This window comes from Lacerta agilis, chromosome 6, assembly GCF_009819535.1.
Source record: "Lacerta agilis isolate rLacAgi1 chromosome 6, rLacAgi1.pri, whole genome shotgun sequence".
Taxonomy (NCBI): domain Eukaryota; kingdom Metazoa; phylum Chordata; class Lepidosauria; order Squamata; family Lacertidae; genus Lacerta; species Lacerta agilis.
Window position 1 is genome coordinate 62,277,313 of NC_046317.1, and position 116,761 is coordinate 62,394,073.

General features: G+C 43.4%; 4 protein-coding genes across 13 annotated transcripts; all 4 read right to left on the minus strand.

Moving 5' to 3' along the window:
- Nucleotides 1–32,293: 32,293 nt before the first annotated feature.
- AMPD1 (adenosine monophosphate deaminase 1) lies at nucleotides 32,294–51,101 on the minus strand. 5 transcript variants are annotated; one of them, XM_033153020.1, is made up of 16 exons: nucleotides 50,960–51,101; nucleotides 48,691–48,702; nucleotides 45,776–45,953; nucleotides 44,622–44,787; nucleotides 41,287–41,452; nucleotides 39,045–39,264; nucleotides 38,483–38,612; nucleotides 37,484–37,678; nucleotides 37,159–37,290; nucleotides 36,886–37,049; nucleotides 36,099–36,225; nucleotides 35,527–35,690; nucleotides 34,182–34,302; nucleotides 33,572–33,745; nucleotides 33,322–33,432; nucleotides 32,294–32,585 (listed from the first exon to the last, which is right to left on the minus strand). In XM_033153020.1, exons 1-16 carry the CDS (start codon nucleotides 50,979–50,981, stop codon nucleotides 32,427–32,429), a joined length of 2,241 nt encoding a protein of 746 aa, XP_033008911.1. In that variant the 5' UTR covers nucleotides 50,982–51,101; the 3' UTR covers nucleotides 32,294–32,426. The 5 variants fall into 5 exon arrangements, with proteins under 5 accessions (XP_033008911.1, XP_033008913.1, XP_033008914.1 ...); XM_033153022.1 differs by having other exon boundaries at nucleotides 48,691–48,699; nucleotides 50,960–51,079; XM_033153023.1 differs by lacking the exon at nucleotides 48,691–48,702 and having other exon boundaries at nucleotides 50,960–51,093.
- Nucleotides 51,102–56,703: 5,602 nt separating this feature from the next.
- On the minus strand, nucleotides 56,704–64,719 carry NRAS (NRAS proto-oncogene, GTPase). Its single transcript, XM_033153026.1, is given in 7 exon segments — nucleotides 56,704–58,278; nucleotides 58,869–58,992; nucleotides 59,986–60,145; nucleotides 60,900–60,922; nucleotides 60,924–61,079; nucleotides 61,931–62,057; nucleotides 64,625–64,719. Coding segments are annotated over 5 exon segments (570 nt in total). The 5' UTR covers nucleotides 62,042–62,057; nucleotides 64,625–64,719; the 3' UTR covers nucleotides 56,704–58,278; nucleotides 58,869–58,872.
- A 4,918-nt stretch (nucleotides 64,720–69,637) lies between these two features.
- On the minus strand, nucleotides 69,638–98,008 carry CSDE1 (cold shock domain containing E1). 6 transcript variants are annotated; one of them, XM_033153027.1, is made up of 22 exons: nucleotides 97,884–98,008; nucleotides 93,297–93,688; nucleotides 92,506–92,665; nucleotides 90,348–90,497; nucleotides 88,513–88,711; nucleotides 86,624–86,733; nucleotides 86,180–86,272; nucleotides 85,664–85,761; nucleotides 84,780–84,861; nucleotides 84,304–84,432; nucleotides 84,020–84,145; nucleotides 83,571–83,783; nucleotides 81,781–81,921; nucleotides 81,377–81,535; nucleotides 80,487–80,594; nucleotides 79,593–79,768; nucleotides 77,296–77,408; nucleotides 75,899–76,018; nucleotides 75,521–75,699; nucleotides 74,818–74,981; nucleotides 72,201–72,333; nucleotides 69,638–70,948 (listed from the first exon to the last, which is right to left on the minus strand). In XM_033153027.1, the coding sequence occupies exons 3-22, from the start codon at nucleotides 92,629–92,631 to the stop codon at nucleotides 70,901–70,903; spliced, it is 2,667 nt and encodes an 888-aa protein (XP_033008918.1). In that variant the 5' UTR covers nucleotides 92,632–92,665; nucleotides 93,297–93,688; nucleotides 97,884–98,008; the 3' UTR covers nucleotides 69,638–70,900. The 6 variants fall into 6 exon arrangements, with proteins under 6 accessions (XP_033008918.1, XP_033008924.1, XP_033008920.1 ...); XM_033153033.1 differs by lacking the exon at nucleotides 92,506–92,665 and having other exon boundaries at nucleotides 90,348–90,439; XM_033153029.1 differs by lacking the exon at nucleotides 92,506–92,665.
- Nucleotides 98,009–105,104: 7,096 nt separating this feature from the next.
- SIKE1 (suppressor of IKBKE 1) lies at nucleotides 105,105–113,883 on the minus strand. The gene is made up of 6 exons (XM_033153034.1): nucleotides 113,712–113,883; nucleotides 112,962–113,130; nucleotides 112,743–112,848; nucleotides 111,122–111,264; nucleotides 109,787–109,900; nucleotides 105,105–105,672 (listed from the first exon to the last, which is right to left on the minus strand). Exons 2-6 carry the CDS (start codon nucleotides 113,118–113,120, stop codon nucleotides 105,553–105,555), a joined length of 642 nt encoding a protein of 213 aa, XP_033008925.1. The 5' UTR covers nucleotides 113,121–113,130; nucleotides 113,712–113,883; the 3' UTR covers nucleotides 105,105–105,552.
- Between the last annotated feature and the right edge of the window lie 2,878 nt (nucleotides 113,884–116,761).

Below are 116,761 nucleotides of genomic sequence, written 5' to 3' on the forward strand. Positions count from 1 at the left end.
ACACCCTCAAAGAACTCGGCAAGAAAGGGGAGCCTTTCTTCTCACTGAAATATATTTAGACCTTGATCCTCTCCTACTTGCCACCAAAAGATGTTACTTCAGTTTCACTGAGAAAATTGAGGGTCTTCCTTGTTAAATAATGTTGTCAAAGGCAACAGAATGAGGGGGAGTTTAGCTTTAATAAGCAAGTTCCTCCCATTCCTCCAACTGCAGGCAGCCAGCGCCCTTGAATCGTCTTTTGAAAGGAAAGATACATGAAGACTGGTGCACATGTAGGTGGGTGGAGAGTGGGAAACTGCTCACAACCACTACTTAGCATTACTTCACACACTTTCCAAAACCCAGCTCTGGCACTGCGCTAAACCCTGGCACAAATGAAGCCCTAGATATGCAGCCAGCTCCTCAAGACAAAAGCAAGCCACCACTGACCCCCAACTGGTGCTCCCCTTCTCTACCCAACTCCTCCTTGCTCATAAGTCTTCCACCCTCTTTCTCTGGCAGTGGTAGGGGAGAACTTCCAGGATTGCTCCTGGCATATGCATTCCCAAAGCAGCTCACTTAAAACAGCAGGCACCAATCATTTCCAAGATGGAACTAACCTACAGTAATTGCTGAAGGAAACCTGGGCACACAATACATGTTCAATCCCATCGCCCCTGACTCTAGCAGGTTAAAAAAAAGGAAAAAGAAAAGGCTGTTTTCTTTTTTTAAGCAACAAAACCCACTACTCTTTGTTGCACCCAAAATCTACAGCAAGAATGAGGAACCTCTGGCACCTCCCTGCCTCTATCTGGCCCTTGAACTCTTCCTCAGGTGTCCTCTGTGCCCTCTTCAAGGACATTTTCCAGACTATGATGTGTCCTTGACTGCCTGGCTGTTCACAACTTTAGGAAAAACTTCTTTCTCAAAGCAGGCTTCTCAACTCGTATTTAGTGTATTACTCTTGGAAGCCGATAAGATTCCCAAATACCTCACATTCCCATCTATCTCTGAGAATTAACTAACTAAAATAGCTGGCTATTCTTCTTGCTCAAGGCACAGCCCTGCATGGGCGTCTATTAAACCACACCCAATGCGAAGAATAGAACTCTAATGTCTGGACTTGCACAGGCTTGCAGACTAAGTACTTGTGGTTGCCATCAAGGCAAGTGACTTTTGTCTACTTTTCTCTTCTGGTAATGTGCTTAGCAGAGAGCAGCTGACCCAGTCTTTCATTTTAAAGGAGCATTGCTGTTATAACATGCAGTCAGACACACTGGCAGACAACCGCTCCGAAAGAATTTAATGCAGTCTCTCCCAAATGTTTTCTGAGCGATGCAGCTCACAGATATTTCCTTCGATACGACATCCTGAGTAGCAGCGACCTTACAAATGTTTTTTGGAGCCACTCAAAACTCTGCAACCTTCTGAATCTGAAGGCTGGACTACAGATATTGCTGGCCTACAGCTCCCCTCATTCCTGACCATTCTCCATGTAGGCTGGGGCTGATAGAAGCTGGAGTCCAACAACATATGGAAGGTCACAGGTTCCCCACCCCATACATTTGACCTACAACTTTTTATTCTAACAACTGGCAAGACCCTCCCAGATTGAGGTGAGGCTGAACCAGAGTTGCTAATATAACAGATACATCAGAATCCAAGAACAAGAGCTGATACAGCTATATCAGCATTCTGTCTCTTTACTAAATAATGCAGGGATTCCCCCCACCCCATCATATATTTCCTATGTTACTTTCCATGTGGGAAAACCCCAGCTGTAATAATAAAGTTCCTTCTATTATAATGGCATTGCAATTTTAAAAGGGGTAGGGCTCAAGCTTAGCACGCAAAAGTTTACGGGGCCAGGCTCAATCCCATACACATCCAGATAGGGTTGTGAAAGATTCTGAAGCACCATTGCCAGACAGACTATATGAGCAAGAAGGACCAACTGACTGATTGGCTGCTTATGTTTCTCAACGGCTCATCCAGCTTGAAGACCAGCGTAAGTGCACCAAGGAGAACATCAGATTCAGACCTTCTTGCTGAAGGTTGCAGATGAGAAACTTGTGGCAAGTCTTGCTAGTTCAGAACAGGCTTCTTCAGCCACTGGAGACAAAGTAATGCAGATTAATCTGATACATACCAATAAATGCTCTAAAGTCATTATTTTATAAAGGTGGGCTGTTGCGAGAGAGAGAGAGAGAGAGAGAGAGAGAGAGAGAGAGAGAGAGACTACAATGTTCAGGTTCTATACAGTCAGACAGAACCTAGTGTTTCCTGTTGATCTTTGATTCAACAACATTGAGCTTTTTGATTTACAATGTTTTGTGGCATAGGTAGGTTTTTCTGAAGTTGTGCTCTTAAAAATATAGGCTTCCTGAAATCCCATGGAGAAATTACAACAGTCAGTCATCTAGGTTATGACAGTATTCTCCCTTAATTAAGAAAATTACAGCCCTATCTGGCATGATTCTATGTCTTTTATTTCATAATGCAGCACCTGCAGGGAACATCACTGCTTTGAATACAGGAGTTCTGGTGAGGACTTTGGTTTCTGATATAGCAAAGAAAGCACACACAAACACACACACCATACAAATCATTCACACAAATATTTATTCTGCCACTCACTCACTTTCTCTTTTTTTCTCTCTCTCTCACATACACATTGACTGAACAATAAATATGGAATATATGTCAATCTTGCACATGAATGGTTGCAGGGTGCAAGCTGATGTCCAGGGTTGATTCATATTAAAAATAATGGAGCATGGATGCACACTGAGGAACTCACACAACCACTTAGTATGCACTCACACTGCAGCTACTCAACCTACAATTTCAGCCCACTTTCAAAGGTGTGTGAATAGGCTGTGAAATGCCAGCCAGTACTCAAGCTCATATGATATGCACAAAGATCTAGGGTGGTATTCAAGTAAGTTTTACTCAGAGTAGATCGACTGAAATTAATGAACATGATTAAGTTAAATCCATTAATTTCAATGGGTCAACTGTGTGTACAATTTAGTAGAATACCACCCATAATCTCTGGATAATTGATTATTTTTGCCTCTCCAGCAGCAGAGCAAGAGCAGCTAACAAATGACGGCATGATGCAAAGCAACTACAACACATTACAAATGAATGTTCTTTTTTCAATAAGCTTTCTAAGTGGAGAGTCTTATCCCAGTTGGTATTTGTTTTAGATTTCAACAGATTTTCTATAAGGGGTGTTGATTTTAAGTGTGTGTGTGTGTGTGTTTTAGCTATTTCTGTATATGCAGTTGTTCTGTTTATGTTTTTATTGTATTGTAAATTGGTTCAGAATGCCTCATTGGAAGCAATTCATAAATGAAGTAAATAAAATAATAACAAAAAATAACAAACATTTAAAATCAGCATATGGGAAATTATTGATGTTGGAAAGCTGGACAGCTGGTTTTGTCCCTGTCCCCCATGGCTGCCAACTGATGTTCTCCTAAAGCAGGGTGGTCCAACTCGGCTACAAAGCAACAGTAACAACTTTCTGTAGTTACCCAATCCCTGAACGTCACTTTTCAATCCCTCATTTGCAAGTGTGGACCTGAGTGAAAACTGCAGCAGAATGAACTATACACACACACACACCCCTAGTGGCCTAGGGTGAGAACTTCAATACATAACACTCATTTTCCTACTCATATTGAAATATTGCCCCTCAATGAGGCCAAACTTAGATTCACAAAATGTTTAGGGGTATGCGTCCCCCCAGAAAAAAAGCACTGTGTATATGTACAGTGGTACCATGGTTCTCAAACTTAATCCGTTCCGGAAGTCCATCCCAAAACCAAAGCGTTCCAAAACCAAGGCGCTCATTCCCATAGAAAGCAATGCAAAATGTTGACATGGCCCAAGGGCCGCGTGTGGCCCTCGAGACCTATTTGGGTGGCCCTCAGCAACACTTGATGCCTCCTCCAAACCTTCACACTGCCTTCTGATAGTCAGGTAAGTGAGGTGCTGGCTTTGGGGGAGGAGCTGTGAGGGCTCTGACAGGGTCAGTGTCCTCCCTCCTGCTTCCCAAATCCTAGCCAGTGCTTTCTCAGCTTTGGGAAGGAGGTGAGAGGGCTCTAAGACCTGCCAGAGCATCCAGGGCCTCACTTACCTAGCATGGCAGTGTGAGGGCAGGGGGAGGCGTTTCCCCGCCCCATGTGACAAGGCAGTTTGTGGCCTGTGGGTTCAATGTCCAAGCACTTTTGCTGCCCAGTTGGTATGAAAAGTTAGCCTCCCTGTCCTAAAAGCAGAAAAAAACTGATGCCAAATGAGGGCTGGTTTTGTCACCTTCCTTTGCTGCAGCAGTTGGGTGTTCCTTGCAGCAGCAGTAAAGCCAATCAGTTCATCTAATTAATCATTTCATCTAATAATCAGTTCATCTAATAAATCATTTATGAAGCATTTATGAATGCCCTAAAAGGACCCCCAGCTTAAACCACCTACAGATGTTTAAATACTAATATATCCATAACAAATATTACATCTTAAATGAGGCACCCCCCTTTATCCCTCACATTAGATAATGCCTCTCCCAAGGCATATCTATGCACTACTTCAAAAGGGGGGATATATCCAACAAAGTTGTGCCATTAGCATAATGACTTCTTTGTGCAGGCAAATTTCCTCTCCTCATCTCCCCGCCTCATCTGTTCTAAAGATACCCCACCCTTTGGTACAACTTCATTGGATATAGCCCAAAGGAAGTTATGCTTTTAATTTCAAACATGCTGTTTTTAACCATATGCAAATTTAATCTATAGCAGAGGTGGGGAACCAGTGGCCCTTCAACTCCAAGGCCCATCAATCCCATTCAGCATGGCCAATAGTGACAGATGAAAGGAGCTGTAACCCAACACTATCTGGTTCTCCATCCTTGGTCTATAGATCAATCAACAAATCAACTCATATAATTAAATCAACTGAAATGCAGTCCTGCGGAGTTTTCATGAGGAAGGGCAGCAAAGTCTCTCTCAAGTTAATGACATAATCATGTGCGGGAGAGTTTAAATGACCACAGCCTTCAATTCTGAGTTATATCATACTCAAAATGTATCAGGTACAGCACAACAAATTCATTTTCAAATGCTTCAACAAACAAGCTTCCCAACACTTTTTGAGGTTCGCCTCACATTGCTGGTTTTTGAGCAGCAGTAATGAGTAATGGGTGATGCCCTCCATCAACAATGATGGCACAAATCTGGAGATAAATCAGCAATGCATTAAAACAACAACAACCAACCCACCTGCAGCTGTGCGGGGTCTCAAAAACAGAGTGCCCTTCCTGATATCTTTGCCCAAAAGAAGGCAGCTGAGAAGTGGTCTTGCCACATGACAGGCAGTTCTAATATCTTTCCAGCGCTGAAAGCCAGAACACACTTCAAATGTTTTCCATGAGAAAATTCCCAACAGGATTCAATTTCCTGAAGCCATGAGTTCCAAAACGAGACTGCTGCCAGCATCATTGGCTATCGCTGCTTTCCTCATTGTTGAGGTCAAGCCCACCCAATGAAGGCACTTCTGTGTCTGCATGACCCTCCCTTGCAGCAATCCTGCTATCACAGCAGAATGGCAGAACAAAGCATTAACACACGTACACATCGTCTCATATTACCAGGCTGCAATTGCAAAAGCCAGCAGAACGTGCACAAATTGATTCCTTGTGACCACGTTAGCTTTCCAAGTCACTTTTTGAGATTCCCTTTTCAAATTTGGTTGTGGTGCTTAACTGTTTGAGAGAAGGAAAGTTTGCCTGCCTCCGAGAAATGTGTCTAACTGTAGAAGAACGAACAAAAGCAGCTAAATGTTCCCAAATTCCTCCACCCTACCCTGCTGTACAGTGACTAAAGCCTACCCAACACAACCTGTTCTCATCCACTGTGCTTCCCACCATCACTAATATGGCATCCAAAGCCTCACTTTGAGGAATCCTATTCCAGGGGACTAATCATATCAATTGGAATTGGCCTCCTAGAATTATTACATAGGCTTGCAACAAAACCTTGTACCCCCCCCCCCCTGAGAACAGGTAGGCCATGTACTGAAAGCGAAACATTTATACATAAAATAAATCAGATTGAGTAAACATGAACCCCTTCTCAGACATGCTGCTCTCCGCCATTTTTGTCTCCAGCTGAACACATGACATTATACTAAGGGTGGGGGATTTGTGGCCTGCCAGGTGTTGCTGGACTCATCACCCCCAGCCAGCATGGCCAATGCTCAGGGATGATGGGAGCTGTAATCCAGCAGCAGGGGTTCCTTACCTCTACAGTGAACTATTTCAACTTGTGAACTGCCCTGAGATCTACAGGTATAGGGCAGTATACAAATGTAACAGTAACAACAACAACATATTTCTAATTCCCAACACTTGCACTAAGATGACAGAAAAGAAGGGGGAAGGGGGGAAGGAGGGGAGGAATGGGGGTTAGAGATAATAACACAGCTCAAATCAATTTTCCTTTGGTTGTGCTTAGTTATATCCACAAAGGAGCTGGATTGCCACTCCTCCAACATGGAGGCTCAGAGACAAGGTGTGAAACACAACCAGCCCATCCTTCAAAGCCAGGCCATTAGCCCCAGGGGATGCTGTCTGCAGGATCACTCAGCAAAGTGGCAGAGGAAAGAGAAGCATTAAGATCAAAGCTCAGCTTCATTTGAGACCAGTGGTCAGGAAACGCATATTCACAAGAGACTTATCCCAGCAGAGAAACAATTGCCCTGTACTCCCTTTATCTCCCTGCTTGCAGGATGTTGCTCCTACATGTGAACAATCTGCAGCTGTCATTAAGCAGGAATGGATAGGGACAACTGGCAATAATTTGTACAATAGTGTTAGGCCCTATTCAACCACCGCAACTAAGGAAACGGCTGGAGATGCTTATTTATATACCGCTCAGTTTATGTTGAGGTTAATCTATACAACCATGCACATAGATTGCTTAGGATTTGCAAACACAAAATCCCACCAAATCTGAAGAAGTGTGCATGCACACGAAAGCTCATACCAAGAACTAACTTAGTTGGTCTCTAAGGTGCTACTGGAAGGAATTTTTTATTTTATTTTGTTTTGACTATGGCAGACCACCACGGCTACCCACCTGTAACTCCCACCAAATGATCCCAGGGACAGAAGAGTTTGCTTGTGTGCAGAAGAAAGTAACATGTGAGTTGAACCTGTGGTTCCATTTATTTAAGGGCAACCAGAGTGGAAACTGAACTTTTAATCTTCCCCTTTCATTTCTTATCACCACCAACCTCAAGCTAGTCTCCTCATGTTTCATCACTGCTCAGAGAAGACCACAGACAGTATGAAAGGGAGAAACATGCTAAGAGGAAGGCACATTTGGCAAACCCTCACCATAATCAACTCCTGCCCGGAAACCTATGTCCTCACTGTGGAAGGACGTGTGGATCCAGAACTGGCCTCCACAATCACTTACAGACTCACTGTTAAAACTGTGTTTATGGAAGACTATCATACTCAGCTACGAGTGATTGCCAAAGAAGATTTTGCTCTAGCTGAGGAGAAAGGTATCTGTGATCTTCCAGACCAGACATCAGGAACCTCCGGCCCATGGGCCGGATGCAGCCCATGAGGCCGTTTTACCGGCCCATGAGCTGCCCGCCAACCGAGCCGCCTGCTCGGCAAGCACAGCGCATCGACTTGCCGAGCGGCGCCGGAAATCGCATCTGCGCATGTCCAGACACCGAAAATCGCATCTGCGCAGGTGCGATTTCCAGCGTCACGGACATGTGCAGACATGATTTCCAGCATCTTGCTGCACATGTCCGGCATCAGGGACATGCGCAGACGCGATTTCCGGTATCATACTGTGCATGTCCGGCCCACGGACGCTCTCCATGGGTTTGATCCGGCCCATGGCCGGATAACCTTGCCGATGCCTGTTCCAGACGCTACTGGACTACAATTCCCATCACTCCTTACCATTGGCTATGCTTGCAGCAACTGATGGAAGTTGGGGTCCAGCAAAATTCAAAGGGCCGCAGATTCCCCACACATTCTCTAGTTAACTGGAGGCATTTACCAGCAATTCTCTCAGTGCCAGAGTACTTACCTCCATATTATGAGAGATCAACAGAGTTCCGGGAATCTGCCTGCTCTGCATGCAACAAACTATTAGAATGCAAGTTCCAGAACTCTTTCCTCCTCAGGAAGCCATTGGTTCCTTCACTGCATGGGGCACAGCCAAACTCTGGCCTTGTTTGTGTTGCTCCCTAGTCTTAGCCCACTCTGTGCCTCCTAAGGTAGAGAGCCCTGTTCTCAGACACAATGGATGATGCTATCCAATCTACACTGCTGAAGTAAAATTCAACTGCAAGTCCAGTTAGCTTCTGTATGTATCTTGTCCTATACTTGAGGTGGCAAAATATCTTGGGCCCTGACCATAAATCCACATTTAGATAACTGTGTCCAGTTGGGTGCACCACACCATCTCTGCGCAAAGCTACTTGTATTGCCATGAGAGGATAGGGAAGCTTAAACCAGCAGTTGCTGCTTCGTATCCTGGGATACCTGCACACCAGCCCATAGCTTGATATAAGAGATTCTGTCTCAGCGAGAATAAAACAAATGAGATGAGCCTGCCAGCTGCAAGAAGGCCAATGTTCTCTGGCCAAACCACAGGCATGCTGAGCAGCCTACACAAGCCATACAGACGCAGTTGTGCACAGTGGCCTTCTGTGAGGACACTGTCTCCCATGGGAGTAAGAGGTCAGCTAAGCTTTTATCTGACTGCACAGCACCCATCCCAACCAGCAGTTTAAGATCCTGGTGCTTTCTTCCTGGCTGTAAACACTGCCCTTGCCCACTTTCATATATGCAAGGATTGGTCACATTCTTTGCCTAATCAAAGATCTCTCAACCCTGCTCCAGTGAAATACAGTGAGAAAAATTGCTGAGTCACCATTCAGAATTATAGCTCCAGGATTAGCTTCTTCATCAGAGATGGGGAACCCACAGCCTTCCAGATGTTGCTAGACTACAAGTTCCATGATCCCCGAACATTAGCAGTGTTGGAGGGAGCAATAGGAGAGTTCAACAACAGCTGGACACCTACAGATTCCTCACCCCACCCCTGTTCTACACAAAGCAGAATGCATTTCCTCTATTTATTATTCTTATAACCCACTCTTCCTTTAGAAAACTCTGAGCATCTTATACAAGGCTCTCAGTGCACTCAGTGATCAATACCCACTAAGTTCAACAATGAATGGTTTATGTCAGGAGTGGCTAATTCATAATTCAGGAACCTAATCTGAACCCACCCACCCCCCAGCACATTTTTCTGATCCTCTCAAGACCCCACTGAGTTTGGCAGTGGCAGCAATAAGGTGGAAAAAATAGAGGAGACACCGCACTGGGGTGGGTGAAACCCAGCATCCTGACACGAGTGCAAATCACTCCTCCCTGGTCATTAAGACTGATCATTTGATCAGTGGAGATGGAGTAATAATATTGCCCCTGCTCATCTGCCCCAAGCTATGTGCAAGTGAAAGCGGCCCCACCCACCATTCGCATGCGGCCCCCAGAAGATTGGCCAAGGGTAAGGCAGCCCTTGAGGGACGTGGGTGGCACTGTGGGTAAACCACAGAGCCCAGGGCTTGCTGATCAGAAAGAAGGTCAGCGGTTTGAATCCCAGCGACAGGGTGAGCTCCTGTTGCTTGGTCCCAGCTCCTGCCCACCTAGCAGTTCGAAAGCACGCCAAAGTGCAAGTAGATAAATAGGTACCACTCTGGCGGGAAGGTAAACGGTGTATCCGTGCGCTGCTCTGGTCTGCCAGAAGTGGCTTTGTCATGCTGGCCACATGACCTGGAAGCTGTACGCCGGCTCCCTCGGCCAGTAACGCAAGATGAGCGCTGCAACCCCAGAGTCATCTACGACTGGACCCAATGGTCAGGGGTCCCTTTACCTTTACCTTTAAGGGCAGCCCTTGGTCCAAAAATGTTGGCTGCCCTTGCTTTACCTGAAGTTATTAATGATCGCCCATCCAGGCACTGAGACTTGGTTCACAGCTTCTTCGCTTTAGCAATTGTATAGCAATGAATGTGCCCACAACATTAACTAATCAGGGCATGTAGCATGGATCTTGTAATGCTTTACATTGACCTTGCATAAGTACGGCACCAGAAGAACCCTCAGCACTTTAAAAGCCAATACTGACTTCCTACCATTGCTAATATCTGAATCATCCCAGCTTGCCTTTTCAAGGAACAAAGGTCCCAGGGTTTTTTGTGATCATCAAATCTAACCAAAAAGAAAAAGGCCTCAGCTAAACTGGTATCAATCCAAGACACCCTCTCAGTGAACCATTTGTTGCCCCATGTGGCTACGGAAAGAGTGAAATCAAATGCCAAAGATGACTGGTTATTGATGAATCAAGGAAGAGAAATGCCGGCTCTGAAGCACGTAATTCACCTCTGCCAGCCCAGGCAGGGACAAGAGCCAAACAGCACTTCCTGTGATGCATCTTCAAGTTGCAAGTTGCAAGAATTGCTAAATACTGTAAACAAGAGGCTTGCATCACAGCCATAGTGAAATGACAGTACCGATCACTCATGCTTGATGAAAGTGCACCAACGTGGCCAGGGATGCACCGATTACTACCTGAGTGCCAACTTGAGACAGCTCTTCCATCCCATCGATCAGTGGGATGTGGGCTGAGGCAGTCACAGGAACAGAGTTATCTGGGTAAAGGCCAACTTCTTTTGTAGCAGGTTCCTCTCAGAAATGCAAGGAGGCAATGTTATAGAACTGCCTGGAACTGCCTTGTCAAATTTCAACCAAGGTTCATCATTTGGAAAATGCAGGGCGGTATTCAACTAAGATTTACTCAGTTAAGACCTACTAAAATGAATGGACCTGACTTAGTAGCCTTCATTAATTTCAGTGGGTGCATGCTGAATAAAATTTAGTTGAATACCACCCCCAGACTTCAAAACCTCACAAATGTGTCAGTTCCCCACTTGAAGCCCCATTAAACAGATCCATACAAAAATATACACACAATGTACGGTATCCGTGTCCAAAGTGGAGAAGACTGTCCACCCAAAATAAATATTTGATAGGCTTTGGAACTAAGACCTGTGAAACAAAGACTCAGATGGATTCACATTATTTATATAGGAACCTAACATTTTTCCAGAACAAGGAATTAGGTGAATTAGCCAAGATAAGAGAGAAGAGGAAGCAGTCAAACGTATTCTGCAGCACTACATACGAAAGTCCAGCCACACTGCTATTGTCTTAAAACTTTCTCACACAATCCTTCTTGAAAAAAAGTTGGGGGGGGGGAGCAGGTTTATTGTGCAAGACCTCCCTATCAACTATAATTACACAACCTAAATTTACCAGTATGCAATTCAATCCCACCCAAAACAGTAACAGTCTAGAAGTTCCTATAGATAGGTACAATACTTTCTGCCAAAAGAAACATACAGTAGAGTTAAACTAGATGAAATGTTGAAAATCTGAACACAAATCTCCTATGTCTTTACATATCTTTTAAAGATAGCCAGGGTGGGGGTGAGGATCTGGACACTTTAGGGGGAGGTTAACCTTTTCCTCCACATTACATTTTCTAAATGTAAACCAAGCCCCAACCAAGGCTACTATCTGTCCTGTTATGGAGAACACACTGGCATTTATAAACTGTCACTAACAGGAAAAATGACAGTGGTGGGGCAGGGGAAGTATAGAGTGTATAACTACTGCAGAGTATCAGTGAACGAGTGCAACACTTTCTTTCTCCATCAGCCATCTATCTCCAATGTTCTGGGGTAGGATGCACTGCATGCAGTAACCTATTGTCTTCTTCCCCTCCCAATTCTTTCAGGAATATTTCTCCTACTGGGCTATGTTGAGTTGTTTCCTCTTCTAGGATAACACAAAGGATGGTGGGCAATGCAAAACATCATTGTTAACTTATAAACATCTCTAGGAGCTGCCCTTCCTGAAGGACCCCCACCTGAAAGCTCTGGGCAGTGGAATACAAAGACCTGGGAGTCCTAAATTTGCAAGGGCTTCCTTCCATTACTGGGGATCAGATGACCCCAGTCACCAAGACCAAAGTTAGAAGAACTTTAGAGCCAACAAAGATATTGCATGTGGATATATATTACACCCCAATGTTATTCTTAATAAAATAAAAAACAGCTTGGTGAAGAATGATCAGGAAAGAAAAAACAGCTTGGGGAGGAGGGGCAGTGACACAAGGATGCTTAATCCTTTCCCTGCCAGCTCATTTCCCCACCACTAGCACTTTTACCCACACACAGTTCTAAACACATGTTAGACCCACACCTTCTTCAAGAGACTAATAATTTTCCTGATGCAACTTGTTTAAGGGAATTCAAAACGTCACTTAAGAATAGTGCCTGGTTAACATGCAGTACTCTCTCTTTTCCTCATTCACACAAAATACATAAGAGTTGAAAAGGAGACTTACCGGTAATAAATTCCCAAGAGGTGAAAAGAACCTTGACACTGTACCAGGGTAATTCACTCACAGGAGCAGTGGGGGGAGAGGCATTGCACTATAAAAGGGAAGCTGTACCTAAACTTTAATTACGCTTTCACCTCTTGGTGCATGGGGAACAAGCTAAGCATGTTAAGGGTTCATTAATCTATACTAACTAATAGTCTCAAAGAAAACAGGTGCCGTTTCAATGGCACTCCAGGGCTTCACCATAAGCCAAACCAACAAAAGGCGCCAGGAGAGCTCAATGACGCCTCGTCCTCGTGGGTGATCCACCAGAGGGAATAAAAGTTTAACTTTATCTAAAAATATCGTTCACTGTTTGTAAATAGACAGCCCATAAGAAACACCCTGTTTCACTCATCCCCAGCAAAGGTGTGGGCACAGGAAGAGTGACTCATCTGGGGCACTAAGTAGGGATAGAACTGGTTTCGGCTCTAATCCCAACATTCCTCCCCCAGAATTCATCACCCATCAATTCCCCCTCCCCATTCCGTCACACACCTGACACTCTCTGCCCTTAGACTCACAGCCAGAGACCGCAATAGATTCAACAGCCACAGAACCTCCCCCATCGCATCATGACAGTAGAAAATGCCACAGAACTTCCCATGCAGGAAAGAGAAAGCAAATCTACAGCTTGACTTTTTCCTGCTGAACTTGTCCTGTGGAAATCAGTGAAGCGCGAGCACTTAACTGTGCTCTTCAGTTTTCACTGATTTCAAAAGGCAGATTTTAACGTTCTCTGGGCAGCATCCAACGTTTTTACCGCAGGGCCCCAGTTTTCTCCCTCTGGGCTCTTGCTTCCTCCACGTTGTCCATCAGCTCACTGCTCTTTGGAAAGTATTCCAAAATTCCACAATACGCTGTCTGTTGAATCCTTGTTAACTAAATGCAGGCTCCTCACAGGTGTCAGTAACTTTTAGCAGGGTTTGATGCAGCTCCCTGGCAAGGCTCCTAATGCAGGCCTGCAGCAGGGTTTTTCATAGGTCAAGGAAAAGGAGGGAGGCTGACTTGGGACCCTGGATTGTTCTTAAGAAGGCAGGGGATGGTTAAATCACTGTGCCTAGATACAGCAAATAAAGGACACTATACAGTATGTGACTGGATTATAGCTGTAACAGTTTGCTTTATACTTATTTACACTTACACAGAAAAATGGCAAATGGAGGAGAAAACAGAATGACTGAAAAGCAGGATTTAATAAAATAAAAAATAGAGGAAAGTTGCTGGAACAAGAGAATATAAGAACCATCCCACTGTCTAGGAAGGTCACTCCCAGGTTCACAATGAAAAGCTATTTTTAAATGTTGACAGCCAACGAAGGATGCGTTGCCCAGAGCCATCCAGTGAGAAATTTAAACTTTTCATGTAGTTGGGATTAGGTACAGGGGCATCCACCCCACCCCACCCAACAGAAACCCAAATGGAGGAAAGAAAGAAAGAGGGGGAAGGATGAAAGATAGTCCAATGAGAACTGAGCATGCTCAGTGGGCATGGAGTGCTGGGCAGGGGAAGGAGAGACCACCAGACCAAGGGGGTGGAAAAGAGTGCCTGCAACTCTCTCCCATTTCCCGCAACACCCATTAAGAACTATGACAAACCCTCCCTCCAACAGTCACTGTGGGTTTTCCTGCTTTGTGCTTCTCTCTGCCTTTGCTCCTCTACTGACACAGGTATCTGGTTATAGCTCTGGTGTGGATTTTCACATCTCCCTGAAGGTTTTAGTCAAACGATTATTATTATTATTATTAAAGCACCTGTATTTAAATGTTTATCTGATGCCTTAATAAAAACCTATTTTATTTTTTGATGGAAGCATGTTCTGGGTAACAGTGAGGAGTGTCCTTGTACCACAGATTACAAGCCACAGGAAGTAACTAGTCTTGGGTGCTGTACTTTAAGAATGGTATAAACCAGGCATGTCCAACAGGTAGATCGTGATCTACCGGTAGATCACTGGACGTCTGTGGTAGATCACCGGTAGATCAGTGGCTCCCCCCAAAGAAGCTAAAAAACTTTGGCTCCCCTAAAAAAGCTCAACATTTTTGCCCTGCACCCCTAAAATGACCTGAACCACCAAAAATAGGGCTTTCCTTCCTAAAAAAAAGCTCAGTGTCGCTTTCCTTTTCCCTAAAGAAGCTCAACAACTTTTACGTGAACCCCCAAAACAGGGCTTTCCTTCCTAAAAAAAAAAAAAAAAAGCTCAACAAAAAGGGGGTAGTGTTGTTGTTTGTTTGTTGTGTTTTGCTTTTATTGTATGAATGTGATAATTTTCAATAAAGTTTATAAAAATTAAATATATATATATTAAAAGGGGGGGTAGATCACTGCCAGTTTTTAACTCTTTGAGTAGATCGCAGTCTCTTGGAAGTTGGCCACCCCTGGATAAACAAATGGGAACAGGACCAGAGGACAGCAACAAAGATGGCCAGTGGTATGGAAAAGAAATCCTATGAAGGGACTGGGTACCTTTAGCTTGGAGGAGAGAAGACATGAGGGGAGGGAGACTCATAATAGTACTCTTCAAACACTTGAACTGACACACAAAACAGGGCAAAGACTTGTGCTCTGCTGCCCAGAGAACAGGATTTGTTCCAATCACCTTAAGTTACAAGTAGACTGTGGTTTGACATCAGAAGAAACTTATTGAAGGTTACAGGATCTTGACAGTCAGTTACCTAGAGGGATGGTGAACTGTTCTTTACTGGTAGTCTTCAAGCCAAAGATGAACATCTGTTAAGGATGCTCCATCTTTGGATTTCCTGTGTTAAGCTTAGAGGGACTACAAGACCTCTTCAACTCTGTGGTTCTATTGGTGTTTTCGAATGACCTGTTTATCAAGTATTCACCCCGATCTGTGAATCTAGGAAAATAGACAACCTAGGCTATGTAATGAGCATTCATTCTGACTTTTTTCTGGGGAGGAAAAATGATGTTGTGTCAAAGGAAGAGTTATCTCACACTTTCCAGTGGAGTTTACTGTTACTTTCCTTATCACAAACACTCTGATCTTTTTGGCGGCTTTAATCCAAATTTACTGCTATGTGGTTGAATCCCACCTAAACATAATGACAGTTTAGAAGCATCATACAAGGGCCAGCTAATTAGTAAACTGCACAGCTTGATAAGGAAATGGAAGTGAAGTGATTGATTGTCACAAGAGCCACCTAATCAGTGTTCTGCCATACAGCTGGTTTCTCTAGAAATAAATAGGAAGAACTTATTGCTCCTAGGTCTGATCCAATTTGAAAGTTTGAACATGTGTCCTAAAAGTGGAAAATGTGAGTCCACAACTGGATAACCTTTCAATGAAACTGCAAATAGTGTTAATGGCTCTCTCCGCTATCACTGACAAAACATTCTGTGACCACCACCACAGGGGTGGGGGCTTTTTGCTGCACATATATTTTGAGATCCAGGAAAGTGACACCTGTTGAACTCCTTCTGGTTGGCAAGAAACGTGTCAGATTAAAGGGGGAGGGGACAAGTTGACAACCATAGATGATACAATGCTAAAAACAATTGGCTCCAATGTAAGGACAGAATAATTTTCAGTGTCCCAAAAGCAAGAGCACTTTATTATGCAATGTTTTCTGTTTCCTACTAGTAACCACCAGTCCCTGCCTCTTTGTACTGAGAAACTGCTTTCTCTTTCTCTCTGGATTTCAGCAGATGCTTCTTGCAAGGTCACAGTACTTCTAAGATGAGGAATGCTGCTTTTTTCAAAGCTCTCTCCTACACAATTATCTAAGGTTATCTGAGCCCTTCCCTACGTGGCACCTGGCTATCCTAGTCTGTGTGGAAATTTCTGTGCTTATCCGGGGGAAGCTTCTGATCCCTAGTTGAGGAAGTCTTGGTGAAGACTCTTGCAAAAGAGTTCTTAGTCTTAAGCAGAAAACTGAGAGAAACCAAAAGCTTGGACTGCAGACATTAATAATGAGGGGTGGGTCCTACATGTCTGGCTTTCCTCTCACTCCGGAGGGAGCGGAACACGCAGACACACAAGCGTATACAGCTCTCCCATCTGCAAAGTAGGTCACTGGCTCAGAGGCAGGAACAGCAAGCCTGACCTTTGCCTAGCTAGGCTTGGGGCTGGAGGGGCACCTGCTTGCAGAGGAAAAGAAACTGGTGCATCCTCAGCCTTGGCTAGCACATGGAATTCCAGCACTTCCTTAGCTTGAGGACAAAGCTCTAGTTCTTTTTGTAAAAAGGCCATGTGTCTCACAGGTAACCAAGGAGCCCCAATTGTGAGGCAGTTTCACAAGAGTGACAAGCGGTGAAAAGAATCGAGCCAAGCCATGGGTACTGGAGAAAGGCCAAAGCTCAATGGTAGAGTATCTGTTTTGCATGCAGAAGATCCCCTATTTGATCCCAAGCATTTCCACATAAAGCAGAGAGAGACTCAGTGCTTGAAACCCTGGAGAATTATGGCTAGTCAGTGTAGACTTAGATGGTCAAATGGTCTGACTAAGGCAGTTTCCTATGTTCCCAAGAACCTAAGTTATTCAGGCACTACCCAAATAAAAGAAAAAGGTGCTTAGTTCCCACTTCGATCCCATAGCAGGCAGGAAGTAGCACAATAAGGACTAAACTTTTATTGGTTTTATTGTGATTATTTGTATGGTTTTAAATAGATTTTATATACTTACTGTATATAGTTATGCTTCTAACAATGTTTAACTGTTTTTTCTATGTTTCTAGCAGTTCTCATTTTTATATGTAAGCCTCCTTGAGTCCTTTCAGGGAGAAAGGTGGGATATAAATATAACAAAAACAACCAGAATAGTAATAATCTAAATGATAACAACTATTATTACTACTACTTTCACCTGCCTTTCACCAAAAAGATACAGGGCAGGTCACAGTAATTCAAAATAAAATTTTTAAAAAACAAAACAGTTTTAAACAGATATGTGATGCCAGTCAAATTATTTGCCTTTTGAGTGGAGGGTTTTTCCTGCAGAAACAGCCCATATGGGGGACCTAATTCTGAGCAGGACTTGGGAGCAGGGCTCTTCACCCTCTGCCACACCCTGGAGTCACAGATCACATCTGGAGCCCCACAAGTGCAATTTGCACAGAGAAAAATATCCCATTAGAGAGAAAGCTAAAACCCTGCCCCACCCACAGCCCACTGCATGGTCCCCATCAGAATACCACACTAGACATTTCTACAAGAAAAATCCTGCACTCAGTGTAAAACCAAGTGATTAATGCCATGTGTAGTTTGGCCCCAAGACAGAAATGTCAATTCTAGGATACAGAAAAAAGCTAATTGAGGAACCAGTTTAAAAAATGTGTTCCAGTGAAGGAGAATTCTACTAAATTTCTCTTATCCTGCTCCCCAGAAGTGTAAAGTTAGACTATTTAAAATAAAATAAAATAAAATAGAAAACAAAATGCAAACAGAAAATATGTTATTTCTAACAGCAGCAAAGGATCTAACTAACAGAGGTATCATTTCCCAGTTTACTCTGCTATGAGCTTCTTGGAAGAGGGAAAATCCTACCACACAGAGAGAAAGCTGGCTCTCTGCTGCTCCAAGCTGTGATATGAACAGGAATATAAAGCAATCCAGCTAGCTAGCTAACACCCTTTCCCTCCTGTCAGTAGGCCAGGGCAGATTCAGGCTAATACTTTGGCAAAGAGCCTAGAGATTTACAGTTGACACAAAACAGCAGAAAGGAAGTACTTCATTGAGACAACACAACCTCTTGGAATCTATATCGATACAAACTTGTAGGGCTGGGCTCTCCCAGGGGAACACACAACACAATAGGGTCTTATGGTACTGTGGAAGCATGTTACACAAGTCATCCTGCACAGCTTCTGAGCATCATCCTTGCCCTCACATTCTAGGGTTACTGGCTCCTCCCAAGACAAGCTGCAAGGAACTTTCCAGAAAAGATCAATCTGATTTAAATCACATTTCCCATTCTGTAATCCATGTACTCTCCCTCCGTACAAATACGCACACTGTTTGGTTGCTACTATATCAATTAAAACATCTCAATGTGCAAATAAACGCACACTTTATACTAAGAGCAAAATCCAAAACCTTTCATCCCACAGCCGTCACTACAAAACTATTTCTGCTAGGAGAGAAAGGAGCTACAGTTAGATGAGTAGATTTTTGTTTAGCTCTCTGTACACATATGCAAGGAAACAAGGCAAGATCATGCACTTGAAGACTACCTGTCTGCAATGTTCTGCAAACTTATATGGGAGCAAGACCCGCTTATTTCTGAATCGTAGTTACGGGATCAAGAGATAAAGGTGCACAGCACTTTCACAAGAAAGTGTTGGTAGTTAATGGCAGAACGCTGTCCATGCAACAGAACTTCATCTGGGGGGCCTCAGGTTCCCTGCCCCTGGTTTATGGAGCTAAGGAGATCTTTCTGCTTTTCCCTCAAAGGAAATCATGCTAATGGCAAATGTGAACTCATACTGGAGTGACTGTTTCTCACAGTTCAGCACAAGACGACAGCTGCACTGCACCAGCAAGGAAGGTCACAAAGCAAAAGTGATTTTTGTCAGACTTTGGTCATCAATCCCCCTAAACAGATGTGGTGGAGTGCTTAACTCTACAAGCAAGAAGATGGGTGTGGGGCAAAAGACAGGAGAAGGGAAATAGTTGGTATCCTAAAACTGGTATTCAAGAGGTGGAGTGAGGTGGTTGCCTAGGACGGTGGATCTGCCCACGCACCCACACAAATGGCTACCTGCCACACACCTCTTTTTAGTCCCTGGCCCACCACAGACAGTGTGTGTGTGTGTGTGTGTGTGCGTGTATGTGTGCAGCAGTGTGCATGCATCGGTATGCAGCATTTTCGGTTTTGTCTAGGGCTGCCAAATGTCCTGGGCCAGCCCTGTGGCCAGATCCAAGAGCCTTATCATCTTAATCTTGCAAATGTGGTGAAGATAAAAGAATGTGTATAGAAGCTCAGGACATTTTGCTGCTGGAGGTAAAGGACAAGATGACGCACATACAAACCCCAGTTCCATGTACAGCAGCTACCTGGGCTGACAACTGAATCTTGCCTCAATACTGGTGATGGGGCAGCATCATTCATCATACTTGAAAGCAGCAGGATAGCTTAGGGAGGGGTGTACGACAGTTCACACACAACACGCGCAGCTCTGTCCTCCAACACTTCACTATAGCTTGCTCACTGCTCCATCTGACGCCTGATGCTTCTCACACAAACAGATTCTGCAATGCAGCAGCAGTGCCAGCATACACAGCAGAAGCAAAGCAATTTATCTACACACAAGAAACCTCCTGGAGAGCATGGCCTGGCCTGGCCTGGCCTGGCCTGGCTACCTCTCTTCCTACAAGCTCAATCACAGGCCTTCCCAATGGCACTTTCTGTGATGTATTGGGAGAAGCTGATGAGGCCAGACAGAAAGAGAGCCCAGGACAGCAACCAGCAAGCACTGCTGCGTCCAGCATCCTAAATGTGGAGGATGGGAATGGCCAGGAGACTCAGCCAAGAGGATTCTGAGAAGAAATGGCCAGGGAAGGCTGCTGCCATCATGCTACCTCTAGCATCTGCAACCTGAGGCAATTGCCTCGATCTGCCTATTGTTGGGGCCAGCCCTGAAGGAGTGCAAACTTCGAAAGAGGACTTGACAGCGGGTGGGAGTGAAACCCTTATTTTGAAGGAAGGAAGCAGGGTTGCCACTTCTCCCACAACAATGCTTCAGGTGTAGAAGAACAAGAGGCTTCTTCAGCTCATCTTCGAACAATCCTAACACTCAACACTTTGCAAACACAAAAATTAGAGACAGCCACTGCTTGTAGGTCTCCTTTCACAAGCACGCATAAAAGGTCACTGATTCTGAATGCTGATTTCTCATATCACACTGGAATATCAAACCTTTTAAAAAATAAGATATCAGAGTCAAATGCTATCATAACACCATCATGAGTCACTTAAAGCCATCACAGCATCTACCGGTAATTCCCAGTAAAACACATCTATATGTCTAAGCAGGGGTTAATCTTGCCAATCCACGATGTGGCAGATCAGAGCAATCTGTCTCTGGACTGCCAAATCCTTAGAGAATTCAAAGTTTAACAGTTTTGTGAGACTGATACCAAGCTAATGATGGAAGAAGAACCTCCACAATCCATAGAAATGGTGTGTTCTTTAAACCAGTCATCCCAGCACAGGTGCTGCAAAACTCAACTATAGCCACTCAACTGGAAAATTGCTTGTGAATAGAAGGTGAGATCAAGTGGCTGTGCATATACATTTTGCAGAATAAGAAGCAGCCTTGCCATTTTAAGTGTTCTCCGCAGATGAACAAACCAGTTTTCCAATGAAAGAGATAAAGCAGCAATGCAGGCATCACCCACAACAGAAACACAATATTGCTAAAGCTACAAACAAATGGTGATTATGAAGGATGTTTCCCAGGCTATTTCAAAAGGGCAAACAAAGCCAGCCAGACTTGGCCCAGGAAAACTAGCTTCAAATCTTCACTGTACTATGAACTCATAGACCCTCTATTCAGCCTCAGTTCCCAAATGCAAAAGTACCAATAATTCTATTCTACCTCTCAGCAAGGAGATAATTGTTAAAAATGATAAACTACTTTGTCCAGTTATATTTTGATCCATTGTACATTTACAGAAGTAAGTCCCAGTAATCAAATGGGACTTTATTCATTAAATTCAAATGATTTAATACCACCCTTCCATCATACCAAATTTCTAGGCAGTATTTGCAGCATAAAAAACACAATTAAACAGTAGATAAAATTTAAAACAGACTACAACTTGCACAATTAAGTCAATAAAATCTATTAAAACAGCTGAGTATTTATTTATTTTTAATTAATTAGGGAGTGCTTTGTATTTAAACACTAGCCTGGTAGCCAGAGGTGAGGTAAGAAGGAACTGGATGCAGGAATATGCATGGAATTGAATTGCTTGCAGGTGGGTGTGAAGGCTGGTGGAGGAGGCACAAAGTGCTTTGTCTCTCCCTCCTGTGTACCTAACACAAAAGTGTAGTGGGTTACTGCAGGAGGGACAGCACTATCTCCATCCCCTTTGCCAGTCCGCAGCACAGTGGTAATTTTTTTAAAAAAGGTTTTGCAGGCTAGCAACTTTTGTGGGCTTATTTACAAGTCTGGCTGCCAAAATGATAGTAGTGTAGGTGCCAGGTGATCCTCTTTAAAGAGGGTATTCCATAACTAGGATGTTACTGCCAAGAAAGCCCTCTCCCTTATACATGGTATTTGCACTTCTGATGGAAGAGGAACATGGAAAAAGTAATCAGCAGATCTTAAAGAATGGGAAGTTGATATGGGAATAAATGCTGACTTATTCCCAAGTAAATGCGTACAGGTCTGCAATTTAGATAGCAAATAAACTTACCAGTTTCTGACATTGGTAATCTTCAAGAAGATCTACCACAACATCACCTCAAACCTTGTAATGGGTCAAAAATATATAGAGAGAGAAAATCTGACTTTCCAAGCCAATCCAGTGCCAACAAAACAGGGAGCTCCCTCAGTATCCCCCATATTTCTTTTAACTGACAGGTGTACATATGAAAAGAAAGAAAAAAATATTTCTGCATTTTTTTGAAAGGGCAGAAAACTCTCACATCTTTTCCTGTAAAAAGTTCCCAAACCCAGGAAAAACCTCAGTACTTCCTGTTATTTGAAAGTTCCACGCAGCAAAACAATCTTTCCTACCACCACAATATTGAGAGTTGCAGTTGCTTGCATTTGTCTGCCCTTCACATTCATTGGGATGTAACTGCAACCTAGTGTCCAAGCTCACAGATACCCCCCCCCCAAGCAGGCTGAAGAATCTGACAACTCAATAAAAGTCCTGTCCCTTTTGACCTCTCAACCAGGCTGTTGCGGCATTATTCAAAACTCCTGATCCAACATTTTCCCTTTGTTTCTCTATTAGGAAAAGAACCATTGTCATTCTCTGCTAAATATAATAAAAGGTCACAGGACACCATTACTCCATTTCCTGGTTTTGCTGTGAAACTGCTTCAAAACAGTGCAGGGAGGGGGAATCCACTGTTTAGACATGTTGACTCTCCTCCAACCCAAACCTTTTGAGTTTGCACAGATGTTAGAGCAAAGAGTGTTGGCTTCACCTTCACTCAGAAAGCTATCACCTGCCTCCATTTAATCCAGAGTGACAAATCTTCCTCAGAGGACACCAGCATTTGTATTTCAGAAAGGATTCTGAAGAATCTATAAATCCCCACTTTAAACATTTGTTCAGTAGACCATATGGCAATCTTGAACCACAAGAATTTTAGCATATATGGCATCCTAAAATGCTGTAGAACTGGGGTTCAATATCAGGGTAGACTTGGGTACATTTTCCATTTAGGCAACGCCAGTAATAAGAATTAGCAAAAGATTTCTTTGACAACAACACTGTGGTGGTCAGTGAATTCTTATTAATTTGGGGCTAGATGCACAAGCAAAATTCCAAGATCCCAACTATATTGGAAGTGCAGAAGGCATTCCTGGAGCAATCATTCGACTTTTTCCACCACCAACCTGCACTGACAGCAGAGCTCACTACTATCTTTGGGAGAGGTGTGCATGGGTCTAAGACCAGCATGGTACCTAGACGCATGTGAACTGTCAGGGCTCAAACACCACAGGCACATACATATCTCCAAATTAGCAAGGCATATGTGTGCCCTGATTATTTAAGATAGTCAAAAGACTCATAGCAAAACATTTTCCTTTATAACACCCTATTTGGCTGACTGAACTGGTAATACTTCAAAAATGAGCAGTTACAATTAAGCTAATATAATAACTTATAAAGAAGGATCAGTCCAGCATCCTGTTTCTCACAGTGCCCCAAAAAATGCTGGCCATTATTCTCCAGCAAGTGATATTCAAAGTCACAGGGCTTCCAGCCCTGGAGATATTATACAGCCATCATGACATGTGGCCGTTGCCAGTCTTATCTTCCATTTATTTGTCGAATCCCCTCAGAAAGCATCCAAGCTGGTAGCCTTCACCACATCTTTTGACAGTAAATTCCACAGTTTATGCGCTGTGCAAATTAGAACTTCCTTTTGGTACTATCATTAACAAGTACTGTTATTATATATAAAACACCAGTTACGCACCCTATTACACAGATTATTTAAGAGCAGCAAGGCAAACCGGCTTATAAAGGCATCCCAAGTATCTGCCAAGCAGCCACCAGCATTTTATCTGGGCATGTTTATGAACCCTAAAAATCGCTATCGCTCTCTTTCTCTCTCTCTGAAGCCCGGGCTTGCAGGGAAGGCACTCTGCACACGCTCTGGCGCCCTCCATTTATTACTTCCCATGGCTCCTTAACACTCACGAGAGATTCCGGTTGTGAGGAAGGGTTCAGCTTAAGCCCTACCAAAGAAACCAGACCCACACAGAGAAGAAAAAGCCTATCTGTTTCCTGAGTGTCTAGTCCTCACGGCCTCTCCCCAAGGGGGGAAAAAAAATCCCTTGGGACCGGGAGGGGTGCCGGCCCCAATCTTTCCTCAGGCAGGTCAGGTCCTATCATCCTCCCGAGGCCTCGGTGTCCCAGAGAGGAGACAGGGAGGCAGCAGCGCCCAAAACGGGTCTCCAAGGGGGCAATAACCCGGAGGGCGCCCCACCAACCAGCTCCGAGCCAAGGCAGGCGATACCTCCAAGGGGCCCCGAGGCAGACAGCCCTCCCCCCACGTCACCCACTCACCAGCTCCCATGGCGGTAGCGGAGGCACCCGCGCTCCCACCGGCCAACTCCACACGGGGCTCCTCGGCTCGCTCGCAACTTTGCAAGCAGAGACCAGACGCGCTCTCCGGAGCTGGCACATTTGGCCAATCCCCCATTGGCTAGCGCCTGCGTCGCTCCGGCGTCAAGCCCCGCCCTCGCCTCGCCTAATATGGACTCCCGCTTACGCTACTTCTCTCTCCCCCACCCCCCACCCCACCCCGCGGTATACGTGGGCGCCGCTGGCCCTGTTGCGCTGCAGAGCTGGAGACTCGGATCCTTCTGGAGCGCTGCGCCCCTTGTTGCCGCCAGCCTCGCGCCGCGCCCACCCTCGTCTCCCCCGGGTTGGTGAATAAGGATGAGTCTCAGGCAACAAAAAGGCGAGCAGCCCCGTCGCGGGTAGGAAACGTCTGAAGCTTTACAGGCTTCTCGGCAGCGGGATGTCTGAGCCTGATCGTTATGCAGCCGCGCGCTCGGGCTTCACACAGTCCACATTCAGCACGTGTACAGTGCAGTTTCTCTGCATCATGGAATGGGAGTGCTGGTGCTACAAGAGTCTTCAGAAAAACACTCGAAGGCTCAAGGTTATGATGAACATTTTTCATCCATGAGGTGGCAGATAAAGCATTTTTTTTTAAAAAACCAAGGCTATATTCCAGTCTTGTTTTAAAAAACTGGGCTTTTCAACCACTGTCACGATAACTCATGAAAAAAAAATATGAACCCTACAGATAATTACGATGCATGAATGAATGAATCGATTTATTACGCTCACAGACCAGAAATATGGACATAAACAGCAACAGAGAACATGCATATATATATATAGGTTAAATTTAATTTTTGTTAAGTTAGAGCACAATAAATAATACGGATATAAAACAATTAAAATATGTAGGTTTTGATGGCTCCCTAGAACATCTCGCTCAGGATGCACTTAAGCAATGTCTGTACTTCCAGGAAGAAATTTTTCGTTTGTTGCCAAAGCTGAAGTTATCTGAGCAACGCTTCCACTGACACCACCTGGAATCTTGTTCCACACACCCACGAGTGAAACGCCCTGCAGACGCACCCACTGCACACTCATCCTCAGGTGCTGCAGTGGCACTATGCCCACCGACAGGCACCAGCCAGTAAGGCTCACGTGACCCACCCTTGGATGTGTAGCTGTAAGATAGGTAGGCCTAGCAAATACCATTCCATGCTCCCTCATGTTCCCATAGGAGAACCCATCAGGCAGGATAGTGGGCTCAGGCAAGGCAGAGAGGCGCATTTCACCCAGTGCTCAAGTCAGCAAATGGGAAAACCAATTAGAAGCAAATGGCAGCATGCCGTTGTAATAACACATGGTTATTGTTTAAAGTAGTGGTTCCCAATTAGGGGTCCGCGGAACACACCCAGGGGGTCCACGGCACCACCCCCTGACAGGGACTCACTTATCTTGTTAACTGCAAGGTGAAAGCTTTCCACAGATCATCCAGCCTCTGCTGATAACCAGCACCTGCTTGCTGGCAAGGGAAAAACTTGTGAAAGAGTTGCTGGATGGCAAGTGAACTGAGATTGGGCACCATTTCTTAAGGCTCTTGTGACTGGAGGGGAGAGGGGGGGGAGAGTGCAAACGGGCCACGGCTCACATGCTTATTTTTTAAAAATGTAAGGGGTTCCTTCCCCTTGCTCTCTACTTTTTAACTGAAAATAACTTCCAATTGCTTTCAGTGGCTATCAAGTTTCGAGGACCCTCCCACTGCTTGTAGGTAGGGTTTTCAGTGAATCTTGCCTTATGAGTTTGGGATTCATATCTCCAACACAGTTGGACACAGTCCAACACAGGAATTAACTTAGCAAATTGCCACTATGATTAGCACAACAGCTCACACTCTGATTATTTAGTTTAGTGCTAGGGCTGGGCGATACTTTCTTTTCAACACCGTGATATATCAGCAGCTAAATACCAGTTTTCTTGGTTTTTGTGGGAAGCTATGTGGCTACATTTGGGGGGTGGAAGGAAACAGATGTACGGCAGAATTCTAATGAATTAAAAAGTTGGTTGTTCCTATTGGGTAATCAGCAAAAATAAAAACCTCACTCCAAATAAGTACTGTATTTAACTATGGTAATTAATCTATTTAAGCCAGGGATGAAACTTGGACACAGGAGGACTAAATAAATAAATAACATTATTATTATTATTATTATTATTATTATTATTTCTCCTACTACTACTATTACCAACGTTACAAAATTCCAGCTGTTTTCTACTCAGTCTTCACCAATACTTTATCAAGTCCTGACCAAGCCTTCACCTATATCTTGAAGGTGCAAGATCCCTCAGTTAGCAGAACCATATGCTGCAAAGTTTTGCATCTCAGATTACAAGTAAGGAATAGCATGTTTGAATACTATTGAAATCCCCAGAGTGGCTGGTTAAACCCAGCCAAATGGGCTGGGTATAAATAATAAATTATTATTGTTGTTATTATACTCATATAAAAAGCCTTCTGCATACAGAACACTTTCAAGTTAGGGACACAATTGCTTTTCTTTTATTCAGTTGTAGTGAAGCAATGGAGACAAGTTTTTCCTACTGTCTGGGGATAGGCAATTTGTGGTAATAATCACAAATTTTATGTTCTGTTTTTTAGAGAAAGGTATACCTAAAACCCTTAGCTTATTAGGGGCTACCTCACATTTTCTTCGAAAAAAATTGCTTTGCACAGGTAACTTGACGTAGAGTTATCTAAATTTTCAAAAGTAGGGAGTCCGTTGCTTGGCTTTTGGAAAATAGGGGGTCCTCAGTAATTAGCTAATTGGGAACCACTGGTTTAGAGCAATGGTGTGAGATGTCACAGTGTAATGCGAAACACATGACTAGCTAGCAGGGTTCTCTAGAGCCATGGCCTAGTCTCAAACATTGTTTTGCAAAACCGTGACTCACAAAGGCTGGCCTGTTGAGGCAGCTCCAGCACCAAGAGAGGTCTATTACCCTTCCTGACCTGACTAAATTTGAGGAAGAAAAGTGGGTTACACTTTAAAAACTGTTTAGGGGTGTTGCTTGTTTGTGTGGCATGAGTTTTCTTAGGTAACAGCCTATGTCGTCAGACTCCTCTTTTATCAGACAAACAGCGCAGGCCTGCTTTACGTTCTATTGGGAGTTGGAACTTGGAACCCTGGCTGGGACCCAGAGTGGCACCAAAACTAGGAGGTTGCAGTACTGGCACTAGTCAAGTTGACTGTAATTTGTTTTAATTGATTTTAATGTTGTATTTTTAAATGGTGGTGACTCACCCTGGGTCCTTATGGTGAAGGGCAGGTGAGAAATCAAACAAATCACTACAACCACAACCACTTCAAGTCTCAGTCACACATCCAATTCACACTTCACTGTTTGGATAGTGACAAATTAGCAGGCCACCTCCCAGCTCAATGAAAAGAAATGAAAACTGCTCTAGAAATCACAATGCTGGCAGAACATCTGCACTGAGACTGTAGAAGCAAGAACTCTGAAACTACAGAGTATCTCATAATTTATTTTGGGTTGGTTTTCCCCCCTGTAGGTGAAAACCTAATTTGTACAAAAACGAAGGGGGAGTCAAGTCCTTAGTATGTCATATTGCATGTCTGGGGGAGCTGCATTTGGTGTGTCCCTAGTTTGGGATCTCTGCTGTCTTCAAGAACTTGTAGGGCCACCAGGGGACTATTTTGAAGCCTCTGCCTTTGATCTCCTTAGTAGTAGAATTGTTTGGCTTTGGTTTGGGAGGCCCAAACAGGATTTTGTTTAATTATACAGGGCGGCTTATTATGACCATGCTTCAAAAATAAAAGCTAAACGCTGGTGGCCGGAAGGTAGGACACTTATCTTTTCAAGCACTACGAGTAAACAAAAAACAGAAGAAGTCTTCCTGTTTTGCCACTCATTAGCACTAATCACCCACAATATGTGAAATAGTCTTGAATTTTTATTAAAGATTTCCTAGTGTACAAAAGTATGTGCAGTATCTCTTTCTTCAAGTTATATTTTCTACAGATCAGTTTCATTTGTTGAGACATTAGTGTTAATTTTGGCCTCTTCTGGGCCCTCAGTACCATCCAACCTTCTGAGCAAAGAAGTGAATTTAAGTCTTCTTTGTGAGTTACTGCAGCAGCAGTCAGCAGGTGGCAATGTGTAACTATGAAATATCAGACAGTAAGGTAGCTGACAGCTGCAACAGCAACAAAATCTTTCATGGATTAGATCCCACTTCATCAGTGACATGATTAATATATGTGTGTGTGCACACACACACACACACATGTATGCACACCCAGGTATAGAGAAAATTCGAAACTGCAAAGCAACATCGCCATGAAATGAAAGAGACAGAATCTGTGCTAACTCCATGTGTACTCCAAGGATTTCACTGCCATTTGGCCTCACATCCTGTTTGTGATTTCTGAATTTTCCCCTCCCCATTTTATCCTCACAATAACCCTGTGAGGTAGGCTAGGCTGAAAGGCATTGACTGGCTCAAGGTTCCCAGGGAGCTTTGTAGCTGAGCAGGGATTTGAACCCTGGTCTCCCAGATTCCAGGAAGACACTTGAATCATACCACCACACTGGTCCTCACTTATTTCCCACGTCAATTCAGAAACCTAAGACGACTATAAATTATATAACATGTTTCAAGTTTCCCTCCCATTTTCCTTCAACTTTTATATTATGAGAGCAACTTTCTATTATGAGAGCTCTGAATATAGACAAAGGAATCTGGGGCAACAGGTACTTTGTGTGGTGATGACAGTTCAGAGAGACGAGAGCAGCTGTCAGAAACGATTTTACAGTCTGATCACAGCTGAAACATACCATGGGCTTTTCTGCACATTCACAATTAGTTTTACCAGTGCAAAAAAGCACTTTGTTACACATTTCCACTCAAGGTTACAGACTCCTTGGTACCAGGGAAAATGTAATACTTCGTATGTTCCCTACTAATACTGAGCTCAGGTGGTTGAGTGCCAAGAGGACTGCAGCCAAAATGGAGGCCCTGTGAAACAAAATGCTCGGGTGTGCAGAAGTACAAAACAGAAATTTGTTGTTGTTGTTGTTATTTGCATTTATCTCTCACCTTTTCCTCTATGAAGCTCAAGGTGGCGTATATGTTTCTTCCCGTCCTCATTCAAGCCTCACAACAACCCTGTGAGGTAGGTTAGGCTCAAAGGCAGTGACTGGCCCAAGGTCACCCAGCAAGTTTCATGGCTGAGTTGGGATTCAAACCCTGCTCTCCCAGATCCTAGTTGGACACTCTAACCACTATGCCATGCTATTTTTATACTGTCATCATTTTCTCTTGTTTAGTTTCAGTTGTTCAATGATTTTGTCCTGTTCTATGCAACACTGCTTAGTTTAAACTGTTGAATTAGGTTAGAGATTATTTGTATTGTTTTACACAACGATGTACGGATTGCTTTTCTGTACTTATCAATGTTACGATTATAATTGTTTCTAATGTTTTGAATTGTTATACTGTACATTTTACGTTGTGAGGCGCTCTGAGCGCAATCTTATGGGGAAGTGGCATACAAATAAATAAACAGATGAGGATAATGAAAAATGCAAAACATTTAAAAACAAAAAACAAGATAGCTTGGCGAGGACAGAGGCTGCTCAGAGGCTGGGGCGGCCCATCCCATTTCGGCACATAAGGTGAAACAGGAATTGTTCTTCCTCCCACTGTGTCACCACCCCGAATGTCTGCTACCACCATGCCCCAGCTCCTACCGAACCTGGCGGGAGTTGGGGCACTCCTCAAGCCTTGCTACTCAGCTTCTACCCGATGGCACACTGTAATGCCCCCTCATAGCAGCGGAAGCAGTGTGGCAGGCAGAACACCACCTCTTGCACTTCCACTGCCTGAGGCAGATGCTTCACCCCACCTTGTGGGTGGGCTGCCTGTGTCCAGAAGCCACATAATGTTGAGTGTCAGCCAGGAAGGGAAAGGGAAAATCTGCTGGGGTAGAGTGAAACAGAAACTGACCTGATTAAGCCTCTGCTACAAGAGTAGAAAAAATGCAGTGTGCCTCTCCATAGCAGAGCTGAGCTACAAATCACACACCAGATTACTAATCTGATGAGCAGGGAGGAAAAGATTTGCATCTTCATCAGGGTGTTGGGCTGTGCTAAGAACTTTAAACCTCTCTTCCCAGCTCAGTAACACAATAGGGATGCAAATCTCTACTCAATCACCTATCTGCTAACCCCCATCCACTCAGCTGATCTGCAGGGATCAGCTGATCATCCTTAAATCATTTAATAAACATTCTGCCCCAGGAAGGGAGACAGAGGTTGGTGAAACATGTAAGCGTATCTGCTATACTATACAAAGTACGGGGTGCTCTGTAGTCCAGATGGAGTATGAGACAGTTTGTGCTACTGCATGGGTCAACAACACCAGTGGATTTTTACCTCATCAGAGGCATCAAAGTTAAGGCCCTTATCAAGCCTTTAGGGGTCCCTCATACAGACCAGAGTGTGTCTGCTGCACTACAAAATCCAGTCATTTTCTTTGTGGACATGGCCTCCTTTTACCCTTTAAATGGTTGTGGTAGTGAGACAATGACTTGTCCAATGTCCCTGCAGTGTTACCTGCCTGCATCGTTGTCAAGGGGCTGTGTGCATAACTTTAACCCTATGTTCCTACTTTTTTTTAGAAAGCACTGAAATAAATCGACCATAACATCCTTCTGGACTGTCTAGAGGGGTTGGGAGCAGGGGGCACTGTTATACAGTGGTTCCACTCCTTCCTCCTGGGCCGTGTCCAGAAAGTGGGGGTGGGGGATGAGTATTCAGACCCATGGGCCCTCACTTGTGGGGTGCCTCAGGGTTCCGTCCTCTTCCCCATGCTTTTTAACATCTATATGAAGCCGCTGGGAGAGATCATCGGGGTTTGGGCTGGGTGTCCATCAATATGCGGATGATACCCAGCTCTACCTCTCTTTTAAATCTGAACCAGTGAAGGCAGTGAAGGTCCTGTCTGAGTGCCTGGAGGCGGTTGGAGGATGGATGGCAGCTAATGGATTGAGGTTGAATCCTGACAAGACAGAAGTACTGTTTTGGGGGGACAGGGTGTGAGCGGGTGTGGGGGATTCCCTGGTCCTGAATGGGGTAATTGTGCCCCTGAAGGACCAGGTGTGCAGCCTGGGAGTCATTTTGGACTCACAGCTGTCCATGGAGGCATAGGTTAATTCTGTATCCTGGGCAGCTGTCTACCAGCTCCATCTGGTACGCAGGCTGAGACCCTACCTGCCCGCGGACTGTCTTGCCAGAGTGGTGCATGCTCTGGTTATCTCCCGCTTGGACTACTGCAATGCGCTCTATGTGGGGCTACCTTTGAAGGTGACCCGGAAACTACAACTAATCCAGAATGCGGCAGCTAGACTGGTAACTGGGGGCAGCCGCCGAGACAATATAACACCGGTCCTGAAAGATCTCCATTGGCTCCCAGTACGTTTCCGAGCACAATTCAAAGTGTTGGTGTTGACCTTTAAAGCCCTAAACGACCTCGGTCCTGTATACCTGAAGGAGCGTCTCCACCCCCATCGTTCTGTCCAGACACTGAGGTCCAGTGCCGAGGGCCTTCTGGCGGTTCCCTCACTGCGAGAAGCAAAACTACAGGGAACCAGGCAGAAGGCCTTCTCGGTAGTGGCGCCCGCCCTGTGGAACTCTCTCCCTTCAGATGTCAAAGAGATAGACAACTACCAGACATTTAGAGGACATCTGAAGGCAGCCCTGTTTAGAGAAGCTTTTAATGTGTGATATTTTGTTGGAAGCCGCCCAGAGTGGCTGGGGAAATCCAGCCAGATGGGCGGGATATAAATAGTAAATATTATTATTATTATTATTATTATTATTATTATTATTATTATTAAAGACAACAGTTTACACCAGGAAACAGGGGCTCCTGGATTCCTTTTCACATAAATATATTCGTGGTATTCATGGCAAGAGATACCCAGGATGCAGGGCAAACTGCACCTTGCTCACAGAATGAAGGAGCGCAAAGAGCTTAGTAAACACACTGCACGTATTTTCTTTTAGACTGTATGTAATCTGAAACAACAGTGTTGGGGCCTCACTCTCCATCCTCTACAGTTGCCTGGCATTGAATGGCACTGCCATTTCATTACTCAAGCCTGGTTCTATTCAGTACTTTTCAGCCCTTCGGCTATAAGATCGAGCTCATAGCACCACGTCTCATAGCGGTAGGCCATGCGGATCTGAGCCACGTTGGTCTTGCGGATGTCATTGCCCTGAGGCCCCTCTTCTTGGTAATTCTTTCCCAGAATATGGAGCTTTTCCTGTGGAAATGATACAGTAAATGAGAGCCACCCCCTCACTCACACTCCCATTCCCATCACCTTTTCCATAAAAAGCAAATCCTATTGCTTCCATTGCTTTCTCGTACCCTCTTTTGTTTGCTCAACCCTTGTTATATTCCCAGCCACAGGGCACGTGCTGTGGAATAGCCACACTTAGTTCACTCAGTTTTGACAAAGCATCTGTACAATGTTGCAGATAAAACATTGATCTGTCATGTTCCACTGTTTCACATTTTCCCTCTCCCCAGAGTCAGAAAATTCAGTGAAAAATCTCCACAGCCTTCCCTGGTGTAGATGACCTAGATATTTTATAGAATTTGAACTAGCCATTTCTGTCTCTGGGAACTGGCTATATTACTGCAACGCTTCCTTTTCCAAATAGCATTGTCTTTCTTTTTTTTCTCCTTTCCCCCACCTCCTAGATTGCAGTGGGGAGACCATTGCAGTGAGGAACCATAATAATGGATGCATTGAGTAGGCAGCATTGAACACTATTCCCCCCCCCCAAAAAAAAAAAATCTAAATGAACCTCCCTTCCCAAAATGGCAGCTGAGGAAAGGGGTACTGATCATTTGGCTACAGATTGTTAGAAGTCTGGAACTAGAATTGTTATTCCACTTGCAGCTTAAAGCAGAACAGCAGTGATTTGGTGCTGTTAAATCACCCACATCAGGGAGCACTCTATACCCTTTGAGATTTCCATTGAACACCATACCTCATGAGACAAGCCAGACTGCAGAACGCTGTAGCGTGCAATCTCACACATGTCACAGGTGCTGAGCTTGAAGACCTGAGCAGCAATGGCATATTCTTCCATGAGAGGCTCCTGGGGAATAAAAAGTGAAATACAAAGTGTAGCCATTGCAAAGGTTATCACAGAAGCTGCAATGTATCCCCCTGAATGCTAGCTGCCCTCACACTTCTGAGAGTAAACAGCAATCCTAGGAAAGGCTCCAGCTGCCTACCTTGGTGTAGTGGAACTGCATAGGGTCATCGGTGGATAGAGACACCATCAAGCCCTTCTGGTGGAAATCAAGAAGTGGGTTCTTGGCATATTCTAGGAAGAGGCTGTTGTTGCTGAGTGGGGACATGGCAATGGGGATCTGGGCCAGGAAGTACAGATACTGCAGCACAGGACTCTGCAAAGATACATGGCAAGGATAGATCAAGTCGAGGCAGGCAGCAAGACCTCTATTCCCAACCAACAAACATCATGAGAATGGGCTTCCAGGTTCTTTCTAAATGGGAGTCATTTTGTCTCTGTGCTCTAGATGCAGTGCAGAATTGCTTGCACTGTTCCTTAGTTACTTCTCAGCACCGCATGGCAAGTACAAAATCCTGGCTTTCCCAGTTATGGGCCCACCAAACATCCATGGCAGGATCTTAACACTTAGGAGACATCAGCAGCTCATGGAGGAGTCCCATCAAGTTCTGCCAGGTCACAAGGCTCCCTTTAAAAGGGATGCTCCGAGAATAGGCTGGATGGATCAGTGATAACTCCACTGGTGTAACATAAGCATGAAAGGACACCTGGAGAGATCTTCTCTCCACAGCCCAGCACATCTTGCAACTCACCTTCTTGAGGTTCAGACCATGGGAGATATTATCTGCAGTCATGAAGGCAGCCAGCAGGTGGGTGATAGCACCAGCTTCTCCACAATGAGGACGAAACAGAAAAGTGTTCATTCCGCGTTCCCTGAGGGTGGCAAGGCAGCCTTTATGCAAAACGCAGATCACTGGACACATCTAGCATTATTTAGGAAGCAACCATCAGATGGCCCCAGACAGCTTCCTACTTGAAGGGACCAAACATGCTGGTGTAATGCTGGGATTAGCAAGCAGCAGGGACTTCACCTTTGTGCTTTGCATTGGTGAATGATAAAAATCCATGTTAACATGCAGATGAGTGTAACTTCTCTGCTCCACAGCCAAACAAATCCAGTTGCTTTTCTGCCCACAAAGTTAATACATGTTTGAAACTCATGCAGGGCAGGTCAATTGGGGGAGCAATTTGGTTGAGAGAAGCAGCAAGGACAGAATGGATTGAGCAATCCTTCACTGCTTCTCTGTATTAAATTGACCTTTATTAAAGCACTTTCCCCTTCTTTATAAAAGCACCTGTCTTGTTTCATCACAGTTGTCTGCAGATAATATTTAGTTAGGCCCCAGAGTCTCATTAGCTCTTTTAATAGAAGGCTTAGACAATATTATTATGGTGTATAAAACCCATTCTCAAACCAGCAAAGGAAAAAATATATAAATATCTGAGAGAGATTATTTCAGCAGTCCTAGTCTTATTATATGAAGTCATTACTTTTGCCAACACTGGATTGGATCCTTACTTAGTCCTCAGTTCACGTAAAGGAGGAGTGGCTTTCACCAACTCCCCCTTGCATCTTGAGCTCCCTACTGCACCATTCCTAAGGGCCCCCCACTTCCCAGGAGCAGATTTTGGGGGAATGCAGGAGGCTGCAGAGGGAGAGAAGATGAGGCAAACCTCTTTTATGCAAATGTGAATTCTGTTTCATTTACAGAAGGCAGGTTAGAATCCAAACATTTAAGTCTAGCAGAACCTGTAACTGTGCCTCTTAGGGCTTTGGATCAATGAAGTCAAACGATTGATGCAGTCAAGCTCTTGAAATGCAATATGCTTTAGTCAGGGTTAGTGGGTGGTCTTATCAGAACCAGCAGAACTAAGAGTGTTACTCCTGCTAAAGCAGTGGTTCCTCAAACTTCTTGTTGTACTATAACACCCATCATCCCTCGCTAGCAGGACCAGCAGTTAAGGATGATGGGAGCTGTAGTCCAACAACAGCTGGGGACCCAAGTTTAAGAAACACTGTAGTAAATGTTGGTGCAGGTTATTTGTAATCGAAGCCTTTCACCTGGCAATAATCCTTCTGCCCAGGCTGGGACTCACCGTCGGAGATGATTGAGGACCGTGATGTTAGCATACATGTAGTACAAGTAGTATGTGTAGGAGGGGTTCTTCTCATGGGACCACTCCTCCGGCTTGGGGCTCTTGGTGCAGAACATGTGTCCACTGTGCTTGGACTCATCATCCACACTGTCAAAACCAGTAATCTGCAAATCGTACAATTGGTTCTGAGGAAGGGACCAACTCCAAAAGCAAGTCCACCTTCACCAAATAACATGAAGCTGATAATCTCTAATTCCCATCACCCAACAGTCACCCTCTGCTGCAGGGGGACAGAATGGCCACCTCTGTCCAAGGTGCTACTTTGTTGGAGCTGGAAGACTGGAATTCAGTAATGGTTAGGTGTTGTCATTTCTTATGTAGTATCAACCCGGTGTCACCTTCAGTGAGGTGGACCCTTGACCCATGGATCTGGTTGACGATATGCTGACTTAGATACACCCTCGGCTTTCTGGTGCTGTATTGGCCACTCTCTCTGTCACCTACTTTCACAGAGCAAAGCCTGTCACTACACTAGGATTAGGCCCCGGGTGCCTCTGGGCAATAGTACTCACATGGCGCAGAAACACACTCAGCTCCTTGTTGTCCTGTGGGTTGATTGTCGCCTGAAATATTGGCACAAAAATGTTCTCCAGCATCTTCCCAAAGTGTGGCAAAAAGTTCTTTGACCTGAATACATCACTGAGAGGAGACAGAAACACTTCTGCTCATTTCCATATCACTTACGTGGGATGTTTGGGAGAAAGGAAAATGTAAGTGGGCTCCAAATGGCAGAAGCAACTGAAATGAAGCAAGTGAACTCAGTGCTGAAGCACATGCTTTGTCCCAGCTGTGTCCCAGCTTCCTGCTCATTTTGCTTTGCCCCATAGAACCCAAAGGAAACCAAAGAAAATCCAGATAGTGTCATGGCCCTGGCCTTGAACTCAACCAGAGTCAGAGGAAGAAGAGCCAGCCAAACTCAGGGCTATTATACTATGAGGTAAGGAACTCAGCCAGGCTCCTGCTACTGAACCTGAGCCTAGTGGTCATAAGTCTGCAGACTTGAGCCAGAATCCTTGTAGATGGCTTCCCCTGAGTCCAGTCCCCTTGAAGGATCCAATATTCTCCTATTCCACTGCACCTGCCCAAGACCATAGGCAACACACTAGGAAACAGGCGTAGAAAGGAAGAGAAACCTTCACTTTCAGGCCAGGAGATAGGGGAGAGAGGTGAAGTACTGAAAGGGTAGGTTGCATGGAGGGGCCCATAATTAGTGAAAGAGGAGGAATTTGGGTTAATCAGATCTATACATGGAATTTGGCAATTCTGACCTGATCAAACTTTGCCCCCACCAGTACTTACTAGATTCTGGGCACTTGGATCATCCACTTCATATTGGGTGAATAAACACGGTGTGTGTTGAACCAGTTGGCTAATTTTGACCACTCTTCTGGTGAACGCCCATAGATGGAGAGCCGTGGCTCTGCATACTGGTACTTGGCATCCTCCAGGTCAGAGCCAACCTCCTGCGAAATAAAAAGGGAAAGGGATTACCTGATCTGCTTCCAGGAACTGGCCTTATCCTCAGTCTTCCAGCTGCACAGATACAAACCCTTGCATACCATAGTCTCTAACCTTGATGATGGTGGCAAAGTATTCACCATTGAGGGCATTTTCAGACTTGAGGTAGAGATCACGCAGCTCACTGGCACCCACCGGGTTATACTTGGCGTTGAACTTGTCGAAGCGCTGGAAGGTCTGCCGGCCCTGTGACATGGAGGAGGAGGAGGAGGAGGAGTCATTGGCTAGACGCACAGAGCAAAGAATACTTGTTGGAGGTAGAGATGGTGGGGCAGCAACAGCTGGGGGGGGGGAGTAATTAGCCACAGCCAGTCATGTGACAGAGACCATGGGAAAGGGTGAGAGATCTCCTGTACTGGAAAGGAAAAGCAGGACTCACTGCGTGGACGTCAAGGGAGTCCACAGTCAGGTCATAAGGGTGAAGGTTGAGCTGCTCAAAGAGCTGCTTGAGCGTCAAGGTCTTGTCCTTGGATTTGTACACAACCCTTTCGGAATTTTCGCGGTAAGACTTCTTAATGAATCGCAGCAAGTGCTTCTGGTTCATGCAAGCTGCAGCATGGATGTGCGTGTCGATCTGTTAAGAGAAGAGAAAGGTCAGCCTAGGATGTAATGGGGCCTGTAAATGCCTCCCTCCCACAGAACCCACCACAGCAATTATATTGGAGGAGGCACTGATGAGGTACATCATTGTACCTTAAGGCCAGGGTACCTAACCCACAACTTGCAGGTCTCATTCATTCCCCACCACCCTCTCCAATTTGCCTTTAAAAAATATTAGTTAAATGCTGTATTTTATTTTATTTTATTTTATTTACTGCCTCTATTGGCCTTCCGCGGTGGTGCCAGATTCTTTGTAGCTCTTAATGCACTCCAACTAGTTTTGCAGGGGGAGGCCAAAATATTATGGTAATATTATGGTGGCACATGTGTGTGGGGTTTTTGTGGCCATCCAAGGCCCCCCAAATCTTGTAAATTAAAATAAAAATATTTAAAAATATGTTTACTGACTACTTCTCCTCTGGTAGCACTGCGTCCAAAAGGTTTTGTTAATCCCCCAAACCCCCAAATCCATACATTACGAATAAGCATTAAAAAAAATTAAATTAAAAAAGATACTGACCATTTTTGCTTATTATTATTATTATTATTATTAGAATTTATATACCTCCCTATACCTGGAGGTCTCAGGGCGGTTCACAAAATAAAATAAATATCCTTTGCTGTAATTTTTATGATCCCGCAAAATTTGCCCTTTAAAAAATAATGGCCACACCCACACCTATACTTTGGCCACACCTACTTTGATCTTCAGCCTCAGAAGGTGACAAAGATCAGCCACTCCTGCTTGAGGAGGCAACACCTTGGACAGATCCCTCACCTTACGACAATTATAGAAGTCCCGATGGGGGTTGTTCTTCAGCTCCTTCATCTCTTCCATCTCATTCAACATCTCATGCACACTGAACTTGGACGAGAGGAACCGAAGGCGTCGGTGTGTGTAGGTTTTGCTGCAACAGGAAAGAGCGTCATCTCAAATAAACCACTCGCAGAATAAGTAACCAAGCCCAGGTTCACCAGCTTGCCAACGCAACCAACATTTGCCAGCCAGAAGTAACCCTGCTGCTGTCACACGACAGCTTGATAAAGGTCACATTCCAGAGCAAGTGACAGCAGAAGTCATTGCAACAGGGATATATGTGCACTGCCTTGGAGTGGCTCGACTTTTGCCCTTTTCCTATGCAGGGCAAACCCAGGACAGCAGCAGCCACCTTAGGCAGCAAACCCTGGGCATCAATAAAAGGAAGCACATTGGTAGATAGCTCACAGTTACATTTTTCACTGCAGGCTGGGCGCCCTTTGGATTTTCTGCCTGAGGCTCCAAAAATCTCTTGGGCTGGCCCTGCTTATGCGCGAAGGGGCCATACCTCCAGCACACTTACACAGGTCCCTGAGCTATAAGGGCCAGCAGGAAGTTCATGTCATCAATGAAGACATCCAGGTTAGGGTAGGGCAGGTCCTTGGGCTCACCCCTGGCAGCAGCATCTTTGTCAGCATAGATGTATACCACACCTTCTTTCATTTCCACATGGTAGCCCAGATTCTCCGGCAAGTTGCCAGACTGGAAGGGATCTTCGTCTTTCTTCACAGGGGGAGAGAACACTAAAATCAAGAGGAAAGTACACTAACTTCAGAGCCAGTGTGGTGTAGTGGTTAAGAGTGGTAGACTCGTAATCTGGTGAACCGGGTTCGCGTCTCTGCTCCTCCACATGCAGCTGCTGGGTGACCTTGGGCTAGTCACACTTCTCTGAAGTCTCTCAGCCCCACTCACCTCACAGAGTGTTTGTTGTGGGGGAGGAAGGGAAAGGAGAATGTTAGCCGCTTTGAGACTCCTTAGGGTAGTGATAAAGCGGGATATCAAATCCAAACTCTTCTCTTCTCTTCTTCTAACGTTGGGCAAGGGAAGGACAAAGGAAAAGACTTGGGGGTCTTTAGCATGCTTCTCTTACAGCTATCAACCTACAAGAATTAAATTCTACACCACTAAGGAAACCACATGACTGCCAGGACCGAGACTGGCTGAAATCCCCATGAGAGAATACCACCACTATCCAACCCCTGCATGCAGATGATTTTGCTACAATTTGTGTCTTGTTCTAGCTAACTTTGGCTCCCAAATGCAGGAGCATCCTTTAACAAGATGCCGCCTCTTGTAGCATAATCCGAAAATCCAATTTATTCTTAGTGACTAATATCAAGCTTAGGTGTGTTTTAGTAATTGCACATATCTTTTGTTTAGAGTCCATAGTGAAAAGCCTTCCCAGAAATGTGAAAGTCCTGCCTCCTTCTCAAAGGTGCAGAGTATTGCTGTGGCAGTCCAGAAAGGAGAAGCAGCACGGACAGTGCTCTAGCCCTAAGATAATGGGTGCCTAGGCTTTTCATACCTCACACCAGGGCTAGCCAACACAGCACCTTTCATTTATTGCTGAACTACAGCTCCCACCACTCCTGACCACTGGCCACGCTAGCTAGGGCTGATGGGAGTTGAAGTCCAAGGGTAACATGTCGGCTATCCCTACTTTACATCATATCCTCGTTTGATTCACAGGCCCCTTTTCATCTTGTATGTAGATGGATCTGATATAATGGAAGTCTAGACCAGAGAATTAAAGTCTGATTCAGGTGCAGACTAAGAAAAATACCCCTTTGCACATGTTTTTCATGCAATAGGTTTCTTGCTCAATTCTAGCCCTCTCCAGTTAAAAAAACAGGATCAGATGGAGGATGATCCGAAGGAACCCTAGCTAAGATGTCTTTTAGAAAGCCTCTGCCAGTCACAGTAAACAACAGCAGGCTAGATGATGTGACAAAAGGGAGTTTCCTATATTCCTACCTGTTATGAACAAGCCTGTGTAATAGAAGCATGAGCACTCCACTTAGGTCAGGCTGTTCTTTGTAACATGGGAAAACAGGGGGGTTAGATTGAAAATGGTAGACTGGGTGAGTCACCAAAGCTAAGTCGAAATATGGCATGATATTGCACAATGGAAAGAGGTCCAGCACAAGAAATACAGCCCTAAGGCCAAGGCTACATGTCATTCAGATTCGCTGACTACCTGACAGTATTCATAGTAAATCCAAAAAGATACGGTACTTGCTCAGATAAGAATGTGAGCCAAGGTGGAGGGGGGATGCCAAAACTCTACAACTCCATCTGGGAAGCTCCTCTACTCAAGTCTTTGCAAAGGCCTGGCTCTCACTGGCCCCGGCAGAAAGCTGCTCTCACTGTCCAAAGTAAGGAAGGCCCATAGCTCAGTGGTAGAGCATCTGAATGGAAGGCAGTGGACCCCAAGTTCAATCCCTTGCATCTTCAGGCAGGGCTGCAGGAGACTCCTGTCTGAAACCCTGGATTGCTGCTGCCAGTCAGTGTAAACAAAACTGAACCAGATGGACCAACGGTCTAAGGCAACTCTCTATGTTCGTAAGTGTTCTGCATGCTCAGCACACCATCTCTGCACAGACAGGAGTGTGGAGTTGTTGTTTTTAAAAAAAGTTTAAAGCGGCTAATGCGGTTCTCCACGGTGCCTTCCACCACCACCCCGACACCTGCTGTCTTGCTCTGGGACACACCACTCACAAGCCCAGTTACCCAGTGCAACCTGCACAGCCTGCCTGGGTACTTACCTGGAAGCAGGTCGTCATTTGGCTTCCACACCTCACTTTCAATAGTGCGCAAGAACTGGGAGGGAGTCTTGGGGAAACGCTGGAAAGATTTGTGCATGTACTTCTCCCGGATACACAGGGCACGGTACAGGCCTCTGCAGACCACTTCAAAATCTTCCACTGTCACCTGTGGAAATATTTGTTAAAACTTCTGGCACTGATAAAAAGGACAGAAATTACAAAACAAAAGGGGGGAACCAGGTGTGCTGAAAACCACAAGAGGGCACTTTAGCTCTATTCCATACCTTCCAACATTTCTCTGATGAAAATAAGAGACTTCCCCTCAACATTTCTCCAATGAAAATGGGGATGCCCTATTCCAAATCCTTTAATTGACATTTCTCCAATGAAAATAGGGACAGCCAAAGGAAACGTGGCACGTGGGTGGTGCTGTGGGTTAAACCACTGAGCCTAGGGCTTGCTGATCAGAAGGTTGGCAGTTTGAATCCCCACAACGGGGTGAGCTCCCGTTGCTCGGTCCCAGCTCCTGCCCACCTAGCAGTTTGAAAGCAGTTTTACCTTTAAGGAAAAGTGGATTGTAGGATCAAATCAGAAACCAGGATGGCTTCTGTAAATCTAGGACTGTCCCTGGAAAATAGGGACACTTGTAGGGTCTGTCATAGGAATAATAAATGATATAAATAATACAGCAGGCAAAAACCAAAACGCTCATGGAAGGTGTGAGGCAAGACTGGCAAAGATTGTAGCCTGAGGACAGAGAGTGTGGCTGGTAGGGGGAGGGCGTGGCCTGGGGAGAACGCCAAGGACCAGATGGAGAGGCAGTGGGACACATTTGGCCCCTGGACTAAAGTTTCCTACTCTTGCACTGTGAGAGTGCTCATGCCCGGTTGGAGGTGGTGGTGAAGATAACAATAGCAATGAGAATGAAGCAGGCCCAGCATCAGCACATGGCAGCTATTGAAGCCCCCATGTCCCTGGCAGGGCCGACTGCACTGACAGCTGCCTGTCCTTGTTGAGCTCTGGTGGGTGCTATTCAGCTGGCACCTGTCATTTTATATTCCCCACAATGCTCTGGGCCATCACAACTCCTGGGCTATGGTAAGAAAAACAAAATGGCCGACACTGGGAGATTGTCACTCATAGGAACCTTTCTGCTCCTTACAATAAGAAAGAAAGAAAGAAAGAAAGAAAGAAAGAAAGAAAGAAAGAAAGAAAGAAAGAAAGAAAGAAAGAAAGAAAGAAAGAACCACTGTTTTGCAATGCTACAAAGGAAGCCCACCCAGGAGGGAGGCCACAGCAAGAACTCTGCTTAAACCTGGAGCCGTCTGTGGGATAGAGCCCAGTATGGTTGCTCAAGTGGAGGAGAGAATACAGAGTATATTCCAGCAGCAGCCATGTCTTCCAATAACCCACCAAGGCTGGCAATGAAAGGCGATCAGGGACATGGCAGGATCCAGCTGTTGGAGCTATTTTGAGCACCAGGATGTTCCCACTTCAATTTCATCAATATCCCTTGACCCAGCAAATCCCCCCCCCATATTTGATTTATTTCTCAACAGGTTCAAGTTAGGCCACTCAAAACACAGACGCAGCTAGCCTAAGGACACAGCTAAGGTTAGTTGTAGAAGTGCCGCTGAATTCCGTCTCCTCCCATTCCATTTCAGGGCTGTGTCTCTTGCAATTTGAAATGGGGGTGGAGATGGGGGATAGAGATCTGGAAAGAGCAGCAAACCTTTTCTACATGATCAGGGTTTGTGCCCAATAAATGTGCCTTTGTTGCCCATCTACTGCATAAAGCCAGCAGATACCTGTATTCTGTCTCAAGGCAGTGCTGGAGGTCGGGAGTTGACCACATTTTCCAAGTGCTCTGTAAGCACAATGCTTGATTATATCCACTTCATGCCATTTTTGTGGGCTATTTTTTAAATTCTCTGAACGCACTTCATTTTACTTCCCCTGCATACACACTATACATTTAAAGCACCCCCCCAAAGAAACCTGGGAACTGTAGTTTACTACTGAGCTACAAAACCCAGCACCCTTAACAAACAAACAAGGTGAGGGCTGCTTTAAATATATTGTGTGTACCAGCCCTGAACAGAGTTTTTAATATATTATTATTATTATTATTATTATTATTATTATTAGACATGGGTGGCACTGTGGTATAAACCACTGAGCCTTGGACTTGCTGATCGGAAGGTTGGCGGTTCAAATCCCCGCGACGGGGTGAGCTCCCGTTGCTCGGTCCCAGCTCCTGCCAACCTAGCAGTTCAAAAGCACGTCAAAGTGCAAGTAGATAAATAGGTACCACTCCAGTGGGAAGGTAATTGGTGTTTCTGTGCGCTACTCTGGTTCACCAGAAGCGACTTAGTCATGCTGGTCACATGACCCAGAAGCTGTACGCTGGCTCCCTCGGCCAATAAAGCAAGATGAGCGCCACAACCCCAGAGTCGTCCGCGACTGGACCTAATGGTCAGGGGTCCCTTTAACTTTAATTAGTATTGTTGTTGTTGTTGTTGAAGGAAGGTTGGTTCTACCATTAAGGAGAATGAGGCATTTGCCTCATGAGGTAGATGCTGAGGGGCAGAGAGCAGATAGTGCTATATGAGCCACATGGAGTGCCTTGGGCCCCCTACTAAACTAGCTTGCTGTGCTCAGGTGTGGTGAATGACTCTGTCCCATTGCACTAGAGCAGAGGTTTTCAACCTTTTTGGGTCCGCAGCTCCCTTGACCAACTATATTCTTTCTGTGGCTCAGGAGCCCAGTTATGTCACCCCTTGCCTGCAGAATTGGCAGCATCTCACCCTTTTTCATACACCCTCCCTTGGGGCGTGTTCCCTCAGCCTCCTCTCTCCTCTCCTTGGGAGTTCTCCAGGCAGCAGCTGCTGCTGCTGTTCCTAGTCTCTGAGCTTCCTACATCCCACCCCAAAAAAGTGGTGCCTCCCAAAGGCACCATTCACCTGCAGAGCTTATAGCCTGGGTTGCTGAAATTAGCAGCTGTGCAAGCCCTTGGAAGGCAGGGATGTGAGAGGGAGGAGGGAGAGAAGGAAATAGGGACAGAGACCAGTGTTGCCCACAGCACCCCTGACCATCATTCAAAGTGCCCCAGGGTGCCATGGTACCCTGGTTGAAAACCACTGCACTAGAGTCAACCTCAGGTTTTATACATGGAATGGGGGAGAAAATGTATTGGGTAAGCCCTGAAAAGCAGGAGGGTTACCTCCCCCCTCCCCATGTTGCATTGTTGCAACTGAAAAGTCAGTAGTGGGAGCACCACATCTAACAAAATGGAAGAAGGGGCAGGAGATGGTTTGGCACCTCCAGCTACTGACCCCTGCAGCATAGTCTCCTGTGATCTGAACACGCTGGAATTTGGGAACGGCTTGATACAGAGCACTGCTGGAGATGACCTCATCTAAGGTGGACAATTTGGTGGAAGACTTTCCCGCAGTAGGAACAAGCAGTGCAATGGTCTTCAGCTTCAATAGCCTCTTCTTCCTAGGAGGGATGAAGAAAAGGAAAGCAACACAAATGGAAACTCATTTCATCTAGTTTGGTCTATGCTTTGGCAGTGTATGGTGAACTGACTGTATTGTACGGTCAGTTCACAATACACTTCCCATAGCTCTGGCTACATTGAAAGTTTGGCTGATATTTCATGATCCTGGAGGGGTTTAGCAAAGGAATATACAAATGTCTTTATATACAGTGGTACCTCTGGTTACAAACTTAATTCGTTCTGGAGATCCGTTCTTAATCTGAGGTACCACTTTAGCTAATGGGGCCTCCTGCTGCCGCTGTGCCATCACTGCACGATTTCTGTTCTCACCCTGAGATAAAGTTCTTAACCCAAGGTACTACTTCTGGGTTAGTGGAGTCTGTAACTCGAAGTGTTTGTAACCCGAGGTACCACTGCCGTCCTTATTATCACATGGAAATACTGCTCTCCTCCATAGGCAGCCAATGTGGTTGAGAATATATCTGCTCAAAACTGTTCAATGCCTAGAAACATAGGGCAAATGCTACTGCTCCAACAATTCCAGCCAAGTGGCTTGGGGAATGTTTTATATCCACATCAGTTTTGAAAATCTATGTGAGCAAATGGTTTTGCTTTAAGTTAGTCTTCAAAATACTTAATCACTTGGTCTGCTCTGATGATTAAGGGGTGCTAGTACAGACAGTGCACTTTGTGCTGGTGGCTGCTCCGACCGGAATTAGCCACTCTGTAGTTTCCCATAAATGCAAGCCTTCCAAGGTTCAGGAACCAGCTCTTTTCACATTCATTGCCACCTTTCCTTAGTGTGAGTGCAAGTGTATCTGGCGCATGCATTATGATTCTTCAGAGGTACTGTGATCAGCACACATCTGGCACAGGACCTATCTGAGTCACACCTTACTAGGTTCCAATCTTTCATGGCTCCTCCTTCCTCAGCCCAAAATTTCCCATTATCCCACCAGTGCATGCACACATACACAGAACTCTCACTTTTTCCCAGTGTCACTTGAACTCTCCTCCTCCTTGATCATATGCTGTTGCATTTCATGATGTGATATGGGGCAGGCATCCTCCACATCAAAGGGAGAGATTTCGTGCCGGCCCCCGTCATCCTTCACCTCTGAGGCAAAGACCTTCTCTGCGAAGGAGCGCATGGCATCATCCGTTTCTGCCGGGAGAAAGCAGAAGGTCACTAGGCCAGCTCTTGGTCATTGCAGGAGGATGGATCAATTGCGTGACTCAGCACACCAGCCCTGTGTGCACTCAGAGGCCACCTCATGCCCGCATTCTCTTTGCACGCGTGACAGGGAATTGACAGGCTAAAACAATATGTCACATGTGCTCTGAAACTGAAGACTTACCTGCACCACATTCCTGGGTGCAGCTTGATAGTTGTAGGGGAGAATGCAGCTACAGGGCTGCAGAGTATTAAAAAAACTTATATATCATGTGTCACACAATTGATCCATCAACCTCAACATAGTCTACTTTGATTCAATGTCGCTGCAGAGTTTTTAGCAGAGTTTTAGTACTTCTACCAATAACCTTTTACAGTGAGATTCCAGGGCTTCAATGAGGAAACACTAGTGACCAACCATGGATGTGTTGGGGTGCATAAATGCTTTATGGAGGTGAAGACTGAAAAGCTTCTCTTAGCATCCACTCATGGCTCTAGATTCTGGATGGCTGGAGTCTGCGTTTCTCCATAGTCTGGAAATGTTTGTGCCTCTCTACACTGAGTAGGATATCATGACAATGAGAATGAAACTGAATTGGGACTGATAGGTTTGGCTTCCCCAACCAGTAAGCATAGATGGCATCACCATAGTGGGTGCAACCTGCTAGGGACTGTGAACTGGATCTAAACTAAATTCCAAGCTGATGTGAAACCAGGTGACTTAGGGGGGGGGGGAAGTGCCTTACCTGTTTTGGGCTTAATCATTGTAGTCTTAGCCCATTTTTGTGGAAATCAGAGCCTGGATATCACCCTTCTGCCACTGAGCAATGTGTACAGGAAAGTGCAACAGTCACAGAAGTTTCTGCTTAGAGATCTCAAGGTGCACAATAAGGAGTGCTCACAAATAACTGTGGTGTCAGAGCTCCGAAAGGCAGGCTCTGATCTTTCAAACAGCCTGAGACTACTGCATGATGTTTCTTGTTGTAGCTAGCAATGATGAGTACAGTCCCATGAAAGGATATGTTATACAGATCTGTACAGGTCCCTCTGAGTATGGTTGGTGTGAGGCCTTTCAGGCTATGGTGTTCTGCAGGACAGTCACTTCTGCTGAGAATCCAGCATTGGCTATGACTTACAATTTTATTGTCCAATTCGATGCATGTTTACTCACAAGTAAAAGTCACCATTGCCCAAGTAAGTGTGCCCAGAACTGCAGCCTTAGTATAATACAAAAGGCCGCATGAGTGTGTGTGTGTGTGTGTATGCATGTATTGCTCTGGATCTTAGAAGGATGCAATTAATTATTAAAAGCATATGTTTATTACAGTGACTAACAAAACAGAGATATTGAGTGGTATCCAGCGAAGTGGTTCTCTTAGTGCAAGGACTTTGGACTGTGCAACGGAACCTCCCCTCTCTTGCTTTCTTTCAGCGTCCTCTAAATCTGTTCTGAAGTTTTCTCCAAATCTTTGGAGCAGATTTGGGGAAGAATGGGGTGGGGAGGAGGAGAAGGGAAAGTTCCATTTCCCAAATGGAAATCCTTGCACTAATGGTATTAGTTTATTGGATACATTAAATTCATATAGTAAAATGTTTTGGTGATCAGTGACTATTTTGCTGCCGAGAAAACGTTTTTTCTATAAGAATTTAATATCTCAATCACTGTAATACATCCACACATGTAGGCTATCAGAAGGCTATCAGAAGGGCATGTGTGTGCAAGCACTGCTTTAATGGTGGACATTGAGGAAGCAGGGAAGTAATCTGGTTCAGCAGGAGATATGCAAGTGGAATAAGCAGGAAGGGCATAGGGTATCATGATAATGGGATGGGACTGCCAGAGGCCATGCAAATGGCAAGTTCATGCAATGCCACTTTCCAGACAGACAATGTGCATGGGGATTGAGCAGGGAATGAAGTCCACACTCACACCAGACTAGAAGGTTGGACATAAGGGGTCGTCATCCTATTCCGAGCTCCTAAATCCTGCCTAGAGACCTCTTGTGTTGTCAAAGCAGCCAGTGATCCGCATCTCAATTCCACAAGAACAGGGAAGCAACATTGTTCCCAGCAAATGCCCTTGCGCACAGGGGTTGCTGGGCAATGTGGCTCATGCTCAGCTGTGCACCCAGCGGTAGCCAGGCAGCCCAGAAAGACAGCCATTTCTCAGCAGGGCAATCTGTGCCAATGCCCAGTTTTTAGGTTGAAATGCAGTCATATACCAGGAGCTTAATGAGCAGAGAACCTTAGAGTCCAACTATATAACCCAAGAGTCAAAGTGGGCCCACTACCAAGTAACTTCAACCAGCCACTCGTGTTCCTCGTGTTTTCCCAGCAAGCAGGGTGCTTTTGAGGGTCCAGCTTAGGTGTCTTTAGTTGGTGCCCAGGTAAAAGACTTGGTGGAGAGAACTGGGCTCCAGCATTCCTTCTTAGTATTGCAACTCAAAGGAAGGTACCTGAGCTCCTTGAAAAGGCAGGTTTGATTAAGGGCTGAATCATCCAGACCCACGAGGACAGCACACCCCATGCAGGTCCTGTTATGACACCCTCCCTCCTTCCTCCAAGCCCCATACAAGCTTTCTTCCCCACCCCAGATGCATCAATAGCTCCGGGCAATGACTGCTGAGAAACGGACAGTTGCTGCGTTGCTGTGATCATTTGTCTTTTGGATATGATCAACTGCTTAACAAAGCAGCAGGCGGCACAAAGAAGGCCTAGTTATACTCACGTTTCTCCTCTGCTGTTTGAGAGTGAAATAAAATAAATGTAATCAGATCACAGGGTGTAGCACCTAAAGTTTTTTTTAAACCCGTTGTCCACATTTATATATACAGAAATGAACATTTTTAATGAGCAAATGTTTGCAGAAATATATACTCTACATACCATAGTAGTTGAACAGCTCTACAATGGGAAAGAACAGTTAAGAAAGCAATTTGGGACAACTTGCCCAGACATCCTGATATGACAGATGCAGTCTTTTAAATTCTACCTCACAACTTGGGATTGGCACCACCAATATCTCTTTCCATGCATTGATTTGGATACAAGGGAGCATATGGAAGGGGCTTGAGGGCCTGACTCAAATGACTCCACGTATTCAAAAAATACTGCTTTCACAGACTCTGTGCTTGTACACCTGAAGGTATATAGCTTCTTGTATGCACAATTTGGAACATTTGCCTACAAATCTAATACTCTCTTTGCAAACGTGAACTGTGAACTGTGAACATATGGTGGTCTGGGGGCATGACTCTGATTACCACCTTCCATATATGCCAAAGTAATAATATGAAAATATAATACTTTAGTCCAGCAGTTTCCACACACAAATATTCTAAAATCTAAAACCTAGTATGTAGTATTTCTTAGAACAGTTGTTTGGTAAGGAGAAAATCAGCCTAGACTAGATTGAGGGCCTAACCCCACTTCCTTTTGTTCCACTGCTTCCCCCCCCCCCCCCGGGGAAACCACTCATTAGTGCTCAATCAGAGCAAACAGCAATTCAGGTTTTCTCCAGTTTGACATTTGCTCCAATTTAGCACTAGAGAGTGTGTTTTCCCAGGGGCTGGAGTGAGGCAAGAGGAAAACTGCTCAGATCCATGCCTACAAATCACGGGCCAAGCAGAAGTGTGTACGAGCCCTTAGCTGGAGTGTTTCCAAGAATGGAAGATACCACTGTATCTGAAGGGGGTGGAGACTGACGGGGTGTTTTTTTTTTAAAGTTAGTGTGATAAATCAGTTGAAAGTGCAACACAAAAATGTGGTTCAGGTCTTCTTAGTAGGCACCTATGGGCATTATTCAGCATTTCTACCATTACAAAGCACATGTCCATCAATGCTCTTCATTCTCCCCTGACTATTTATTAGCATGTCTACCAGTAGGATTCATCTTTTCAGCTTGCTTGCTCAAAGGAAGTAAAAGGATACAACAGCAAAACTTCCTATACTTCACCTTTAAAAAAACATGCAAAAGTACAAACTGGAACCAAGGTCTGTTTGTTTCATATATCATACTCAAAGGGAAACTATTGCACCATTCACATTCTGTCAAATGAAATCAAGAGACCTGAGGCTATCTGTTCATGTGGCATGGACATTGTAGGAATATTTGATTATGAGCTGCAGATATTTATTATTTTTATTTAAAAGGGAAGCATCTTTGTACTCTACTATGGTGGTGGTGGGGAGAACTGAACCCTTTGATAACAACTTTAAATACTGGACAAAGAGAAAAACGACAAAACACTTTTTAAACCTGTGTTGTTTGCTGTAAGAAATGTTCCTTTATGAGCATAACAGAATAAGAGCAAGTTGGAAGGATTATTTATGTAATTTTGAAGCTTATCAAAGGCTTAGATTTAATATGCGGATAGTTGCTGTTGCTGCTGCTGCTGCTTCAAAAAATGCAATAAATCTAATCGGCTTTGTTCTAGATTCCTCGGACCATGTTGCTATTCTGCTAGTAAAAGCACAGAACCACAGAGTTGGAAGGCAACATGTTCTGAGGAGGGCTTATTCTGGTCTTTTATGAGCCGACAAAGAGAAGCCAAATCCAGTCCCCCTTTGGCTACTAGCCTGGTGCATGCCTTAATTACCTTGCTGCTAATGATAAGCCATTAAAGGTTTCTGAAAACCCTTCAATTTCTTTTATCTGGCAAACACCAATTTCTAGGGGTGCTCCTGTATAAGTATCCAACCTCTGATAAATTTTTAACACAGCAAAACTGGGTTCTGTTGAATTGACTGGTCTCATTCAATTTCATTTCTGTGGCCTAAAAGCCACTTGCCTGGCCGTCTATCCAAACTACTCATATTGGGAAAGCTAATGGCTCAAGCTCTCATTCTTTCCACCTCCCGTGCCCTGCACAACTTAAAAAGGCAATCAGAGCTGCTTTGTGAATCCATTCTTGAGAGTCTGGCTATTGGCACCGGCCTCATCATAAAAGAAGGCTTCCTCCCAACTTGCCTTAGGCTATGTGGGGATTTAGACCTACCTGGAACTTTCACCTTCGGCATTTTCCCCTACTACCTCAGGAGAGTCCTGAGAAACCAAGTGTGCCGTGGACGAGTGGAAGAACGAAGCTGCACAACCACCCAACACTCATTTTACTATTTATCTCTGCTCTTGTAATCCAACTCTCCTCGTCTAAAAGGAGTGAAGGAATACGCAGCAGACTATTTAAAGCTGCAGTCAGGCAAAGTCTCAGTTGTTAACAGGTGAAGCTGCAGGCTTGGGGGTTAACTCTGTTTGTCCCGAGATGCATGGGCAGTAAATTTGGGAGCTCTGCTCTACCCACCCATCCCAAATGAGAGAATGTTGCCAGGATCATGGCCAGGACTGGGTGCTTTTGATTTGGTCACAGATGGCACCTATAACTGACTCTTGAATGGAGACTAGATTAGCACAACTATTTGTACTAAATAAAAAGGTTCTGACTTTGCACCACAATCCTTTGGGTTCAACACTGGAACTTATCTGCAGCATCCTTTCAAGCAGTTTTTTGCCTCTTCAAAATCTGTACCAACCCAGGCTAGCGGTGGGTACTCTGCTCCCTTAGAGCAAGATTGCATGGCAAAACTAAGCATTATTGAATCCACCAATATACCGGTATACCAAATATGTTTAGTACTTTTTTGAAATGTTATTGTATGGCTTTATAGTGGCTCCATTCCTTCCTGAGAATGGATGCTCAGGTTTCTGTGGTAGCCAGGTGTACATTTGTTTCATCTACCCCCTACTGAACCTACCCCTGTTTTATGATGTTACATTATTTAATGTTATTGTATTTTATAACTAACTTCAATTGGTGTTAGTCATCCTAAGGGCTAGAATGGTGGGATATAAAATCAAATTTTAAAGCAAGGATAGCACAAAAAATGAATATTCTGACTACTGAAACAGGGCCAAATATTTGAGCATCCTTCCTAAAACGCTGCTTTGCTTCTGATGTACAACCATGAAAACTATTTCCAGTCACCAATGGCTTCTGACCAGGCACTCCAAATTCCTTATCCCCCATCAGTTTAACCAAACCTTCCAGCCAAGCCCAATGGCTCACTCTTTTGAATGCGCAAACTATCTACCCTCTATGGCTATCTATAAAGACTGCATTTGCTTCTAATCTTTCTGCACTGAATGTCAACGGCATTAAATTTGCATCTGAAACCAAGAATGACCTTCAGGCTCTACAGTCTTGTTAATTCTCTTTTGAGTTCTTGCACCTTCTTTTATCCACAATATCAAATTAACTAGCTAAGCTTCCTTGGGGTCAGAAGGAAAAGGGTGAACAGAGAATGTGAGGATATGAGCAGAGCAGATAGACCCTTGTGCTCCGTGATGGCTGTGTCCCATTGGCAGGGGTTTATTAAAAGTACATTTTCCTCCTTGGCTGGGAAGTTCCACTGCCTAACCTCCAATCAGTTTAGGCTTCTGCTCTTTTAATGTATGACACCAAGATGTGGCAGGCTTTTTGTCATTAGACATTCAGGCTGAAGCTGCTGTTGATGCACAGAACTAGGGTGCTGCTGAGGCCAATGTGTATATTCCATGCTGAAACAAGGTAAGGTAAAAGGTAAAGGACCCCTGGATGGTTAAGTCCAGTCAAAGGGGTTGCAGTACTCATCTCGCTTCAGGCCAAGGGAGCTGGTGTTTGTCTGCAGACAGCTTTCTGGGTCATGTGTCCAGCATGACTAAACCACTTCTGGTGCAACGGGACACCATGATGGAAACCAGAATGCATGGAAACGCCCTTTACCTTCCCGCCACAATGGTACCTATTTATCTACTTCCACTGGCATGCTTTTGAACTGCTAGGTTGGCAGGAGCTGGGACAGAGCAATGGGAGCTCACCCCGTTGTGGGGATTCAAACCGCCGACTTTCTAATCAGCAAGTCCAAGAAGCTCAGTGGTTTAGACCACAGCGCCACCCGCGTCCTGTGTTGAAACAAGGTGGCAGCTGAGGACAACGTCAGCTCAGATACATCTAGGAAAGGCTTCATACTTTACACTAGGCAAAAGAAAGCGGGAAGCAAAGGAATGGGAGAAGGGCGCTGCACAGACATTCCCCCAGTGCAATAGTAATTCCTGCATTGCAGGGGGTTGAACTAGATGATGCTCACAGTCACTTCCAACTCTACAGTCAGGGTTCAAATGTAAGGTCTCACTCTTAGCAGCAAAACTTCATTTTAATTCAGATATTGCCATGAGTGCTCTGCCTCTGATTTTAATTCATAAAAACAAATTGTGAACTCTAGCAGAAGTATGGGAAATGCTGTTTCTGTTTGTACACTCGCACAAATAGTCCACACATCACAGACTAGCTCTTACTACACTTTCTTGGAGCAACAGCCCTTGTCCAAGTCACACTTGCATGTGGTCATATCAGATAACTAAGGGATTGAATTTCCTGTGCGTGGCAAACATTGAAAGCCACCAGCCAGCTCCAGCATTTAGGGAGAAGTAATCATACGTAGATTCTGCTTACTCCATTCTGATAATTTATACCAGAGTAACACACCTGCAGAAGCTTTAAAGGAGGAATGAGAACTGCTTTTGATAGGTTGTTTTTTTACTATGTCATCCCGGCCATGCTGGCTGAGGCAATTTCAACATCTGGAGTGCCACAGGTTTCCCATTCCTACTTTAGAGGAAAGGGATGGGCTCTTATAGTTACCCCCCCCTCAAAAAAAAAACACCCCCCCAAACCTCTGCCCATTTAGTGTACCAATTCAACAGTACAGTTCTGTAATTGTTCTACCCAGCCACTATGATTCAAAGGTGGCTGGTAGGACACGTCCTCCATAACATTTTCCTGGTTAGTGTTTCTCCTTCAAATGAGCTTCTTCAAACGGCTTCTACAGACTTTTGAACTGCTTCTCCAACAGAGAGGTAAAACAACAATGTTCTCATGAAAACCTTTCTGGCTTTGTTGCTTATCATTTTGCAGTACCCACCAAAGTGCATTTATGCTTTCCTCTTCAGCTCCTGTGAGGGGAGCTTGCAAATCCCAGAAAATGTGTCAACATGGCAAGCGAGTCTAGGAATTAAAGGTCTCAATGTCCTGGGCACCTAGAAAAGGGGTGGCAAACATCACTAAAATCTGAAGACTAAGCACCATATAGGTATTACTCACCTAGTAACAGATAATCCACATTTCTGAGCGACTGCTGACCCATATGCAAAAATGTGACCAGGGTAGAAGTAGGCTAGGGTTTGTCATCCATGACAACCCACAAGAAGTTTTGAAATCACATTGAATATAAACTGGATCCACTGCGGCCCTTTCAAAAGCAGGCAGTGCAAGTGCTTGGCAGAGGTGGGATTATAGACTCTAATTCCCAACAATAGAAGTCTTGTTTGCCCAGATGGGCTTATCCCACTACAGGCGACTGTAGTCTGTGGACATAGGAGAAATTGTAGCTTTGTGCTCCCCTAGGAAAAGCTATGCCCCTTAAGGTAAAATAGAAATCATTCATTTTTACATCCCAGCCTTTCCCCAAGTTGCTCTCCTCCAGGACCTCTGGCTTAGCCTCACAAGCCTGTGAAGGATATGCTGAATAATTGGCCCAAGTAGGCATAATGGCTGACTGGGGATTTGAACCCAGATCTCCTCCAATCTGACATTCTGATCACTACATCATGCTAGCTTTCATATCAGCCTTTACTCAGGAACTTTCCACCATCACCCATGTGTAACTAATGGAGAATCTCTAGTCCAGCTACAACGTAAAGTATGATTTAGGAAGGGGAAAACCCTCTAAGCTGAAGAGAGAACAGGAAACATTGGGGAGAACTAGAGACTTCTCCCACAAGAGACTTATCTAAAGCAAGTGGGAGGTGAAGATAAAGACAGATGAGTGTTAATCAATTTCCTTACTGTCAGACAGAGTCTATGACACAGCAGCAAGCTTGCTGTGCCTTGATTGAGTAATATAGAGTTCAGACCAGTTCAGATCACTCTGTCATTACTTATAGATTTACACTGACTTTTAAGCAGTATCCCAAGGTTGCAAACCACTTTGAGATTTGTTTTCCCCTTAAAAATATAGTATAGAAATGAAATGGATAATAAGAATTGCACACACACCAAGGAATAATATCTATGTATTTTAGAATTATTTTTTTTACAAACATTACTTGATTAAAACACAAAATGAGTGAGAAATGGATTACATAGTAATGGAGTTGACATTAGTCCTTTGATGACATGCCATGTTTAAATGCTGGGTTCTGATACTTCATTAAAAAGAAAGTTCATCCAGTGTTGTGCAATCATAACTGAAGCATGCCTTGCTTCCTATCCACACATAATCTACTGCCCCATATTAATTGTGGTATTCTGCTGTAGGAAATGAGATTGCCTGTCAGTAACAGCAAAACAATGGCAGAATCAGTTATGTTAGAGACCAATTAAGACAAGACACCTTTTCTACTATCCAAATGGAAGGAAATTGGCAGAGTGTCACTCCCATAACTCAAGAATATACAAGGGAGCTTTTCTTCAATTAGCTGTAAAATCAGTATAGATCTTATTAATGCACACCTTCCCATTTACTCTTGTATACTGGTATTACTATTATTTCCCATAGCTTATGACCATCCTGTATTATGCTGGAGAATCTAAAGAGGCAAGCACCATTGTGAGCATTTTAAAATTATATTTAAACACCCCAGAACTCAAATTCATCAGGCAGCAAATAGGCACTTTCTACCCATTTCAACTCCATAGCTGTGCTTTCTCTAACCATTAATTCAGTCACATGCGACAAAACGGGGCACTTAAAGAGGCACAGAGCACAGACAGACAATGTGGTGCCTCCAGATTCTGCTGGATCCCAATTGTCAGCCCACTAGTCAGGAAAGATGTAACACCTGGAGGGTACCACCCCTGCCCCCGGGCCAGAAGAATTCAAATAGTATTTTTTAAAAACAATACTGCAGACACTTTAAAAAAATACTGACCACTAGTTTCAGTTAATCAATTAGGTGTTCATCAGGGCAAATAATAATAATAATAATAATTCTGAAGGTGGAAGAATGCTTTATCTCTAGAGAATGCAAAGTTAGTCTAGTGAAAGAATATAATCTGCAGCAACTGGACTCAGATTAACAACGGGTGTGAAACTGGCCAATATCTTCTTCACCGTTGCTTTTTCGCTGGCTAATATGCAGAAAACTCAGCCAGACATGACACTTAATTTTCAGGCTTCTGCAGACACAACCTTTACATGGTAAATGCAAGTGGAGGGAGACTTCCTAAAGTGGTACAAGGATTGCCACTTTTATCCGGCAGTACTCCTATGTTCAACATCCTGAACAGCTACAAGATGAGCAGAAATTCAACTAATACTGCCCCCTCCATCAATGTACCTGTTACATTTATACATGCCATGTAAATAGAAAGGGACATAGGAACTCTGGCCGTAAAAACAAAGGAAAGAGACTTAAACAATGTACCACTTTATTGCTTAAGTGATACCAGCCCCTTAACAAAGTGATGTCTTAAGGCCTAGACCTGATTAACCTAGATGCAAGACATATTAACACCCTCTCAGAATACTGCAAGTCTCTGAAACGATACTACATCATCATCATATTAGGCAAGAGCAAAGCTATTTTAGGAAATAGGTGTCCACCATCTCTCTATTTGTGATTGCACAGTGATTTCTCCAACTTGGAGCTTGTACAGTAAAATGGCAACGTAATAAAACCAGCAATAAAGGACTTATGATCCTGTACTCCATTTCTACTGCAGTCTGGCCCCCGCTTAGGAAGAATTTATAAATGCAATAACCACAAAATCTAGCAACGACATGTATGTATCAAACAACTACAACAGACAGCGCTTTTGCACGAATTTCCATTATATCAAGCAAGAACACTTTGGAATCAAGGCAGTTCATGCATTCAGTTGCAAAACGGTAACAAGACTTGAGAACCAGGATCAAATATTATGGCTTTCAAATAAATAGTGGTTATCTATCCAATCAGCTATTTCCCAGCAAATATTCAATTGAACAGAGAATTCTGGGGCACATAGGCTCATGAAAAATCCAGTTCCAAAGTTCGTAAGGCTGAATACAAAACAGCAATTTACTTCTTTATCCAAGCAGCATCAAACTGTGTGGCTAAATCCCCTTTTGTTCCCCTAGCTCCTTACCTGTAGCTTAACTGCACAGCAGTCACCTGGAAAGAGCTTTCAAAGTATATAATCTTGATAAAGTTTGTTTCCCCCTGGTTCATTTTTCACAGATCAAAAATAAAGAGTCTGTGCCTGACAAAGATGTTGAACGAATTAAAAGAGAGAAGTGCATAGAAAGCTGGGGCAGTTCAATCTTCTCTACATAGTCCTCACAGAGCCATGATTTATGACGGGCATTGGAGTAACTGTTAGTTTGAATATCCACGGCTGTTAACTGGGCCTGGTGAGAAGCACTATGGCTTCCAGTACTGTCAAGAAGAGTGAAATGAAATGTATTGAACACTGGAGGGTGGCAACTGACTGCTGGAATTCCCCACAGGTCTTAAAGATCAATGTGTTTTTCAGTCAATGGTGCAGAGACATCCTTGTGCATTACTGGGGAGGTGATATAGCTCAATGGCAAAACACATGCTCTGCATGTAGAAGGTTCCACATTCAATCCCCTGAAAGTCCTATTAAGAAGGATCAGTGAACAGAGCAGGGAAGGAGGACACTGAGGACCCACTGCAGGTCAAGAGCAGGCAGACCAAGGGTCTGAGGCAGGTTCAGGTGCTCAGGATGGGACAGCTAGGAACTTTGCAGGGTAAGTTTAAGGCCCTGTCCTGCCTTTGCAAATAGGCACTTGATTATTCAAGATCTCTTACTAGAAAGAAAGCCAAGGGCTAGAGGCCAAAATAAGTGCAATAAGTTGATGTGCTATAGAAGTATTTTAGATACACAGTGTAGGGGCGTGCTGCTAGCATTTCCCTGTCCAAAAATGGTGGAGGAGGAGAGAGTCAGGCTTTTCAGTACAGTGTGATCACAATTTTCTCCAGCTTTCCTTCCAGAAACTGGGCATATGGTCCTTTCAAAGTATTCGGCCTCTACAGTTTCACATACCAGTTCCTCTGTTTGAACCTATCCAAGAAAGAGAGGGTGGAGTGGGGAAATCCCACCACCAACAGAGGAGACTTTCTTTGCTTGCTCAGCTGAGCAAAGAGGTAGATGTTCAGAGACATTCTCTTCAGGTGCTGACAGAAAAGAATTAGAACTGGCACCAGGGTACTGGTGAAATGCAACAGTGGACTTAAGATTCACCCTTTAGCTGCACTTTGGCCAGATGTTTTTGACAGCTGAAACAAAGAGATACATCGTGTTAGTTTTGATCCATTACATGCTCTATAACAGAAACAGGGCAAAGTTTAAGCAGAGTCCCAGGAGAACTCCACATGCAGTGAATCAAACCCACAAAAACCAAGAAAGCTGCAGAGTTTGCCCAGGATAATGACGCCAGAGCAGAGGGAACAGGCTGTAGGCATTTTATCCCTATCAGAAAGACTGTAGTCCAACTGGTAGATTTTATTTTATTTAAAAATCTATTTTTAAAAGAGATGCTATAGAGACCTGACACCTATTACATGAACTTTAGCATTAGGAAGCTACAGCCTCTATGTCAGAGGTTTCCAAAGATTTTTGCAAAGCTCTTTTTGTCTATTTGAGCTTTGTAGGAGCCTGCTTTGAAGATGCAAGCAGACAAGTCCTTCTTACAAGGCATTCACCTGCATTTTCTCCAGTTTGCCACTCAGCTTTCTGACCCTCGCAGTCTCCTACGCCTACTCTGCAAAACTGGTTTGTATCACTGTCCTTCAAAATAAGAGATTTCTTCAAAAACACGGCACCCTCATATTTCTCAATCACTTGTTTAGCAGAAACTGCCACCCACCTGATCACATCACAAGGCATGAGAGTCCCATGCAGCCTTGATTCCCATCTTCACTGCTGTTGAGTCTTTTCATGCGATATTGGCGGATCTCCCTCACCAGCGTGTAAAAGGCATCTTCAACACCCTGAGCAGGAAAGATACTCTGGTCAGAAACAAGTGCTTCAGGGCCTAGGAGATGTTTTCCTTGTTGCCCCTTCTCCACACATCCCTCTTGAAAGGTTTCACTGTCAAATTTACTGATGATCACCAAGTTGGAGTCCCTCATTCTACAGCAGAGGACTGCATTACAGTAGTTGGCAGAATCAACTGCAAGAAATAGGGGAACCCTCCCCCCACACTGTCCCTTATATACACCCACCCCCATTCGCACACCAAAACCTCAACCTCAACCCCCTCATTCATTCATTCATATTCACTCATGAACAACAGCCACCATTGGACTTGAAAATAAAACACTGAAGATGAGGTTGAGAAGGTGATTTTTGTGGGTATTACAGCACATGAGGGGAAGATTACCGGTAATCCTTCCCTCCCTAACTGCAATTGCCATGAAGATTGCCCAACCCTACCTGTGTGGCAAATAGGCTTAAAAAGAGCTTCATATTTTGAGCCAACATGATGGTGCTGTTGTTGTTTTTGAAACCTAATTGCCACACCCGAAAGGGGTGGTGGTGTGCCACATGTGCCATGGAAGTCTAACCCTTTCCTCCCAAGCCACAAACGTGCCCACAATCAGGTAGGCTTGAAAAAAGCCTCCTGTTGACATTAATTAGAAATTTTCAGGCCTGATTGCTGCATGCATGGCATTTGGGGCAGTGGAGAGGGGAGAAAAGGGTTAACCCCAGCTGTGATTTCCCCAGAAAGGGTCATCCCTACATGGCAAATAGGGTTTAAAAAAAGCTTCCACTCTTTCATCAATGGAACCTTACTGCTCACACGCAGGAAGTGTGCTTGCTTTTATTATTATTAAGGTTCCAAGTTTATGCAGCCTATAGGACAGTACTCCTACCAACAAGCTCCAACCCTCTGCCTGCCTAGTGCTGACTTCTCAATCAGTGTACCAGAACAGTGCTGGCAGTTCTCAAGAGAGCAATGCAGAAGCACAAGAATCCATTACCTGTCTCGTTTTGGCAGATGTCTCAATGAAGGGAATCCCATAGCTCTTGGCTACTTCATGAGCTTGTTTGGTATCTACTGTCCGTGTTGGCAAGTCGCATTTGTTTCCCACTAACACCATTGGTACGTCTTCCGAATCTTTCACTCTTTTAATCTGCTCTCTGGAGAAACGGGTGGGAAGAGATCACAGCCTCTATGTTTCAATTTTACATGTTGTCCAAATTGCCATTGCTCCCAAAACACAGCAGCTGCACCTGGCTGCTTCTCTTCTGACTTCAGATAATGAAAAATCCTGCAGTTCAGAGCAATGCCATAAGGTGGCCTTATGATATCACATATTGCATATATAAGCTGTCCTTCTGAATTGAAAGTGGGATATAAATCAAATCAGCTTACCATTAACTATATGAACCAGGATAATGGGAACAGAAAGGTTCTACAACCATCCTTTTATTCACCTGAGTATGATCCTCTCCATCCCTTCCTATGCCAGGGCAGCTATCACAATTGTTCCCTATTTCCCCAGAACTATTTTGAATATTTTGATCAGGATAACGGTATTTGATTGATTTATGAGCCAACACCTGTTGAACAGCATATTCAGCTGTACATAAACCCCTGAGCTTTTGATTGCGCAGTTTCGATTTCAAACCACACAGGCAAATGAAAATGCTTTACCAGATAGCAGCTGACTGACAGGTGGGCAGCCCTCACCTAATTGTCAAAACAGTCTATGGGGGTTGGAGGAGGTCAGGATCCGACCTGCTGGCAGGATCCATGTTATCACCTCTGTTCTAGACATAACTACCAACCAGCTTTAGCAATACAGTCTATTCAAAGGCCATGGTGGATTTTGGCTCAGCACTAGCATGCAGCTGTGCCTTTCCCACCTCCTTCCTAGCAAGCAGAGCTTACCTGTAAAGATTGATATCTGCAAACTGATTTGCTGTTGTTGATGGCGAACACACATAGAAAGCCTTCCCCAGTTCTCATGTACTGATCTCTCATGGCGCTATACTCTTCTTGCCCTGCTGTGTCCAGGATATCTAACAAACAGGTCTCTCCATCAATAACTACCTGTTTACGGTAAGAGTCCTGTGGGGAAAAAGTATAGTTTCAGGACTAAGCACGATCTGATCTGCCAAATCCTGTTTGCCACACACTTCAACACACTGTGAGGATCCAGAGTTTCGAAATCAGCCCTTCTCTAATCTTTACTGTATTTGGTGATTTAAAGGATGACGTGCTTCCAGAAGCATGAGCTGTTGGGGGATTCAACACATGCCTGTTTACAGGCTATTGGTTCAATGAACTGAAGAACCTCACGATCTCTTCTCAAACAAGAAAAGACATCAGTTGAGATTTTGAAAACATGGGAATTTCTGGTAAAGTTCCAGAAACCAAACTTAGAACAAGGGAGGAATCTGTGTCCCAGTTCTGGGAGAGCTCTGTCCCTCATCCTTTTAACCCTACAGCCATCTCTGCCCCCAATCTCTCCCAATTCTTTGCCAAATAATTCACAAAACTCAAATATTTTAATTTGGTTACACATACTGGGTGGTGTCTGGCTAAATCATACTCAGAGTAGATCCATTGGAGCCAATGGATTTATGTTAGCATAACTAATTTAATCCCACTTATTTCAATGATTTAAACAGATACCACTGATTAAGTTAAGCAGATCTGAAAAATATCAATACTTTTGTAAAAAACTTCTGAACTTTCTGATATTATAAGGAAAAATGAATCCATATTTTCTGTCCACTTCTCTAAAGATGGGATAAGTTTAATGAGTGTGAGATTCTGGGTTTCTAACACTTAGCACTGACGACAGTATGCTGCACCTCTTGTATGCTGGTAGCAAAGCAAGCACAAGAAACGTAGGTTCATATCATACACACACAGTCAATAAGGTGGCAAGGTTGAAAATGCCTGCAGGAGCTCACCTCTATAGTGGGATCATATTCATCTACAAAGTGATTTTGGATGAGCTGGATGGTTAGGGCACTTTTCCCAACACCACCAGCTCCTACCACCACCAGCTTGTATTCAGTCATCGCCCTCCTCAGGGACCTGTTGGTAGGACAGATACATTAGCAGAGCCAAGAGCTCCAAGAAAGCGTCTTTCAGAAACACATAGCAAATGCAGAGACAGAATAAAAATTCTGAACACCCAACATGTTTGGTACTGTAGTAGCCAGCTAGAGGGCTTTACCACAGGCTGAAAGGCAGATGATAAATTAAACAAAACAAGGCCAAACCCAGTCTGAGAATTCGTGGATGGTTGATCTGGACCCAAATTCCCCCCAATACAGAATCAGCAGTGTAAGATAATAAGTAAGATCCTAGACCAGGGCTGCAATATTATACACATTTACCAGAAAGTTCTATTGAACTCAGTGGAATTTACTTTTGAGCAGGTATGCACAAGATTGCACTATTAGCCTAGGTAGCCACTGGTTCAAATCCATTCTCTACCACAGGAGTGGAGAAGCTTGGTCAGTCAGTCTCTGGGCACATTCCCTTCATGGCAACCTGCCTAGGGCCACATGCAAGCAGTGAGCATGGCCAGAATATTAGTAGGGGGAGCAACTGTAGATATATGTTTGTACTGTAAGTTACACATCCCTCTCTTAACTCCAGCCAGGCAAACAAGAAACGTTATCAGAAGTCAAAGGCACATTCCAGACAGGCAAAAATATTTAAGGAGGGGTGTGGCTCGGGAGGGTGTGTGGCCTAGGAAGAATCTTGTGGGTCAGGTGGAGAGGCCTGGAGAGACACATATGGCCCCTGGGCCTGAGGGTCCCCTTTTTCTCACAATACTGTGAAGCAGTTTAGGTTGAGCAGTAGCTTGCAGAAGGCCACTAAGGAACTTTTACAGTGGAGAGAAAGTTACTGGGTGGTGCTGGCTGGGCAAGCTACTGCTCAACCTAAACTGATGTGAGAATAAGATGAAAAATATGTAAATGATTTCTGAATAGGAAATGAGACAATTTTGAGATGGATGAAGATAACCCATCTGAAACTCAATTCAGATAAGATAGAGTTGCTCTGAATGGGGAATCTGGCTGATCTGCCCCAGATTGTATTGCATTTCCTGAAGGGTGACATCAAAATTTGTAGTTTGAAGTGCAGCTGACACCTGTGGCCTCAACATTATGTCGTCCTTAAAAACTTCTCTTTTGGTCCAATTTCTCTTAAAGGTTGCTCTTTTAGAATTGGTAATTTTGGTGTAGAGAGTTCTGTCTATTAGCAATTTATACTGATGTTTTTAAACTGTTTTAAACTAGCTTACTTAGGTTTTTTAATGACTGTAAATACTGCTGCTGTTACATTTTGTATATGTACGGTTTTATGGTGTTGCAATCTGCACTGGATGGCATTGCACAGAAGGCTAGCATACAAATGATTTTATAAATAGAAATGTTGTTTCAATACAGAGCATACAGTGAATAGATTTAGGCGGTGTCTCATGTCAAAACGTAAACATTTCAGGACACAAACTTGTGGTAGAGAAAGCTATCAAGCCACAATGGCTATCTTCCACCTCCACTGACAGCATTCTGTGCGCCTGCAAATACCAGCGGCTGGGAATCGCAGGTGGGCAGAGTGCTGTTGCGCCCGCGTCCTGCTTTCGGGCTCCCCACAGGCACCTGTCCCGCCACTGTGGATACAGGATGTTAGACTACTAGACAGAGCAATGACCTGATCCGTAAACATTTCAGGACACAAACTTGTGGTAGAGAAAGCTATCAAGCCACAATGGCTATCTTCCACCTCCACTGACAGCATTCTGTGCGCCTGCAAATACCAGCGGCTGGGAATCGCAGGTGGGCAGAGTGCTGTTGCGCCCGCGTCCTGCTTTCGGGCTCCCCACAGGCACCTGTCCCACCACTGTGGATACAGGATGTTAGACTACTAGACAGAGCAATGACCTGATCCGTAAACATTTCAGGACACAAACTTGTGGTAGAGAAAGCTATCAAGCCACAATGGCTATCTTCCACCTCCACTGACAGCATTCTGTGCGCCTGCAAATACCAGCGGCTGGGAATCGCAGGTGGGCAGAGTGCTGTTGCGCCCGCGTCCTGCTTTCGGGCTCCCCACAGGCACCTGTCCCGCCACTGTGGATACAGGATGTTAGACTACTAGACAGAGCAATGACCTGATCCATCATCTGGGCTCTTCTTACGTTCACTCGCGTCTAGCCTGCGACTGCCAACATCTGATGTCCAGAGGGGGGCAAAGGCGAGCCCCGCTTGGTAGCCCCAACACCCCATCTCTCTGCACGCCTTGGGACCACCAACGGCAGCCGGGCAGCCCCCGGAGGACCCTTCCCCATACGAGCAGGGCAGCGAAAGGGGGTCGCCCACCAAGCCTTCAGGCTGCCGGCCCCCAAACAGATAGAGCCGCTCAGATAGAGCCCCCAGCAGACCGCATGGAGGTCCAGGGGAGAGGCGGCTCCAGCGGAAGGGACGGGCACACCCAACCCGGGCAGCGAACGAAGAGCCTCCCAAGGCAGCGTCTCTCGGCACCAGGCGGAGAAAGACAGCGCCGCATCTTCCCGACTAGCACCTCAGCCCGAAGGGGAGACGGGGTTGCCCTGCCTCCCCCTTCCCTCGTTACCAGTCGCCTCTCACCTCACTTCAAGGCTCCGCAGCCGCCAGAACGCCCTTCCCAAGATCGGGCCTTCCGACCCGCCGTACGGTTGACGTCATCACCCGGCGCCGGAAGCACTGGGGTGCGTTGCTCGCTTGGGCGGGGCTAACTGGAAGCAAGGGCTCGGCGGGGAGGGCTGGGCGGATGGATGTTGTTGTCCTTCTGCCTGGCGAGAGCAGGGTGGGAGGAGGGCTCGCCGGACGGCGCTTCTAACCCCAGTTGCGGCAAGGAGGAAGGAAGGACAGCGCCGGATTAGTGCCAAACGCAATGCCCGCTCCAGCCACCGGGAGTTGATGGAGGTCGCTTTCTTCAGGACCACAGCAGTGGTTTATGGAGCCAGGTGGCACTGAACTGTAGCCCTTCGTCTGTTGTTGGACTACTACACGGATCCGGAATGGGGTCCCTAAAATGGTTGGATAGCGCCTTGTACGCCTCCTCCTCCTGCACCAGCTTAGCTGCAGCTCCTACAGCCAAGCTGGTGCCACACATATTGCTCTGTTTTCCTAGGGAAACCCAGCCAGATGGGCGGGGTATTATAATAATCCTCCTCCTCCTCCTTTGGGCTACATCAGCAAAACTGGGAGGGAGGCCTTGTCGTCTTGGCAGCCCAAGACCTCCATACACAATGCCCAAGCTTGCGCCCTGAGGAGGTCGCTTTGCAGCGGTTGGACTTCACCCCTGAGGCGCCCTCCATTCTCGAGGCACATGGAGGCCAACATCATCATCCCTGCCCATCAGGCACACCTGTGTGTCCATTGTAGCCGCTGCTACATGCTCTCGCAATGATCTCATACAGCCCTTTTAAAGTGGTCATGGCAGGGGATTGAACACAGGACCTTGCACATATTATCACCTACAGAGCACTGGTTTCACTGGAGTGTAAATGAAACGAATTGAACTTTTCAAAAACCCTTCTCACTAGAAGATAGTGTGATTTTGTGAAAATGTGCTCTTTGCATGATGTCCCACCCTCGCTCCTCTTCCCTTTTCTCACTATGTGAATGGACCAGTGCTAAGTTCTTTTCCCGTCACCTCTGAATGCAGCTAGACTCGGCTTCTAGTCAAGCCTCTTAAGATAGGAGAGGGGGAGATAATATACTAAAACAAATATTTTACAACCAACACCCACCCCATAACGGCCAATAGGTACTTTATGACAATTGTAAAATCACAGTGGGCACCCAATGATCACCATTGCAGCAAAAATAGTATATATGCCTAACATAAGCAAGTGTTTTACGAAATCATGTATAGAGATTGTGAATAAAGAGAACCTTTATCTTTATTCACAAACACTTGAAATCAGAACAAACTCAGTTGGTCTCTAAGGTGCTACTGGAAATAATTTTCTATTTTGTTTCGACTTTGGCAGACCAACAAGGCTACCCACCTGTAACTTGAAATCCGAGTTACATAATGAAGCTGAAATTCATTAGATTCAGGATAGCCAAAATAAAGTTGCTTTCTTACAATAGAATTAACAAGATCCTATATAAACTACTTTGAGGTGTTTTTTTTAAACAATCGAGCAGTGTATAAATTTTATTAAATAAAATATTAAATCAAAATTGTTCAGAGAAAGTAATACCAGTTGCATTGTGTACACACATGCACAACAGCAGGAGTCTGTTTTTGATTTCTTCTTCTTGTGCCTTCTGGAAACATCTAGTTGGCAACATGCTAGACATGTTGACCAACTTTAGACAGTGATCAGTTTTTACCAAAGCACTTATACTTTGTATAAACAAATAGCTGCACATATACTACACAGATAATAACTTGTCAGAATCTGCCTATGAACTCATTTATCAGTCTGATAATTTCACTGTAGAATGGATTGATGGGTAGTAGAAAATTCAGTTTTAACCAAGAGTATACCCACTGAAATTAACAAGCATGAGATTAAGTTAGGTACATTAATTTCAGCACATCTGCTCTGTGTAAAATTTAGTTGAATACCACCCATGATGAGGATGTATCAGCTATGGAAGTAACTAATCACTTGGTACCATTATTTGAAGATATATCATGCTTTTCCTGGGAGTATTCCTGCCTAACCCACCCCTATCCCCAAATAAAGTAAGCTTTCAGACAATGCTTTTGGCCTATTTAGAGTTTGGCCTATTTAGAGTTCGTTCTGAAGTTGATGGCATGCTAGCATATTTGTGACATTTTGGTTTATCTAATCTACCGTAATAGACATCATCTTGCATTGTTCCCAGTGGAATATTGGTACCTGCTATTGTTTAGCAAGTGTAATTGATACCAAGTCATTTAAAGAGGCACCTTTTCTATATAATTTGCAATGTTTTGCTTAAATGAAAGAAAACATGTGAATGGAATTGGAAGTAGTTACTTTTATTGGAAAATAATGTTTTTGTTTAAATACGGAGAAATCTGGAGTTGGATTTATTCCCCGGCAAGAGACTTCTCAAGCTACTCCCATATTTTGACTGAGAAGACCTGAACTCTTTCAACCCTAATATACTGCAGGGAAGAAATGTTTAAAAGCACCATTGTGGAGAGGTACTATAGACTCACATCCCGTGTGTGTTCTAAGTGTAAAACCTAATCCTTCCACCCCTGCTTTACAGCACAACGATGATATGTACATATTAATGTTGTGCACCAAATCTGACTGAAACCCAGATCACAAACTGAATTGGGCAGATCTGGGCTTTGACTATTTGGTTGAGACTGCCATGGTAGTCGGTGGGGGAAAATGAAAGAAGGCAAGCAGCCTCTGCAAGATTGAAGAGCCGTGTGACACAATTTGCAGAAGGGCTTTCAAATTGTTGCCACATTGCACTTTGAATTGAACCTGCCAGTTCCCAGCACAACCTTACCAACTGAGGAACAGAGTGCAATCCTACTGGCTGCAGGCATCTGTTTTGCGTTCCCTGCAGGTGGTGTTGGCGAAGCACACTGCCATAATTAACTCTGCTCACCTGCTGCTGAGTGGAAGGTTCAGTCCTGCTCTCTAGTGTGGTCAGGAGAGCAGGAGAAAGGAAATGCTGCATTTCCTTGTCTTCCCACTCCTGGGCACATTTAACAGAGGTTAAAATCCTGATTATACATGAGGGCTGGTCCCCAAATCCATTTGTAGGCCAGATCTAGTTGGGGCCCAGGCCTAGTGGCAGACCAGGAGTACGCACAGCCCTAGTACACATGCACAAGAAATGACTGCGTTGAGGTGGTGTGCAGTTTCTAATGCAATTGCATGACAAGCTTAAGACCAGCTTGCCTGTTTAGCAATGCAAATTATTAGGGTGGGAATGCAAATGCACTGTTGTGTAGATCAGTGGTTCCCACTTAGCTAATTACTGAGGACCTCCTATTTTTCAAAAGCCAAGCCATGGACCCCCTACTTTTGAAAATTTAGATAACTCTGTGGTAGTTACCCCTGCAAAGCAATTTTTGGAACAAAACGTGTTATAGCCCTTAATAAGCAAAGGATTTTAGGTATACTAAAAAACAGACTAGGGCTGAGCGATATCTGGTAGTATATCAGCAGCTAAACATAAGGATATTCTGATATATCACAATGTCTGATATTGGAGATCTGACATGGGGATGAGGGAAGGAGCAGCTGCGGAGATTAGATGGGGGGGGGGAGCGGAGTCGCCTCCACTGCATGGTTTGAGTGGGAGGGGGTGGGTCGCTGTCAGTGGGACAGCCAGAACGTCCACTGTGGCTGCTGCAGCTTTCCTGCTTAACTAAGTAAATCTGTTCTGCCTCAGTGCCAGGGGAAGGTAGTGCCTTGTGCCAGAGCCACACACACCAAGGGGGGCAGGGCACAGAGGGAGCCTGCTGCACGCGGCCTGGCGTGAGAATACATCCTCTGGCGGCGCAGCCAAGGAAAAGGGCAGCAACACTGCTACGACTCTCCTCTCCACCAAAACTGAGACTGGGTGTGAGGGAGTTGGCAGCTTCTGCTTGCGGGGCCCTATACAGGAGAGGTGCCACTGCCTCTCCTCTCCACCCAGTGCAGGAGAGGGGCACCGCCGCGGGTGTGCTGATAGATGCACGCAATCATCGTGCGATATCGGTGGTGCCTTGAAATCGGCTGCCCTGCTCTCCCTTGTGCAAGGAGTGATATATTGCTGCATATTGCTGGGTCAAAATCATTGCAGTGTGATTTCAAAACTGATTTTGGCCAATATATTGAAAAATCACACAGCGCTAAAACAGACCTTAACATTTGTGATATTACCATGCAAAAATGACAGAATTTAGTCCGGGGGGGGGGGATTGGGCCGCAAACCCCTGGGTGCATTCTGTGGACTCCCAGGGGTACCTGGACCTCCAATTGGGAACTACTGGTGTAGGTGGATGTGGGGTGAATACAGTCAAAATTTGATTTCAGCATACCAGTGAGAAAGGTTTCCTGGCATATTTCAATCGGAATACGTGCCCTAAATCAACAACAACAAATCTGAGATGTTTGAATAGAGAGTGAGCGGTGTCAGTATGTGTATGTATGAAGAACATCTTTAATTTTACATGTTGCATAAATCTCAAGATTCTGTCTCGTAGTCCAAAATGTTTGAACTGAAATCTTTGATACTAAAAAAAGTGCAATCAGTGTGGTTTTAAGTTTTATCTTTTAAAAACCCAAAGCTTTCCTTGAAATTATATTCTAATTCTACTTAGACATGGCAACTTCAACTCCAGCTACCCAGTGTGACTGGTATGACATCCATTTCACTGTGGAATGTGTGGAAGAGACCCCCCACCCCGCTTGAGGAAAAACCCACTGTTCCTTGCCAACCTGTGCTCAGCATCTGACCTCATACCATCCAAGGACATGTGCTCTGTACCAGTGAAACCCTTGCCAGTAGGTAACAACACTTCATTGAGATCATCCTTACAGGGGCTGGAAAAAGTGTCTAGAATGGCCTGAGAATACAGAAGTTGGTCAACTCTGATCTATACCACATGGAGTGTATTTTGCGACTAGGAATAGTCTTAATGAAGGAGTTACAAGATTGAGGCAGTTTTTCAAAATCAGTAAAACTTTATTCTATTTCCATTCTTCGCCATTAACAGAAAAATTGGAGAAAGCAATGTTTGTTTTACAAAGATAATGCATCTCCCAGAGAAGAAAAACCCTAAATTGAGAATAGAGGTAACATGGGAAAAAAACACAGTACTGCCCTCTATTCAAAGAAAATAACTCCTGATCTTTTTGGTTAAAGTAATACTTAGACCAATCATTTAGTTTGCTTGCTTGATAAAGTGTGGCTGAGGAAGGGGAGGGAGGGGAGAGAAGGGGCCTGGAGGGAGAAAAAAAAAAAGCACACAGACATCAACTATTTCACCTTGATGAAAGTCTCAATACAGCTATGGAAAGCCTAAGTATTCTTTTACAGTACACTGGGTGCTGGCTGCAAAAAAAAAATGTATTCACTTCAGGCACAACTTTTTAAATTTTTTATTCAGTAAAATAAACTGGGTTTAGAAGCTGCAGTGTTCTAAGCAGCAGCAAATTTGTGCATTGTTTTAAATATCTTTAAGTTATCACACTGATGGCACACCTTATCCTTATGAAATTCTGCACTGTGCATGCTAATTGAAGATAATTACAAAAAACTATCAACTCTACTCTGGAAGATACTTTCAATGTGATCTAGGAGATAACGTTGCTTGCTATATGGATTTTAGTTTAAATGAGACATAAAAAACATTTTAACATTTGGCCATCAACTTAAGGAACTGGTTTGAGTGCTCATACAGGATTCTATATAAACAATTGGTATATTCATCCTCATATGGTCCTCAAAACTAGAGCAGAATGAACAGGAACTTAACCTCTCCTGTCTTAAGAGAGAGAGTAAAGCAACTGAAAGCTAAGGCATTGTAACACCTTGGCAAGATGTGAATTAAGGAAATATATATATAGATAGATATATGTATATCCTTTCAGTGCAGAATTTCATAAGGTCTACCAGAGTAGAACTGTCTATAATGTTTACTTAAAGAGGCAAAGTAGATTTGCAGTTACCAGTTGCGTTAAATGCACCATTCAAAAAGCTTCTAACACGTGATACTATAAGGCGCCACCTTAGGTTCTCCAGGATGCAACTGTGCATATTTTAAAACTGTTTCATAAATTTATTTTTAAACATAACATGAGGAAGGTGTTAAAACTGGTGTAATAGCTCTTTAGAATTTGGAAGGGATGAATATGGGGATATTCAGTACCCTTCACCAGACCCCACCACTTGCTCCAACATAGTTATTTGCTTTGAGACCAGTTAGTCGATAACACCAGCTTGACGAATCTTTCTCTCTGCACCAAATCCCTGTAAATAGTGAAGTAACTGAATGAGTTTAAATTGGAACTTGAAATCATGAATAAGGAAAGAGTTGCAAGCAGTCACATATAATCAATATTGCTACTGAGCATATTAGAAGGAAATCCTTTATTCATTTCATAACATGCTCTCCTCCACTGCCATCTGTCCACACCCAATCATGCCACGTGCCCCCTTGATGCTATTCCACCTCTTGTGCTATCACTCCTTATTAACCTGTCTCTCTTGTCTGTCTCCACCATGTTTAAACATCCTATTTTCTAATAATAAAAACCTCCATTGACTCAACCTCAACTTCTAACTGCCAGCTGTTTGCTCCTTTTCCCCCTATGCTCCAAACTCATGGGCACTGCTTATTCGTGCAATCTTGCCTTCCTTCCTTCCTTTCAGTTCTATTCTTGACTCCACTGACTGCTTTTGCTAGAAATAACACATCATATTTCGCTACAAAACCTAAAGCTCTCTGAGGTGCCCTTGCCCTCTCCAACTAGATCCCTTTAGCACAGATGAGTTTTTCCGCAATTTACACAACACTTAGTCCCTTCACCAACCTTGAAGACTACTCTACACAATATTCCCCAAATCTCTTCACTGGCACCTTAAAAAAAAAAAATCAGCAGAGGCTCCACATCTTTACCGTTAAAACTCTCCAGTTTTACAAAGTCTTTTTAGCCCTTGGTCTGCCAGTTACATCCCTGCTAATGACAGCACTTTCTTATAGAATCCTCTGCAATCTGACAGTCTCTGGGTTTTCTAAGATAACTCCACACGCTCCTTAAACATTTAGTAACTCTTCTCTCCCATCAAATCCCTCTTTTTTCAAAGGGTTTTTGGCTGACCCATTACCTTCATTCTCATATGTAAGTAAATCTTCTCACACATTCATGTACTCCTACCATTTTCTATTCCCTTCTTTCGTTGATTTTGGAATTACACTCACTAGAGAAGAGGCACTGCAAAATCTTGCACTGTGTTCCAGTTTATTATTTAAGTCCTTTGTACTTCCATGTTCAACTCACAGTCTCAGCAACCTAAGAAATCCAGCATCCTGTCTCAACTGGCTTTGGGGAAAATTGAGTTCCTAAAGTATTTTTATGTCCTTCCATCTTTTGCTGATGATTAACATTTACTAGAATTCCTACCAATTAAAAGGAAGTTGCTTGGCTTCTTATCCAGTATGTCACAGAAGCGGAAATCCCAGTGATATGACCACACATCAGGCAAATATCCTATAACATACCTTTGAATTATCCGGTCCCCTTGGCTGACGAAGAACAGTTAGACGAGGAGCGCTGGCATCATCCAAAGTAATGCTCTTTAAGCGATTAACAAGTCTATCAGGACGTGGAGCAGCTATGGCCTTAGCACCTTCACTGTTAATAGAAACAAACTACATCATTGGGGGAACACATAGATGTGTATTTTAATGTTTTGTTAATTTTTTTTTTAAAGAGAGAAAAAGCCAACTTTCTACTATAACAGCATTCATGCTGGTTATTAGTATCTTTTTCCACACTGCCCTGGAATAACTGTTTAATTTTGAAGGGGGATTCAGTGCAAGATATATGGACATCCTACAATGACAAATGTATTTTTGATGTTGGATAAAATTCCATTATCTAAATGCATCCCAACAGGTAGATGCACTCCTAATCTGCAGTAATATTATGCTCATGGTAGTAATCATGGCATGTGTGAGAGTTTCACTGAGTTAAGACTGCAGCTTTAATAGACATGAGTGTGCTTCTGGACTGCCAGTATCTATAGCACTCTGGCATGAAGGCAATGCTCAACTATTATTCATCTGTATTTGCACATTTCTCATTAGACACCAGTATTGAACAGTCCCCTCACTATGTAAGTTGTGGACCAATGCAGGGGGCTTCAAATTAGGTAAAGGGAATCCCTGAGAATGTTTCCCCCACACAAAGACCCACATCTCTCCCAAATCTAGATAAAATCTCAGACTGTATGTGCAATCTGAGGATTCCAAGAGGCAAAGGAGGAGAGTGAGCATACACACAAAGTGAAAGAGATGATAAGCTGTTTGGAATGCAAGTGAGCTTTCTACAGAGCCAACCCCCAGAAGTCATAAACCACGTGATTCAGGGTACCAGCTGAAAACCTTTCATAAACGAGGATTACAAAGTGGAAATATGTGAGAATTTGAAGTGCCTGTCTTCTGTTTCTGCACACATGCAAAATAAAGCTGACAGTAATGGGAATGCAGGAACCAATAAAATATGAGGAAAAACAGGATTACAAAAACATGAAGTACAACAAAAAGTGCAAGAAATCCTAACATAAATTGGAGACATGAAAGTGCAAAGAAAGGCACAATGAAAGAAATACTGCAGCTAATAAATGAAATATAATTTTGTGCTAAGAATGACAATTGGAATGGTAAAACAAGATCAAAATGTTTTGAAGTGGTTCCATTGATACTAATACTACAACCTTTAGGGAGAGTATGACTTTGCTTCAGACTTAACATTAACCCCCCCCCCCCCAATGATAACTGAATTATGGGGTAAGAAAGAACCAAGAAGGAAAACAGTAATGAAGCTATAGTGATTTTTGTGTACACAATGGTTTGTGTCCAAATGTAAGTACAGGAAGGGACCACTTAAGGTGTGCCCAACATATGACTGACTGTGCACACACACATTGCACTGAACCCAGAAGTGACCCCAAAAGTCACAAAAAGGAGTGGAATGGGATGCTTGAATTTTTTTAAGGATTTCAAATGCACATGATTTAATTTAAAACATGCAGTGCCTTGGAATGTAACCCCCATGTAAACTGGGAGTTGCCCGTAGAAGACTGCTCACAAAAACTGGCTTTCCCACCCCTCCCCATGACTATAGCATATCTTTGCTGTCACAAGATGGCCCCACCCAATTTCTGGTTTCCCATTGCTGCCCCTATATACTGCACCCCAGACCTCTCCTGAGAGTCCCAATCCCCTGCACCCTTTTTTTTGGGGGGGGGGAGGAATGAAGAAGGTTGAAATACAAAAAAGAGGACAGGTAAGCCATGTTGCATGAGTGATCATTTGTTCACAAAACATTAGGATTGCAACCCATTATGTTTTGCAGATCAAAAAACATGGGAGAATAGGAAGTTAAAGAGCTGATAGAACAAAATATATGAAGAGTAACTATTCAAGGAACTCATACATTTAGGAAATGGTCCTTGCACAGTATCTGGAGTACTGATGATTTTTTTTAAAGATTTGGAAATGAGTGGCACAGTAGTATTTCAAGCTTACAAATGTGTAAAATGAATTCCTGAAAGGAACAGGTGAAGAAATAGAACATTAAAAGTTTATTAACGAACAGAGGGGAAAACCCAAACAGATGTATGTTGAATGCTAAAAAAAGCAGCTCACGAAAGACATCTTTGATGTGGCACTACTGGGCAATAACTATCAGCTCTTGCCAACATGGCTGTGCTGGCAGAGGCTGATGACAGCTATCTAGTCCAAAACATCTGGAGTGCACCGAGTTGGGGAAGGCTGCTAAAAAATGAAGAGAATCAATGAATGGAGTATGTATAACAATATGATGTTAGGTAGGCCAATTTCCTCTTCTTTCCCAATTTTTCCTTTTAAACCAACACCCTCAACATTAACTCATCCCATGTGGTACAAAGCCACAAGGAAAGAAGAGCCACTGAAAGGCCCCTATACACAAAGCTTAATAGATTTCCAATAATTTCTTCATCAGCAGCTACTTTCAAGATTCCAACTTGAAGCAACTCAAGGATGCCTGCCAATTCCCTATGAAGAAATCAGATCAGGATTGCTTGGTTTCCCCCCTGCAAGAGAGTTAGGTAAATTAGTATCTTTTGCTTACCTAACACGCCACACATTACAGGCACTGCATTTCCCTGTGCGTTGATTGAGGATGACTGAAAACTCTACCTCGTCACCAGCCTGCAGTTCCACACCATCCTGAACTTCTTTCACATGAAAAAAGAGCTTTTTGCTGTCACCCACTTCATAGTTTATGAAACCAAACTGAAAAAGGAATGGAAATTGTCTTTATCAATTGCACAACCTGAGCAATCAAATTGTTTACAAGTAGGACTGAAATTTATTTACAGACAGCACATAATTTAGACTATTTAGGGTGATATTTAATGGTAGTCATACTCAAAGTAGACCCACTGAAATAAATGGATTCTACTATCATCTTAAAACATTTCCTGACAAAAGGGGATGCAGACCTCATTTTTGGAAAAACATTTTAGCCCCGCCCAATATGATACTAAAATGATCCATGATCAATAATATTTTCATACTTCCTGGCTTTTATCAAGATTCAAGAACTGTAATCTTGTCTTTTACACCCAAATGAAAGTTATAAATTCAGCTAATTCAACTACTTGAAGGTCAAACTTGGGGCCTTCAAAATCTAGCTAAGTGCAAAAGAACAAGAATGCTGTGTTAAATTCCAATAATTTCCTTCCAGTATTTAAACAGAGGAGGCCCTAATGCAGAAACAGCAATCACACAAACAGGTAAGACATGGCTTGCATCTCAAGAAGTCTTCTCACCTGATCTTTCACACATTCCACGGTGGCTCTGCGGAAAGGTGTAATGTTACAAGCCATTGTTTGTCCATTTTGACCAAGGACACAAAGCTGGAACTTTACAGTTTCTCCTTTTTGCAGACAGTCCCCCTTGTTTGCCATACCAACAATTCCAAAAGGATAGACTTCACCTTTCATTTCTCCTGGAGAAACAAGCATAACACAAATACGTGTCATGGTTAAGAATTCTGAAGTAGCAGCTTCCATTTCATTTAGACATCACATTGTAACATGCAAGTCTCACTTCAACCAACTTTCCTATAAAGATTCATTAGGGTACCAAACCAACTATGGAATTAGACCAGTAATATGGAATTACTACTGGAAAGGCACACTACTCACCATCTTCCATGACTTCAATCATTCCCTGGTATTCAGTCTGGGTGGGATCTACACTCCTGAGAGGACGAATTACTTTACCCGTGTAAACAGCTGGATCAGCCTCATCTGTGATGCCATTCACTATAAAACAAGGTCATCCGCATTACAAGTGGCAATCTTTCCCAAAGAACTTTATGGAGCTTAGCAGAGTCACCCTGTATCAAGCAAAACCTGTCCTACCATGGCTAAAGGTATGGAAATCTAAAAGTGGCTCAGGTTTTCAAAATTCGGGGGGGGGGGGAATGGAATCTAGGTAAAAAGTTAGCCCTTAATACTTTTTTCTAATATTTGTTACCCGGAAACACAGTAGTACATCAGTAGATGTCATGGGAAAGTATCTGACAATTCTGAAAACAATTCATCCACCTACTGTCAGTACTGGCTTTTCTTCATATGTTTGGGAAGGGCACAAAGTACACCTAACTATGCACTTCACATTTTCTTTGTATATGGAACCTGATGGGATCACATTCCAATGTGCAACTCCCCACATACATTCTAAGATGTAACACTACATCTCCAGCATGGAAGTTTAAATAAGCTCACTGGGTAACTACACTGTCAATTTTTCTACTGCAGTGTTTCGCAATATTGAGTAGTGCAATTCTCCAATTTGTGGCAATTATAGGGTAAAGTTGTTTAGTTCTATATCCTTGCTATTTAGTTTCCAATACAGTGTTCCAAAATATTTTATATCAGAATCTACAACCCATATGAAGACAGTAAGGTTCCCACACTTCAGTCAAAATACCATATAGGAATACAGAGCCGAACAACAACCATTTATAGCAAGGGTGAAGAACCTTTTGGGCTCCATGGGCTAGATACTGATCAGCATCAGCCTCACAGACCAAATATGACACGTGCATGGAGCCAGCCATCTGCCAATCACACATCATTATGATATCATGATTGATTGACTTGTACTCCACACTTGACAAAATCCTTTGTGGGGTTCCCAAGCGAAAAGACTATGTTTTAAAATGTAAGCTTTTTACTGTTTTCACAGCAGCAGCAGTAGTTGCAGCAGCTGCTGCCAACTTATTTGTCCCCTTTGTCCTGCTTTTCATGTCATTTATGTGTTAGTTTTATCTAATCCAAAACACTAACAGAACAGGTTTGTAATTAGCCCTGTTTCTAAGCAAGAATTGCCCCCAGGCAACCAAAACAGATAATTCTCACTTCTAGTTTTGGATAATAAATCATTACAGTGGAATAGTCCGAGGCTGGAATTAAGTTCCTGTTTTTCAAACCTGGGATAAATGCAACAAGAAGGCATCCACAAAATTGTCAGCACCAAATACATACCCTTTGAGGACCAATATTTGGCTTTAAAATAAATTTAAAAACAGCTTTACCTGCATGTGTCTTGTTCACTTTCTCTGCACTGACTTTGTTTCCTTTGCCTTTTGATAAGCTGTATTCAACCATATCGCCAAGTTCCAGGCTATCGATATCACCACAGAATTCACTGCAAACAATTATAAAGAAATATTGAGTATGCATAAATGTGACCAAGGATGCCATCCCAACAAATTTACATTTTTAGCAAACCAATACAAATGGGATGATCTTGAGAATCTAATTTCTTTTCAAGCGTTCACAGTGCAGCAGGCTGCATATCATGTAGATGACCTCATTTATTAATCAGAGGGCAAATTTTTTACTTTATGTAAGAGCCCTATGCAACACCCATAGCATGCCACTATCAACAACATTACAAGTGGATCTTCCATGAGTATATTTTACATCAGCCATTATTTGTGTAAATCAGAATGAGCTTATAAAGTGTGAATATGTAGCATATATAAAGTGGGGATGTTTATGTCACTAGTATAGGAGCAAAAAACCTATGACCTCAGCAGATGTTGTACAACTTGCATTAGCTTAACTTGGCACAACCAATAGTCAGAGACAATGGGAGTTGTAGTCCAGCAACATATGGAGGACCACAAAATTCCACACTTCTGCACTAGTGTTCTCTTGTACAACATCCATATGGAGCTTTTGAAGTTTACAGGGCAGAATGTTAAGAGCCTATCAAAGCATGCTTTAGAGAGCAATAAATCAAAGCTACAGTGGTACCTCTAGTTACAAACTTAATTTGTTCTGAAGGTCCATTCTTAACCTGAAACTGTTCTTAACTAGAGCCGTGCTTTCGCTAATGGGGCCTCTTGCTGCCGCTGTGCCGCCGGCACACGATTTCCATTCTCATCTTGGGGCAAAGTTCTCAACTCGAGGTAACTCTTCCAGGTTAGCGGCGTTTGTAATCTGAAGCGTTTGTAACCTGAGGCATTTGTAACTCAAGGTACCACTGTATATCTATTTCGCTATTCCCAGTGACTGTAAGGTCTTTAACTTGTTACACACATACACTGGAATAATACTTTTGATAAGCTTTGTAAAGGTAAAGGGTAAAGGACCTCTGGACAGTTAAGTCCAGTCAAAAGCAACTATGGGGTGCGGCACTCATCTTGCATCATGCGTCCAGCTGACTAAACCGCTTCTGGCGCAGCGGAATACCAATTGTTATGTCTGTTGCTGTATAGCAGGTGTGTCCAACCGGTCGATTGTGATTGACAGGTCGATCCCCAGATGATCATGGTAGATCGTGGGATCCTTATCGCTCGCGTTTAGAATCATGTCTCTGTCCCCCTCCCCCCTTGGTCTTTCCCTGTGTCGCGTTTAGTGTGTGTTCTTCTGTTAGCGGCTGTGTTGTTGGTGAGCGATTCATTTTAATTATCCATACTCAACAACTCTGAACTCCCCCCTCCATGGGTAATCACTGCCAGTTTTTTTTTCTATGAGTAGATTGCTGTTTCTTGGGAGTTGGACGACCCTGTTGTATAACATGAGTGAAAAACCTTGCAAGAGCCAGACAGAGGCTTGCAGAGCACCCAGGCCTGAGATTCTCCATCCCTGGTGCATAGGGCTCTCATGTTCCACTTTTTTTAGGATTATAGGAAGATTTTTTCACATTAAGGTTAACATGCAGTCTGCGGGGAGCAGACAAAGCATGCTATACTAGCTTGCAAACCAACCAACTCAGTATTAACTATCTGTTCCACAGCATGATGCACAGGAACTCTTGCTTGCTACTGTGTGCAAAGATCTGGGGATCCAGACACTAATCCAGCACTGGCATTAGACAAGTGGAACAAAGCAGCAGCTTCTGCCGCATCATCCTAAACCTGTTTGGGGAGCAGTAATCACAGTGACAAATCCAATTATGAGTCAATGAGTATCTTCTGCTAGCAGGCATTCAACTCAACCAATTGTAATGGCGGGTGAAGGAAGACTCTACCTGTCTCAGAATTCTGTGCCCTCACTGGAAATTTTCATCCTCCTTCCAGATGTTCTATGTACACCAAAGGAGGTTCCCACTTTTCAGAACCACTGGGGCACACTTAAATGAGATGGTAACGGTTTCCATATGGGGACTGCAGCACATGATATCATGATGCAAGAGCTGACCACATGGACCCCCTTCCAATATATAGAGCATCTCCACATTACTGTTAGTAGTCTCAAGGAAGAGACAGTGGTGATGTGGAGACTCCGGTGTGCTGCTGTATGGACCATGCAGAAGCTGCTTCATATGGCCTGTACCATGCCTGATTTAATGTGCAACAAACTATTAGACTAATCAACTTGCCTGTAATGGAAGAAAATCTCCTTATCGTGATTGGCTGTTTCAATAAATCCAAAGTTATCCTTTAGAGTTGCCACATATCCTAAAAGCCTTTTTGAACTGTAGTTTCTACCAAGCATTCTTACAGATGTAGCTGTTTGCAACCCAGTTCTCTTCACTTCACAGACTGTAAACTCAACCTGTTTGGGAAAAGATAGCTGTTAGACAAAATAAAATGCCTTCTAGAAGGATTGGGAAGATCACATGCACTTCTGGAAGTAATCTAATTGGACAGTTTGCTTTTTCTCAGAAGTGAAAACAACTTATGGTAGTATTAGCTCTCTTTTGAAAATCCCCTCACTGAGGCTATTCAATTCTCAAGGGTTGAGTCAGTACTCTCTTATTATGCCATTTAAAGTTAAACATCAGCAGTCTCATTTGCAGCCAAACAAGAGAGGGGATTCACATACTAATTCACAACAGTCTTTCACAGTGACACCATTGTTTTTTGTTGAGATCTTATTTAAAAAAATATATATTACACAAAAGCAGCCTTAAACAAATCTTAATCCCGGGACACAAGATGTTGGTGTAAGGTTCATAGCCTGAATGGTTCTCAACTTCTGAAGAGAGGCCACAACTATGCACCAGTTCTCAGTATACTCTAATAAAATTAAGAAGGTAATGAGGTGATAATTACAAATCAACACAGATAGTAAAAACTGAAAAACCAAGAAGGATCTCTAGAAGTATTTTACCCAAACATGGGCATTCTTTCACACACACACACACACACACACACACACACACACACGAGTGTGTGTGTGTGTGTGTGTGTGTGTGTATAATTGGGCATTCTTACATATATATATATATAATTGGGCACTCTTACATTTTTAAAAATAGTATGCATATTACCTTATCTCCTATCTGAGGAGAAGTAGATCCTTCCACATCCTTAGCCTGATAGGGAATGGTCAGCTTCTCCCCACAATCATCATAAGCAATTATTCCCTCTTCAGCTTCCTAAAAGTGGGGCAGGGGGAGAGGAAATAAAATATAAAAGGGTCAAAACTGAAGGAATTTAACTTTTTCCAATAGACCTCAGTCTGACAGTCAATACAAATATGAACTGGTAGTGTGAACATAGGTATTCAGTGGCAGAAAATGCCTGGTAAGTTTTGTCATCATTCATGAAATTCACTAGTTTTGCTGTAGATGTAAATGATGTATAACCAATCACTGTTGGAACTTCAAGAAAGCCTATCCTATCTTTTTCTACTTAGGATTATACAAGAAAGTAGTATTAATTAGGTAACTCATGACCAGTTTCTGAAATACTGTATAGATTACCTAGTTTCCACTGAGCAGAGATATTGCTAGCATTAGTGTAATCAGGATTTAATTAAAATCCCTAAACTATTTTAGCAATGAGGAAGATTAATGCAACAGGTATGTTTCAACTAGATACTTGGTATAATAATAAGTTCATAGCAGAGAGATGCTCCTAAGATTCAGCACCTATGTTTATTTCTACAACCAAAAAGAATCTACATTATGCTGATAGAAAAACCAAACCTTGCAACCACACTAAGTAAATCAAATTTAGACACACTTGCAACACCAGCTGTTGTACTTCCATTATCTTGTTGGAATATGCGTGTTTATCCCTATCAAAGGACACATGAAAAATAAAAGTATATCTTCAGCCAGATAATGTTTATAAATATATTCCTAGTCTAATCTTTATAGAAGTTTTCAGTTATTATTTTACAGAGAAACAGAAGAAAAACCCCAGGCGATATTACCTTCTCTTTGCCTTTATTTGGACTAGTGGATTTGGCAGAAGTGGCTTCCTTTTCTATAGTGCCCACAAAACGATTATCTGACTGGGTGTGGAATGAAACAGTGCCTTTTGGAAGTTTCTTAATCCTTATAGCATGATTTCTTTGAGCAGACAGCATATCCTAGAAGAGGAAGGTCATGAAATTGATAAAAGGTGACTGAATTCTGCAGCTTATACTGCATTGTTTTGTTTTATTTAGCTGTTTTCATTATTACCGGTAGTTTTATCTCTGCTTTAATTAGTACAGTAAGCAATCTTGAGATCTTATTAAAGATAATAATGAAGCATAGTAAGTCAGCAAATATAAATAAATGACCTGAAGCAACATGAAGTTGGTAAACTTAAATTACACAAAATTGTACTTACAGGAACCACAGTAAATTCTACTTCATCTGAAATGTGGAGCTGGTTGCCATCTAGAATTTCACTGAAGTGAAAGAACATGCGGGCATCTCTGTCAACACATTTAATGAAACCAAAGCCATCCCTCATTGCAGCAATCACACCCTGTGGACACAACACACAGGTCAGTAACTATAGCTGATGAAGAATCCTTAGAGCAGGGACTCCCAAACTTGGGTCTCCAGCTGTTTTCAGACTCCCATTATCCCTAGCTAGCAGGACCAGTGGTTAGGGATGATAGGAACTGTAGTCCAAGCACAGCTGGAGACTCAAGTTTGAGAAACCCTGCCTTAGAGGATATCTGTCAGATACAACAGAATACCATCTAGTCCACAATGCTCTAGGCATTCTCTCCTAACCTTAAAAAACAGTCACCAGACTAATACAGTAAGTCAATGAGAGAACTCAAGCCACATGTGAACCAAGCGGAAAATAATGTTATGAAATAATGATACGTCTATGGTAGTAATTTGGGCCCAGCACACACCCCCAGCCAGAAAAACCCTACAATGGAAGAGCATAAAAAGCTCATTGACTCAGATAAATGGTAGTTTTTAGGAAAACTCTAAGACTTAGTCAAATCCAGAGCAAGCAGACAATATCTCAGTGAAATATTTTCACTTTCCTTCCCACAAAGCTTTTTCTTCCTTTTCTCACTCTAATTCCTCAGAGTGGACAAAAACTGTGAGGCATTATTCATTGAAAATAACTGTATTTTTCAGATGGAGGATTCAAAACATTGTGCAACTAGCTGTACAAGTCACAACATGGCTCTGAACTTGCAAGCCTTTGAGGTAAGCTCAAATTGCTCTCTGAATTTTAACATCAGTTTTTAAGGTGCAAGACTCTTTCTGAAAACTGAGATAAAGGAAAGTGGAAAGAGGCAACAAAAGGATTTCAATGCAATTCCTGCTACACATTTCCTTTAAAACGGGATATGTAAATCAGAAAATTTTCTCTTTTACAAATGCAAGTTTCATGTACTCCCTTCTACATGGGAGCAATTCAGCACTGGAATGCCCTCCCATTGTCATGCTTATTATTATATTTCTTGGTCACTTATCTAAAAAATAAATGAATTCCATTTCCTCTCCAACACCAGGAAACCCCCCTCCCCAATCTGCTCCAGAGGGTTTTCAAACCACCCAGAGGTTGGGAATCTGAGGGTGCACAAGGGCTGGAGGGGACAGAAGAGAATGAGGATGTTCTGTTGTGCGCATGGAACGTGTTCTGTAAGCAAACCTGCAACACTGGATACAACCCAGTCCCCACACAGGAACCAACCCCCACTTGATTAACTTCCAAGTTTCTGAAGAGTTCAGACTGAAGGCACAAGAAGCAACCTCTGATTATGCAGAAATGTGGTACTGGATATTATCAGTCAGGTGCCCAAAAGATTTATAGTAAGTATATAGACCTATAGAACTAGTTAAAACTCTGTAAAACTGCAGCTCGCTGCATCTTCTATCAAAGGCTTCCTTGGAAAATAATTCCTCACGTAGCCAGGAGAAATGCAACATGCTAAAGATTCAGACAACTTCTCAGGAATATTTTAGTGTTCATTGCTACATAAATCTAGCATCATTCTACAGTACCAGCAATGCTAAATGAGGCAACAGTAATTATATCCTATTTCTCTGTGTAGAACACTTACATCTGAGTAGATCTCTATAGGATTGTGCTGTAATTCTCACTGAGTTCAATGGAGCATACTCCTATGAAAGTAGACATGGCATGCAGTTTTAATTACTTACCATTTCTCTAGCCTCATTAGTGAGTTGGAAAGTATTGGGAAGAACTTCAATATTAGTGGCTCGTTCCAATTTGTCACGCCGATCTGTTGAGATGTTGAATCTAACGTGGTCACCTTCCAACAGCGTCACCTTTGATTTTGTATCTTTGTCTCCAAATGGAAGTTCTTTAGGAATCACAAAGTCTACTTTTATACGCCCAGGTAATGGGTCATTCTGATCAGAGTACAAAAGAAAGGCCACATTAGAGCTTTCCTGCACTGTACAATTTTAAAACATCAACTGAGAGCTGCACAAGTTCATTGTAGCACCCAAGGATGCCTCTTTCATTAATGATTTCCCTAATTTGTTTCCCTTTTCTGAATGTGCTCAGTGTCATAGACTATCAAAGTACTATAAAATAAACATTTACAAATAAATTTCTGTACACAATAATGTAAGATATTTGCTACCTGATTTTTGTTGGGTACTTTTGGAATTACTTTGGTTACTGTTCCCTCAAAGTGTTCAATGCTGATATCTTCAAAAATAACAGTTCCTTGAGGCAAAAGTCTTACATCAGTTGCAACTTCTTTACCCTATAAGCAGAAAATTAAGCCAAATAGTCAACTGGTTAAGTAGTTACAAGGACCAACAATAGGTCACACAACATACAAATTTAATAGAGACATTTAAGGAAGTTCCTGCAATGTCATGCATTTACAATTTAAGTTGAAGTTAAGAAATTTGGTCTTACATTTCTGTCTTTGATTGTGAACTCCACATCATCACCAGGTTGTAAGGCTTCTAGGTCACCTTTAAATTCGCTATAGTGAAAGAATATCTCCTTTACAACATCACCTCTTTCAATGAATCCAAAGGCTTCCTAAGAAGAAAATAGGATTGTTAAGCAAAGAGATGCTATCTTGATCTATATCCACCTAGCAGGAATAAGACATTTTTGGTGACTAATAGTCATTAGAAAGATCTACAGCTAAAAAATGTGCATATAAAAAACTTTTTAAAGGAGGAATGAGTGAATTATATAAAGCCCAATTTAATGCCTGCTCTCTCAGATGCAAGATTTAATGTTCAATGAGACTTACTCCCAAGCAACCTTACATGGAAGTACTGTCTCAAAAGTACTAGAATAAGTCTATACACCTTCTCCACACCTACATGATTCCATAACTGTACAAGTAAATTTCAGAAAGCAGTTAAGTGTTAATTTACCTTCATGGCACAAACTACTCCTTGACACCGAGCCTGTTTCTTTTTCAATAGCATAATGTTACGAGCACTTACAGCACCAGTACTACGGGAAAAAGTAGATGAAGGTCACACAAGGAAAATATAATTCAATGACTTAACACAATACAGCCAACTAGAGAATGATTCTTAAGTTCTATGAGTGACTCCAGTTGTGTTTATCTAGGGTTGCCATATTTCAAGAGGTAAAAATTCAGACACCAAAAATTGTTATTTTTAGGGCTATCGCCTGATAGCTCCTCTGCCGCCACCAAGCCCAGGTTGCCCGCACACGTGCACACACACAAAATTAAACCCCAAATCCAGGACATCTGCTTTAAAATGTAAAATTCCCCTCCAGATGGACATGTAGGACCCCCCAAAAAGGACATGTCCAGGAATTCCCAGACATATGGAAACCCTAGTTTATCCCACCAGAGCAGATGGTGGGGGGGCCAACCAGGAGGGATGGTGCAAAACTGGGGCACCTCATATGTTTAATGTGCTAAATTCTATTCTACAAACTGGAAAGGCATATGTCTCCTTTCGTTATGACCAGGATATTTTAAGATGAAAACATCACACTGCTACAATCTCTTTACCTGAAGTACACATTCACTTTTAGGTCTTTAAAAAAAAGCAGGTTTCCTATTGGACAGCTGTACTGCAGATTATCCATTTGTCAGTGAAAGAAAAAGGCAAACTGACTAGCAATTTTAATAACCACTTAAAAACAAAGCATCTTCAGAAACTTGAACTGAATGGCCTTTGCAAAGTATACTTCAACTCAAAGTAGTAACACTAGTTTCTGGAGAACTTTACTACCTTAGAGCCAACATTGATTCAGTCATTACAAGGTATCTACTTACTGTTTATTTGTATCAATAATGAAGTTAATTTTATCTCCAGTTTCCAGCTGTACATTTCCTTCAACATCTTCTGGGGTATAAGTTAAGTAGAACACTTCCTGTGAATTAAAATTTGGTATCATTAATAGTTTGCTACGACTAGAGAAATTTATAAAGTCCTGGTTAGTTTAAACTTCTGAGTTTCAGAACTTGGGAAGTGTGCAGAATATTTGATGTTTTATTAGCATTTTATGAAATTTAAAAATAGTCACAGTGAAGACATTAGTAAACAGTTAACTTTTCTGCTTCATTTTAACTAGCCATATAATTCTAGACTGAAGTTGTGAAAATATTTCAGAATTACAGTCAAAACATGAAGTCAGATGTTTTTCTATTTCAATAAACAAGTTTTTAGCAATTTAAATTTTAACTTTTTAAAGCAAGTACAGTTTTTTCACTGTCTACTCTGGCAAGTATTTTAGTTTAAATCATATTGGAGGATCAGTCAAAAAGTTTAAGTAAATACATAAGTTTTACCCCATTACGTTCGTAGCATACACTCCCTGTTGGACTCTGACCCGGGGCAGCTGGAGACTTACTCTCTAAGTTGTGAGGAACAGCACACACAACCTACCAGTCAAAAAAAAATCCATTGCTAATTATTTCCAGAGGCAGCATTATGCATCAGACTGTTAGTTTTCTATAATACACTTGGGGATGCACTTTACAAGTAACCCACAACAGTATGCCATGCTGCAAAGCTTATATCTTACAGTACTTTTGTTAACTGTAAGAATTGTTCTTGGTTAGGTAAAACCCCAATTTTTACGTGCTTGCCAAAACAAGTGGAAAAAATTAAATTTGAGAAAAATATTTCTATGCAACCAAGGAGAGGCATGCTACACTCAACTCTGCCCTTGTTTGTCTGACCACAGCAGATGCAAATGGCATGCATGGAAAAAGCTTATCATAGCCACTAACTTGTCCATTTATTCGCTCTTCAGGTAATGTTTCTGTTTTAATCTTCACCAGTTTAATAGCAATCGGTTTTCCAGTTCGCCGGTCAGAAGATACTTCAAATTCAACATCATCTGTAAAGCAATTGAAGTTTTATCAATGACACAGGACAGGTCTAGTAACACTTAACAGGAATAATTCGCAAGCACAGCTTTACCTTTCCTCAGGCAATCTTCCCTGTCTCCAATACTACACAGCCTCAAAAGCAGTCTTAAATTTGCATTAAGCATGCAAATTTAAGACTGCTTTTGAGGCTGTGTAGTATTGGAGACAGGGAGGATTGCCTGAGGATAGAACTCTCGAAAACTACAAAAAGCCCAATGAGTTGCTTGCATGTAAATGGTGCCCCTGGATCTCAGTCAGTGGCATTTATCTTGCACATGCATGCTAACATCAAAATAACAATTTAAAACATGACTGCATTCTCCTCAGTCAGTGAATCTGGCTCATGAACTCAGAGTAGGCAAAATGAGAGGCTCTTTCTGTACAGCATTCACAGCCCATTCTTCTAGTCCACTGGTTTCACAACTTTATGACACCGGAGGTATTTTCCACCACGTTTCTTCATCTACCAAAACAACTCTATAAGTGTTATAAAAAGCTAATGCAAATTCTAGGATCCCCAAAGGCATCAAGATGGCCACTGTGAGAGAAGAGTAATTGATTAAATATGGCTTTGGTCTGATCCAGCAGGGCTCTTGTATTTTTAGGGCCATAATCACCTTGTGTGAGGCCACACAGATTGGGCCTCACTGTTGCTCTACCTCAAGGATACTGAATTTCTGTCCCTTTATATGTTGCATACCAACTCTCATCAGCCTCAGCCAGTTTGGCCAATGGTAATGGGTTATGCGAATTGTAGCTCAGTCAGACCTTGAGAGCCACAGGTGTTCCAGCCCTGCCAGAGAGAAACCGAGTGCATTCTAGAACACACACAACTGCCTCCTATAGCTGCACAGTGCAATGGAAAATTTATTTATTTTACATAATTTGTATCATCCTCTTCCTTTCCAAGATCAGAGCAGTGTGCACTAAAAACCAATAGAAAACAGAAAGCAGCCCAAGCAAGAGCACAAATGTCTGATAAAACCTTTCTATTTAAACTATCCTCCTAAAGACAAGCAGTTAAGTATTGCTTGTGAGACAGAATTTTGGAGGTGGTGGCCATCCCAGAAATGGCCCTCAAGCACTATCACTTTTCGAAATTGTTGAAGAGTCAGTGAGAAGGGCCTCTGTGAAAGACCTCAGTTCTTGGGCAGGATTATACAGAAGACGGTGCCCTTTATTATAGCCTGGCTCCAAACCATTTAGGGCTTTAGAAGTTAAAAACAGCATTTAACTGTACACAGGAAACAAATAGTCTGGCCATATAGATAGTAAATAAGGGGATTAACATGAGCCCTACTTCCCACCCTGATAGCAGTCTGTAGTGGTGAGCAAAAATATCAGCCATTCTACTGAAGAACAAGGAAGAGCTTCCCAGAACACAGTATGGGAAACCAGTTTCTACGATACTCTACTCAATATATCTTCATCATAGCAGCATCCATATAGTTAAGCCTATCTATCTATCTATCTATCTATCATTTATTTATTTATGACATTTCTGTATTACTAAATTATTTGCATTTCTAAGCAGTGTATATAAAAACAATCCACAGATAATGGGAAACTAGAGCAAAAATTGGTCATAAATTGAAACACAAGGCCTCACTTTGGCTCTCTCAACTAATGCTTGGGTTTAACTACTATTGACTAGGCAGACACATCTCTAGTGTTAAAAGGTGCTAATCCTCATCATACATGTAAAGAGCCTCAGTTATGAACCCAGAGAATTCCACCAGATGAATTACCTCCCACTTTAAGCTCCTGTAGGTTGCCATTATACTGTGAACAGTGGAAGAACAGTCTAGCTTGCCGTTCTGAACACTGAATGAATCCATAGGAGGTCAGCAGTTTTTCAATAACCCCAGTTTCACGCAGTCCTGCAGAAGTACCATTGGGGTACCCGTTGTGTCCATTGTTATGGAGAAGGTTTGGATCAAAGCTCATCTGAAAGCAAAAGATAACTTGTGAAATCCTCCAAAAGCAATTCCCATCGCCTTTCATTCTTAAGTGAACACAGAACACATATTGTGCGTTAAAGAGCATCAGACAAGCAAGCAAGTTTCTGGCAGCTTAGGCACAGCTTGTGTACACTATTTGTCTAGCTGAGATCCATCAGTAAATAAACCACATTTACCTTGTAGGATTAATCTATATGCAGTTAATATAGCACTATATTTTCCCATTATATACAGAATAAAGTTAATACTTTATTCAAAATTAGTCATTAGTATAAACTTGCCTTTGCCAAAGAAGGCCACCAAGAAAGCAAAGACAAAAGCTTGCTAATCTCAAGGCAATTTCCATTAGCACCTACTCTACCCTTGTTGAACTGGAGGCCTAATATCTTATGAACTTTCATAATTGTTTGCTGTACTCATTCAGCTTAAATGCTCCTTCTCTGTCCATAAATGCATTGGTTAATGCCAGAAAACAGAGAAAACTGCCCTACTGATTTCTCATTAATCTTTTAGAAACACATAGATATAAATATGCTTTAAAAACAATTTTGCTATCTTAAGTTAAATCAAATCCAGAGATAAGTTAGTATTAGGGTATCATTTAACTTTTGCTGTTAGAAAAACCAGTGAACATATCATGCAAGTCAAAGGGCTCAAGGCAAGAAATTGCCAAAATCATGCATTTTGAGACCATGTATTTTACAGATATGTTGCAGTTTCCTGTGTATCTGTTTAAGAAAGCAAACCTAAAATTCCTGCAACTCCAAGGAGCCATTAAGTGTACAAAAGTTTCAAGTCTAAGAAGCTCTAAACACAATAGTCTAACAGCACAGTTATAACCAAACAGATCCTTACTCATTATGCTGGTAATGATGCCATTTGCTGTCATTATTATTAATCAGAGTTGACCTACCCACCAAGGACAATGCCAGATTCTAAGCCCACATATAGCTTTTAGAGATGCATGCGGGCAATCCTCCTATGGACAATTACTTAGGAGCAAGGTCCACTCAATTCAATGGGATTTCTGACTATAGGATTGGGCTGAAAGAGGCTTTGGTTTTTTGTCAACTAGTACAGGCACTAAGATAACATTATGAAATACAGAATAGTGGTCATTTCTCTTTTTGCAAAGAAACAAGAACAGAAATCCCTTGTACACATGCCAACCAAAAAGCACTAAGACATACTGCAACTCATTTTTGGCAACATAAGATGCAACAACTCCCTACTTAGAAATTAATGCATCTGGAGAAGGTGCTTGCTATAAACTGTTTCCTATTACAAATGTGTCAGGTAGAATTTATATTATCTATACCATCACTCTTTTGAAGATTTAGGAAAATATATAAATTCAATCAACTTATCAGAATGAATAAAATGAAGTTGCAACACATACACACACATGACCAAGCTTTCATTAAGTTTCTGAAACAGATACAGGAAAGCACCTTTTAAGAACCCAGCAAGATTTCCAGCTGGTTCAAGTGGCATTTTATCCTTTAACCTGTTGAGGAGATTTAATATCAGTGAAGTTAGAAGTGAGAACATATACAGAGATGAGTTAACTGCAAAGGATCCCCATGCTAAGATTCCATGTCTGTCAAGTTGCCCTGACTTACAGATCTCTGATAAAGAGGGGTCCTCTTCTGTTTTTTAGACCCGGATGAAGTAGAAGATGAAGAGAAAGGTAAAGGATGAGAAGGAGGGGGAGCTGCAGGAGGGGGGAGAGGATCTGATGACACAGTATAATGGTTCTCCATCTCATACAGCTGTGATAACATAGTACACAGTATAACTAGTCAATAGTTAGCACATCTTTAAACACATCCAAGTAATTATCAAATTCCATTTCTCAAGAGAGCTGGAAGTCAAAAGCAATCAATCCAAATTTCCTTTTTAAAAATAGGATTACAGTATAAATAGTATTAGCAAGCACTATTTCTAGGTCAATTCCTCTCCAACAATGTTCTGATTTGCTCATACTACCAGAACTCTGACCAGCTCTTGCACAAAAGTACTCACAAGGGAGAAGTGTCACTGGAAATAACTGAGTAATGGATTGAGCTAAGAGTTGTAACATGTTGCATGTTCTTGCACTGCAGCAAACAGTATGTCCAGATAGAATTATAATAGCATTGTATATTTTCCCATTTTAAAGGGATAGCAGACACTATTAATGAGACACAGAAAAACTGCTTGTTACATAGGTTCTAGAGTACATTCACACAGTAGCAATTCAAAAACTGGAATTTTACACAGATAACACTATGTTATCTGTGTTCATTAACCCTGAGGGTTCAGGAGAAGTCTTTCTTTCCTTCTCATGATTTGGAGAACAGAGACTATTACCTGAATTTCAAGTAATGAGTACTTCAAAACTGGTCATTAACTAAATTTAGGACATCAGGAACATTGGCAGCAAGATAACAGCTGGTCTCAGTTCTCCTCAACCTTTATTTAATAAATTTAAGCAAACATCAACTGTATTGCACAGAGATGAACTGAAGTGAAATTGCTCTAGCAACCATTTACGGCCTCTATTCTACAGAGCATGTTGCACCAGTATTGTATTCATGAACAGTTGCTGGTTTATTGTTTACTATGTCAAATCCATAATGCAGGAAAGAAATTCCTACACTGATGCACAGTAGCAGTCATTTTCAGGGTTTTTAGGGCAATGAACAAGAGATTTTAGAAGCTTATTTTCCTGGATTTTTTTTGAATATTAGTCCATCTAGCTCAGTGCTACTGATCAGCTGCTGCTGAATGTGATTTAAAACAAAGGTCTTTCTCAGCACTGTTGAAAGATCGTTTTAATTGAAGATGCCAGGGATTGAGCCTGGGACCTTGTGTATGGAAAGTATGTGCTCTACCACTGTGCTATGGCCCTTTTCTGGGCTGCACTTATAATTCCATTTCAGCAGCCCTCAATTATTTTGAAATACGATCTTGGGGCTTAAGAATTTTGCCTAATTATGCTTTATGGCATCACAACTACTCTTCCATTTCATTATTGAGTAATAAACAAGTCTTTAGAGGATTGAAGAGAGCCCCTTCCCCAGCATTTAAATATGCTAGACATGAGAACAAATACATTGTCTTTCAAGGACATAAACTTTTAAACTTAGTAGTTCGCTGCCAATCTTACAGGCTTTTGGGGAGAACCCCTGAACAATTTCCATGCTAGTAAAGGCCGAGGATGGACATGTTTCAACTAACTAGCTATCAACCATATTCCAGCTAGATGTGGAATTGTCAAAGACAATAAAATTTGGCAGATGTATACTCTGCTTGTTTTCAAAAAGACTCAAAATTTGAATCGGCTGCCTTTGGCCATTTGAAGGAAGAGTTGGATCTCTCTGTTTTAGAGTTTTCCAAGGAAATAACAAAAGAAATCCAAAATTATGTAAGTATTAGGGTAGTTTTGATTTTAAACAGCTGGAGAGGTAACCAATTGCCCTGAAACAGGATCTAGGCCTGGTACAATGACCAATGAAAAGAATGGTTGGGAATGAGGGGTGAGTGTGAAATGATTTTCAAACTGAAACTGTCAAATTAAGAGTGTTTTAGCCTGCTCACTGCACTTTAGCAGGGTTATAAGATGCTTTGTTTAATAAGAGGTTCCAAAATGAGCAGACGTTTCTGCTAGTAATCTGCAAACTGGCCACATTCTTTTTTTTTTCTTTTTTTTTGCTCAAAGGAGGTTGTTGCATCACACCATCTGAGCTAGCTTGGCTTTACCCTTAAGAATATTGCTAGTATGGCAAAAGAACTTACTGATTGGCCATAAGGTGATAAATTCAGTCCGACTGGAGATGCATTGCCCAGGTTGGCACTAACGTATGCAGTAGGGGGAGAAGACGGCATGGAAAATTCAACAAATTCTTTCCAGGTGCTTGCCATATTTTTACGCCTGTTTCAACTTAATTTTATAATGCTGCATATAACAAAATCAAACAAGACAACCTTGTCAATGTATATCTGCCACTTATCCAGTGTCATAAAAAGCTGCCATTCTGGCAGCCTCCTAACATATTAAGACAAGAAGGGATTGATGTGCTAGTTAATAGCTTTATTTTACCTCAAGAGGGGTTCTGAAATGGAGAGCAGAAGCTTGATGCTAACTGAACTCATGGTTACTATTAATTCAGCTGTCCTTATAGCAGACAATTAACATTTAAACCTACCAGCTTATGAAATGGAGACTCACTGACCGATACTAGTAATTGGGAGAAGGATATGGAGAAAGTTTGAGATCCAGACTCATAGCATTAGAGTAAACTGATTTCAAAAGGGAGAAACTGGAAAATAGTAGCAGAAAGCTTAATGAAATAGCTACAATGATAAGATTGCATTCCACAGTTAGCTCAGCAAATATAACCAAATGGCAATACTGATGAACTTGAATCATTTAAAAACATAAGCACCACAGCCAGATGTTAGCTCTGCTTTTGACATTCTGACCAAATGAAGGCAGTCAGGATTTTAAAAAACATTATTTAAACTCATGTCAAACAATAGTTTTAATTCCAGTATCTATTACTGTTTTAACAAGTACATGCACCAACCTCGCAGTGATATTCTAATATTGCACTTTCAGTAGTATTCGCGAATTCTTCGTTTCAGCACACGTTTCAAAGTTTGAAGATTGCTATTGTTAAAAAAAAGAGATAGCAAGAGACAAGTGATCTATCAAGCTAATAAGGAATAACTGGTGCTGCACTGGGCAGTTTCAGCACAGCACTGAAGAAAACAAAGACTACTAGCAGCGTTGGGACGTGCTCTTTTGAAGCTGTTGAGTAGGCACAAACTTCTTGTTTCAGATCAAGTGTTGTGTCTTCAGTGTAAATTTTACTCTTCTTTGGTCTTGTTTTGTTGTTACGATGTGATGTGTTCCTTTCCTGATCTGAACTTGAAGCAGCAGTTTCAGGTGGTAAATTCTGTTCTGTTACACTTCATACTGGAGAGAAAACAAACAAATAAGAAGTCTATTATGCCACAACTTTTAGACATTTTGGACACTTAATAGTTGTGATCCCATCCTTCTGAGCAGATCTTTCTCACAACTCCAAGGTTTTACTAATGCTTGAAAAAAGCTTCTACCTTTTTATTAAGATAAAATCCTAAATTGCACTGAACATAACATCTGGTTAGAATCTCAGAAATTACTAGTAAATTCTAATGTTTATATGCTGATCAGGCCTTCTTAACATATAAATATGTTTTATAAGCATGTATTTGAGTCATGAACATTTTCACAACTGGAATATAAATTCCTGTTGCTTCAGGAACAGAGATCAGAGACAAACACGAATCACCACAGATATGCAAAAGCATATGTGAAATGTCTATTTCTTTCCAAAACGAACTTTTACTTGCTTTCTAGGAAAGCAGTATGGTAATCTAAAAATGTTGATATTATCAGGCTCTAACGTAACAGTACAACAATTTGTAATATTCAAAGCTATTATATAATATGAACAACAAGCATAACTACAGATACCACAAAAATTGTTGTAAGCTGCTTGTCCAAGCCAATCCCTGCAGTTTATCTGAGCCAATACCAAAAAACACTGCTAAAAGATTTAAGAGTTGAAACATGCAAGTATATTTTTGTTTTCAGTTGTTTTTCATCCTGAGCCTTCCAGTTAAAGCACAAGACAAATGCAAAAGTTACATTTTAAGTTGTGTATTTGAATCTGTTTCCAAACCCAATGCACTAGGAAGAAACAGTACATTCCACACACACACACACACACACACACCCCTCTGCCTGGGTGCTAAGAACCTCAGGTGAACACCTTCTCTCAGTCCCACTAACATCAGAGACACGTTTGGTGGAGACACAAGAGAGCCGTTTCTGTGCCTGCTCCCATATTATGGAATGCCCACCCAAGAGAAGTTAGATTGGCTTTCTCTTCCTCTGGCAGGCAGGACCTTCCTATTCAAACAGGACTTTGAAAACTAAGGTGCAGACAATACTGACCACTGGGCCACTGCCATGGCAAACTGTATTTTACTGCTGGTTTTAATGAGTTTAAAACAACAACACACAATTTTTAATTGGTTTTTAAACAAATACAATAACCATGAAACACTTATCCAGCAGCACATCTATTAGTGTTTGTTTCATTAATTGTCTCTAGACATATGTTTTGGTGTATTTTAACTAGGGTTTTTAACTAGCTTTTATTACTTTGTCTTTTATACTACACTAATAATTAATAAATCATCAACAGCATCTATGTAATGTATTATTTAATTAATGAAGGGGCTACATATTTCTTTTTCTATATGACAGTGTCAGGATACAGTAGCGGATAGATAAATCTGACGCTAGTGATAATTTTTTCCAGCATCCAAACTTCACTGGACATGGAATGCAGAATGATGCTGTGCAACAGCTGAGCCAGCTAACATAAAGGGAAGGAGAATGAATAAGGATTGTGATCTTGAGAGGGGAATGAGCAGGAAGAGCTGCTAGAGAACAAGAGTAAATAGTTTTTTAAAAAACAAAAAACCCACATCTTTGTTTTTATACTTCTGTAGTCTTTCCTAACCCACAAAGGTTTGGGGAAAGACAATGTATTATGGAGGAAAGACAACATCTCTTGAATAGTAAGTGTTTCCATATATTGTTGTTGATGTACAGTTAGCATAGTTAAAAACAGACCAAGAAACTTAGTAAGGCAAAAAAGGACCACCCCAAATCTCTCCTAGCCAATCAAAGTAGGAAGGTCAGCATGCAGGATAAGAAAACAATTGAACATTTTTGTAAGAACAGAACCAGGTTAGCTTAGCTCGAATGCTGTTAGGCTGTACTACTAAGAATGCTGTTAGGCTGTACTACTAAGCACATCCTTGAAATTAAATTCGACTAAAACATTAAGTTATTACTTCAACATAAGCATGCTTAAGATAAGAGTGCCCATTCCACTGAATGTAGTCTTATATTCCTATGCATATTTTACAGAACCCCCAAGCTCAGAGGGGCTTGCTTCTAAATCAGTTTAAACCTAACTATTCCCTGTACTTGGTGGCAAAATATGTTGTTCCTCCCATGTTGTGAAGCATTGGACTGTAGTTCAGTGAAATCAGTAGTGTGTATGTCTGTGCTTTAAATTCTTTACTTTTCAGCTCAGCTGCTATAAATACTCCTCCCAATGGCAAACACCCAGTGCAGCTGCCAAGCCTCCAATGCAGCAGACTCTGGGATAACACATGAATCCACAAAGGATTAACTCAAGTTAAGCACAGCAAAAAACAAGTTCAATTGTATTCCCCCTTATAACTTAAGTGATCTTTGTTTTTTTGTACTTTGTTGACAGGAGTCAAGTTTTCTGTACATTGTCTACACAGCTGATGTAAACTGTGGCAGCCATATTTAGATTGCAACACTAACAAGGCATTGCTACATGTTTCCAGAGACATCTACCAAAGAGTTTTGTCTTTGAAAACATTGTTTGGTATCAGCTAAATATAGTATTGGTAATCAAGATCAGAAGAATCCACATGCATTTAAGAGATAGCAGTAATTAAAGGATTATACAGGAGGCTGAATGCAATCCTAAACGATTTTGGAGTGCAAATCCTATTGAACAGAAATGTATGGGTTTAAGCTGTAACCATGCATATATACTTAGGATAAAGGACCACCAAATTTAGTGGGTTTACACCCAAGAGTGTGTGTATATATATGCACACACATAGGACTTCACGGCAATTCAATATCACTTTTAAGAATTCAGTATTGTTATATACCCCTTTCCCACTGAGTAAATCAGCAAATACTCATCGTTTGGAGACAAAGTCACCAGCAAATCAAAGGCATCAATAGAATTAAGAAGGCTTTATTCTTAAAGGGGGCTTACAGATCAGATTGCACCCCTATTTACTGCTTATAACCCAAAGTGTGAATATGTTGGTTAGGCAGTATGTAATAATAACTGAAGAAAGCCTCAAAATATTGCTCTGAGATGTGAATGTGCGATTACAGTGGCTTAACTGCCTTATATTGCAGCAAATGAATTGAAGTGCCTAGTTGTAGGGTTAGTACTCAAAACGGATTTCTGACGACCGCCGAGTGGTGTCAGACAATCGTCTGTTTTCTCAGCTTCGTTGCCACTGACCACATGAGCGAAAGGAGCTACGGGTGGCCATTCCACCCTGTGCCGCAGCATCACATTAAAGAAAGCCACAACACATGGTACTGAGGCAGCAAGATGGTGGCTCCTACTACTGAGGGGCGATCTAACGCTTGCGGGGCGGGGGTCCGCATCCGAAATGGAAAAGATGCGGAAACCAAAAGCCCCAGCCCTGCTGCGACTGGGGGAGACCCAAGGCCGGAATCCAGCCCTGGGCGCTCCTCCCGCCGGTTACACCGACGAGCACGTTCTTCCCCTCAGGCGCCTGGGGCGTGTCCACTATCTGCCCCTCTCTCGAGGCTGGGGCGCGGTGGGGGTAGAGCGAGGGAGAGAAGGAAAATGGCGACCGCTCCCCCTCACACAAAGGAAGATTGACCTCCTCTTCCCCTCCCCGCACCCGCACGCTGCATGCTGGGAGAGTTAGTTCCCGTCGCCCACTCCGCTCTGCCGAAGACGAGGTGCCAGGACTCCACCCCCCAGAAGGCCCAGTGGCCGCGCTGCTTACAGGCGCCGCGCCGGGAGTTGGAGTGCTTTCCATCGCCGGGGCCGCCCAGAGCACCGCGCCCCTGAACTCCAAGCCCCAGCGGCCCCTGCGAGGAAAGGCCAGTCGCGCGGTGCACATTGGGAGCCGTAGTGATGTCGGGGTTCGGGCCCACCAGTCCGCTCCCTTTCCCTCCCTCTCTTTAGGCCCCTGCCTGGAGACAAAACGGGGGCTGGGGAGAGAAGACAGCGAGGGAGCCCGCTCGGCCCAGCAAGGTTCCCTTTCTCTCGCTTCTCCTTCCCTTCCCTTCCCGTCCCCCCCCCCCCGCGCCTCTTTGCGCCCGTCTGTCAAACGAGCAGGGCACACGGCGGGTGGGGGAGGGGTTCCCCCAGCACTAGACCGTTGGTCCCTGGGACAGAGTGACAGGCGACATTCCAAGCCCCCTCGGCTCTCCCTGCCCGCCACCGTCAAGGTCGCGCCGGGCGGGCAGAGGAGGTTGCCGGCCTCCCGGCAGGGACAACCCCACTTACCCCAACAGCTCAGCGCCCCCGCTCCAGCGCCGCCATGAGCAGCACGGCACAGCACGTAGGAATAAATCCCGGCTTCTCGCGAGACTCGCGGGCAGAGAGGAGGGCGGTTCCGCGCGTGCGCAGCAAGGCCGGGCGGGGGGGGGTGGAAGCGGGAGCGCAGGCTCAAAGGGAGGCTTCGGGATAAGTAGCCGCGCAAAAGCGCATGCGCGCCTGTGCTCTGTGTTTACTCATTGGCCGCCTTTTCAGGGGAGCTGCTGCTTAAAGGGAAGCTGTGCGATATTGAGATGCACGAATTGCATCTTTATTGCAAAATGTGAAAAGATGGGTGTACGTGTAACAAAGGTCATGAAAACCATGAGCCCTGCAAACGGAAGGCACCTAATCAAACCAGCACAATGACACAATAACATTCCAAACCCTCCGCAGAAGGATGTGAACTGTCAGTTGTTTTACAGCAGGGACGGAGAACCTGTGACCCTCCAAATGTTGCTGGACTGGACTCCCAAGTCACGCAACAGCCGATTGGATCAGGCCAGCAGCCCCTCTAGCCCAGCATCCTGTTGCAATATTGGCCAACCAGATGCCTATGGCCATTAGTGCCAGGATGCCCATGTCTATAGGCATATGGTTCGCTGCTAGCACCACCTTCCCCACCCCACCCCACTGCATAATTTCACATGCCTACAATACAGGCGGCCGCAGAGTCACAGAGGATGTGGGTGGTGCTGTGGTCTAAACCACAGAGCCTAGGACTTGCTGATCAGAAGGTCGGCGGTTCGAATCCCTGCGACGGGGTGAGCTCCTGTTGTTCGGTCCCTGCTCCTGCCAACCTAGCAGTTCAAAAGCACATCAAATGTAAGTAAATAGGTACTGCTCATGTGGGAAGGTAAACGGCGTTTCTGTGCGCTGCTCTGGTTCGCCATAAGTGGCTTAGTCATGCTGGCTACATGATGCGGAAGCTGTCTGCGGACAAACGCCGACTCCCTCAGCCTATAGAGCGAGATGAGCGCTGCAACCCGAGTCGTCCACGACTGGACCTAATGGGGGTACCTTTACCTTTACAATGCAGGCAGTTTCCAGGCTGCAGTCTAGGACTACTACTTTTTATTTTCTTGCATGCCTCTTGTACTTCCAAGCAGCTGTACAACAAACACGAGATTCAGCAGGGGAAGCTATACCCATCTCCATGCAGGAATAAGCTTCACCTGTTAACTATCTTGTGGTTTCCCTCAGCCAGACCTGCATCTACTTCCTTTCCCTCATGTAAGATGTGTAGGGATTTGTAGCCCAAGGCACTGGAAATTACCTTGCATTGGCAACCATAACTATTGTCAGCTTTCCTAGTTTGGCACAGCGTGCTTCTTTTCCACACCTCTCATCCCTCCGTTACCCTTATTTTTCCTGGAAGTAAGAAGCATAGGGCAGGTTGAGCAGTCTAAACTAAGCTATTTCAGCTGCAGACTAATGTGAAGAGTCAAAGCAGCTTGTGTAATAACCTATGTAAGCAGAGAGTCACATTAACACAGAGGAATAGCTGCTTGGGCAGGCCCTAAGGCCCCGGCAAAAATACTGGGGGGCTAGAAAAGGGGAATGGCAGAGGGAGAATTAACAATGCTTTATGCAGAGGAAGCAAAAGGCACATGAATAGGTGGCTTTAAGAAATATGAATGGAGACAAGAGGACAGGGAACAAAAGATTTATAATGTTTCACAGGGCTATTATTTCCTCCTCTAACACATTTTAAACCCCCCTTTGTTTACCACCACAAATATCCTAAGGTTCATGCTGGAAACATCCTTGCACTTTAGGAGCTGCCTATTGGCTCCGCCTTTTTAGTCCTGGCTTACTGAATGGCTGCCTCCATTTACAATAAGAGTATCTGTAGAACTACCTGCAACATGGGAAACTGCCTTATACTGAGTCAGACCATTGGCCCATCTAGTTCAGTGCTGTCTATCTTGACTGGCATCAGCTCTCCTGGGTTTCAGGCAGGGACCTCTCTCAGCCCCACCTGGAGATTGAACCAGAGACCTTCTGCATGCAAAGCAGATGCTCTATCTGAGCTACAGTTGATCCCCAAACTGGAATTGCAGTTTGAAGCCCCCAGTTCCTTTTTCTGTAAAACACAAACAAATTGGGTCCTCTGTGCAAGGTGTCACAGAGTAGTCTCTCTCTCTCTCTCTCTCTCTCTCTCTCTCTCACACACACACACACACACACACCCCTATCTATCATCTATAAATATCTATCTATCTATCTATCTATCTATCTATCTATCATCTTCCACACAACAGCAACATTGCATGGTACACCACTTTGCTTGGAAGTAGGGTAAATAAACCAAGGCTAGTCAGACTAGTTTAGCCTGTTGCATTGGATTATAATTGCAACTCCATAATAGTAATTACTATGTATCAGCAAAATATGGTATGCAACTTCCTTAACTGGATTTAGGAGCACACATGAATTACGTTTTGTGACAGCTATGCAGGATATTGGCATGCCATATCTAGCAACAGTGGCTGTTAACATAACCCTTATTGTGTCAGTTAATTACCTTGAAGCAGGTTGGGATGCCCTGTCCTTATTGACTCAGTGAACCGATCAGAGGCTTGGACTCCAGTCCCAACATGCACACACAGAAGGTATTTCTGCATGCTCATGAGAGGGTTGCAGATTCCCCCCCTCTGCAAATGCAGTCTCATAATGCCCCACCCTCCAAAGCCACTGGATCATTCTCCAACCTTCAGGAGAGAATTTTTAAGGGTGTATTGTGTTGCTGCAATGAAGAGTGCAAACAAGGCCCCCTTCTGTGAGCCAAAGCAACCTCACTCTACTTTTAGGTCCAAATCATTATGAGCATCACTGTAAAATTAGGTGCAATCTTGGGCTAGTAACTGAATGTCTATTTTCTAAAACAAAGGTGTTATTTTTTTCTTGCAGTGGCTGTTAACTGCAAAGCAATTTTCAGCTATAGGCACACTTATGAAAAATGTAGACAAACTTGATTCTTGATTTGTGGGAGGTAGGAAGCCACAAATTATTTCCAAACATGACTTATAGGAAAAGGCTGATAAACAAAGGAAGCACATTTGTACATGTAAGAGGCAAGGATAATTTTACTCAGTGGCCACCTGAAAGAAACTTGTTTCTGTTTGAAAAATACTGAACATTCTACTTTGTCAGGTTCTCTCTCCCTTGTAATTTCAGTCAGCGCTAGCAGGATAGCAGAAAGCTGCTAGAGGAATCCAAATATTGTCAAAATGGTTGTGTTTCCAAGTTAGAATTAAATGCCTAACCAAATTGCTCTCTTTCTCTAGATGGCTAGATAGATAGATAGATCTCCATTCAATTCATTATTGTTGTTTAGTCGTTTAGTTGTGTCCAACTCTTCGTGACCCCATGGACCAGAGCACGCCAGGCACTCCTGTCTTCCACTGCCTCCTGCAGTTTGGTCAGACTCATGTTGGTAGCTTCGAGAACACTGTCCAACCATCTTGTCCCCTTCTCCTTGTACCCTCCATCTTTCCCAGCACCAGGGTCTTTTCCAGGGAGTCTTCTCTTCTCATGAGGTGGCCAAAATATTGGAGCCTCAGCTTCAGGATCTGTCCTTCCAGTGAGCACTCAGGCCTGATTTCCTTAAGAATGGATAGGTTTGATCTTCTTGCAGTCCATGGGACTCTCAAGAGTCTCCTCCAGCACCATAATTCAAAAGCATCAATTCTTCGGCGATCAGCCTTCTTTATGGTCCAGCTCTCACTTCCATACATTACTACTGGGAAAACCATAGCTTTAACTAAACGGACCTTTGTCGGCAAGGTGATGTCTCTGCTTTTTAAGATGCTGTCTAGGTTTGTCATTGCTTTTCTCCCAAGAAGCAGGCGTATTCTAATTTTGTGACTGCTGTCACTATCTGCAGTGATCATGGAACCCAAGAAAGTAAAATCTCTCACTGCCTCCATTTCTTCCCCTTCTATTTGCCAGGAGGTGATGGGACCAGTGGCCATGATCTTAGTTTTTTTGATGTTGAGCTTCAGACCATATTTTGCGCTCTCCTGTTTCATCCTCATTAAAAAGTTCTTTAATTCCTCCTCACTTTCTGCCATCAAGGTTGTCTCATCAGCATATCTGAGGTTGTTGATATTTCTTCCGGCAATCTTAATTCCGGTTTGGGATTCATCCAGTCCAGCCTTTCGCATGATGAATTCCATGTCATGGATCTCTCTTTGGTGGACTAGGGAGGATTGACTGGCAGTCTCTCTACACAGAGTCTACTGCTTACCTTTACCTTACCTACTGGCAAGTGAAGGCATTTTCATCTCCTGTTGCTAATACTGACTGACATTTACACTTTTGTTTATGTTGTTTTAGCCCAGGGAAGAACTTCAGGCCAAGCTCCTTTATCTGGGCCTCGAAACTCTCCCCAAGACACACCCTTCCCTGGCCCTGCTTCACTCTGCATTGGTTTCTGCCCGGCTGGAATGCGTTCTTACACCTCTGTCCTCTGTCCAGATAAGTACGTGTGCATTTAGAAACTAGCTGACTGTGACCCTTTGTAACATTTACCTCCATTCATCAATCCACTTTTGCTTCCAGACCCGTTCACTTGCACACAAGCCCCAAAATGTTGGCCAAAAGCATATGATGCCATTCGGCTAAAAATGGTTTCCCAACCTTGCTTTAGCCTTTGGATGCTACACTTACTCAAAGACCCAAATTAAATAAAAACAATTAATTTATTTAGAGCATTTGTACCCCCCTCTTCAGCTAAAAATGTTCACAGAGTGGCTTACATATAATCAATGAAAACAAGACAGTCCTTGCCTGCAGGCTTACAATCTCAAAGCACAAGGGGCAAGGGAGAAAAGACAAAAAAGCAACTCGGGTGCCAATTTTTAAAGATTAGTTTTCACAATGACCAGCTGGCCTAGAAACAGCTCAGGGGCAGGAGGCACCTGATGGAGCTGGTCTTTTGGCTGGTTGATGGAATGAGCCCTGCTTCCTACCTCTCCCACTGTGGCAGCCTGGTAGAATGGCTGCTGCCTGGTGGTAGTTGAGGGAGAGGAGGCCTAATGGAGTAGACATGTATAGGACTGTACTGTTGCAGTGGTAACAGCTTGAATTGTACTTTCTACTTACTATATTTCATATTGTGTGTCCCAGACTATATTTTAAAGAAAAGCTAATTACCGGTACTAATTAGGTTTGAAAACAGGCCCGCTTTTGTCATTCTCATGAATGAAGGAGAATGTGTATATTTATGAAATTCTTAAAGGTTTAATAAACATGGTTGCACTAGACACCTATTTATAGTCAGCATATGCCAATTTCAGTTCCCTTTACTCAGCCTGATTTGCAGATAAATACAGAACGTAACTTGCAGTGGTCCAAGTGGTTAATCAGTAAACAATGGTACTGGCCAATGGTAAAGTAAGTCCATAAATTATCCACGGTACAAAAAGTGCCACAACATATAATATTGCCTCAAAACATTTATTTCAGGAAAATGAACATATATACATATTTAATACCTGAGAGGTAAAGACAAGATTGAATTCACTGATCAGAGCAGGCAGATAAGATGGCAAACAATAGCACAATAGCTCTGTAACTCACTTATGTACATTGTAACATCCCTCAAGGTTATTTACAAAATAATCCAGAATCTATGCACGGACTGAGCACATGTTGCCGCTCATAACGAGAGCCTGTTTGATTCTGAAGGTGGCACTGATGGCATATATTTAAGGCATAACACTGCAAAGTGATGATATACAGGTGAATCTGTCCTGCTGGTTAGGTTATGTTTGCATAATGCACAAAAGCAGCAGCTCTTTTATCAGCTCAGTCTTCAAAGTAAAACTGACTGGTAAGGATTTAAAAACACCAAAAGATGAATTTGAAGAATCTCCTCTCCACCACACTGATGAGGAAAGATGATAAACATGGAGAAAGGACATGTGCCGCAAGCTCAAGTCAACACTGAGCAACAAGAGCGATTGATCCTACTCTGAAACTTACCTGCAGAAAGCAGAAACATTGAAATATCTCCTTTCCCATTCATTATGGTTTACAATACTTTAGCAATAGGCAATATGCTGTACAAGATGAAAGCATGCTATGGAGACAAATACATTTATACAGATGTGACCACACAGGCTAGACATATCTCCAGTTCTAGCTCTACAATCACAAGCACAATGTTGAGACAGTCATGGAATCTATCAGGTATAAGCATGTGAGAGTCTGCAAGCGAGCAGCTAAGAAGAACACACAATAAACTGCAGAGCACTATAAATGAAGACAGGACTTGGCTAGGTTCCTATACAATCACTTTGTAATTTATTTGTCTTCAAGTCTGTTTGGTGAATGCTTTCCTTAAGTACTCAGCATGGAGACAAGGTGTTCAATAAAGTACACAAACAAGATTCCATGCAGCACCCATCTGAAGTCTCAAGGGGGGGAAATCTAGAAACAGCAGCATTTTACTATCAATACCTCGCAAAGAGTAAATTTTGAAATACTTAGCATGAAGTTCCAAAGGATGCTGCTTTTGGAAGAGTCATCATTCTAGATCATTTCAGTACTATGTAAACATGTATAGATGGGGCATGATTTCTTCCCCATGCAAGAGCAATGCCTGCACACAGAGGAGTCTCCAAGGGATTTAACAGATATCTTGCCCCCCCGACCCTCAACATGCATGCAAAGACAAGCAATTACAAGGAATTTGAGGTCTGTACATGCCACCTCTGCTCAGTGAAGGAACATGAGCTCAGATTCCTTGACTGAGTTGGGGAGGGAGAGGGAAAAGAGGAATGGATGGAAATACACGAGGCATTCAAGGACCTCCATAATGGTATGGCATGCTAGACAGGGTGCTAAATGTAAGATTCTGTTATACATTATGGGATCTCTCTGTGTGCAGCCACTGCACTCACACATGTAGGGTTTTAGAAAATACATTTACAGGTAACTGTGCATTACTTTCTATATTTGTTGATGTATTAAAGACAAGTAATTTTGGTAAACAGTAGTTAAATGGAACCAAAATACTGTTTAGAGTAATAATTAAATCAAATTAAGAACGGGAGTGCCTAAATCAGGCCTAGGCAAACTACGGCCCTCCAGATGTTTGGGACTACAATTTCCATAATCCCTAGCTAACAGGACCAGTGGTGAGGGATGATTGGAATTGTGGTCCCAAACATCTGGAGGGCCAGAGTTTGCCTATGCGTGGCATAAATTTTTCATGACAATTTATCTTGGGCATTATTTGCTTGAAAGTAAATAAACTTCTAAGAAAATAAGTCTGTTCGGACTATTTTGCTGCATTTCCTATAAAAGTCTGACTTTTAAAGAAATGTACTTACACTGGAAAAGCCAAAAGTGATCAAATTGTCCTATCCAACTGAGATTTCAGAAAGCAAGGATAACCCTGAGAAAGCATTTGCTTAGGACTACAGCTGCACGAGTACTCCTCTGTAGGATTAAGCAGGGCAAACCTTAGCCTGCAGAGGGAGTCATTTCAGCAGCTATGCACAAAGCACAGTCTCTATAATATAGCAAAAGGCTGGAATGATACCCAAATGGAGACATGAGGGAATTAAAGAACAGCTTGTAAAATAAGCACACTCCTTCCTGCAGTGCAGTTTACCAGCTTCAGAGATCAACTATTCAAAGGCAGCTGTTTTGTGGATTGAGAAGCATCATCTGGCATTCCTTCTTGCCTCACCTCAATAGATTCTCTGCTGATTGTTAAGAGTTTTCTCAACTCTTTATTTTCAAGCTAGAAAACCAATAAAAACTGTTTCAAACATATGAGCAAAGCAGTGACAGTTATATAAGTGCTAATATAAGATAGTACTAAATCCAGGCCCTTGGCAAATGTAAATAAACAAATAAATATTGGTCTCATTTATTAGACAAAAAAGCAAGAGAAAATGTTAATGATTTACATATCCATTTCTATCAGCACTTTCACAAGTTGTGTTGTACTAAACCTATGTTGGCCAAGTTGACTGATAATTGCCAGCTTAGTGATCTAACATCCATTTTAAGAACTGCTCAAACTTCTATTCTGGACACAGCCTGGGGCTTATATGTATTTCTTCTCTGTTGCCATGACAAGAACCTAGCAAGCATACACACAGCTTCCTGGCCTAGTTATTTATTGACCACCAACCTTGAATGTCCTTTAAATGGTCTGCAAGAATTTTTCAAGAGAGTCAAGATCACCCCATGGGTGCCAAGTAGCCACCTTATTATTCCTGGTTCTGTCTAAATTGTTCAATGCTTTAGTGTTTAGACCAAAGCAAACTGTTAACATAAGACTCTCTCAGTGGCTTTTTATAAGCTTGCCACTTAAGATATTGATTGGTCCAGTTTACCAGGAGAGGGGAACACACACATTCTGTCCAATCCTGAATGTTTTCCTAAAGAGCAGGGCTCTAATCCCTATCTCCTGTGGAAGCTGTTTTCCCATAGCAAAAGGATGCATATGGCCAGACTATACTATGACTGACAGATCCTTTGTTTGGAGATTGGTTTCCTGGTTTGGATGTCATGATTATCTCTCATTAAGAGTGACAAACAGGGACAACTGCTCATAGAGAAATCCAGGACTTCAATTGTTGTACTAATTTAGCAGCAGCATGCTTCTTCAAACCAAGGCCAACTTGTCTGGAGAATGAAGTTTTTAAAAATACACTAAAATGATGCCAATACAAAAGTTATCCAGTATTGTTATCCTCATATTGGTGAACTGACACAGATAAAATTTCACAACAATGCTGTACCTTCATATTTAAGATTCCCTTAAAGGCACCTAGAAAAAAAATTCTAGCAACCATTTGGAGTGGCTACAGTGATTGATCCTGGTTTGGTCTTTTTTTTTTTAATGGAGGCTAATAACCCTCTTGCTTTGTTCAAGTTTCCTACACATAAATGCAGAGAAATCCCAATGACCTGGCGTGCTGTGGGGTGGAGGGGAGCTGTGAACCCACTATGGATCATCTGAAGCCCTGGAATGGAGGAGTTGAATTTAGACCCTTTGGGGGATTCATGGGGCTTTGGTCCAGCACATCAAAAGCCACAGATACTCCAAGCAAAAACATCCTGTTTCAGAACTTTCTGTTGGCTATCTAGGCAGAACCACTGGTGGCAGCTCTCCATCTGACTAGGTGACCCTAGGGCCATCTGGCAACACTCCTCCTTGCCAATGGAAAGGTACCATCCAACCACGCTCCTCCCACAATAAACTGTATTGAGGTGTCATCAGGACTGTGGTGATACCAAGCTCCATTTCTCTGTAACATTTGAATTGGGAGTGGTTGCGTAGGCCCCAGACCACAGTCTGGGTGCAGTGATGGGCTGGATGAGGGTTCATAAACTGAGTTTGAATCCTGTTTTGTGGAATAACATCCCTATTGGCCTATAACAGGCACCCATTATTTATACCCCCTTCATGGATCACTGCCTTGTCGTGGCGAAGGGGCTTGAATAACTCAGGGAGGCTATGGACAGGTCATAGTGGAGAGTTTTGACCAAAAGTGATCCACCTGGAGGAACTGGCAAGCCACTCCAGTATCCCTGCCAAGAAAACTCCATGGACAAAGACAACAGGCATATAAAAGTTATGACGCTGGAAGATGAGCCCCTCAGGTCGGAAGGCATCCAACATGCTACTGAGGAAGAACGGAGGACAAGTACAAGTAGATTCAGAGCTGATGAAGCGGCTGGGCCAAAGCCGAAAGGTCGCTCAGTTGCGGATATGCCTGGAAGCGAAAGGAAAGTCCAATGCTGTAAAGAAAAATATTGCATAGGAACCTGGAATGTAAGAACCATGAACCTTGGTAAGCTGGATGTGGTCAAAAATGAGATGGCAAGAATAAACATTGACATCCTGGGCATCAGTGAACTAAAATGGACGGCAATGGGCGAATTCAGTTCGGATGACTATCATATCTACTACTGTGGGCAGGAATCCTGTAAAAGAAATGGAGTGGCCCTCATAGTCAATCTCAAAAATGATAGAATGATAAAAAGATAGAATGAGTACGGCAAGGCTGTATATTGTCTCCCTGCTTATTTAACTTATATGCAGAATTCATCATGCGAAGGGCTGGTCTGGATGAATCCCAAGCCGGAATTAAGATTGCCGGAAGAAATATCAACAACCTCAGATATGCTGATGACACAACCTTGATGGCAGAAAGTGAGGAGGAATTAAAGAACCTTTTAATGAGGGTGAAAGAGGAGAGCGCAAAATATGGTCTGAAGCTCAACATCAAAAAAACTAAGATCATGGCCACTGGTCCCATCACCTCCTGGCAAATAGAAGGGGAAGAAATGGAGGCAGTGAGAGATTTTACTTTCTTGGGTTCCATGATCACTGCAGATGGTGACAGCAGTCACGAAATTAGAAGATGCCTGCTTCTTGGGAGAAAAGCAATGACAAACCTAGACAGCATCTTAAAAAGCAGAGGCATCACCTTGCCGACAAAGGTCGGTATAGTTAAAGCTATGGTTTTCCCAGTAGTAATGTATGGAAGTGAGAGCTGGACCATAAAGAAGGCTGATCGCCGAAGAATTGATGCTTTTGAATTATGGTGCTGGAGGAGACTCTTGAGAGTCCCATGGACTGCAAGAAGATCAAACCTATCCATTCTTAAGGAAATCAGGCCTGAGTGCTGACTGGTAGGACAGATCCTGAAGCTGAGGCTCCAATACTTTGGCCACCTCATGAGAAGAGAGGACTCCCTGGAAAAGACCCTGATGTTGGGAAAGATGGAGGGTACAAGGAGAAGGGGACGACAGAGGATGAGATGGTTGGACAGTGTTCTCAAAGTTACCAACATGAGTCTGACCAAACTGCAGGAGGCAGTGGAAGACAGGAGTGCCTGGTGTGCTCTGGTCCATGGGGGTCACGAAGAGTCGGAGACGACTAAACGACTAAACAACAACAAATTATTCGTACTTTCTAGAAACTGAGGATAGTTTTTTTTTTAACAAGCTTTTCCAGCTGGATGAAAAGGTTTCTGTTTTAGATGTTTATTTTGCATTATTTTTAAACCTATCTTTAGTTGTTTTTGTTCAGCTTTTAAAACTAGTTTAGCTGTTTTTATTGTATGTATGTAAACTACCTTCGGACTCATGTAAAAAGAAGTGCATAAAATACTAATAATTTTTAGAGGTGCTGAAACATTACCACTACTGGCACTTGCCTGAGGAGCTTGGAGTCATGGCAGTTCCTTAAGGAGGGAATTGAAAGGAAAATAAAATGAACCATAAGTTTCATTTTATTTCCTTTTCAGTGTCCACATTCAGTGCCATTCTACTCTCACATGTTCCCTCTGTAACTGACTTTCAAAGGGGAGGGATAAGCTAAGATTCTCATTATCCACCTCAACTGCTGTTTCTTGACCATGTGAGAAAGCTTCAGTGGTTGCATGGTACTCCTTGCTGTACCTAGTAGTAAGGTTCTATTGAATGCTGTATCCCCAAATTAACCTGCTTAATTGCTAACTTGAAATTGTATTTTCATACTATGCAGCGTTATCCTTTTCCCTCCAGTAAATTCATGTGTCTCATATCAGAGTGAAGCAACAGAATTTTTAGTATTCAAGCCTGACTCCAAGAGTTGCGGCTTCTTAACTTGCAGTTTCAAGGGCTTTGATATGGAGCAGCATTCTGCAGGTGCAGATTCTACTTTCATGATGCTCAGCTGCCAGCTTTTCTATCTCATCAGCTGTACCAAGACTACAGCAGGACTTCAAGGCAGGCATTAGCTTTTAACAAAGCAGCAATCAGCTCTAGGCTTAGAGGCTGAAAGAACCCTTTGACAATGTAAGGCACAAGCCTCCCCGTTTTCTATCCCCAACTACAGTTGTTCAGCATCTTACCTCTAACTGTGCTAGCTTTTCTTGTGTTTTATAATACTGGTCATTGTCCACATGAACAGCTTTTCTTATTACGTCTCCCATCTCACAGATCCTGTCGATTTGACTCTCAATTTCCTGTAAGCAGATATCAAAGCAAAATTATAAACTAATAAAAAGAAAAACAAGTTATATCAGATATTTCCAAAGAAAAGTCAAAGATCACGGAACCAAAGATCTTCACCCTTCCCTCACCGGACCTAGTGCTGTTATACTGTACCTCTGAGCTTCTGCCTGAACTTTGCTCTACTGTGCCTTCTGTCATATTCCCATGTTGGTTCCCTTAACTGGCTGTGTGGTAAAACCAAAGTCTTATTTGCTGTCACAAACAGAGGAGAGGGATTGTTACAGAATGTGGCAGGAGCTACTGGAACTGCATGTTCTCCTACTATCCCAGGAGGTTTAAGAGGGAAGGTCAGATCTTCAGGTTGCAATCTGACAGAACTAATTACAACATACTGGCTGCTTTAAGGTAGTGGTGGTGATGAGAATCTCTTGGATCTTATAACTGGTTTGTATTTTTGCAAGCAGTACAAAAACGAATTAAAGGTATCTCATGACGTGGGTGGCACTGTGGGGGATGCGGGTGGCGCTGTGGTCTAAACACAGAGCCTAGGGCTTGCTGATCAGAAGGCTGGCAGTTCGAATCCTCACGACGGGGTGAGCTCCCATTGCTCGTTCCCTGCTCTTGCCAACCTAGCAGTTCAAAAGCACATCAAATTGCAAGCAGATAAATAGGTACCACTCCAGCGGGAAGGTAAACAGCGTTTCCGTGTGCTGCTCTGGTTCGCCAGAAGCGGCTTAGTCATGCTGGCCACATGACCCGGAAGCTGTACACTGGCTCCCTTGGCCAATAAAGCGAGATGAGCGCCACAACCCCAGAGTCGTTCGCGACTGGACCTAATGGTCAGGGGTCCCTTTACCTTTACCAAGACATTTTACAATACTGAAGTCACAAAGAACTGTGTGCGCGCGCACACACACACACACATGCACGCACACACACACACACACGCGCACACACATATGAGATACCAGGTAATTTTCTTTATAAGAATTCTAAAGAAGGTACCTTGTGGCTGAGTTGCAACACTTTATTTTACAAAGAGAAGGGACATGTGAGCTGTGAGCACTATTGGAAGGAAGATGTTTCAGAGAACAAGCTCTTGAGGAAAATGTAAAAGAGGCAAGAAAAAAACACCATTGGAACAGAGCACAACACCTAAGCCACTCATCTTTATTCCTATTGGAAACTTATTCTTTTTATTCCAGAAAGAAGATAATAGAATAATTCCTTACTGCAGACTGAGCTTGATGCACTTTCAAAATTGGCTGAGCATCCACATCTTTTCTTTTCATCATCAGCTGTAACATGTGTTTCCTATATTTGCTCATAATAAGTTCCAAAGCATCCTGGTGTTCTTCCAAAGAAACCCACAGTTCTGAGAAATATAACACAAATTCCATGCAAATACTAGTAAGAAACTCCACATTTTAAGGTCACATTAAGGCTGTACAACTTCCCTGTGCATCCTACCTCTCCATCCTCTATACATACAATAATTTTCAAATCCTTACATTTTCTTAGCCCACTGGTGCCTTATGAACACGATTTCTCACTCTTATAATAATAATTATGTCCACCCAAGATGGCGGGCGTGAGCGGCCAGCAGCAGCACCCCTTCTGACCGTGCGGCGGCACAGCAAGTTTTAAGGCTGCAGCGCACGAACAGCAGCACAGGGGCTGTGCTGCTGTTCACGTGCTGCAGCCTTAAATATTGCCGTGCGCCGGCGGCGCCGATTGCTGGGGCAGGGCACCGCCACGAGTGTCACCCCCCAGGGCGGTACCCCGGGCGGCCCCCCCGCCCCTTGCTCCGCCCCTGGTTCAGAATGGCAGTCTTGGGAAATCCTACTGTTGCTATCATGCTCTCAAGAGCCGATCCATCTGACATACATTAATGGCCAGTACACAAAGGCTGTAAACTGCATTTCAAATAATTTAGTTGTTAATTCAGCCCAAACATGTACAACTTAAATTTTTAGATTAGTTACAATTTGCAGAAACCATAAATTAGAATATATTGGAACTTTTACTGGCACCAGCACCCTGAAGTTTTCTAAATTTTTAGAAGAAAAACTCATCAATTCATAAGTTTAAGGTACAGTAATAGATTATAAACATCCATACTGCCATGCTATACAGGTTCAGACTGTATTTTGGAGGCAGTGGGGAAAGTGATCAGGTTAAAGAATGGAAACGGGTGCCAGTTTTAGAAAAAGGACTGTAGGTAAAATGTGTGCACACCACAGAAATAGTAGAATTTTATTATCAAGCTTTAAAGACAACTTTCACCAAGAATGCAATTGCATAAGGAACCAGTACTGAGAATACTATTTGGGCGGTATTCAGCTACATTTTTGTGCTACAGCAAGGGGATTTCTTTCCTCTCTTCCTCCTGTGCTTCACCTTAGTAGTATGTACAACCTTGTTGAATACAACAGGGAAACCACGCTAGAAATATTAAGAGCAATCTTAAGCAGTGTGTAGACACTGTGTCTGCCTTATCTACTCTAGCCTGTGCAACATAGCTATTTGTCCCTATACTCATCAGGTGCCGCACACCACTTTGTACGAAGAAATTAGATCAGTAGTCACAGTTATTAAGACATTAGTCCCACACAAGTCAATGGAACTTAAAGTATGTATGTTTAGGATTAGGGTGCTTGTGAAATGAGCTACCATATCCAAGGACTAATCCTGTTTAGACCTGTGACTAGACCACACAGACATGGGTGCTCTTTACATCCTTCAGTTCAAGACACCCATCAGTGGTGCAGGCTTGCATTATGTTCTGGTTAACCCTTGCAGCCAAACAAGTCACTTGAGGGCTCATAGTTACCTCACTAACACAATGCTCACCTCTGTTTTCCTGCTGCAAGTCTCTGATCTGAGTGTTCTCCTGAGATAGCAGAATATGAGGTTTGTATTTAGACATGTCCTTCAGCTCAGCTCCGTCCTCTTGATACTTGTAAAGGAAAGATGGTCCATGTGAACCCAGAGCAGTCTAATAATATCCATACAACATTCCACTCACCCCGACCCACATTTTCATGCTGACACTGTTGTGTCCGTACTCACCTTGTGCGAAAGAGGTGTGCCAGCCTCCTTCATGGACACAACCCGCTTGTGCAACATGGTGGACTGGTCAATGAGAGACTCAGCTGCGTTGTCGTGGTCTTTCAGTCTTTCCAGCAGGGTCCTAGCATCGGTCAGGATCTTCTCTATAGTACAGGCCATTGTCAGAGAACTGAAAGGAGAACGGATCAGGTTAAGATTCAAAAGCTATCAAGGCCAGGCTCAGAGTATATGAGGCTTTGAAATATGTGGTGTAACGGTTAAGAGTGTTGGACCAGGACCTGGGAGAGCAGGGTTCAAATCCCCACTCAGCCATGAAGCTCACTGGATGACCTTGGGCCAGTCCCCATCGCTTAGCCTAACCTACTTCACAGAGTTGTGGAGAGGATGAGGTGAAGAAGTGGAGAAGAGGAGAACCATGTACACCACATAAAAGTGGTATATAAATGTAATAAATAAATATTATGGTGGCATATTTTTTTTGGGGGGGGGATGTCTTCATACGAAAGCGCTAGAGGAGGCTAGGATACAGAACTGGCCACACGACACGGATGCCCCCAGCCCCATTCTCTGTGCCCTAGGAAGGGCAGGCAAGCAAGGTCCGGTTTTACTGGCCTCCCAGGGAGGCAGCACCTTCCCAGTCCGACATGGAGTGAATGGGAGAAAAGAGGCAACATAGCATTGCGACCCCGGCCCGAAGCAGCCCTTCGCCCTTCCCAGGAGGCGACCCCCGTTCCGCGCTCACCTACTTACCCCCTCCGGCCGCGTCTCCCGCTCCGGCTTCCCTCCCTCCGGCCGTCAGCGAAGAGGGTCCCGGCTCCGAGGCACACTAGGGGGCGCAGAGGTCACAGGTTCCGCGCTCCGGCCGCCGCCGCCGCTTCCGGTATGAAGTTTCCTTCCTCTCCGAGTCAAGGGAAATTCATAGCTCTCCGAAGAAACTTCCGGTTTCCGGTTGCAGGCGGCGGGCGCTTCGCCGAGGCTCCCTTTTGGGTTGCGGAAATCCAACAGGTGGAGCCTTCCTGTTCCTTTGGCGGAGCAGCGACCGGGGAAGGCTGCGCCTGCTGCATCTCTGTGGCCTGCAGCCTCGTAAGGGCCCCGGCGGTTCCGCCAGCAGGAGCCAAACGCTCAAGATCAGTTGTCAGGCGCAGCCTCGTGTAAACGTAGCTTCAGAGCTCCGTGTCAAGTTCTGGTGCAGGCATCGGTCGCACGCGACCACGTCCGTGGGTTTGATTTCGTTATTCACGGCCGCAGTCCTGTACCTACTTGCCATGTAGGACTTGGTTCTGAGTAGACATGCATAGGGATTGCTCTGTAAGCTAGAATCCTCTGCTCATCGAGGGGATAGGGGAGACCACATTGGAGTCAGTGGATTACTTTTGAGTAGGCACGTGTAGGCTTGTGCTGCTCTTTAAAATCAGTTCAAAATGCAGCGCTTTACAATTCCATTTGTTTTAGCAAGCCATTACCCAGCCACCTTTTCCATCTGCCTTCCTTCCTTCTAGCTGTCCGTTTACAATCCCTTTTCTGCCTCTGTGTCAAATCTGCAGCATGAAATGTTGCTTTAAATTCTGCTGGTTGGAGTCCTTCAAACTGCGGAGCAGAAGTAGAGAAAAGAAGCAGGACTAGTCCCATCAACTCTGCTGAGAGGGTAGCTTTTTTGTGGGTTAAACCACAGAGCCTAGGGCTTGCCGATCAGAAGGTTGGCGGTTCGAATCCCCGCTAAGGGGTGAGCTCCCGTTGCTCGGTCCCTGCTCCTGCCTACCTAGCAGTTCGATAGCACATCAAAGTGCAAGTAGATAAATAGGTACTGCTCCGGCGGGAAGGTAAACGTCATTTCCATGCGCTGCTCTGGTTCGTCAGAAGCAGCTTAGTCATGCTGGCCACAAGACCCCAGTCGTCCGCGATTGTACCTAATGGTCAGGGGTCCCTTTACCTTTACCTTAACTGCCATCTAGTGACAGTCATTGCATTAGGCTACCTGCTCCGTTTTCATTCCAGCAAGTCCTTATAAGAATTGTAGCTAGTGCCCAAGCTTTCTGTTTTCCTCCACCCTCATTTCCTTATCCTTGCGTGCCCCAATGCTGATTTCATAGCGTGTCAGCCAACTGCCTCCCCCATTACTCTTTACCATCCAGGATTGGGGAACATCATGCATGGGGTGCACTATCTGGCCCTTGGAATTCTCCCCAGACTATATCTCTTACAGGCCCTGCTTCAAACTTTCAAGTATTTTTTGCTTGATTGGAATTTCTCTTGCTTGTCTGGATGGACAAGAGGGAGGGTGATGTTCTGCCCACTTTTGCTGCTAGGGCTGCTTACCACTGGCACATGGCTCTCTGCAGAATGGCCAGGAGACTACAGCTGTCTGGCTGAAGAGATTCCCCACCCTAACCTAGCCTGATAAAAGAACTTGAAAGCTTGCACATTATTTTGGTTGCCTGAAGGTGTTATCCTAATATGTTTTTTTGCATTTTGATCTTGTCTTTTAACTTGGCAAACCTGAGAACAGTAACTATATTACTTATTATCTGAAAGTTGTTCCAAGATCATTTTTAAAAGTGCATTGTAAAAAAATCTTTAAATAATTAATACTTGGTTTGAGGAGACAGTAGTACCGAATTTCCCAAAGTCTGATTCTAGCAAACCTGTATTTACAATAAATAAATAAATAAATAAAATAAAAATCAATTGGATTGACAAATGGAATCCTTGCTTTTAACTTCTCCTGCTGGTATATCTTCCTAGCCCTAATGTTTTCTTTAAAAACAACCACCCAGAATTCAGTCCCAAAATACAAGGACAGAGCAAATTAGCTTTTTTAGGCAGTGGTCATGTTGCCAAGGGGATGTGCTGCTTTACGGACGGGGCAGCTCCACAAGCCGCCGCTCGCTCAGCAGTTCGCTCGGTTGCCACAGAAGCAGCGGTGCCGACTCGGAAGCACTGTGCATGCCTGGAATTTCCGGGCATGTGCAGTGCATCCTGCCCGGCGCTGCTGCTCCTGCGGTGACTGAGCGAACCGCCGAGCAAGCCGCGGCTTGTGGGGCTGCCCTGGCCATCCGTGGAGCAGCACAGACAGGGTGCCGGGCGACAGGGAGTGGTGGGAGGGGCCGCCAAGTGTCACCCCCTCCCCTGGAACCCAGGGCAGAGCGCCCCCTACGCCCCACCCTTCCTACGCCACTGGATATGGTGCAAATAGTTAAATTAAAAACTGTTCAACAATGCAATCCTAGCCATGTCTACTCAGAAATAAGTCCTATTGAATTCAGTGGCCTGACAAGTATATACAGAATTCAACTTAAGCCCCATGCTAATTTCTGTAACGTCTGGAGCAGTGGTGGTGATGAGACTGCTCTAGCAAACGTTGGCAGTATTGCTTATGTTCCTTCTCTAACGTGGATGTTTGTGTGTGCCCCCCCCTCCCCGGTATTTATATTAGTGTGGCCTACTCATGGAAGTAGAGAGCAAAATGATATGAGGAATGTTGCATTTAAATCACTATCATGCCAAGAAACTAGAATTTGGCAAATTAATGATCTCTGTAAACAAAGGCTTTTATAAACAAAATCCCACTGTGCAGTGTTGTCATTTGCAGTTGCATCTAAGGACTGATATGGCAAGAAGAGGGCCCTGAAATCTGTCCACTGTTAAGAGATTGTGTACAAATATTTTGTGTTTTCTGAATGACTTTCCAGGGTCAAAAAATGTATTTTCTAAACAATCAGATGTTTCTCAGAAAACAATTTTAAGAGCTTCCCACCCCTGACCATTAAAGGAATTCACTGCAGATTTTGTTACTTTGAAGA

Coding starts and splice junctions, on each gene's coding strand:
- CSDE1 (XM_033153027.1), bottom strand. CDS start 92,631: ATGGCAAGCACCTGGAAAGAATTTGTTGAATTTTCCATGCCGTCTTCT. Junction 86,273..86,623: donor AAGAGCGAATAAATGGACAA/GTTAGTGGCTAT, acceptor TTTGACTGGTAG/GTTGTGTGTGCTGTTCCTCA. Junction 84,862..85,663: donor ATTATTGATACAAATAAACA/GTAAGTAGATAC, acceptor TTTTTCCCGTAG/TACTGGTGCTGTAAGTGCTC.
- SIKE1 (XM_033153034.1), bottom strand. CDS start 113,120: ATGGCCTGTACTATAGAGAAGATCCTGACCGATGCTAGGACCCTGCTG. Junction 112,849..112,961: donor GCACACCTCTTTCGCACAAG/GTGAGTACGGAC, acceptor TTCCTTTACAAG/TATCAAGAGGACGGAGCTGA. Junction 111,265..112,742: donor CTTGCAGCAGGAAAACAGAG/GTGAGCATTGTG, acceptor TATATTTCTCAG/AACTGTGGGTTTCTTTGGAA.
- AMPD1 (XM_033153020.1), bottom strand. CDS start 50,981: ATGCCGAAGGTGAAAGTTCCAG. Junction 38,613..39,044: donor CTTATAGCTCAGGGACCTGT/GTAAGTGTGCTG, acceptor TTCCTGTTGCAG/CAAAACCTACACACACCGAC. Junction 33,746..34,181: donor ATGGTCTGAACCTCAAGAAG/GTGAGTTGCAAG, acceptor GTATCTTTGCAG/AGTCCTGTGCTGCAGTATCT.